This window comes from Cetorhinus maximus, chromosome 3, assembly GCF_964194155.1.
Source record: "Cetorhinus maximus chromosome 3, sCetMax3.hap1.1, whole genome shotgun sequence".
Lineage (NCBI taxonomy): Eukaryota > Metazoa > Chordata > Chondrichthyes > Lamniformes > Cetorhinidae > Cetorhinus > Cetorhinus maximus.
In genome coordinates, this window is record NC_135881.1 from 94,687,661 (window position 1) to 94,831,839 (window position 144,179).

General features: G+C 42.6%; 1 protein-coding gene across 1 annotated transcript; it reads right to left on the reverse strand.

Annotated features, from left to right (window-relative positions):
- Positions 1-2,559: 2,559 nt before the first annotated feature.
- Positions 2,560-102,312, reverse strand: nfx1 (nuclear transcription factor, X-box binding 1). The gene is given in 25 exon segments (XM_078538731.1): positions 2,560-3,066; positions 9,053-9,157; positions 10,088-10,233; positions 21,872-21,938; positions 23,584-23,682; positions 26,830-26,871; positions 27,234-27,335; positions 28,440-28,513; positions 29,323-29,553; positions 31,863-31,942; positions 37,159-37,278; positions 38,098-38,206; positions 48,369-48,451; positions 49,742-49,772; positions 50,639-50,736; positions 53,250-53,467; positions 57,650-57,749; positions 67,095-67,234; positions 74,580-74,651; positions 79,731-79,836; positions 85,006-85,083; positions 89,704-89,865; positions 93,304-94,377; positions 102,104-102,248; positions 102,250-102,312. Coding segments are annotated over 25 exon segments (3,624 nt in total). The 3' UTR covers positions 2,560-2,987.
- Between the last annotated feature and the right edge of the window lie 41,867 nt (positions 102,313-144,179).

The following is a 144,179-nucleotide window of genomic DNA, read 5'->3' on the forward strand; positions in this document are numbered from 1 at the left end:
GAATGCTGACTGGTTTGAGGTGTACTGGACTGAAATGGAGCCAGTTACTGCAACCAAGAGGAGAGCCCTTAGGGACTACAAGCAAGTCCCCAGCTAATAAAATCTAGATGCTCTCAGAGCTGCCAGAAACATGTCTCAATGCAGGTTGAGGTTCCGGAACAGAAAACAATTTTGCTGCTGAATCTGGGGATTCGAGAGGAATGTATGAAGGAATCCAGAATGGAACAGGACCAGCAGCAACCCAATCAGCCCCCTTGAGACAAAGACAGAGTTGATCATCACTGAACCTAGCAAGCAGATGAAAAAGTGGGTGCAGCAATATCCTGAATTCTACGCAATGGAGAACGTTGTCACTGACGAAGCGCTCAGTGCCATTCCAGACAATCCTGTCATGAGCAGCTGGACAACGAACCCACGGTAGGAGTGCTCAACAAGGCCATTAACCACCTCGGTGGTAAAGCGCCAAAGGATGGCATTCCATCTGAAATCATCAGTGGAAAACCAGCACTGTTGCAGCATCTCCAGGAACTTTTGAGTCTCTGCTAGAAAGAAAAATTTGATCTTCAATACACGCATGATGCAAAAATAGTCACCTTGAACAAAAACAAAGAGAATTGCAGTGAGTGTAACAATTACTGGGGCATTTCCTTGTTATGTATTGTGGGGAAGGTCTTTGGCTTGCGCTGCTCTGACCAGATTGCAGACCCTGGCATCACACATCCACCGAGTCTCAGTGCAGCTTCACAGCTGGCAGGCCAACATGATTTTCTCACTTCGGCAGTTACAGGAGAAGTACCACGAGCAGTGCAGCCCACTCTACATTGTCTTCATTGATCTCACCAAGGCCTTCAGCCTTCTCAGCACAGACCGACTCTTTAAACTGCTGTGGAAAATAGGCTGCCCGACTCCTGGGTGTCATTTCTTCTCTCCACAAGAACATGCACAGCTTCATCAATTACAAAGGAACATCATTGGAGACTTTCAAAATCAGCAGCAGGGTAAAGCAGGGCTGTATCCTGGTGCCAACTCTCTTTGGCATATTTTTCTCCATGCTGCTACTGTACACTTTTGGTGACTCAAATGAGTGTGCCTACCTGCAAACCAGAGCTAACGGCAAGCTGTTCAACTTGAAGGCTGCACGCCAAGGCCAAAGTGCATAATGTCCTAGTCTGAGAATTGTTGTTCGGCATCCCAACTGAAGTTCACTTACAACAATTTGTAGATCAGTTCTCCTGGACCTGTAAGGCATTTGGGCTCTCGATCAGTGTCAGGATGTAGAGACTCCACCTTCCATCAATACTGACCTCACCCTGGAGGTAGTCGACTGCTTCACATACCTTGGGATCAACAATCACCAACAACCTGCCCTTTGATGCTGAAATTAGCACCAGGATTGTCGAGGCCGTCAATGTCATATTGGGAAGTTGAGTTTAGATCAACACCAATCTAACTGAAAATACAAATCTCCGTGTGTACCAAGCTTGTGTTCTCAGCACCTTCCTTTTCAGTGGTGAGGCACAGACAACTTATGCAAGCCAAGAAAGGCGGCTGAACAACTTCCACCTTCACTGCCTCAGATGAACATTGGGATCTCCTGCCAAGACAGTGCTGAATATGGAAGCAGAGCAGCATAGAGGGATCTCCAGCATGTTGGCCCTTCAGTTGGCTGGGACACGAGCAGTTTGGATGATGGCCACATCCCCAAAGACATGGTCTAGGGGGAGCTTGCCATCAGTACAAGACCAACAGGATGTCTGCAAGCCAGACCTCAAGTTGACTGGGATCAGAGTTGATGCATGGGAAGTTCTCGCTGCTGTCCGGAGTGCCTGGAGACAAGCAGTTAGGGAGTGGAAAAAGTGGAGGGCAAAAGAAATAACCAGATGGTAGAAAAGGGCCTGTTGAAAGGCAAAAAAAAAAAATCAGTCAACCTTGGGCCAACGCTGTTCATCTGTGGAAGGGGCTGGCACTCCGAGCCGGCCTCTACAGCCACAACAGACGATGTTTAATACAGACATATATCCTGGGTGCAATCCATCTCCTGAGTATTACATTTGCGATGCTTCAGTCCTCTGGCATAGACAGGATCAAACAATGTCTATATTGGTGATGGGGAAAACTACTGCTCTGAATGCTACCCAGAAGCTTTAGCTGCACTTAACCTTGTCTACACCTGAGATTCTGGACGTTTAACTTCAAAATGCATTCAAGCTGAAGAGCTTTCTGATATTCAATATGATCATGCATTGAGTATCAGGGATCTGCCAAATTCTTTAGGACAATACTCAAGCATATCTCAAAAGTTTCAGGGAGAGTTTGGGGTCAGCGGAAAAAAATCAATCAAATCCGAAAGGGGTCATTATATTATCTAAGGATCTCATGTTGGGTTTCCTGAATCACTCACCAAGGTGGCATTTAAAAAAGTTAACAAATGGGGAGAGAATTGGGTTTCATGTAAAGGATCTATTTTGTGTTTCAACTGCTTGTAACTAATCTCACTGTCGTGGCCTTGCTTCTGAAGAAGGTTCATTCACATACAGCTCATTGTAAAGACAATGTAAATTATATCTGTTGAAATTAATTTCATCTTTATTGAGTGCAATTATTACACACCACCTTGAACATTATCACACTGAAGTTGATTTCTTTCAAAAACATAAACCAAGGGTAAAACAATATTAACCCTTTGTTCAGCATCGTCTACAGCAGCAACACATCTGATAGAAATGCATGGTATACATAATTCATTCCACAGATTTTGATTTCATTTCTTGTGTGTTTATCTCATGCAACAGTGATATCCTACAGCAGAGACTAGCATCTTACTTTATTATGCAGGTTGAAGTTTAATAGATTGACACAATTGTATCTCCCTACAAATCTTCACTGATTCCTTTTTGTTCACTACTGATCAGGTTACTTATCAGCCTCTCAATTTCTCGAGGATGTGAGATCCAACACTTCAAATGTATTTGAAAATAAATGACTTTCTAGTCCTGTACATCAAAGTAATCAATTATTGGTTCTTCCTTGAATGACTTTTGCAGGGCGACTGTTCCATTGTCAATCCTGTAAGATTTCAAAAAATTATTTTAATTTATGCACTTCTGGTTAATGCAATTAATTAACAAATCAAAAACATGTAAGCTTGGTTTCCTTATGCATCATGTAATTCCATTCCATTATGTAATATATGTTGAAAGCTTGCGCAATATTTTCAATGCTCATTATTGGAGTGTGTAACAAAGGTAATGTAATAATTGGGGGGTACTTTAATCTTCAGATACACTGGACCAATCAAATTGGTAAGGGTGATCTAGAAGATGAGTTTCTAGAATGCTTTTGTGACAGTTTACTGGAGCAACACGTAGTGGAACCAAATGGGGATAAAGTTTTTTAGATCTACTATTGTGTAATGAGGCAAGGTTAATTAGTAATCTCACAGTAAAAGGTCTGCTGTGAACTAGTGATCATAATACAACTGAATTCCATGTTAAGTTTGAAAGTGGCACATGCCCATCACAAACAAGAATCATAAATTTAATCAAAGCCAATTACATAGGTATGAGGGGAGTCAGGTCCAGTCAGGAAGTTAAGAGTAGAATTGAATTAAAAGAAGGGGTTTATAATGTTGCAAAGAATAGTGGCATCTTTGATAACTGGAAGTGCCTCAGAAACCAGCAAAGTGCCCCAAAAAAGTTGATTGAAAAAGGGAAAAATCGAATGAGAGCAAATTCGTCATGAATTTTTACAAATATATAAAAAGGAAGAGAGTATCTAAAGTAAACATTGGTCCCTTAGATTCAGAGACAGGAGAAATTATCATGGGGAATGGAGAAATGAATTGAACAAATACTTTGTATGTCTTCACAGTAGAAGACACGTTATATACCAGAAATAGAGGGTATCCTAGGTGCTAAAGAGGAAATTAAGGTAAGTGATATCAGCAGAAAAAAAGTACTGGAAAAACTTAAGGGACTCAATTCCAACAAATTCCCAGGACCTGATGGTCTACATCCTAGGGTTCTAAAAGTGATAGCTGGAGATGGTGGATGTTCTTTGATTTTCCAAAATTCCCTAGATTCTGCAATGGTCCTAGCAAATTGAAAGCATCAAATTTATTCAAGGAGGGACAGAGAAAACAGGGAACTAAAGGCCAGTCAGCTTGACATCAGTTGTGGGGAAAGTGCTGGAATCTATTATTATGGATGTCTTAACAATACACTTAGAAAAGCATTGTACGATCAGCCAAAATCAACATGGTCTTACAAAGGGGAAATGTGTTTGACAAAATTAGAAAGTTGTTTTTTTTTGAGGATGTAATTAGTAGGGTAGATAAAAGGGAACCAGCAGATATAGGATACCCAGATTTCCAAAACACACTTCATAAGGTGCCACACCAAAAGGTTGATAGGCAAGATAAGGTTCATAGAGTTGGGCAATATATCAGCAGGGATAGAGGACTGCTTAGCAGATGGGAAGCAAAGAGTAGATGGGGCATTTTCAAGTTAGCAGGTTGAGGCTAGTGGAGTGTTGCAAGGATCAGAGTTAGGGGTCTCGCCTAATTGCAATTTATATTAATGACTTAGATGAAGAGACAGAGTAATGTATCTAAGTTTGTTGAGGATATAAAGCTAGGTGGAAATGTAAGTTGTGAGGACGATACAGAGGCTGCAAAGAGATATGGACAGGTTAAGTGAGTGGACAGCAAAGTGGCAGATGGAGTATAATGTGGTGAAGTGAGAGGGTATTCACTTTGATCGTGAGAATGAAGTACAGAATATTTTTAAAAGACGTGAAACTTCTAAATGTTGATATTCAGAGGATCTTGGGTGTGCTCGCACAAGGAACTCAAAGTTAGCACATAGGTACCACAAGCAATTAGGAAGGCAAATGTCATGTTGGCCTCTGGGATTGGAACACAGGAATAAATAAGTCTTGCTACAATTGCAGAGGACTTTAGAGAGGCCACACCTGGAATAGTGTGTGTAGTTTTAGTCTTCACATTTAAGGAAGGATATACTTGCACCGGAAGCAGAACTACAAAGGTTCACTACTTTGGTACCCAGGATGCGAGGGATGTGCTATGATGAGTGGCTGAGTAAATTGGGTCTATATTCTCCAGAGTTTAGAAGAATGATAGGCGATCTCATTGAAACATACAAGCTTGCGAAGGGGCTTGACAGGGTAGACACAGAGGTTATTTCTGCTGGCTGGGGAATCTAAAGCACAGCAGCACAGTCTCAGGATAAGGGGATGATTATTCAGGACTGAGGTGAGGAGACATTTCTTCACTCAACCCAGGTGGTTGTGGATGCTCCAACATTCAATGCATTAAAGGCTGAGATGGGCAGATTTTTGGTCTTTCAGGGAATTAAAGGATATGTATGGAGTGGCGGAAAGTGAAGTTGAAGCTCAAGATCAGCCATGATCACATTGTATGGTGGGGCAGGCTCGATGGTCTGTTTCTGCTCCGCATTTAGCTAAACATTACTTAATTTTTGTTCCTGAAATTTAGTTGCAAAATTAAGAATCTGAAAGCGGAGGGGGAAAAAGCATAAATGCACCTCTCATGTTGTGGTATATATTTTGTTGTAATTTCACGATACATATGGATACAATTTTAAAACGAGACATGTTTACAAATACACCTTAGGTTTTAATTATTTTCAGATTGCTACATGGATTGAAAATGCCATATAGTTGTAGTCTATGAACCAGGTTGCTTCTACATGGAGATTTGCATCAACAAATTTCACAACTTCAGTTAACCTGGAATTCTAAATCGCTGAAAATATGTAGCTGCCCAATCAGTTCAGTGAACAACACTAACAAGCAACAGCTTTGGAAAGGAGAGGCTTTTGTCACAGCCCATCAAATCTGCAGCAGAAGTTTGAAATCCAGGCCAGAATAAGAGAGGTCTGCTCTGCTGGAAAGTTGTTTAACTACACAATTTCACAGGTTGAAAATGTGTCTTTTTAAAAAATAATCTTAGGATATGAGTGAAGGTTAGGGTTGGGATATATTTGCAGCACTGTGCGCACATCCCAGATTCTGGAACACTTAACTTAGTACCCTTGTGGATTGAATTTCATTCCGTTTCTCACAGGCCACAGGCAACCTTTGCTGAGTTGCACTTTATGGCCTAGATCATATTCTGGGGAAATCATAGGAGGGAACGATAATCCTGATCATGGCATAAGGTGAAGTCAAAAGCACCGATCCAGATGGTTCTTGCATGATAGAAGAGCTCCACCCACAAGTTGGAATTTAATTTGTCCCATGTTGAAAGTATGGAGAAGATTACAAATAATTTTGTTAACTCCCTATAAGGCCTTGGGAGATGGCCAGGTGGAAATTCAATATTTGGCACGTGTCCTCAAAAAATTAAGATAGAATTATGCAAAATTATGACCCTCCTCCTTTCAGCACCTTCCATACCCTTTAAAGATCAATGCAGCAGTGCTTCCGTCAAGGAAAATGGATACTCTTCCCAATCATTAACTAGGGCTGACCAAAATATCATCCATGGCTGTTAGGCCTAAGTAATAATATTTAGTAAATGTATGCAAGTTGCTACATAAAGCAGCTTAACCAATTTTGTTAATGGACACTTGTTTTAAGGATGTGGAAGAGTTTGTTTTAGCATCAGTAGAACTGTTTATGAAGTCATTGAAATTCCAAAGGTGGTAAGTGAAAAATGTCTCCCTCTACCCAGTTTTCAAGTTTTTGTTTGGGAAGTGGTCTTCTTAGAGCCTTGGGATGATAACAGCTAGAGGTGTCTGGTAAGTCAGCTTGAAGGGCCCAGGCTCTACGTCCACACAATTGAAGTATCATTCAATTCAGATTCATAGTGCAGCAATAAATGGGAAGTTATCTTGGCAGAAAAGAGGCATGATGAAAAGACAGTTGGTCAGAATGTCAAGTAAATCACAGAATCTCTCAGTGCAGAAGAGGCCCTTTGGCCCATTGAGTCTGCACCGGCATGTGAGAAACACCTGACCTACCTAATCCCATTTACCAGCACTTGGCCCATAGCCTTGAATGTTATGACGTGCCAAGTGCTCATTCAGGTACTTTTTAAAGGATGTGAGGCAACCCGCCTCCACCACCCTCCCAGGCAGCGCATTCCAGACTGTCACCACCCTCTGGGTAAAAAAGCTTTTCCTCACATCTCCGCTAAACCTCCTGCCCCTCACCTTGAACTTACGTCCCCTCGTGACTAACCCTTCAACTAAGGGGAACAGCTGCTCCCTATCCACCCTGTCCATGCTCCTCAATCTTGTACACCTCGATCAGGTCGCCCCTCAGTCTTCTCTGCTCCAACGAAAACAACCCAAGTCTATTCAACCTCTCTTCATAACTTAAATGTTTCATCCCAGGCAACATCCTGGTGAATCTCCTCTGCACCCCCTCCAGTGCAATCACATCCTTCCTATAATGTGGCGACCAGAACTGCACACAGTACTCCAGCTGTGGCCTCACCAAGGTTCTATACAACTCCAACATGATCTCCCTACTTTTGTAATCTATGCCTCGATTGATAAAGGCAAGTGTCCCATATGCCTTTTTCACCACCCCACTAACATGCCCCTCCGCCTTCAGAGATCTATGGACACACACGCCAAGGTCCCTTTGTTCCTAGTGTCATGCCATTCATTGAATACTTCCTTGTCAAATTACTCCTTCCAAATGACTAGTAACTATATGTTATTAAGCCAATGAGCTATAACCAGAGACATTAAAGTTTTTCAAGTCAGAAAATTAAGGTCATCAGTACTGAGAGGTTTGAAAGAGAGTCCATTAATGTATGCAGGAACAGATTAAGATCCCAACTGGTGGGGCTAAATTAGTAAAGGCAAATTGATAAACATGAATGGAGGCAAGTTTTAAAGATCCCTAGACTTTGCTAGATTATCTGTGCACAGCCAGTGCAGATTTCATTTGATCTCAACATTCCAAAGCTGGATCATGGTGGGGAAGGCTATCGCTCATTCCTGACCCTGGCTGTTACTTAGAAATCTTATCTATAAATGACAGGCATTGGACCCAGGGTGTAGAAAGGGTTACGCTCAATTATGATATTCCCTAAATTGAATAACTTGGTGACATTTGTTGTCCAAGGTCACACGTTGAACTACTGGAGATCAGCTACATTCTTCAGAATGCTAAAGCATACATAAAATCCAACGGGATCAACAAATTGTTTGTCTGAGCTAAGGCTCTTAACTGGGTTTCTTACACGAACAAATCATAACTGCATTTCCAAGAAATGAAAACAAATGGGTGTGGTGAATGCAGCAACTTTACAATGGAATGTAGAAAGAATTAAGGTTTGTTTAGTCAAGTACCACTGAACAAATTCTTCAACGTGGAAGGTAGCGAGGAAGAGGTTAAGGACTCCGGCAAAAGGTTGAGGAACTCAACAGTCCTTAACTACATTGTGATGTCACCACATGATCATCTGCAGTTGAGGTCTGAGCCCCGTGAGGTGTGCAAAAGATGATTATCCGAATTTCAACTTAATACTACCTAACATATCAGGTGAGCTGGTGAGAAACTAATAGGTTCAGGGAGAACCCTTCCTAATGGATGTAGTTGTGAAGGTATCTTACGAGATTTTGGTTTTGTGCTATAGTTTAGATCAGGAAGATGGAGATTGCTTGGCAAAAAGTCTTCAATCAGATTGTTGAAATCGATATGGTTTGGGTGTTGATCAGGCTTGAGTTGGCTTTTGGTTATCAACACTGGATGGATATTCTATTGCTTCCACTGATGCAGCAGGGATGGATGCCTGGCCTGCCATCACTGATATCTTTTTTTCTTTTTAGCAAAAGTGCCACTTGTACATGACGCAGATATGGGAAATGCCTTGAGAAATCACCTTTCTGTGACTCATTCCTAGTCTGACTCCAGTAATGTGCAGAGGAAACCACAAAAATATATTATTTTACATAGTTGAGTTTTCTTTGTTAAAGATCTAGCTTGGTTTTGCACACAAGAGCACTTTCCTGTGAATTGCCAGACTGACATTGGTGCTCATCATGGTACTTACTTAAGTGCCTGCTGCCTGTAATGTGCGATTGGTGGTGGTGGTCTTGCTGCCATCTCTCTTTCAATCAATGAAGTCAGTGAAACATTTGGACACACAGATTTTCCTCTGGGAAGAAAGGTGATTTGTTGAAATAATGAGATAAAGCTAGAACATAAATCATGATCAAACTTTGCTTTTTAGCAGAAAATATAACCAGGTAGAAACTGCAGTCTCTTCCTTATGGTTTACCAGACTGAAAGAACCAACCTGGGAGTAATTGATTAGTCCAAATGTCTACTTTTACAATTCCACCCATTGTGTGGAAGGTCCAGCACACAGAAAGGAGACAACATTAGCATTAATATTAAAGCCATTAATATTAAAGCTATCAGCATGTCCACAATCATTTCTTCGCTTCCTTGTGCTTTTTTAAAATTCTACTATCTGTATCTCAAATACACACAGAAATTTGCTGCCTTTGGTACTTGATCTGTTCTGCTTTGCCCAGTTTGTGAAAATTAAGTTTGCCATTATAACCAGCCTGCTTTTTCAACAAACTTTTCTGATCACCTCCACTTATTCAGTCAGCTACTTTATCACTGCTTTCAAGAGATCTTTAGACAACGGCAACCTTATATCAGAGTTGTGTACAGCAAGGTGTGTCAAACAGCAATGAAATAAATGACTAGTCAAGCTGTTCTTAAATCAGTTAACAATGTGTCGCTATACTAACTTTAGAAAGTGCCTTCCATACTCATGTGAAATTTTTCCATTTCTGACTGCAATCTTCCTGTGGCCTTAGAGATTGCCAATCACTGCTGAGTCGGGGATAGTTTAGTGCTGTGGGCCTATGCCCAGTAGGGACTAAACTGTCAGAACTCATTTCATCTAGAATCAATTTACCCTCGAAAGGAAAGATAAATATTTCTTCCACTGAGCAAACTGGTTCCCATGCATCAAGCAAACAGAAAAATATAATTCCATTTTTCTTTGTGTCAGGAAGGTGGAAAAGAGAAAGAAAAAATGAAAGAGAGCTTTAGCATCACCAACACTCACTTCACAGCAGTTATAACAACATTACGCTTGGGTTCACTGTCATAACTGACACTTTCAACACTATAGACTTCAGCCAGCTCATGAATGATTCTGCGATGTTCCCGGTTCATTGGGGGATAGCAACGACTTTTCTTCTGCTGTTTGCCCTGGATAAAAAAAAGAAACCATTTATTATTTCAGGAACGAGCGTGCTCAAGGGCAATACGGTCTGAAAATTCTGAGACAAGCAATAATGTTCACATTATAGGTCAATGTGGCAAAGTCACTGCAGCACGAGGGGCTGGAAAATTATTGCATTTCTAATGATCTGTAGTGAAATGCAAATGCTTTGAGGCCATTTCAGATGGATGGAATTATTAGACCTCAAGTGGGTAAAACATTAGTTTTCCATTTACTTATTTTCTACTTTCAAAAAGACTGGATCAATGCATTTGTATATAATCACCAAAGTGACCTCAGCAGTTCAACATTCAATGCAGTTAGTGAATGTAATATAGGATGAAGTCCATACAACAGAATGTGACCATGAAAACTTATTCATAAATCTTTCAGTGTCAAAGTTTTACAAACACTATTTTAACTAACTTTCATTTTGTTTTGCCTTTTAGTCGATCCGAGGTATAAAAGGAGTGACTCAAATCTATCATGCCGCTTAAGAACAACTTGCATCTATGCCTTTAAAGTAAGAAAAAAAAGAGCTTCACATAAGCATAAGAGAAAAATTGACACCAGTGCAAAACAAAAAATATTAGGATGGGTGACTAAATGCTTGGTCAGAGGTAGATTTATGGAGGGTCACAAAGAAAGAGAGGTAGAAACATTGGATCGAGGGAGACTTAGCCCTTGAAAATGTCATCAAGCTTAGTTTGTATTGGTGGAGTGAACAAGTAGTCATCACATCCCTAAGTTAGATACCTTCTCAGGTAGACAAGATAACGGTGCATGTTTAAGTCCTAAGGCTAGAGATTTTTATCTTGACAATGTAAACATTAGAAATAGTACATTGTAAATTATAAATATTAACCTGCACAGGAATCATTGAAACAAAAGGGAAAATCGGAGACCCCGTAAAATCATCAAAGAGTAAATCACGTCTGCATTGTGAGTAAAGTTATATTTTATTATAGGAAAGCATTTTCATCTGTATATTTGCGGGTGGTTAAAGACAATTTCTAGTCAAATTGCTCATAATGTTTTCTCAATGTACGGTTGCTCAGGAGGACATTTTATGAACAACTTCAAAACAGGTCAATAGGGAAATTCACAAAATCATGGGAAATATTCATATCTGACCACATTCTGGATAAGCATGCCAACCATTTAATGACCACTGGTTTAATTAGTTTTGTCCCCTATTAACTACTGTAAACTGGTATCTTTGGGCTTAAAAACTTTTGAACATCACAAAGTAACATCTGAATGCATCAGAACTGTTAATGTACCGTGAGATGAATGCAGTTCAGCTCATTTTTGGAGTCCCAATTTAACAGCCACCTGATCTGGCCAGGATGCTGACTTTCCAGTTCCCTCATTATAACAAGTATAGAATATGAACCCTACCAAAGTTTCAGCGATACCAAATGATGAGAGTGGGCTGTGCGTCCTTCATTTGACAGCCAACAAGAACAGGTGCTCATGTCGGGCCAGCACATGGCTCAGGGCCATGGAACTGGAGTGCTGCTTTGGGCTACAGTAGAGTGCTTAAGTTGGAGTTTGGTGGCTGAAGGAGTTCGGTGACGAGGGAGCGAGGTGATGCTTTGAATACCGTGAGTACGGTCGGGTAAGTATTTACTACTTTTATCGCTTCTAGTTTTTAAGGTCTTATTTTGTGGTTCATTGTTGTAAAGGCTACATTCTGTAACAGCGAAGAGCAGGGAAGAATGGCCCTAGAGTAATTGATATTATTTGATATTAAGTATCTTCCATAAGGTTTAATTTAATTTAAAGGGGTAAGTCATGGCAGGAGAGCTCAAAGCCGTGGTGTGCTCCTCCTGCTCTATGTGGGAAGCCGGGAACATTTCCAGTGCCCGAGGCTAGCATGTGTGCGGGAAGTGTCTCCAGCTGCAGCTCCTGGAAGCCTGGGTTTTGGAGCTGGGGCGGCGGCTGGGGAGACTGTGGAGCATCCGCGAGGCGGAGAGTATCGTAGGTAGCACGTACAGAAAGGTGGTCACACCGGAGGCTAAGAGTCCACAGGCAGGAAGGGAATGGGTGACCACCAGGCAGAGCAAGAGGACTAGGCAGACAGTGCAGGAATCTCCTGTGGCTATTCCCCTGCAAAACAGATATACTGCTTTGGATACTGTTGAGGGGAATGGCCTGTCAGGAGAAAGCAGCAACTGCCAAACTGATTCTGTGATTCTGAAATTCGTTGCACCACAGTTGGCTCTGTTATACAGGGGAGGAGTAAAAAATGTGGGAATGCAATAGTTCTAGGGGATTCAATTGTAAGGGGAATAGCTAGGCGTTTCTGTGCTGCAAACAAGACTCCAGGATGGTATGTTGCTTCCCTGGTGCTAGGGTCAAGGATGTCTCAGAGCGGCTAGGGGACATTCTGAAGGGGGAGGGTGAACAGCCAGTGGTCGTGGTACACATTGGTACAAATGACATAGGTAAAAAAAAGGGACGAGGTCCTAAAAGCAGAATATAGGGAGTTAGGAAGTAAGTTGAAAAGTAGGACATCAAAAGGTAGTGATCTCAGGATTACTACCACTGTCACGTGCTAGTCAGAGTAGAAATAGTAGGATATATTGGATGAATACGTGGCTGAAGAGATGGTGTGAGGGGGAGGGTTTCAGATTCCTGGGACATTGGGACCAGTTCTGGGGGAGGTGGGACCAGTACAAAGTGGACGGGTTACACCTGAGCAGGACCGGGACTGATGTCCTAGGGGGAATATTTGCTAGAGTGGCTGGGGAGGGTTTAAATTTAAAATGGTAGAGGGATGGGAACCTATGCAAAGGAGTCAGAGGAGGGGGAATCAAGGGCAAGAACAAAAGACAGAAAGGGGAATAGGGAAAGTGAAAGGCAGAGAAATTAAGGGCGAGAATCAAACAGGACCTCAGTGAAAAATGCGGGACAATTAATGTTTAAAAGACAAGCCTTAAGGCTTTGTGCCTTAACGTGAGGAGCATTCGCAATAAAGTGGATGAATTAACCGTGCAAATAGATGTAAACAGGTATGATATAGTCAGGATTACGGAGACATGGCTGCAGGGTGGCCAGGGATGGGAACTGAACATCCAGGGGTATTCAGTATTTAGGAAGGACAGACAAAAAAGAAAAGGTGGTGGAGTTGCACTGCTGGTTAAAGAGGAAATTAACGCAATAGCGAGGAAAGATATTAGCTCCGACAATGCGGAATCTGTATGGGTACAGCTGAGAAACACTAAGGGGCAAAAAACGTTAGTGGGAGTTGTACACAGACCACCACACTGTAGTGGTGACGTTGCGAATGGCAATAAACAGGAAATTAGAGATGTATGTAATAAAGGAACATCTGTAATTATGGGTGACTTTTATCTGCATACAGATTGGACAAATCAAATTAGCAAAAATACCGTAGAGAAGTAATTCCTGGAGTGTATACGGGATGGTTTTCTGGACCAATACGTTGAGGAACCAACTAGAGAACAGGCCATCTTAGACTGGGTATTATGTAATGAGAAAGGAATAATTGGCAATCTAGTTGTGCGAGGCCCCTTGGGGATGAGTGACCATAATATGATAGAATTTTTCATCATGATGGGGAGTGATGTAGTTGATTCTGAGACTAGGGTCCTGAATCTTAATAAAGGAAACTACGATGGTATGAGGTGCCAGTTGGCTATGATGGATTGGGAAACGTTACTTAAAGGGGTGACGATGGATAGGCCATGGCAAATATTCAAAGAGCGCATGGCTGAACTGCAACAATTGTTTATTCCTGTCTGGCCAAACCATGGCTTACAATGGAAAGGTGGCCAAACCATGGCTTACAATGGAAATTAGAGATAGTATTAGATCCAAGGAAAAGGCATACAATTTGGCCAGAAAAAACAACAGACCTGAGGATTGGGAGCACTTTAGAATTCAGCAAAGGAGGACCAAGGGATTATTAAGAAGGGGAAAATAGAGTACGAGGGCAAGCTTGCGGGGAACATAAAAACTGACTGTAAAAGTTTCTATAGGTATGTGAAGAGAAAAAGATCGGTGAAGACAAATGTAGGTCCCTTACAGTCAGAAACAGGGGAATTTATAATGGGGAACAAAGAAATGGCTGACCAACTAAATACATACTTTGGTTGTGTCTTCACAAAGGAAGACACAAATAACATACCAGAAATATTGGGGAACACAGGGTATAGTGAGAGAGGGGAACTGAAAGAAATTAGTATTAGTAGGGAAATGGTGTTGGGGAAATTGATGGGGTTGAAGGCTGATAAATCCCCAGGGCCTGATAATCTATATCCCAGAGTACTTAAGGGAATGCCCCTAGAAATAGTGGATGCATTGGTGGTCATCTTCCCAGATTCTATAGACTCTGGAACAGTTCCTACAGATTGGAGGGCAGCTAACGTAACCTCATTATTTAAAAAGGGAGGTAGAGAGAAAACAGGTAATTATAGACCAGCCAGCCTGACGTTGGTAGTGGGGAAAATTCTAGAGTCCATTATAAAAGATTTAATAGCTGAGCAATTGGAAAACAGTGGCAGAATCGGACAGGGTCAGCATGGATTTATGAAAGGGAAATCATGCTTGACAAATCTACAGGAATTTTTCGAGAATGTAACTAGTAGAGTTGATGAGGGGGATGTGGTTTATTTGGACTTTCAGAAGGTTTTTGATAAAGTCCCACATAAGAGATTGGCGTGTAAAATTAAAGCGTGTGGGATTGAGGGTAGTGTATTGAGATGGATAGAAAACTGGTTGGCAGACAGAAAACAAAGAGTAGGAATAAACGGGTCTTTTTCTGAATGGCAGGCAGTGACTAGTGGGGTACCGCAGGGATCGGTGCTGGGACCCCAGCTATTCACAATATATATTAATGATTTAGATGACGGAACTAAATGTAATATCTCCAAATTTGCAGATGACACAAAGCTGGGTGGGAGGGTGAGCTGTGAGGAGGATGCAGAGATGCTTCAGTGTGATTTGGACAAGCTAAGTGAGTGGGCAAATGCATGGCAGATGCAGAATAATGTAGATAAATGTGAGGTTACCCACTTTGGTAGCAAAAACAGGAAGGCAGGTTATTATCTGAATGGCTATAAATTGCGAGAGGTAAATATACAACGAGACCTGGGTGTCCTCGTACAACAGTCGTTGAAGGTAAGCATGCAGGTGCAGCAGGCGGTAAAGGTGGCAAATGGTATGTTGGCCTTTATAGCGAGGCGATTTGAGTACAGGAGCAGAGATGTCTTGCTGCAATTATACAATGCCTTGGTGAGACCACACCTGGAATATTGTCTGCAGTTTTGGTCTCCTTATCTGAGGAAGGATGTTCTTGCTATCAAGGGAGTGCAGCGAAGGGTTACCAGACTGATTCCTGGGATGGCGGGACCGACATATGAGGAGAGATTGAGTCGGTTAGGATTATATTCGCTGGAGTTTAGGAGAATGAGGAGGGGGTTCTAACAGGGCTAGACAGGGTAGATGCAGGAAGGATGTTCCTGATGGTGGGGGAGTCCAGAACTAGGGGTCACAGTCTAAGGATACATGGTAGGCCATTTAGGACTGAGATGAGAAGAAATTTCTTCACCCAGTGAGCCAGTGGAATTTGTTATAACAGAAAGTAGTCGAGGCCAAAACATTGTATGTTTTCAAGAAGGAGTTAGATATAGATCTTGGGGTAAAAGGGATCAAAAGATATGGGGAGAAAGCAGGAGCAGGCTATTTAGTTGGATGATCAGCCATGATCATGATAAATGGTGGAGCAGGCTCGAAGGGCCGAATGGCCTACTCCTGCACCTAATTTCTATGCATCTATGAACACCACCATTCCTGGGGTCCTTTTCTGGTTCAGCAGTTTGTGTGTTCAGTATTGGCTAAAACCCTTTATTTAAATTCACTCACTTCCATCCAGTTATGAAGAAAGTGCCCACTGCATCCTCTGCTTGTACAACAGCAAAACCCAGCACTAACGCCCAACAAACAGGCCTCTCCTCATGAGGCAAGAAAGGAGCTAGGATCTGGGGAATTTGGCATATACTACTCGGCCAATAACTGTTTTGGCGATCTTCAAAGCAGGCAATCAGCACTGGCAATGTGCGAAATCAGGCAAGAGTGGAACAAAACCTGTGCTGGATTACGTACATGTGAAGGGAAGCAAAGGGCTATGAGGAGGGGGAGGCGGGGGTTGGAGAAACATTTCAAAGGGTGGAATTCGATAATCAAAAAGTCAGAATTCTGTCAAAAGTGGAAATTTATCATCCCCGGTATTTCCAAATGTATAAAAGTTAGTGCTGACCTGCATTTATCTTCACTGTTGCACTTTAATTTGGTATCATTTTCAATTGGTTAGGAGAGGGTGGAAATATTGCTGTGGTCTTCATCGATTAAGTATACAATAATTCTGCAAGTTAGCTTCTCCAACTATGATATACCATCATCTCATTCAAAGGGCAGCAAGGCAACACATTCTCAAGTCCATGCCAAAGTAGTTTTGCACGGGTCAACTGGAAATAGATTACAATGGCTTGCCTTATTTTCTTGCTCCAGGAAAATATTCAATCTCTTTTTGGAGCTTTCTGCAGGTGGTTAGGAAGAAACAGTAATTCTAAGGGGGCAAATTCCCCAAGATACTTTAGGTGCTAAAGGGCCTTGAGGTGGACAAGGTGGGGTGTTAAGCTAAAATGGCAATCTACCCAGTGCTTGTCACAAGATGACACCTTTTTAAGGAGTTGAATGGCTACCTGAGGCATTGAAAAGGGGTTGATTGCCTCCTAACACATGTTAAGGAAGTACATGGCATTTTTCTGGCTAACACCTGATCCAACATCCACGCCCAACAATGACAATTTGATTTGTGGTAAACTAGTTATTGCAGAGGATTGAATGCTGCTTAGAAGTATATAATCTTTTACTGTTCAATTGCTGCTGAAGACACAGCGCGTACTTTCTTCAGACATGGATGTAAGTGGGCAGATTTTTGATATGAGACTTCCTGGGATATTTTGTAAAGAGTTCATCAACACTATCAAAATTTGCTCTGGAAATCATAGTCATAGAGGTCTACAGGACAGAAAAAGGCCCTTCTGCACCGGTCAAACAAGTACCTAACTATTCTAATCCCATTTTCCAGCATTAGGCCCATAGCCTTGTATGCCATGGCATCGCAAGTGCACAGCCAAATACTTCTTAAATGTTATGAGGGTTTCTGCCTCTACCACCCTTTCAGGCAGCGAGTTCCAGATTCCCAACACCCCCTGGGTGAAAAAATTCTTCCTCACATCCTCTCTAAACCTCCTACCCCTTACCTCGAATCTATGCCCCCTGGTTATTGATCCCTCCACCAAGGGGAAAAATTCCTTCCTGTCTACCCTATCTATGCCCCTCATAATTTTATACATCTCAAACATGTCCCCCCTCAATCTCCTCTGCTCCAGGGAAAATAACCCCAGTCTATCCAATCTCTCCTCATAATGAAAACTCTCCAGCCCAGGCAACATCCTGGTAAATCTCCTCTGCACTCTCTCCAGTGCAATCACATTCTTATCATTCTTATAATGCGGATTCCAGAACTGCACACAATAATCTAGCTGTGGCTTAACCAGCGTTTTATACAGTTCCAGCATAACCTCCCTGCTCTTATATTCTATGCCTCGGCTAATAAAGGCAAGTATCCCATGCGCCTTCTTAACCACCTTACCTACCTGTCCCACTATCTTAAGGCACACCAAGGTCCCTTTGATCCTCGATACTTCCCAGGGTCCTACCATTCATCGTGTATTCCCGTGCCTTCTTTGTGCTGCCCAAGTGCCATCACCTCACACTTATCCGGATTAAATTCCATTTGCCACCGATCAGCCCATCTGACCAGCCCGTCTATAGCCTCCTGTAATCTAAGACTATCCTCCTCACTATTTCCCACCCCACCAATTTTCATGTCATCTGCGAACTTACTGATCAACCCTCCTACACTCAAGTCTAAATCGTTTATATATACCACAAACAGCAAGGGGCCCAACACCTATCCCTGTGGAATCCCACTGGACACAGGCATCCTGTCACAAAAACACCCCTCGACCATGACTCTCTGCTTCCTGCCACTCAGCCAATTCTGGATCCAATTTGCCAAATTACCCTGGCTCCCATGGGCTCTTACCTTCGTTATCAGTCTCCCATGCGGGACCTTATCAAAAGCCTTGCTGAAGTCCAAGTAGACTACATCAAATGCATTGCGCTCATCTACACACCTGGTCAGCTCTTTAAAAAATTCAATCAAATTGGTCAGACATGACCTCCCCTTAATAAAACCATGTTGATGGTCCTTGATTAACCCCTGCCTCTCCAAGTGTAGATTAATTCTGTCCCTCAGAATTGTTTCCAATAATTTCCTCACCACTAAGGTTAGACTTACTGGACTGTAGTTACCTGGTTTATCCCTTCCTCCCTTCTTGAATAACGGTACCACATTGGCTGTCCTCCAGCCCTCTGGCACCTCTCCTGTGGCCAGAGAGGTACTGAAAATTATTGCCAGCACCCCTGCTATCTCCTCCCTTGCCTCACTCAACAGGCAGGGATACATTTCATCCGGGCCTGGAGATTTATCTACTTTTAAGCCTGTCGGGCCACTTAGAACCTCCTCCCTTTCTATGCTAATTTCTTTAATTATACCACAGTCCTTCTGCCTGATTTCCATACCCACGTCGTCCCTCTTACTTGCGTACACCGACACAAAGTATTCATTTAGAACCCTACCTACGTCTTCTGGCTCCAGACACAAATTACCATTATGGTCCTTAATGGGCCCTACTCTTTCCCTAGTTATTCTCTTGCTCTTAATGTACTTACAAAATAACTTTGGATTTTTCTTTTGTATGACCTGCAAATGTTTTTTCATGCCCCCTTTTTGCTCTCCTAATTTCCTTTTTAAGTTCCCCCCCCCATCACATTCTATACTCATCTAGAGCTTCCGCTGTTTTGAGCCCTCGGTATATGACACAGGTCTCCCTTTTCCTCTTTAACCAATCTTGTATATCCTTCCACATCCAGGGTTCCCTGGATTTGTTGGTCACACCCTTTGTCTTTACTAGAATATGTTGGCCCTGTACCCTCCCTATTTCCTTCTTGAATGAGTCCCACTGCTCTGATGCAGGTTTACCTAAAAGTAGCTGCTCCCAGTCCACTCTGGCCAAGTCAGATCTGATCCTATTAAAATCGGCCTTCCCTCAATTTAGAACTCTGATTTCTGGCCCAACCTTGCCCTTTTCCATAACAGCCTTGAATCCAATGGTGTTATGATCACTACCTGCAAAATGCTCCCCCACTGATGTCTCTACCACTTGTCCGGCTTCATTCTTTAAAATTAAGTCCAGGATCGCCCGCTCTCTTGTAGGACCTTCTACGTTCTGGCTTAAGAAGCTCTCCTGGATGCATTTTAAGAATTCCACTCCCTCTAAACCTATCACACTATGACTAACCCAGTTAACGTTGGGAAAGTTGAACTCCCCCTTTATTACTACCTTGTTATTTTTACACTTCTGAAATTTGCCGACATATCTGCTCTTCTATTTCTCTCTGTTTGGGGGCCTATAGTACACTCCCAGCAAAGTGATTGTTCCCTTTTTGTTTTTAAGTTCTACCCATGTGGTTTCATTTGAGGAGCCTTCTAAGATGTCATCCCTCTTTACTGCTGTAATTGATTCCTTGATCAATACTGCGATACCCCCTCCTCTTTTACCTCCTTCCCTGTCTCACCTGAAGATCCTATACCCTGGAATATTGAGCTGCCAATCCTGCCCCTCTTTCGACCATGTCTCAGTGACAGCAATGACATCATACATCCATGTGTTAGTTTGTGCCCTCAACTCATCTGCCTTATTCGTCAGATTCCTTGCATTAAAATAAATACCACCCCACCTTGCCAAACTCCCTTGTGCCTTAACTGGCCTATAATTTCTATACCTTCCTGACTCATTTGCTCTCTCTTCTAATTTTGGCTGTGCATCTCCCCCTGCTGAACCTCCTTTCAGGATCCCATCCCTCTGCCAAGTTAGTTTAAACACTCCCCAACAGCACTAGCAAACCTCCCCACAAGGATGTTGGTCCCATTCCGGTTCAGGTGCAACCCTTGTGCAGGTCCCACTGCCCCAGAAACGGTCCCAATGTCCCAGAAATCTAAAGCCCTCCCTCCTGCACCATCTCTCCAGCCACACATTCATCTGGACTAACCTATTTCTATACTCATTAGCGTGTGGCACCGGAAGTAATCCAGATTACTACCTTTGAGGTCCTGTTTTTTAATCTGCTTCCTAGCTCCCTAAATTCTGCTTGCAGGACCTCATCCCTCTTTCTACCTGTCATTGGTACCAATACGTACCACGGCCTCTGTCTGTTTGCCCTCCCCCTTTAGAATTCCCTGCAGCCTTTCAGTGACATCCTTGACCCTTGTACCAGGGAGGCAACATACCATCCTGGAGTCACATCTACGGCTGCAGAAACGGAGGACGATACCTAAAAAGAGTGCGTTGTGCTATGCTCTACCTTAACGGACACCTTACAGAATTCACCAGAAGGATCATCAGCATCGCCCTAGTAATTCCCTCTCTGTCTGCAGGAGAAGGATGTGAGGTCAAGCAGAGCAGCAACTGCTGCTGCAGTTAGCAAGGGGCAAGATGGATTTTTTCCCTTCGTCAGGTACAGGACAACCCCTTCCTCCTCTGACCCTCCAGTGCTGCATCTGAGAACCTGTGTATCCTCTTGTTGGGCCCCTGAGCTTTCTTGAAATATGCCCTTGTGCCACAGCCAGCACAGTTCACACCTTCAGTAGAAGGTGGCTAAGTGGAGCTCATGTATGTTGCTTCATAAAAATCATGTGCAATGACCGCTAAACCTATATTTAGAGATAAGTCTGTTTTAGCAGTTCTAGGCAAGTTCAAATTACAGTAATCACAAATTAGGACCAAGATTGCATGCTAAAGTCAGATTTTCAAGCATGCATGTCTTATTAGTGCATTTAGAGCCTCTTTCAACCTTTCACCAAAATAACCCCAAAGTTTTTAAAAACTAAGCTACAAGACAAAAACTGTGTCTCATTGCCACATAGTATAGCACGGTACTGCATCAATTTTATGAAGTTTTTCTAGTCTTTAGTTTAGGAAATTGTAAGGTGGCTAATACAATCTGTTACTTTTATCTGAACATTAACTTTTTATGAATATCTTATTGTATTTTCACTTGATTTTAGTAAGGCAGAATGGTCTGGAAGACAAGTTTTGAGTCCAATAACCTTAATTTGTGGTAGAAATCCGCAGTGGAAGATTTCTACCCCATGTGAACCCACCATCGCCTTTTCTCTTCATTTAAATATCTTCTGCCATTTTGATTCCTGATGGGTGCGAGAAGGGCATATTTTTACTAAACTTGATAGCATATCCCATCAACTTGCTGGGTGACCATTTCCAAAGCCGACTGCGGCTCAACATTGAACACCAATGATAATATTTTCTCGCATCTGGTTCTGCTTCAAGAAGATAACAATGAACTGTCACATTCTATCTGCCCTTTTGTACACAGACCTTTCGACAGGGTGATAGTTTTATGGGATTTTAATAATAAAGGCACATTATTAATTGCAGGACTAACCTTATTAACAGCTTCTACAAGAGCTTTAATTTCTTCTTCCACTTCAGTTACAAACTTCAGATCTTTCCTTTAGTCAGGGATAAAGGAAGACAGGCCCATGTTTGAATGCATCAAGAGAATCAGAAAATTGAGAACATGCTAATACACATTTAGTTACAATAAAGTTTACATTTAATCAAGTGAAATTTCCAGGGCATGCCATCTCCTGATGGATTTAGTTGTTGTGACCATTATACATAATTAAATAATTTTCAATTAAATAGACCATTTTATATTCTTCATTTTTGACCACTCCAAATGGATTCATTTTTATAGCTAGCTTTTTCACGTTTCATATTAATCCCTAACTATGTGGGCAGCACATGCCCAGATTGTACAATACTCCTCGGAACACAAAATATGGAGTAGGTGCGTTTTCTTAAATCTTTCAATGAAAAGAATGAGAATCCTGAACTCAATCGTCCAAAGGTAAACTAGCTGCTTTAGGTTTTTCTGTTTTGCTGAAAAACAGACATGCTGTCAAAGCCTTTCGTCTTGCACTCATCAGGACAGATGCAAGAAAGCCCACATTTCAGAGGGAGCAAAAATTTATACTGCACGAGAAAAGATTGGTTGGCAAGTCGATCCTGATTGGTTGAGGCCATGGAGAATGCACCAAGGAGCTATTGTCCTCTGCATTTTTAATTTTAAAAAAAGGCACAATGCCTGGACGTGTTCCTTTTGCCTGCAGAGGATGGGTCCCTGTGTATGAATATATGCATGCAGCTTCTAGTAAGTGAGCCACATTGCGGGTCCAATTGATATTGGTCATTAGTGTAATTCTTAGCACACTCAGGATTGTTCAAGTACTGTCCAATCATGGAATCACATCTAATGTTAAACATTATGTTCGAAGTTTCGCAAAACGGGCTGGTTGACTCAACCCCTAGTGCATTCTCCACGGGAATGTTTCAACCATAAGTCAATTTGCCAACCAATCAGCACCTTTTCTATGCAGCATAAATTGTTGCTTCCTTTTAAATTTGGCATTCTTGAATCTGTCCTGATGAATGCAAGATGAAAAGCTTCAACAGCATGTCTCTTTTTTCAGTAATACTCATGAACTGTACTGCCAATGTCCATTCTTCTATTTTGTAAAAGAAAAATTAAAGGTCAAAGAGCACAATTTAATTGTATAGTAGCAAAGCGAAAGTTAATGAATGACATTAAATTGACAACTCTCAAGAACATGAACAAGTTCACTTATGTACAAATCATATTTGAGCAAAAAGCACCAGAGTTGTCTATGACAAAAAATGTCAGGGTCCCCAAAGAAAATGAAAAATTACAGTATTTGTATAAAAACACAACAACCATTAACGTTGGCAATCTAAAACAAAAACAGAAAATGTTGCACATATCAGGTGATATTCATCACAAATGGATGAAGGATTTCATCAAAATGTGTCTCTTGCTCAGTTGCTCACTGATCATGTATGAACTTCAGCATTTTGGCCACTCTTTTTGAGCAGCAAAAATTCTACATTTGGCCATGAGTACTGTTTGCCAACTTAAAGTGAGTCATTGTACTAGCATGAAATATCCATATATTAAAACTAAGTAATCCATCAGCTTTGTAGCCAGGTCGTTATATACTCAGATACAATTTTAAAATTGTTTTTCACATTTCTACACCTGATTTTCAAAGCTTCCAATCATCAATCATTGCTTACCTTGCATCTTCCTTCAGACTGTCACTGTATTTGGATCCTAGACTGCGAACGTGAAATGGATCTGAGGCAGGGTTAATATTTAAAGCATCTGCTACTCGCCTGTTAAAAATATATACATAAAAACATAATAAGCACTTGGGAACAGCAAGGGGGAATTTAAAGACTTCTGCATTACAGACAGGTTAGCACTAATGACATCTGAGCAGAGTGGCACAGAAGCTGCAGTGCCTATAAACTAGAGGTTAATGAATCAATACTATACTCTGCTAGCAGCCAGGTCAACCTTTCAGTGTCAGCTGTGGCTCAATGAAAGCACTCTTGTCTCAGCCTGAAGACTGTGGGTTCAAGTCCCACTCAAGGATCTTGAGCACATAATCCAGACTGACATCAGTGTTGCAAAGAGGGAGTATTGCACTGTCAAAGGTGCCAACTGTCGGATGAGACGTTAAGCCAAGGCTCCCGTGTGCATCTTAGATGGACACAAAGATCCCATGGCACTACGTGAAGAGCAGCAGGGGAGATCTCCTGATGCACAGGTTAATATTTATCCTTTATCCAACAAGTGAAACAGGTGGCCTAATCATTTATTTCACCGTTTGTGGGAGCTTAGTGTTCCAGGGAGCTTAGCTTCCAGAAATTACCCTAGCAACTACACTTCAAAAGTACTTCATAGATAGTAACTCCAGGCAAACTTATAAACTTATGGCTTTGAGGTGAGAATGCTACCATTGAGCTAATGCCAACACATGATATAGGTCAGCAAGGGCAAGGCTGTTTGATGAGCAATATTATAGGTTTGGACACCAGCAGCAGAGTTTTAACGAGTTGATGTTTTTGAGGAAGGAAAGGTTGGTTAGGACAGATTTGGAAAAAGTAGAGACTGGGTGTTCCATCAGCAGATCAAGAATAGCAATGGGCAATGTTCTGGAGATGAAGAAGGCAGTCTATTTGATGGATAGGATATGGGGCTGGAAGTTTAGCTGGGGGTCAAATAGGACATTAAGAGTTTGGGTGCTGGGGGGGTAATTGGTTTACATCCACAAATACAGACTTTGCCAAAGGCAGAAAAAATGGTTTTTGAAGCTTGTTTTACAACTTCCCTGATGACTCAGCTGGGTTTATTCAAGGTGTAATTGAGGTTTGATCCTCAGATTATGCTGAATTGGTTCTCAGCCAGGACAATAGGAGATTCCTTATAATTGTCCTCAATATTCCTGCACTAGGGATAAGGAAAAGTTGTCAACTAGAATACCTAATCCTGACCACTACCCAGTGGTGACTGTTGGAAATGGAAATGTGTGTATCTCAAAGTGATAGATTTGGGCTTAGGTATGATGCCAACACTATTAAGAGACACATTTCTACATAGCAAGACATGATTTTTAAGACTTTCAAAATTACTTGCTCTTACGGACCCATTGCCACCAGTTTGTTGGAACCTGGTATGGGCCAGGTTCTGCTGTGAACTGCAAATTCAAGGCAGCAGCCATTCATAAGATTTGCATTAGCCCATAGGTTTTGTATGGGGTTTCACACAGCAAGTTACTGGCAACCAGACATCCAAACGGCATATCGCCCTCTATGGGGCATCTGGTACCTGAATGAAAAGGGCAAGCAACCGTGCATCTCCTTAATCAATGAGATTGAAGAATCATTAACGAGAAGCACAGAGTCTGACTCATGAAGTTAGAATCATGAATTCAATGTCAATTTAGGTACAGAAACTGAAAGAAGGAAAAAAATAGAGTAAGATGAGACGAAAGTAAAAAAAAATTGGATCGGGGGAAAAAACTCTAATAATTAAAATCTGAAAGAATGCAACTCCATGCTTGGGAAAGTTAATTTTCAGTGCCACAGATGTTATTTGACAGTAATATCACACCGTTAAAATTGTATTTAGGCTGGAATGGACAAATCCTTACTTTTCATGGTGAGTTTAGCTTGCATTCTTGATGCCAGTGCAGGAATTTCACACTATTTAATACATTTCACTGAGGAGCCAGATGGCGAGATGCCTCTTTCGCATAGCTTTTGGAGGGACAGCACACTGCGGACAGCAATTTCTGCATTTTTGCGTTTAACTGGGAAAGTGCTATCCAATTTATTCATATATAAAGTGAACACCATTAGCCTACAGGAATGTTCCTGCAATTTTTAAAGTTTTTGTTGTTGGCTTTTTGTTGTTTGCATTACTCAGCATTTGAAATGTAAATATACATAATAGAAAATAATTTGTTACTTGTATTCCATAAGTGCATCTATCCTTGCTTTATGGATAATCCCCACAAATTAAATTAAAAACTAAAGACAGTGGCCTATTAATGAAACAAAGTTTATTTTTGAACATGAGAGGCCATTTATTCAACTGATTTCACATCCACAGAGCACAGAAGCTAAGCTAGTCATATCTTTGCACGAATGCACAACATGTGAATTAAACGGAATATTAATAGTTGAATTTATGCACAAATTAATGCCAAATTATGGTTAGACTTGGAACATAACTGTGGAAATACAGAACTAAGTAAGGAAGGAAAGAAGTAAAGGGTAAAAGGTATGATGAGGATATACAGATAAAATGTAGACTATATGTTTAAGAACACTAGAAGAAAAAGATTTAATATTTCTGTTCACCCAGCCTGGTATCCAAATTCAACTCTTCTAACTTTGACTCAACTACCTTATCTAATAGATATTTCCAAGCGTCCATCACCCTTAAGAGTATAGTTTAAATTTACTTTTCACCAAGGTTCATGTCCTCTCCTCCTACTGGCCTGATGAAGCTAGGAGGTAACTATATTGGTTTCATGTTAGCTAGGGAAGTTAATGATTTCTATAACTCAATGAAGTCCCTTTTCTCTTCCTCCTTTGGCTTTCTTCTTGCTAGATTTTCTAATCTTTCTTCATAGCTCATCCCCGTTACACTTCTTGCTCTTTTATGTACTTTCTCCAATGAATGTGCATCACATTTGAGTGTTGGCAACTACAGCTGCACACAGTACTTTTTTTTTTGTGCAGGATAATAAAGCTATTCCTAGTGCTTGAGCAAATCAATCACCGTAGCAATGGTGTTTTTTCCTCCATTATTCAGAGTGAGCCGAAAATCTATAAAGCTAAATCAGGCTTAGGCAGTCTTATATTAAGCTAAAAGGCAACATGCATTTATTTTATGGGAGTACCAGAGCACAAATTTAATTCCAAACAAATGTGTCCAAATCCATATCATTGTATCACTGAATAACCCACCTGTTTCTTTCTACTGTTGCACATTCTTCATCACACTCCAACCTGCATGGAAAAGCAGCAATTTTATACCAACACAGCCATCCTGGCACTTACACTTTACGTCAAGCACTGAATAGCCTATACAACTTTCCAAAATACATTGATTTGTGAGCAGTAGGATTCCTTATAATTAATACTAAATATATCAATTAAACCTTTTAAACACTGGGAAAAGTAATACAAAAATACATCCTGCTCACTTGGCTAATACAGACCAATAATTCAAAAACTTTTGAGCCATTTAGGTAAGCTTTTGCAACATATTTTACATTTTCAGCTTGGAAAATTAAACTATTGATTAAAAACTACCCTAATATAATCTAATGTTCAAAAACTACATACAAACGTGTTGAGGAATGATTTACCTGGTCTGTTTCATTTCTTTCTTAGAAATGAGTTTACTGATTTCCACTGAGTCTCCAAGATGCATGTCAGAGAGTTTACTGGCCATGGAAATAGCAGTTATCCTACAAAGAATATAAGCAAAGAACAAGAAAACCAGACAACTTGATATATCACCATGTCAAATGATTATTAACACAAACCACAAGTGAAAAAACCCACAAACCAGAGGGAACATGTTCAAATTCACTCTAGTGAAATAACTATGCCACTGTCATCAACATCTGATAGTTCAAAGCATTAAATAGCAGATCATTAGGAATTTTCTCTATCTAGGGCTACCGTATTGATTAGGGATTAGGGCCTGCATATGATCTGGAGCCAGTGGTAAGCATCCCAGTCCCTGTTTCAATTAGTGAGCCAAACTAGATGGTTGATCAACAGTGTTCTGGAGTACAGCAGACATGTCCGACTCAGGCATCATATTACATCAATAAAGGGTCAATTTGGTTCTGAACTATCACCGGTTGTTGTTCAGAATTAGCTTTATCCTGCCTACTTCTCCTTCCACTTCCCAAACAGGGGGAGTAGCCAGCAGCTGGCCAGATTGGCAGGTTGCCAGTCAGGAAAGCTTGTGGTAGAAGGCCATAGCCAGGGATTGTATGCAACTGTCTTTGGTAATTAGGAAAGGTCATAGGTTGGGAGCTGAGGGCTATCTGACTGGTAATCAGGAGTCTGGGAAAGGTGGTGGGGCATAAGGGTTGGGGTTGTGGGCATGGGCAGGGATGGCAAGGGGAGATCGACCAATTGTGATGGAAGGTTTACTTGAGACCCCTGCTTCTTGCTCACAAGCAATGCTCTAAGTTCAGGCTTGTGAAGGGTCAATTTAGTTCAGATCTATAAGTATTTTCATATCAGGCAGTTGTATAGATTAACAGGAAAGACAGCTGAGGCCAGAACACTGGTACAATTTTAGAAACAGCTGATGTAATGGGAAGTAGGTAAGGCTGAAATCCCTTCATTTGAACAGACTGCATATCGGTGCAACAGTCAACAAAATTGGTTAATGCTGAAGAGAGGAATTTAAAAAAAAAAATCCCCTCCCCCATTTCCAGAAAAACAGGAAAAATATAATTCACTGATATTGGGACTCATCAATTAATCAAATTGCATGTCTGATATACAAGTTTCACACTGCAACATTAGCTGCAACTGGAAGCAGTACAAACCTCTGGTAATTACTTGAAGCCTCACTGCAGATCATGATCTCTTTCCTGCGCTGACAGCTGCAATATAATATCACCTGCAAGACAACAGCTATAATCATTAGCCTATTGTGGCTAATTTGTACACTTACATCTTTATCAAAAGCCAGAGTATCAAATTATTTGTGCAATGATTTAAAATAATCAAATTAATATTGAATTGGTCCTCTATTTCGCATTTTTAAAGAGCAAAACTAGGATTTCTGCCACACCTTTCCTCTAAGTTCAAAACACTGAGATCTGACAGTGTAAGGCTTGAATCTATTGATGCAACTGCTTCCTTCATCTTCATTTTCACAACACTCATACATATTTGAATTGCTCTTTAAAAGATGTACAGGCTTGCAGATTAACATCTTGACGCATACCCAGAGAGATACTGAGGGAATACTACATTGCAGCATTGTTAGGACAAGATGTTAAAGCAAGAGCACAGCTTCCTGCTCAAGTGGATGCAAAATAATTCCATGCCACTACAGCATGAGCTCTCCCAGTGCCCAGGCCAAAATTCTTCCCATGACACTACCACCAAAAATAGATGAACAGGTCACTCATTCATTTACAAAAGCAAAATACTACAGATGCTGGAAATCTGAAATTAAAAAAAAAAAAGAATTTCCAGCATTTTCTGTTTTTATTTCATTCATTCATTACTGTTTTTGGGGCAGTTTTGTACATTGGCTGCCATATTTGCTGACATAATAACATTGATTGGATTTCAAATGTAACTCCCTGACCTCAAGGTGCTTTTGGATGTCATAGCATGTTTTGCAAACATTTTTTTTTTAATTTTACTTCCACTAACTTATTTGATATTCTGACCAGAAACCATACACCATAAACATACCTCTGCATAGCATGGGGTCTTTGGGCAGGGTGAACCTGGGTGGCATGGAGATGAGCAAGGATGACTACAGTCAGGCCGTGGAATGATGCAGGGTTGTTTACATTGTTCCTCGGTAACACAGTCGCCTTTGTGACAAATCTTCTTACATTTGTGCATTCCACAGGGCAAGAGTTTGTTACAAGCAAGCCCACAAGAAATGCCTGTAAGGTGACAAGGAATGTTGTTCCGCATCTGGAAAAGAAAGCATTGCATTAATCCATGTAACATCAGATTCACTGCAAATGTCACTCTATAAGCATCCAAACGAACAGTCAATCAAAAGACAGTGCTGTGAATTCTGCAGTTGGCTTTGAAAATGTACAATCAGCCATTAATGAGCAGTATAGTGTGATTGATTTATGGTTTCAACACACATTGTGACCATCAGAGTAGCGCTACAAAACAATGGCAAGCTGATATCTATATTATATGGGTGAATGTTTCCAAAACAGGTAGTTGTTTATAATAAATCATTTTGAAAAATTATTGTGCAATGGAGAAGTAGTAATGTCTGCAATGTATGGACAGTTCTGAGCAAAAACAAAGCTAAACTTACCAATTTCTTAACAGTTACTCTTCTAAAAGAACACAGCCGCTTTTGTTTTTAATTACAGGATCCCTCACTAGCCTTACAACACAGAATGGGAAGAGGCTTTGATCTTCTGTACTGTCTCAACACGTCCATTCTAATGTTCTATGATTAACAATCCTAACATTCTGACCCTTACACTCCATTAAATAAATGGCATTTGAAAGCTCCTGAGTGAACTTGGATTATTAAAACTGTAAGTATTCTAATACAGTAGCCTGGATTTTATAGTCAGCAATGAAGGAACATCACTTGCTGTCTATTACAATTGCTGCCCACAGATTTTTCGTCAGCTTTTACACAACCACCTTTTCAGGATGGCATCCTCTACAGGGGACCAATGGTTTGTGTGAGCAGGCCTGAAACTGTGGACTGAATTTACTCACCACAGCTGTGGTGCCGTCTATCAGCCAGCACTTCTGGGCACAGGGTGTCTAATCAGGTGGGCCTCTGCCCCTGCAGGGAGGCCTTGCCATGTGGTGTACAGCTCCCACCCCCCACAGCCACTGGTAGAATACCAGCAACATTTGGAGGAGGCCTTTAAGTGGCCCTCAATTGGTCACTTAAAGGCCTCAAGTCATGGTTAACAATCCTAACATTCTGACCCTTACACTCCATAAAATAAATGACACTTGAAAGAAGGTCATCCTTGACCTTCCAGTCCCTGGTTTACTTGGGAGGTGTTGGGGGGTTGTCGGAAAGTCAACAGGCTCTCCACTTCGAGCCTTCCCACCAATTATACAGGTCCCCCACATCCCAACCGGTTTCCAGTATGGGAGGGGGAAAAAATTAAATTCCATCCCGAGTGTCTCTTCAACCAGAATGAAGCAGCCTCACTGAGACAATGGGTATTGAAACCAGGAAGTATAAATTAGAATATTTAATTCAATGTAAAATCATGTACAGAATACGAAATAGAGAGGGAAAGGAAGTTGAGATTGAGAGATAAAGAAATAAAGAAAAGTAACAATGTTTTGTTTTTAATTTGTTTTAAATCTCCAATTCTGGAGGCAAGTTAGCCAATTATGTAAACACTTTTCTCAGGTGTTATTTCTCTTTCCTTTAAATCTGCTGTCATCGCCCCTTTCCTCAAAACCAAACCCTTGACCCCAACATCCTTGCACTTGTTCAAGTGCTTAGTCAATCTATTCCTGATGATAGATTCCAATAACTTCCCTGCAACTGATGCTAAACTGACAGGTCTGTAGTTTCTTGGTTTCTCCCTTGCTCTCCTTAAATAATAGCGAAGTTTGCAATTTTCCAAACAAAAGGTACAATTCATGAATCTTGTGATTCTTGGAAAATCATGATTAATGCATCTGGAATTTCCACATGCATTTCTTTTTAATACTCTAGGGACGGAAATTATCAGGTCCCAGGGTTTAAGTCCCATTATTTGTTCCATTACCACACTTAAAAACGCTTCTATTAAATCCATTAAGTTCCTTCCTCTCAACTTATTTTTAGGTTCCCTTGTACCACTGGTATTTTGTTCTCTTCCTCTACTGCAAAAATGAATACAAAGTATTCATTCAGCAAGTGTCCATTTTAGTGTCACCCGTGTCTGTTTTCAATAGGCCCATATTCCCCTTTACCACTTTTCTTCTCTTAACATATTTATAAAAATTTTTGCTGTTTGTTAGCTTCAATATTTCTTCCAAGTTTTTTGTCATTTTTCATTGGTTATTTGCATCCTTTGTGTGCTTTCATAAAGTTCTCCAAGTCTGCTGGATTTCAGATGGATTTCAATGGCCAGCAGCAATTGACATTTTCAGAAGTGATTAGCTGGTATCACCACTGGATTCACCAAAATACCAGAGAAGAGATGGATGTTCAGTTTTATTTTAAATATATAGTCTGACTAGGAGCAACAAATGTCAAAATAAGTTTAGTTTTCTTCAGCTATACTTACTTCATGTTTCCCCATGCACCATTTTTGAGTGAGGTAGGTACAAGGTGGGCATTTCTCCTCACTATGGCAATTGTGGAACACTAGGAATGTAACAAAATGAACATGAATGACAGTCTAAAATACTTATACACTTCAAAATACTTATACACTACAATTTGAAATACATTTTAGGAAATGCTTTAATTACAGCTTTATTGCAGTAAACTGAGTGCCATGTCGAGACTAGAAATTTAGGAGATGAGAACATGAACAGAATGAATCATCTTTATGTACATAATAGAAGATTTAGCTTATCTAACCTTCTCCTATGAAAAGGCACATATACCTTCTACAGTCATAGAGGTAGGGGTTAAAGGCACTAGGGCTGGGGAAAATCGAGGCTTCATTTTTATCCTGGAATCCAGAAAGTTGGTCATGCTCTGCTTTCTGACTTATCACTATAGGCTCCTGCTTAATGGTGATGTTACTTGGGGTAAATTCATAGCTTGTCGGGGGGGGGGGGGGAGAGGACCCCTTGACTCCAGAATAGCAGCAGCTTCAGATAAAAGGAGTAGAGGCAAGTTACAAATCAGGGTGATTAACTCTGATCTGGAGGATTAAGGAGATTCAGCAGTAGAACCCCCACCAGTGAGAATGGAGGGGTGGGGAAGGAGAGGCAGGTGGTGATACTTGAACTTTGGAGTAAAGGGCAAGAAATATTGGTGATGGGGCCAAAAAGGAAAGCAGAGAAAAATGCAACATGAAATGAGGAGATGGGAATGAGCAAGTGGTTCCATAAACCAGCAAAAGAACAGATAAGTAAATAATTCAAAAATCACATTTAGCAACAGAAAGTAGCAAAACTATCATAATTTGAGTTATTATTTTCAGTCAGTGGCTGTGGTCTTGCCATTTCATTTTGAGATAGATAAACGATGACAGTCATAACATTTAGAAAATAAAACTGCATTTTCTTGGTTGAAAATATAAATAAGTAGTCATCTGACCCATTCCTTCAACAAACCACATAAAATCTAACCAGTAATGGATTCTATCCCACCTATTTATCTCCCAAGGGAGAGTTGTGTGTTAAAAAAGTTTTTTCGTTAAGGTATAGGCAACATTGACAAGGCAGCATTTGTTGTTTATCCCCAATTATCCTGAGGTCATCAAGAATCAAACACAAAGTGTGGAGCTGAAGTGACATGTAGGCAGATCAGCTAGGAATGGTAGAGCCCTCTATGTCAGATATTAACAATCCCAATCTTGATTAGAGTTTTCATGATTAAAAAAAATCAATTTCACATACATGTAATAAATACTCTCTGATCTCTAAAAGTAACTGAGTAATCCTTCAGATTACCTTTCCACCCCCACACTACCTGCCCCCTTTAAAGAAATTCTCCTGGCCAGCTTTACTAATCCGCAAATGTTCAATTATAACTCAAGGACCATCAGAGTTGATGCAGGATAAAGAGGAAGATAGAACTGAAGCGACTGGACATAAGGTTGAGATAACAAAGACCAAGCTAGACCAAGCAATGGAAACTTTATTTTGATGGAATTCAGTGCTCCCAAGTGAATTAGAAGTTGTTCAGTCTCAGTGCATTTTTCCAGCATGCTTTTTATTTCAGTATGTGAAAATTCACGAAAGCAGTAAGAAAACAAATTTTCAGCAAATTATAATGCATTAACACACTTCCTGCTCTTTATAGTAGAGAAAGCACTGGAGGCTGACCATAGTAGGTATAGTTCTGCATAAGTAAAACCCTAAGGAAAAACAATTTCACAGACAGGTACGCATCATACATCCTGGATTCTGGGAAATCAAGGCAGAGGCTCTGGGGAGAGGGTACCAGCAAATTGAGCAGGATTATAAGCAAAGAAAAGGGAAGAAAAGTGACATCAGGAAAACATATGGCCATTGTTCTGAAATTCATCGAGGAAACAAGAATGTGAAACTCCTCATCCAGCTGGTACCTTTTCTTTGCTCTTCCTCAAATGCCAGTTTGCATTTGAGGCAGGAATTTCCACAAATACGAAATCACTAATTGTTTTGCAAGACACCGAAGATTGTGTTGACAGAAGGTGAATGAAGGTGGACAGAAAGGGGAAAAGATAAATGGTAGTGGAGGGTGCATGAAATAAAAGGTTACCAAAAATATGGAGAAAGAAAGAAAATATTCAAAAGCACATAAGTGAAGAAAAAATTCATAGCATTACAAAAATTAGAGAAAGGCAGCAAATACAAAGATCTCTTTGGAATTATTTTCCAGTGCTTGAACTTGCTTTAAAAAAGTGAGTTAATTGAAGGAGGCCATTAATGGCTGCTTAGCTTCTGAACCACAGCAAGGTGTCTCATCACAAAGGAATGCATATCTGCAAGTTTAATAAATTTAGTTCCTCTACTGTACATCACCGCTTCTTCCGATCCATTAGAAGCCAATTTTTCACATATTGCAATCTTGGACTCTAGGATTCTTTCATTATCGTTTGTCGCCTCTCTCCGTTTTCAAAAAGCTCCAGAGAACCTCTCTCTTTCGCTCTAACTATGCCTTCACTCTTCCCCAATCTCTTGCTCTCCAATTCCTTAACTTCTAGGTTGGCATCCATCTCCTACATCATCAGTGCTAAAATCAGCAGCACACAGTACAGTATTATATCATCCTAGTGAGTTAGTTTTAAGTCAATTAGTTAAAAGTCTGAATTCAAAATTGCAAATATAAATTTCAGCTACATTCAATTTAAAACAACTTACTCACAAAACACTTACATCATGAAGAAATTTGTACCAGCACATGGATAAAGAAAGAATAAGCAAAATAAGCTACAGTTAAGGAAGCCTTCCACCCTATTCACGTCCATCCAACAGAAACAACTTAACAGGCCCTCAAATCCCCCTCATCACGGCATCCAATATTTGTTGCTTTAATCCATGGCTTTTACATCCACTACTTTAGTCAGAAATCAATTCCACACAGTGGTTATTTTTACATGATGTAAGCCTTATTGGCATTAAACCTAAATTCGTCTTTCAGAATTTGAATCAATGCCCTTGTTCAATGATCATGTTTTAATTTGTAGAGTCCCAAATCTACCTTTTCCATGTAATTTGTTTCTTCCCCCTGTGGCACCCTCTCAGTCACCTCCATTTAAGACTGTGAAGTCCCATCTCCAACCTCAGTTTAAGATTATGGAAAGAGTTGTTACGACCCAACTTTCTGTCCACTTCTCCCGGTTCAAATCACTTCAATCTGGTTTTTGTCCTACCCAAAGTCCAAAGCTATATTCCATGTACCTGTTGTGTGACCACAATGTATCCTTCATCCTCCTCCTCAACCTCACTGCAACTTTCAGCCCTGTTGACTGCACCATCTTCTTCTGCGGCCTTTCCATGGTCCACTTCTATGGTATTGCTTCTCTTGGGTTAAGTACTATATTCCCTAGTACAGCTAGCACATCTACAATTTGCTAGTAGAGTCAGCTCTAATGTGCACCTAGGCTCCATTGTTGTACCCAGTACACCTATGTATCCTAAATGGTATTGCTGCCGAAACACTCATTCGTGCCTTTGTTAGTTCCAGATTGAACCTCACCAAAGTCTGAAGACAAAAGCAACATACCGAGAATGCTGGAAATCAAATAAAAACAGCAAATTCTGGAAACACTAAGATACAACACTTGCCATTTTACCTCTTCCCTTTCCACCATCCAGGGCCCCAAATACTCCTTCCAGGTGAAATAACAATTTACTTGTACTCCTTTCAATTTAGTGTACTGCATTGGGTGCTCATGATGCAGTCTCATTTACATTGAAGAGACCAAATGCAGACTGGTGACTGCTTTGTGAAACACCTCCATTCAGTTCACGTGACCCTGAGCTTCCTGTCATTTTAATTCTCTGCCTCAATCCCACTCTGATCTCTGCCTCAACCGCTCCAGTGAAGCTCAATGCAAGCTCGAGGAACAATATTTCATCTTTCAATTAGGCACTTTACAGCTTTCCAGGCTTAACAATGAGTTCAACTATTTCAGATTATAACCTCTTTCCCATTTTCTTTGTTTGGCAGTTGTTAGTGATGATTCTGCTATGCCAGTAGACAACACCTCCCGACCCACCACTTGTTTCTTTACTTGTCTCATTACTATTTCCTTTCTCCTTGTACCACCATCCTATTTAATCATTTTGTCATCAGTGTTTCCAAAACCCTCCTCATTGGCACACCAAGATTTAACAAACACAAACTTTAATTCACCCAGAACTAATGACCACACCTATGCCTTCATTTGCTGTTTAGCACACTAATTTCAATATTTTTGTTCTCAAATCCTTCATGGGCTCACTTCTCACTATCTTTGCATCATCCTCCAGCCCATGTTTCTGTCCACACCCTCTACTCTACCAATGTGAGTTTATTGTGCATCACTCTCCCCCCACCAAATTCTACAACTGATGGAAGAGCTTCAGCCATCTTAGCCCCACTTTCTGAAACTCTCTCCCTTAACTTCCACTCTGTTACATCTCATTGCATTATTGGCCACCTCTTGTAATTTCTCTCATTCTCATCTGGGTCTGAGCCAACTGTAAATTGTCTTGGGTTATTTAGCTATGTTAAAAGTGCTAATTAAGTGCAAATTGCTGTTGAAGTCTCCATGGCCCATCTTCATAAATCATTATCTGCCTCAAAGGATAGGGCTCTTCTCTGCACCACCTTCAAGGCCTAACTGTCTTCCTTGCATCTTAGAGACCAGACCTAGACACTGTTGTTCATATGTTTGTAATAACAGTGCGGTCTGGCCAATGCACTGTACTGTTTCATTATGACTGCATCAGACTTTTACTCCACTATTTCAGCTATATAATTGTTTACTTTGATTTCTGTTTGACAGTATAGGCATGCTATAGCCAAATTTATTAATATTCCTTGAACTTTCAACAATAGCCCGTAGCATTTAACACCATTCATTTTTCTGCTGATGCGCAATATTTTACATTTGTCCGTATCATATTTCATTTGCCGTCGTTCCAATAATTTCTTGCAGCTCAGGTTTAGGAAGCTTGAAGTGCTCCTGTTTGGACCCCATCAGAAACTCTGGACCCTATCTCTCAGTCCCATTTCCAGTCCTAAGTCATTCTGTAGATCTTTGGTATCCCCCTCTTTAAATATCCTCTGCAAATTTAAGTTGCTAAATTGAATTTATCTGTCCATACCATTCATGTAAGTGTATGCATTTTAAAACAGTATGCTTTGATAGCTATTCTACAACAAAAAGCTTTTAATTTCATGAACAAGCTGGTGGAGCTATTCTCTCTTACCTGGATGATCACACTCATGTTCCCTGATGCAGGGGTTTTTGCATTCTGGAGGTCTAGTGCCACATGGTACTGGAGGATAGATCACTGATTTGCCACAATGACATGTTAGCTCATCAAAGCCTAAACAGCAAATGTTGAATTAATTGTAAAATCTAGCTTACAACAGTTTGCATTGCCATATGCTGGAAACCTACAGTCTACATGTAGGCAATAACAGATTAAGAAATTGACTGTTGCACTAATAGAGTGGGCTAGAAAAAATGGAGAGAAGGGGAAAGAGGGAGAAAGAGTGAATTTTCGGACAGAGTTTAAATCCAAGTGGGTTTCTAGTGGGAGTTAACTTGCAGTTTGGCAAGGTAGCAGGAGAGCATGCCAATTTTAACCACTGAGCCTTATTTAAATGCTGTCTATCCACTTTACCCCTGTAACAGGCACAGAGTGCAGAGCTGTTTCTGACAGGCAAAGTTGGGTTCCTCTTGGCTGCCCACTGGCTTCCAGGGAAGTCTCAAGATTTTGAGAGGGTCTTATGGAAGGAAGTGGCAGTCCAGGGTAGGAGCACCCTGACTTTCCGTAAGGGGAGCAGAGAAGCATTCGTGGACACACAAAAGATAATTCTGAGAGTTGTCTGTAGGGCTTTTGTCCTCAGACTAGCTGCAATCTATATAATTTATTGTAAGCATTGCTCTCTTCTCCATTTTATAAACAATACATAAGCTAAACAGTAACTGAAAGTGGTTTATTATATAAGGCAAATTGGAGATTGCTACCCCAAACCAATGATATTTCTTCAACCATGAGATCACTGAAGGATTGTCCTCTGATTCACAAGAAAGCATTACAAATTTTGCAGTGCAGTAGATTTAAAAGCTTACTTATTTAAAAGCTCATGGACACTGAATCAAATTACTATGCAAATATATTTTATGACTTTCCACATACTACTTTGCCAGCAATTCTGACAATTTCCTCGGTGGCAAGGCTCCTCACACTTGTGCTGTCCACAGTTAAGTTTGCGTCCACAGAGGAGGAGGCACTTATGCTCAGTATCCTAAAAATAATGAAATTAACAGGTTACAATACATTATGCATTACAGTCTCTAAACTATTCTAAAAATCCATTTAGCAAACATCCCATCGTTCAATTTACTATTTAAACACTTGCCAAGCTTGGAGATTTCAAAATGATTCAATTAATGCCTTTATGGAAATATTAATGGGTTTGTTGTAGTATGCTGTGAAACAGGGAGCAATGAGTGAGATGTGGGAAGCAGCAATGAGATAGCAGAGCAGAAAATGCAGGCAGTATGGTTTGGGAAGCAGAGGAAATTCTGATAAGCTAGTATAGAATGAGCAAAGGGTAAATATATTAAGGCAAAGTCAAGTGTAAGATGGGTTGTATCTTAAAAGGCCAGAAAGTTGAATTGCTCTAATTAAACAACCTCTGATATCTTAAGAGTTTAAATGTTGTCTCGTAAGGGAATTCTGCGGATTGGTTTCAGGAACCTAGCGTTTTAAGACTGTTATAGATGCAAAACGAAGTCTGAGGTCAGCATGTTAGTTGTAACTTCTAAAAAACATATATGAATAACAAAGAGACCATAGATACCCCACAGTAACATCAACAGTCACATCAAAACTATTGAACTCAAAAAATAAATTACTAACAGAGAAGATCTGTAAAGGCGGGAGTTGAGAGCCAGAGGGGAGATTGTAAAAGGCGGGAGCCGAGAGCCAGAGGGGAGATTGTAAAGGGCGGGAGCCGAGAGCCAGAGGGAAATTGTAAAGGGCGGGAGCTGAGAGCCAGAGGGGAGACTGTAAAGGGCAGGAGCCGAGAGCCAGAGGGGAGACTGTAAAGGGCGGGAGCCGAGAGCCAGAGGGGAGATTGTAAAGGGCGGGAGCCGAGAGCCAGAGGGGAGATTGTAAAGGGCGGGAGCCGAGAGCCAGAGGGAAATTGTAAAGGGCGGGAGCCGAGAGCTAGAGGAGAGATTGTAAAGGGCGGGAGCCGAGAGCCAGAGGGAAATTGTAAAGGGCGGGAGCCGAGAGCCAGAGGGGTGACTGTAAAGGGCGGGAGCCGAGAGCCAGAGGGGAGATTGTAAAGGGCGGGAGCCGAGAGCCAGAGGGGAGATAGTAAAGGGCGGGAGCCGAGAGCCAGAGGGAAATTGTAAAGGGCGGGAGCCGAGAGCCAGAGGGGAGATTGAGTCAGGAGCTGAAGCTTCAAAGAGATGAGGGGTGGCAGGGAGCGCAGCGGGAATACTCAGGAAAAAGGAAAATTCAAAAGCAACAAGAGAAATGTCAAAGCTCTAGAGCAGAGCAGCCTTTTGAATAAAAATAAGCAGTGTGTGTCAAGAACAGACTGGAAGTAACAAAAGTAACAGGGCATTAGTGACTAAGATAAGTTGGAGGCACCAAATCTGAATGTTTGAAACAAGTTAGATGAATTAATAGCCCAGATAGAAACAGTTTTGATCTCAGTCATTATGGAGATACAGTTGCAAAATGACCAAGATTGGGGACTAAACATCCAAGGAGACTTAACTTTTAGAAGAAATAGGCAAAGGGGAAAAGGAGGATGGGTAGCCCTGATAATAAATAACGGAATAAAGGCAGTAGAGAGAAACTTAACTCAGAAAATCAAGAAGTAGAATCAATTTGGGTGGAGCCAAGAAACAGCAGGGGTCAGAAAATATTGGTGAGAATAGGAACAGAAAATGCAGGAAATACTCAGGTCAGACCATGTACGTGTCAAGACAAACAAGAGTTAACATTTCAGGTCAATGACTGTTCATCAGAAACATTTGTGGGTGTTGTTTATAGGCCTCTTTACATTAGTTGTAGTGTAGGGCAGAGTATAATTCAGGAAATTAGAGGTAAATATAACAAGGGTAAAACAGTACAGATGGAGCACTATAATCTTCATATAAATTGGGTGAAAAAAATTTGCAGTACCAGTGTATAATAATGGAATATATACAAGACCATTTTCTAGATCAATACATCAAGGGACCAACGAGAGTATAGGTTATTTCACATCTGGTATTGTGAAATGAGAAAGGGCTAATTAATAAGGTTGTAGTAAAGGGGCCTCTAGGGAAGAGTGAGCATAACGTGATGGAATTTTATATTGAATTAAGACATTAGCCTCACTTCCAAAATCTGAATGTTAACTACATAAATATGAGGGGTGAACTAAGGCAAATTGGGAAACTCCATTAATGGGTATGGTGGTATCCTGTTAGCTAATCAATCCACTATCCATTTATTCTGTTACCCAATGCCTATGCGTGTGAAGAATTTGTTACAAATACATATTCCTTTAAGGTGTAAAAATCCCATAGAAAAGAGGACCAACTGGAGCTAACATAAGGAGTTAAAGATAGTATTAAATCAAAGGAAGAAGTTTATGTTGCAAAAAATAGTAAGTGCGAGGACTGAGAGGATTTTAAACTTCAGCAAAAGTGGGCCAAGAAATTGATAAGGAAAGGAAAGAAAATGAGAATAGACTAGCAAGACACATAAAAGAAATGCTTCGATAGTTATGTAAATAGAAAGAGATTACTGAAAATTAACATAGGCCTTTTGAGGGAGGAGGCAGTGGCATAGTGGTATTTTCACTAGGCTGGCAATGCAGAGACCCAGGGAATTGCTCTGGGGGCCAGTGTTTGAGTCCCACCATGGCAGAATTCAAAAATCTGAAGCTAAAAATTAGCTGATAACCATGAAAACATCTGGTTCACTAATGTTCTTTAGGGAAGGAAATCTGCCATCCTCACCTTGTCTGGCCTACATGTAATTCCAGATCTGCAGTAATGTGGTTGTAAATGCCCTGTGAAAAGGCCCAGCAAGTCACTCAGCCAATAAAAAGGAATGGAGCCAGACGCATCACCTGGCATCGACCTAGGCCTTGTTGACCCTACAAAGTCCTCCTTACTAATATCTGGGGGCTTGGGCCAAAATTGGGACAGCTGTCTCTCAGACTAGTCAAGCAACAGCCTGATGCCAGACACCACCATCAACATCCCTGGGTGGCGGCACAGTGATATACAGCCGGGAGGGAGTTGCCTTGGGAGTCCTCAACATCGACTCCGGCCCCCAAGAAGTCTCATAGCATCAGGTCAAACATGGGCAAGGAAGCCTCCTGCTGATTACCACGTACGGCACCCACCTCAGCTGATGAATCAGTACTTCTCCATGTTGAACACCACTTGGGGAAGCACAGAGTGGCAAGGGTGTAGAATGTACTCTGGGTGGGAGACTTCAACGTCCAATACCAAGGATGGCTCGGTAGCAGCACCACTGGCCAAGTCTTAAAGAATATAGCTGCTAGACTGGGTCTGTGGCAGGTGGTGAGGAAAAAACATACTTGACCTCATCCTCGCCAACCTGCCTGCCACAAATGCATCTGTCCATGACAGTATCGGTAGCAGTGACCATTGCACAGTCCTTGTGGAGACAAAGCCTCATCTTCACACTGAGGATACCCTCAATTGCGTTGTGTGGCACTACCACCGTGCTAAATGGGACAGATTTCAAACAGATCTAGCAACTCAAGACTGGGCACCCATGAGACGCTGTGGACCATCAGCAGCAGCAACAGAATTGTACTCACCCACAATCTGCAACCTCATGGCCCGGCATAACCCGCATTCTACCACTACCAACAAGCCAGGGGATCAATGCTGGTTCAAAGAAGAGTGCAGGAGGGCATGCCAAAAGCAGTGCAAGGCATATCTAAAAATGAGGTGTCAACCTGGTGAAGTTACAACACAGGACTACTTGCGTGCCAAACAGCATAAGCAGCAAGAATTAAGCGATTCCATGTCTAATGGATCAGATCTAAGATCTGCAGTCCTACCACATCCAGTTGTGAATCATGGTGGTCAATTAAACAACTCGCTGGAGGAGAAGGCTCCACAAATATCCCCATCCTAAATGATGGGGGAGCCCAGCACTTCAGTGCTAAAGCTGAAGCATTCGCAACAATCTGCAGTCCGAAGTGCCAGGTGGATCATCCATCTCTGCCTCCTCCAGAGGTCCCCAGCATCACAGATGTCATTCTTCAGCCATTTTGATACACCCCACGTGATATTAAGAAATGGCTGAAGGCACTGGATAGTGCAAAGGCTCTGGGGCCTGACAATATTCCAGCAATAGTACTGAAGACTTGTGCTCCAGAACTTGCCACGCCCCTAGCCAGGCTGTTCCAGTACAGCTACAACATTGGTACCTATCCAGCAATGTGGCAAACTGCCCAGCTATGTCCCGCACACAAAAAGCAGGAAAAATCCAACCCAGCCAATTACCGCTCCATCAGTCTACTCTCGATCATTAAAGCGATGGAAGGGGTCATCAACACTGCTATCAAGCAGCACTTGCTCAGCAATAGCCTGCTCATTGACACTCGGTTTGGGTTCCACCAGGGCCACTTGGCTCCTGACCTCATTGCAGCCTTGGTCCAAACGTGGACAAAAGAGGTGAGAGTGACTGCCCTCAGTTTCTTTTCAAGCCTGTAAGGCCCACTAAACCTTGCCTTTAACAAATCACCCAATACTGGTAACAAAACTAACACTGTTTCCTCAGCAACAAAACTCTCCTACCTGCCTTCACTTTCATCACTTGCTGTGACATCTTTAAATGTTCCCTAGCTAACTCATATGATCTGTTCAATCTGTCTTTGAAGTTTGGTACATAATCCAGGAGATAGTTTCCGACTTATGACCCGCCAATTTCTCATGAATCAATTTCAGGGGTCCCCTTACCTCATGACCATAGACTAATTCAAAAGGACTAAATCTAGTCGATGCATTATGAGCATCCCTAATAGCAAATGTTATGATACAGCAGATGATGTGTGCCAGGTAGATCAAACCCATGAGGAAAACTTGGGTTGTGCTATCACAGTGGTTTTGCAATTTGTATTTATTTCGAGATGTGTGCTCTGAGTAAAAAGTCCATCAAGATTTTAGAAATTTAAAAAAATTAAAATTAAAATATTTATTAACAAAAGAAAGGATTTCAAGCACATACATAGGCCTACAAATTATTACTGTACTAACTCTTAACATCCCTAATTAACTTGGCTCCCAGCTAAACCCCCTTTAAGGCAATGGTCCAAAAATAGATATTTTAGATTTCAAACAGATCCAGCAAATTAACACAACACCCTGGACAGTGGAATTCAAAGTGGCTCTCTCCAGCTTTGGTTTCTGTAGACAACAGGCTTAATGCACCAATACTGGAGACTTCTTGGAGGCGACTTCACACACTTATTTTAGACCTTACAATGCCTCCTCCTGACACATAGCCTCATTCTCCTTTATATACGTTTTTCTCCTTTTAATATGTAAATTCCATTGTTTCATAAGTTTTTGAAACTGTATCTCCCTCATAACATAAATCTTTTCACGTTGTCACTATATACTGTCCGTAACACTTGAGAAAAATAAACAGATTCCTAAGCTTTACCAGAAACAGAAAATGCTGAAAAAACTCAGCAGGTCTAGCAGCATCAGTGGAGGGAGAAATAAAACCAGAGTTAACGTTTCGAGTCTGTATAACTCTTCTTCAGCTGAAGAGTCATATGGACGCGAAATGTTAACTCTTTTTTTTTCTCTCCACAGATGCTGTTAGACCTGCTCAGTTTTTCCAGCATTTTCTGTTTATGTTTCTGATTTCCAGCATCCACCGTATTTTGATTTTACATTCCTTAATTTGCTTGTCTAGCTATTTATAAACAACCTAAAACCCGTTGAAATTCAAATCCTGCTCCATCTAACTAAAAATGCAATTTCCCTTTACACCTTACATGCTAAGGCACCAGCCATGTTTAATTATTAGCATATTAAAGACACTTCTACACCTTGCTTCTTTTGATAACTTCAACTTGCAGACTGCTTGGCTACAAAATGCAATTAAATCACCCACAGACAGGAAAACACAACACCCATAAACCAGAAAAATATTATGAAAATTATTATACTTTAGTAACACTCCAGAACTTGCTGCGACCCTAGCCAAGCTGTTCCAGTGCAACTACAACATTGGCATCTACCCAGCAATGTGGAAAATTGCCCAGGTGTGTCATGTACACAGGGAACAGGAGAAATCCAACCTGGCCATCAGTCTACTCTCGACCCTCAGTAAAGTGATGAAAGGGGTCATCAACAGTGGTATCAAGCAGCACTTGCTTAGCAATAACCTGCTCACTGACGCTCAGTTTGGGTCTCACTAGGGCTACTCAGCTCCTGACCTCATTACAGCCTTGGTACAAACATGGACAAGAGGTGAGGTAAGGGTGACTACCCTTGATATAAAGGCAGAATTTGAACAAGTGTGGCATCAAGGAGCCCCAGCAAAACTGGAGTCAATGTGACTCAGGGGGAAAACGCTCTGCTGGTTGGAGCCATACCTCGCACAGAGGAAGATAGTTATAGTTGTTGGAGGTCAGCCATCTCAACTCCAGGAAATCACTGCAGGGGTTCGTCAGGGTAGTGTCCTAGGCCGAACCATCTTCAGTTGCTTCATCAATGGCCTTCCTTCCATCATTAGGTCAGGAGTGGGATGTTCGCTGATGATCGCACATGTTAAGCACCAGTGGTTACTCCTCAGCTGCTGAAGCAGTCCACATCCAAATGCATCAAGACCTGGACAATATCCAGCCTTGGGCTGACAAGTGGCAAATAACATTTGTGCCACACAAATGCCAGGCAATGATCATCTCCAACGCAAGAGAATCTAACCATCACCCCTTGACATTCAACGGCATCATCATCGCTGAATCCCCCACTATCAACATTCTTGGGGATTACCATTGACCAGAAACTGAACTGGACTAGACATATAAACACTTTGGCTACAAAAGCAGGTCAGAGGCTAGGAATCCTGCAGCAAGTAACTCACCTCCTGACTCCCCAAAGGCTGTCCACCATCTACCAAGGCATGAGTCAAGGGTGTGATGGAATATTCTCCACTTGCCTGTATGAGTGCAGCTCCAACAACACTCAAGAAACTCATCCAGGACGAAGCAGCCCGCTTGATTGCCACTCCTTCCACAAACATTCACTTCCTCCACCACCAACGTACAGTGGCAGCAGTGTACACCACCTACAAGGTGCACTGCAGAAATTCACTAAAGCTCCTTAGGCAGCACCTTGCAAACCCACGACTGCTACTATCTAGGAGGACAAGGGCAGCAGACACATGGGAACACCACCATCTGGAAGTACCCCTCCAAGCCACTCACCATCCTGACTTGGAAACATATCGCTGTTCCATCACTGTCGCTGGGTCAAAATCCTGGGTCTCCCTCCCTCGCAACACTCTGGGTGTACCTACATCACAGGGATAAGCAGTGGTTCAAGGTGGCAGCTCACCACCACCTTCTCGAGGGCAATTAGGGATGGGCAATAAATGCTGGCCTAGCCAGCGATGCCCACATCCCATAAATAAAAATCAAGCAATGTGGATAAAGGGGAACCTGTGGGTGTGGTGTATTTGGATTTCCTGAAGATATTAAACAAGATGCAACATCAAAGGTTACAATACAAAATAAGAGCTCATGGTTTAGGGGGTAACATAGCAGTATAGATAGAGGGTTGATTGGCTAACAGAGTAGGGATAAATGGGTTATTTTCAGGTTGGCACGATGCAACAAGTGGAATGTCACAGGGATCAACAATTTACAATCTAGGCCATTGACTTGGATGATGGGATTGAATGCATGGATGTCAAATATGCTGATGACACAAAAGACAGGTAGGAGAGTAAATTGTGAAGAGATGATAAGGAGTCTGCAAAGGGATATATGTATGTTAAATGAGTGGGCAAAAAATTGGCAGATGGAGTACTATGTGGGAAAACGTGAACTTGTCCACTTTAACAGCAAGAACAAAAAAAGCTGTATATTATTTAAATGTAGAGAGATTGTAGAACTCTGCAGTGGAGAGGAATCTGGGTGTCCTGGTACATGAATCACAAAAAGTTAGTATGCAGGTACAGCATAGGAAGGCAATGGAATGTTGCCATTTATTGAAAGGGGAATGGAATATAAAATTAGTTTTGCTCCAATTGTATAGGGCATTGGTGAGACCACATTTAGAGTATTGTGTACAGTTTTGGGCTTCTTATTTAAGAAAGGATATAATTGCACTGGAAGCAGTGCAGAGGTTCACTCGTCTGATTCCTTGGATGAAGGTGTTCTTCTAAGAAAAGGATGGACAGGTTGGGCCTGTATCCATTGGCGTTTAGAAGAATGAGAGGTGATCTTATTGAAACATAGATGATCATGAGGGGACTTGACAGGGTGAAAGAAAGAATGTTTCCCCTTGTGGGACAGACTAGAGTTATGGGACACAGTTTAAAAATAAGACAGAGATGAGAATTTTTTTATCTCAGAGGACTGTTAGGTCTGTGGCATTCTCTTCCCCAGAGAACAGTGGAGGCAGGGTCACTGAATATTTTTAAGGCTGAATTGGACTGATTCTTGACTGACAATGGAGTCAAAGTGCATAGGGGGTAGAACGGAAAGTAGAAGCCACAATCAGATCAGCCATGATTTTATCAAATGTTGCTGAATGGCCTACTCCTGCTCCTAATTAGTATGTTCGTAACATAACATCAGTTATTGGCAAAATGCTAGAATCTATTATTGGGGACATGGTAATAGGGCACTTCGAAAATCATAATATGATGAAGCAGAGCCAATAAGGATTTATGAAAGGGAAATTGTGACAAATCTGTTGGAGAGTATTTTGAAAGTGTAATTAGTAGAATGAATAAGTGGGACCCAGTGGATGTAGTGTATTTGGATTTACAAAAGCATTCAAAAAGGTGCCACGAGGGGTTTTTACAAAAAATTAGGACTCTCAGGATTGAGAGCAATACAGGTTGAGTATCTTTTACTTGAAATCCTTGGGGTCGATTGCATTTCATTATTCAGATATTTTCAGTTTTTGGATCTACCATATATACAGTAGGCCTAGGCTTACTTACATTATAATAGTCTAAGCTAGCTACAAATACTAAGCTGTTTCTCCATTTGCCAAATCTCTCACACCCTACTTCTTCCTGTTAACACTAACTTCATCTGTAACATAGGTTTCACATACATTGCCTTATTGACATACAAATTAACTGCTTAGACATCCAAAAAAAAAGTTTGATTTTTGGATGTAGGGATAAAGGATATTTGACCTGTATCTGGGTATCCTTGAACATTAATCACAAAGTTAACATGCAGGAAGACAAATGGTATGCTAGCTTTGGTTACAAAGTGATTGGAGTAGAAGAGTAAATAAGTATTACAACAATTATACAAGGCATTGATGAGGGCACACCTAGACTGCTGTGTGAAATTTGATCTCCTTACCTAGAGGATGATATAGTTGCCCTCGAGAGAGTGCAATGAAGGTTCACTAGACTGGTTCCTGTGATGAGGGGATTGTCCTATGAGGAGAGATTGAATAGGCTAGGCCCATATTCCCTAGAGTTTAGAAGAATGAGATGGTCTAATTGAAACAGATAAAATTCTTAAGGCCTCGATAGGGTAGATGCTGAGCAAAAGTTTCCCTTGGCTGAGGAATCTGGAACAGAGTCACAGTCTTAGACTAAGGATTGAGCTGAGGCAAAATTTCTTTACTCAAAGGCTTGTGAATCGTTGGAATTCTACTCTCCAGAGAGCTATGGATGCTCAGTCACTGAGTATATTCAAGACAGAGATTAACGTTTTTGGATACTAAGGGAATCATAGGACTTGAGGATAGTGCAGGAGGGCGAAGTTGAAGTAGAAAACCAGCCATGATCTTGCTGAATGGCAGAGCAGGCTGAAGAGCCAAATATCCTATTTCAGATCCTATTTCTTACGTTCTCATGTCATTCCCATATTCTCTGTATTGTAGAGATGTGTTTGCTCCCATTTTGCTCCATTGTTTTTACTGTTACCTGGTGTCATGGCAGATGGCAATAGAACCATGATAATGAATGATAACTTTGAACTGAAGGATTAGCATTGCAAATTTGTCTTATAATTCAGCTGATTAATGAATATATCATTAATTACATTTACTGTCCTTTAGAAAATAGAGTGACAGAGAGATATATATGCATCTAGATAGATCTATCGAAATGGTGATTGTCACAATATATTTCTGCATTACATATATTCAACAAATAAAGTGCAAAGTGCTGAAGCCTCAAACACATTTTGTTCCACTTACCACACAACAAACTTCATTACATTTATGGCGGCCACAAGAACGCTTCTTATTGCAGCGCTTGTCACACAAGAACAGCAGGTCTGCTACATAAGAGAGATTTACAGCAGAGGACACTCAGAGAGGATATTACACAGAAGCTCATGAAGGCTTATCACAACAAAAAGGGCTATCTCCTTTAAGAAATGCAATTGCATAGGTGCTCTAAGCATTCGGTAACAATCTACAGTAAACCAAAATCAATAGCATCTCCAATAACGTTAAAAAAACAAGGCTGCATATTTGTAAGGTGATAGACAAAGTTGAAAAAACACAGAGCAAATTTCTTTCCCACTTCCCAGCAAACTTGTTCTTGACATAATTTGTTTGCCATTTTGTAATTTAAGATAACTAAATGCTTCTATTTAAGTATCGACATGAACGCTTAAAATATATGCCCTACATTACCGAAGTTTTTAAGCTACAGGTAGTTTATAAACACTAAGACTAAAGAAACTATTTCCAGCATTTTTCACTGTTAGTAGTATGTTCTAATCTAAACTTCTAATCTAAAGTTCTGAAAGTAAACTGGCTGTATTTACGCTGAGGCTATCAATCACAGGCCAGCATCTATGGAATGTGACACAAAATCAAGTTAAAATGGTGATTGCACTGATGTCAGTCATAAAACAGATCCGCACATGGATCTTGGATGCAAGCGCTTAACATCTAAGCTTCTGCTCAAAAAACAATTTTGGGAGAGCAGAGGTGGAAGCATCTGCTCTTTTGTAAATGTAAAAAAAAACTCAGATGTGCAACGAATAATTTTTCCACTACAGCTTTGCATCAAGCTGGAATGTTACTGCAGCCAATGAAACTTAATGCTGGGGTCAATACACATCACTGGGCATTAGTATGCTTGGGAGTTAGATGGGAACCAAAGGTAATGTGTTTTGTATTCTGCAAATATTGTACAATTGCAGTTCAAGTCAATAATCAAGGGGGGTGTTTAAGTGTTATTTTTCAGCTCTTAAGTAAAAATTAATTATAAATCACTATGGCATTCGATCAAATTCAGCACTGGTGCTGGGGGAAGACTTCTCAACAGAGGGGCATGATAGGCAAAAGCAAGCTAGCCACCACAAGCATTTGACAAATACTTTTTAGCAAATAGTTTTGCAATGGCTTTTGGGAACATCTCATTCAAAAATCATATATGGTATGGGGAAACTGAAGAAAAAGGGAAAAACTTAAAACATGAAATCTCATTGGACCTATTTTAATGACTGAAAAACAATCAAATTAAGCACAACAATAATCACTGTCCTACCACATTTTATCTGAATGTTTTATCACTACCTTAATTTAAAAAAAATGGGAAACATCTCTGTGCTTACCTTCCTTCGTGATATTGACACAGGGAACATCCTATGCAGAATGAACAACAATTACTACACAAGCTGAAATTCTTTGGCTCAAAATTATTTTTCTTAAACTGTGCAGTTTTTGTCCAAAATAATGAGGATTAATTTGAAGTTATTATTGTAAAAATTCTTCCACACATCCCAACCATTGAAGACACAGGTAAACAGCTCAATAAATGAATATAGTGCACTTACATTAGCCATTGGTATGGCACCAACCACTTACAAATGGCAAAACCTAAAGTCATTAGCCAAACCCAGAGATTAATAGTGAGTCTATTGTTAAATGGGACATTAATGCTATGCTAACAATTAGTGGCAATTCTAAGAATTTTTCTGCTTTAGAATTTGGCATCATTTGTTCTTAATCTTCTGATTCAGTTGATGTATTGTAACTAAGTTCTGGATATTTAGTCTGGTGAGTTATGTTGACGGGGTGGGTATTGGGTGGAGTTTCAGACAGGAAATCTGAAGACTAGGTTTCCTTGCATGCTAGGAATTGTTTTAACTCCACAGCATGTAGCTTCTCACTATGACAGGTTCTCTACCTGGAAGTCAGCCTGATTGACAGGCTTGGCTCCTGATTTTCAGTCAGGCAGGGAGCAAACTGAAGTAAGCCACAGGACCAGTTTAGCTCGATCCTTGACCCTGGGAGCGGGGGTCCAATCTGCAACCCTAGGGGGAAGCTGGGGTCGTGGAGAAAGCATTTGCATTTGACCTGGTCCAAAAGGAGTGCTGCAAAAGCACAACTTCTCCCTGAAGCAGCCCTCGCCATACTGTAACTTCAATGCCGGGAGTGTATTAGTATTGGAAATGAAATAGATAAAGTAGATATGATACATTATGTCACAGGTCTATCCATTTACTTGCCTTCTTTTTAAATCCACACCGACAGCTAACAGTTGAAGTTCCAGCACATGGTCCACATTCACCTTCATGGCAAAGGTTACTACAAGTGTGAATGGAATCTAGATTTTAAAGACAATCTATATTAATTCTAGCCATGAAGCTGAACCTCAGAATTCCTTCAGCTACAAAATTATACAAATAATGTTGAAAGGCAGCTGCACTAATCATTCAACAACAGAAACGGCAACAATGCAACAGTGTATTCAGTCACTAAGCCAAACTTCCTTCAAGCCGTTGACCTGGAAGCAGGCTATCCACTTTCTTGGCCATACATAAGAATTTCATACTTTTACAATACTGTTGCATAGTAATAATTTGTATTCTAGACTACAATATGCCAAACCCACAGTTGACAAAGAACTACCTGCACAATACTCTTAATGGACTGCATCAGGTCTAAGTCAGGTTCCCAATTTTTCATACTGGTCACATGCTTATGTGACTCCTCTTTCTATACCAGAACGCCCGAAATGTCTTTTTGTGTCAGGGCTTCCCTCAAAAGTGTCAGGAGGGCTGAGTCTGTCCCACTTCTTGGGCCTCTGCTCTTACTCACTCCCTTAACAACAAGGTTCCTCCCTGTCCTTAAATTTCACACAACCAGGTTCACGTCCATCAGATCATCTTTCACCACTTAGTGATTCGACCATAGGAGCAGAAGGCGGCCATTTGGCACTTCGAAACTGCTCCACCATTCGATAAGATCATGGGTGGTCGGACTGTGGTCTCAATGCCACCTTCCTGCTTGCCCCACCCATAACCCTTTTCTCCCTTGTCTATCAAAAATCTATCTAACTCAGCCTTGAAAATTTAATGGCCCAGTCTCTACTGCTTTTTGGAGCCAAGCACATCTCCTCTGGTCTCTATTTTAGAGTGACACCGTTCAATCTAGGATACACTCGTTTGCTCTTCTACTAACCAACGACATTTAATCATCCCAGGCACTTGCCTGCAGAACTGCAGTTGGTGCAATATCTGTCCATTTACCTCATTCAACACCAAATGCAGTGCCCTAAACACACCTTTGATGTGAGACAGTGAAATTATAATGTATTGTAGCCTCTTCTACAACACGGATACCAAATACATATTAGGACATACTTTCTAAATCTCTCTATTCTGTGTGCAAATGTGACCTATATTCCTCTCTGGCTTGCCACTTCATCAACACACCAGCCCATACCCCCACTCTATCTAACTTCCAACATGCTCCAACCAAGCTTAATACAAGCTACAGGAACAGTATTTCATCTTTCTCTAGTTCAAAATACTGACCAATAATTTCAGACTTTAGCAATAAAAAGCTTTTTCTTTAAATCTGGAGGAGCTGAGGGGGGAATAACATCCAAAACAATGTGGATAGAGTCGTCTGCATTTGTGGTGTTGACTTTCCCTTTTTACTTTAAGTCAACATTTCATTACAAACCTACCACAGGGTTTTTCTTCCCCTTTTTCAATTTCCTCCATTTTCTCAGTTTGTTTGTGGGTCTCTCCGATTCTTTTCATCCTCTGAATCATTTCTGCTCTCAATATTTCTATTGCCTCACTTTTTCTACATCATCAAACAGTTTTCTATCTGCAGGGCTACGGGGAAAAGGGGGAGTAGGACTAGATGAGTTGTTCTTGCAGACACCTGGCATAGACACAAAAGGTTGAATGGCCTCCTTCTGTGCTGGAACCATTCTTTGATTCTAATTAAGCTATTAGCAGGTCAACACATTAACTCCTTCTCTCCGATTCTGTTATTTCTCTTCCTTTCCTTTTTTCTTTCTAGCTGTACAAAACCGTTCACCTAAGTTTTCAGTGTAACTTAACTTGTATAATCAGAATTGTTGATGTGTCTTTTCACTTTGCAGATGTACACTGAAGTGCTATGCATTCCTAACATCTTTGTGGAGTTGAGGATTATCAGATCAGCCACGATCTCACTGAATGGTGGCGTCGACTCGATGGTCCGAATGGACTACTTCTGCTCCGACGTCTTATGGTCTTTTGTTTTTATCTCAAATTTGCAACATTTTTGTTTATAATTATTGTACTATGTTTGAGTACCAAATAAGGGTTGTTCTGAACAAAGCAATATGGCCGATAAATATGAAGCCTATGGTAACTGTACCTTAAGTATGGTTCACTTTTTCTCGTTATTAATAAATGAAACCATAATTATGACAAAGCTGTCAGTTAGAATGAGCAAGGGTAGGTTCACTTGCTTTACAAATTTTAATTAGCTTGGAAATAGGTTCTTTTGCCATATCATTCATCTCAATATTTTGAAAATAACAGACACAGACATGTAGTTCTCTAGTTATTTTAACAGATAACGGAAAAATTACCACAATATAGTCAACAGTTTAACAATCCTATTAGTAAATGTCACAGAGAATGATCAGTAAATGTTATATAGATTTGTTGAGTCACTTATTCATAATAAGTTGTGAATCTACTTTTCAAAGTTTAATCAATAAACCTCAGTAATGATTAACTAACACCTGACAATTTTAAAAATCTCATTTTAAATACTCATTTTTTGCTGATTTCAAAAACACAAGTAATCAAAGCCAACTGTCGTCCTCACCATCAGAACCACAGGGTAGGGGTTTGCCACAAGTCTTCCCACATGATGGTATAGATTCGGTGCAGCTCCTACGCTCAGGGTAACCAAGCTCTAAAAGTTTGCACAAAGGAGTCTGCCCACAAGGGCAGCTGTGCACCAATTTGGGCAGGCGAGGACATGGCTGACATGCAGATGGATGGCACAGCTGGAGGCAGTTATGGTTTCCACAGTTGAGCTTCCTAAGGGAGTGAACATGTTTAGGATCCATGAAACTTTAAGGCGAACAATCGTATGTAAAAGTTACCACCAGACATGTTATAGAATGTACCAGGCTGTTATTTGCTAATGGTCTTCAATACTGATAACTACAATGATGCCACTCACATTACAAATGGAAATTACATTATAGAAATTTGTAAGTTTGAAAACAGCATTTACAGTAAGAGCATAAGATGCTCATGATCAAAGTCATTAGAGTGAAAAAAACATTTGTTTGCATTCAAAAACATTGGTTCTATTCACTTATACAACACAATGTGCCACTGGATTTTTGTTAAGTGAAATCTCTCATGCACACATTATATGATTAAGGAATATCACACTTCTGCAAATTAGGTGGCATAACAATGCAGCACAGAAACAATTGTGGAAGGCTGACATTTCACAAACTTATTCCTCATGGCTGTTGAACGCAAAACTAAGAATTGTACTGAAATGCTATGTTACGGATGCATCTCAACAGTAATCACAATAATGAGGTTACACAAGTGACACTGATTGTAGCTCCACTTGTGAGAAATACTGGAACTGGACATACTCCAACATGGCATCAAATTCCATGTGACCTTCCCACTTGTAATATAAATGTGTTCCTGTCACGTTTATCCATCCATTAACATCCTCACCACCACCTCCTCACCACCACCACCTCCTCACCACCACCACCTCCTCACCACCACCACCACCTCCTCCTCACCACCACCTCCTCCTCACCACCACCTCCTCCTCACCACCACCTCCTCCTCACCACCACCTCCTCCTCACCACCACCACCTCCTCCCCACCACCACCTCCTCCCCACCACCACCTCCTCCCCACCACCACCTCCTCCCCACCACCACCTCCTCCCCACCACCACCTCCTCCCCACCACCACCTCCTCCCCACCACCACCTCCTCCCCACCACCACCTCCTCCCCACCACCACCTCCTCCTCACCACCACCTCCTCCTCACCACCACCTCCTCCTCACCACCACCTCCTCCTCACCACCACCTCCTCCTCACCACCACCTCCTCCTCACCACCACCTCCTCCTCACCACCACCTCCTCCTCACCACCACCTCTCCCCAAAAAATTCAGAATGTCAACACCAAAATGTCATCATAACGGTCTTTTGTTTTATTTGGGGAAAAAAGTCAATACTTTGATCCTACGCCTTAGCTGTAGAAAATAAAGTGCAACATGTTATCACAATTCATTTTCCTAGACAAATTTGGGTGGAGTTTCCATGACTTTCAGTGCAATTCATCCAAAAATCGGGCAAGCTAACACAAAAGATTGCGGAATTTCCAGCGTTAATCAAGTGTCCATGATCTTCTGCAAAGGTTTTTTAAAAACCCATCAAGCTAGAAACTGACCCCACTAACAAATCAAATCAATCACCATGGCAAGTTTCTGCTCATTGCACCTATTTACAAGCTTTTAGAGACCGATAAAATTAAGCTGATTTTTATTTGGGGCAAGGGCACTAATAGGTACCTTACAAAATTTTTAAATATTAAAAAATATTTAATGCACTACTAATTAAACTTGTAAATGGTACCATATCACTTATTTTAAAGTCATTTTCAATTGTATAAATCGGGTTACTCAAATGTGGAGGACTGGACACACTTATTAAATATTTTTAATTTTTTTGTGATAACCCCATTTCCAGCTGTACTAATATAACTGCACTCAAATACACTAAGGGTTACTTAGTCAAACACAAGAAAAAAAAAAAGTTGACCCGGATTTTGCTTTGTTAATAACAGCAACACATTCAGCGTTCACTGTTATTGCATGATGGAAAGGTTGGCAACTTCTGGAGTGCGTATATCACACAAAACCAGAAGTTGCAGCTGGCAAATCAAAGTTACTCCCAAGGCCTCGAAACTTCCATCGCTGAGCTGCAGATTTAAATGGAAGGTATGCAGCATGCCAGAATTTGGGCTAATTGCCCACTAACAATGACCTATTCACACAGAAAAGTTTTAGGGTTCTTATTATCAGGCATAAAGGAGCCTCTACTTATTTTGTGAATACTTAATGAGGAAGCCTGTACCAGAAGGGGTATTTTTAATGCTAAAATGGAGTCATGTAAATGATTTTTTAAAACATCAATTTGACTTTTTAAATGATTTAACAAGGTTCATCAGACATTATCTTGTTTTCATGAAAATGCCTTCTTAAACAAATCAGATAAATCTTGTTAAAAGGTCAACAAGAAAACTTACAAAAGGTCTGATGAATCTTTTAAATAGTCACTTAATATCCAAAATTCTGTTAGAAAGTCAAATTTATGTGCTTTTTAGCATGATTTTTCAGGCTTTTTAAAGATTTTCATGTATATCAGTTCAAAACAATTTATCTTGACTTTTCAAAGTATTGATCAAGATTAGTGCACTTTTAAAACATTTATATTTTTAAGTTGTAAAATGATCTCTCGCAAATAAATGAAATGACCCTTTGTTCCGATGTCATTTTTACTATAGCAGTCTGGATTATACAGACCTTGTGGTGCAGTGACTGGAAGCCATGCCCCAAACTATCTGCTGTTTTCACCTGCTAGACAGCACTGCTGGGCCTCACTGAAGCCAACACCAGGAAAGAATCCTCCCTCCTTCAACGCAATGGGAATCATAGTTGCTCGATTTGTAGTTTGATTCGAAGTCAGTGTTGAGCAATGTTGCTCTGCCAGTGACTGCAAAATCTTGGCTATTATGTTCTAAAATACTGCCAGAATGTGCTGGGTTATGGAAATTCTAACATTTGTGATGAGGCAAATGAGTTTCAGTGGAAATTTGAACCTCAAAATCAATTTAGAAAACCAGTGCAATTCTGAGCACCAGGATTGCCAATTGCAGCCAAAGTGGGAGCACTATTATAACGTCTTGCGCATCATGCACACTGAATCTGTCATCTATATCCTGATCGTCAATTTCCCTGTTTGTCACTGGTTCAATATTTAAGTCTGTGTTTTTCTTCCATCTAACATAAACAGGGAATAACCAAATCATACTTCATATAAATCAAACCTTCTGATTCAATTTTCTCCACAACCAGATTCCATTAAAAAATTCTGATACAACCTGCCCTTGCATGCCATCATGTCATAATTTCCCCAGTACTTTTTACCTCTCCCAAGAAAGCAGTTAACACTGGGATGGGGGTGGGGGGAAGTGGGGGTACATGTTATCTAATTGCAATACATCTGAACAAGAGGCTCTATGGGCCAAAACTGTTTTTTTGTTTGACCATTTTCGCAAATTTGTGTGCTCATAGCCCAACAAAAAAAAACACAATCTTCTTCTCACAGTTCAGAATCCCCTCCTGGACAGTGCAGTACCACTTTCAGACGCATGATGCAAACAAATATAATACATAAAGATTCTAAGATGTAAAAGTTTAGAATTCCCTGAAATCATACAAAACACGCTCCCACAATCTGCATCATATTGCAAGTGCTCGCTCATTGAAAAAGCAAAACAGATGAGTAACAAAGAAAAGAGAGAGAAAATGAAAGTAGATCAAGCAATACCAAAATAAAGGGCACATTTTTAAAAACTTACCAATATTCTAAGCAAGGGGGCAGCAAAAGGTTATAAGAATTAACTGGCTAGACTCAGGCCCAAGAAATTTGGAAAACACTGATATAATCAACAATGTGCACACTTGCAATCCCCCTCAATGAAGGAACCTTATACTTTGTTTCAGGTAAAGGAAAAAATGGATGGGCACTGGGCATACCAGGTGGTGCTTATTTTGTTTTTCATTTAACTGCATTTTAGCAGCAAGGCTGGTGGGAGAAATAAAAACAGAAAGTTGCAGACAAACAATTGCTAAGGGGATCCAGACACAGGGGCTCAACACAGAATAAAAGGGATTAGAGAAAAGCAAAAAAGGTAGAGAGGGGAAAAAAAGACAAGAGAAAGACACACTTAGAGTTGAGCAAGACATGAAGGAACAAGCAGTAAGAGAAATCCCAATTCCAGGAAGCAGTGGAAGAGAAAGAGATCTCTGGCTGCACTTAGCAAGATAACTTTTATTAGGAGTGCACAGTATCCAACAGTATATTCTCTGACTCATTACAAGTGCTACCTCACAGAGGTCTACAATGCTATATAAAAGGTTACAACACACATCTGTGTCTCAATTCACCTGTCACAAGGTTTTTGACAAGAAAAGTAGCCGATGCCATCATATTCTTCTTTATCTGTTCCACACAGCACTTCTCGAAAAGTAGCTCCACAGTAGCAGGCTAGAGGGGCGGTAAATTAACAAGGATTTGATTACTTGATGCCATAATTTAGGTATTTTTTCCTAATCTACAGATTATCATGCTACTAGATTACTATACTTGAACAGTTTCACAATGCAGAGGAAAGGTTGAAAGAACCGAACAATTGAATCACATCACATCTACAGTATAGAAACAGGTCATTTGGCCCAACTTGGCTATGTCAGCATTAAAATTCCACACAAGTGTCCCCTCTTCATCTAGTCCCATTAGCATATTCTTCTATTATTTTCTTCCTCATGTGCTTGTCTAGCTTCCCCTTAAATGCATCTATGCTATTTGCCTTAACCTTACCTTGTGGCAACACATTCCACATTCTTACCATTCTGGGTAAACCAAGTTTCTCTTGAATTCCTTATTGGATTTATTTGTGATGATTTCATATTTATGTCCTCTGGTCTTGGATTCCCCCTAAGTGGAGATATTTTTTCTACTCTATCAAACCCTGTCATAATCTTAAAGATCTCTATCAACTCACCCCTTAGCTATCTCTTTCCTAGAGAAAGAGTCCCAGGCTTTTCAACCTTTCCTGATAAACACAGCCTATCAGTTGTGGTATCATGCCTGCAAATCCTTTATTGCACCTTCTCTGATGTCTCTATAATTATTTTTATAATAGGGAGACTAGAACTAAGCTCAATAGTCGAAGTCCAGTCTAGCCAATCCAAGTTTAACATAACTTCTCCGCTTTTCAATTCTATCCCTTGAGAAATAAACACCGGTGCTTGTGATTTAAAAAAAAAGTCTTACCAACTTGCTGCTTTTAGTGATTTGAATATCTCAAGGCTCTTCCTATTCAAGCAGTACATGGCCTCCTTATTCTTCCTACCAAAATGTACCACATCACACAACATACTGAAACTCATTTGCCAATACACTTCTGACAAGAAGTTGCTGAAGGAGACCACCTGAAGTCAATCTTTACTCAGTTTTAGGTTTATTCACAAAGTGAAACATTACAACTCTAAACTCCTAACGCTACCACCTACCACCACTGTCAATAGGTGTCTCTTTGTACTCTTTTTAGTACAACAATTAAACAAATAAACTAATTAACAAATTAACTAATGAATCACCCTTTAAGGGGGCACTGCAACAAAAAGCAAAACTTTATAATTTAAATTAAAAGAACATTTTGGGGGAAGGATAATGCACTGCAGCCTCTGCAGTGCCTCAAGCGTACCAGTGGACACTGCAAGCTTCTGCTCTAAGCACATGGGGCGTAAATGTATCCATGGAAGAAGGGCAGACAGTTGGGTTGAACGACCGCCTCAAGCGCCTGCAGTCTGGACCGGTTAATGGCCACCTTGGCCAGGCCCAGGAGCAAACGAATAAGGAGTTCTTTTGATCTGCCTGTCTCCCTTCACACCTGGTGGCCAAAGATCAGGTGTGTGGGGCTGATTTGCAAACAAACCTTGATGAGCAGCCCCCTCAAAAAATGAAATAAGGCTGCAACCTCACACAACCTGCATACATGTGGAACATGGACTCCTTGAGGCCACAGAAAAGACAAGCGGCCTGGGAGTCCATGAACCACGTTAATTCTTTCTGCATGGGGCTGCTGCATGAAACACCCTGCACACCAAATCCCCGATGGGAAAGGGGACTCCCGTGAAGAGGGCCTACCAATGGGCACCCCATCACCTCTGCACAGCAGGACGGAACACCATGGCAGTCCAGGCAGTTGACGAGGACAAGGAAGTGGAAGGTATGCAGCAGCTGTCCATACAGGAAATCCCTCTATGCAAAGTGGAATGGCATGGGCAGAATTTAGGTGCACAAATAATTATCCAACAAGTGGCTCCCACCTGTATACACTTAACCTTTATTTATAAAATTAACATACATGCCCATTCATAAAGTTTACGAATGACTTCTTGAATTTTGCCACATTCTTTCATTGTGTTGTCTATATCACCCAAACATGTGTCATTGACAAATTTTTAAATTGCACTTTTGATTCTAAATCATTAAGATAAATTGTGCACAATAGTCCCAGCACTGATCTCTATGGGATACCACTTCTAAACTTCCAGCCGAGTAGCTAACTGTCCCATTGTTCCACATGCTCTGACTATAGTCATGTTTAAACCACATACTACATCTACTAAATTACTAATTTACTCTGTTCCATCTTCAAAGAAAAGCATGGAGGGAGGGAATAGGTAACTGCCAGGCAGTCAAGGATGACCAGGCAGGTAGTGCAGGAGGACCCCTTTGTGCATCTCACTCTCCAACCAGTGAGAGTGATGACTAATCTGGGGTAAGCAGCCAAAGCCAAGTCCCATAGCACCATGGCTGGCTTAGCTGTACAGAGAGGCACAAGGAATTGTGATAGGGCATTCAACAGTTAAGGGGGCAGACAGTTGTTTCTGCAGCCATAGATGTGAATCCAGGATGGTATTTCCCTCTTTGATGCCAGCGTCAAGCATGCTACTGAGTGGTTGCAGAGCATTCTGGTGGCAGCGGTGGGACGGGGGACCGGGGAGCGGGGGGGATGTGTGAACAATCAGCGGCTATAGTTCACATCTCTACTGACAACATAACTAGAAAAAAGGAATGTGGCCCAGTAGTCAGAGTTTAGGGAGCTTGGAAGGAAATTATCTAGCAGGGTCTCAAAGGTTGTAATCTCTGGACTACTCCCAGTACCACGTGCAAGTGAGTATAAAAATAGGAGAATTTAAAAAAATGAATGTGTGGACAGATGGTGCAGGAGGGAGGGCTTTATTTATTTATTTTTAATTAATTCATGGGATGTGGGCTTTGCTGGCTGGGCCAGCAATTATTGCCCACCCCTAGTTGCCATAGAGGTGGTGAGCTGCCTTCTTGAACCGCTGCAGTCTATGTGGTGTAGGTACACCCACAGTGCTGTTAGGGAGGGAGTTCCAGGATTTTGACCCAGCGACAATGAAGGGACAGCGATATATTTCCAAGTCAGGATGTGAGTGACTTGGAGGGGAGCTTCCAGGTGGTGGTGTTCCCATCTATCTGCTGTCCATGTCCTTCTAGGTGGTAGTGGTCGTGGGCTTGGAAGGTGCTGTCTAAGGAGCCTTGGTGAATTCCTGCAGTGTATCTTGTATATTGTACACACTGCTGCTACTGTGTGTCGGTGGAGGAGGGAGTTAATGTTTGTGGATGTGGTGCCAATCAAGTGGGCTGCTTTGTCCTGGACAGTGTCAAGCTTCTTGAGTGTTGTAGGAGCTGCACTCATCCAGGCAAGTGGGGAGTATTCCATCACACTCCTGACTTGTGCCTTGTAGATGGTGGACAGGTTTTGGGGAGTCAGGTGGTGAGTTACTCGTCACACGATTCCTAGCCTTTGACCTGCTCTTGTAGCCACAGTATTTATATAGCTAGTCCAGCTCAGTTTCTGGTCAATAGTAACCCCCAGAATGTTGATAGTGGGGGATTCAGTGATGGTAATGCCATTGAACATCAAGGGGTGATGGTTGGATTCTCTCTTGTTGAAGATGGTCATTGCCTGACACTTGTGTAGCACGATTGTTACTTGCCACTTGTCAGCCCAAGCCTGGATAATGTCCAGGTCTTGTTGCATTTGGATATGGACTGCTTCAGTATCTGAGCAGTCGCGAATGGTGAACATCGTGCAATCATCAGCGAACATCCCCACTTCTGACCTTATGATGGAAGGAAGGTCATTGATGAAGCAGCTGAAAATGGTTGGGCCTAGGACACTACCCTGAGGGACTCCTGCAGTGATGTCCTGGAGCTAAGATGATTGACCTCCAACAACCACAGCCATCTTCCTTTGTGCTAGGTATGACTTCAACCAGCAGAGAGTTTTCCCCCCAATTCCCATTGACTCCAGTTTTGCTGGGGCTCCTTGATGCCACACTCGGTCAAATGCTGCCTTGATGTCAAGGGCAGTCACTCTCATCTCACCTTGGGAGTTCAGCTCTTTTGTCCATATTTGAACCAAGGCTGTAACAATTCCTGGGACACTGGGACCAGTTTGGGGGGGGGGGGAACTCTACAGGCCAGACATGCTGCACTTAAACAGAGCCAGGGATCAATTTCCGTGCAGGGTGATTGGCTAGTGCTCCCGAGGATGGTTTAAACTAACTTGCAGGGGTGTGGGAACCAGGAGGTGACATTAGAGAGGAACACCAAGGTGCACAGAGAATTGGGAGAGACAGATAACACTACGGTAGAAAATAGTAAGCTATAAGGTGGGGGCAGAGTAAGAGGGAATATTATAAAGTCTAAGTTAGGGCTATTGCGCAAATATCTGTATGAGTGGAATGTGGTGAATAAGGCTGATAAGCTTCAAGGTAGCGACATGGGAATATGATGTTGTGTGATAATGGAGGCTTGGCTTAAAGAAGAGCAGGACTGAGTATTAAATATTCCTGGATACAAGGCATTCAGGAAAGATATGGATGAAATAAAAGGACGAGGATGGCAATTTTGATCAAGGAGAAAATGAAAGTGTTGGAGAGGGTGTCTCAGAGGGGTCAAGGTCAGAATATATTTGACGAGAGTTAAGAAACAAAAGTATTACGTTAGGGGAGGCATTTATGGGAGGCGGTGGCGTAGTGGTAATGTTACTGGACTAGTAATCCAGAGGCCCAGGTTCATGCCCTGGGAACACAGATTCCCATGGCAGCTGGTGGAATTTAATTTAATGAATAAAATCTGGAATTAAAAGCTAGTTTCAGGCCATGAAACTATCATTGATTTTCATGAAAACCTGTCTGCTTCACTGATGTCCTTTGTGGAAAGAAATCTACCATCCTTATTTGACCAACAGTATGTAGCTGACTCTTCACTGTCCTCTGAAATGGCCTAACATGCCACTCAGTTCAAGGACAATTAGGGGTGGCCAACAAATGCTGGCCTTGCCAACGACACTCTCATTCCATGAAAGAATATAAAATTAAATATTACCCAGTGTATTCCATTAGCCACCAACTAGTAGGAAAGATGTAGAGAAACAAATCTGCAAGGAAATTAAAGAGGAGTGCAAGAACTATAGTTATAATGGGGACTTCATTTATCCTTTGGATTTGGATAGTAGCAGGGTAAAAGGCAGAGAGGGGTAAGAGTTTCTAGAGTGCATTCAAGATAATTTTCTACATCAGTGTTTCCAGCCCAACGAGAAAGGAGGCACTGCCAGGCGTGGTTCTTGGGCCAAATGGATCAAGCGTCAGAAGGGGAAATGTCTTAGGGGATAGTGATTATTGTATCATAGCGTTTAGGTTGGCTATGTAAATAGGACAAAAAAATTTGAACAAAGGTGAAGCTAACCATTTCACCCTATTACTATGCAGAAGCATAGTGCTCTCCACTAACAGGCTACTGCCATCAAGCCAAAAAGATGTTCCGCCTATCACACAAATGAGTAATATGGTGTATAAATTTCAGTGCCATTGTGATGCCACGTACGTAGGCTGTATGTCCCAATGACAGGTGGATCGTATCAAACAGCACGTCCCTTCGGCTGTTCACAATAGGCAAAGTACTGACCTTACCCAAAAAGCCTGTGCTTGCAAAACTCAAAACAGAGGGTCTAACATTGGAATAAAAGGACCATGGCAACATGGATACAAAATTGGCTGAGTGACAGGAAACAGAGATTAGTGGTGAGTGGTTGTTATTTAGACTGGAAGATTTAAAGTGGGGTTTCCCAGGGGTCGGTGTTAAGATCCCTGCTCTTCCTGACATATACTACAGGCCTAGACTTTGGTATATAGAGCACAATTTCAAAATTTACAGATGGCACAAAACTTGGAAGTATCAGAACTGTGAGGATAGTGTTAAACTTCTAAAGGGCACAGACAGGATGGTGAAATGGACAGACAAGTGGCAGATGAAACTTAATGCAAAGAAGCATGAAGTGATTCATTTTGGTAGGGAGAATGGGAGGAGGCAATATAAAATAAAGGGTACAATTCTAAAGAGAGTGCAGGAGCAGAGGGACTTGGATGTGTATGTGCACAAATCATTGAATTTGTCGGGGCAGGTTGAGAGAGCAGTTTAAAAAAATACAATATCCTGGGCTTTAGAAATTGGGCATTGTGTACAAAAGGAGGGAATTCATGAAGAACATGTATAAAATGCTGGTTTGGCCTCAACTGGAATGTGACGTCCTGTTCTGGGTGCCACAGAAAAGATCCATAGCATTAGAGAGGGTGCAGAAAAGATTCATGAGAGTGAAGTTCCTCATCCTTGAAATCAGTTACGTTAATAAATTTGAGAAGCTGAGGATGTTTTCCATGGAGAAGGTTGAGAGGAGATTTGACAGAGAGGTATTCAAAACGATGAGGGATCTGGACAGAGTAGATAGCGAGAAACTGTTTCCATTGATGGAATTTCCACATCCCACATCCCATGAACGAATAGCAAAAAAAAGGGTCGAGAACAAGAGGGTATAGATTTAAGCTAATTGGCAAAAGAAGCAAAGGCGACATGTAGAAAACTTTTTTTTTTAATGCAGTGAGTGGTTAGGATCTCTCCCTGACAATGGCGCAGGTGGATTCAATTGCGGCTTTCAAAGGAGAATTGGATCATATCTCAAGAGGAAAAATTTGCAGGGCCACGGGGAAAAGGCAGGGGATTGGCACAAGGTGAACTGCTCTGGCAGAGAGCTGGCACTGACAAAAGTTCAAATGGCCTCCTTATATGCTGTGATCATTCCATGTGGTTGGTTCAGTATTATCTTCCCTGCTGATTATTTTGGTTTTGGCTTCGAGTTGTTATCCTATTACATCTTTGAGCAAAAATGTCATTATCTTGCATATCACTGACATTAAACTAACTGGTCTATGGTTCCCTAGACTACTTCTATCTCCCTTTTTAATATTAATTCACAGGATGTGGGCTTTGCTGGCTAGGCCAGCATCTATTGCCCATCCCTAATTGCCCTTGAGGTGGTGAGCTGCCTTCATGAACTGCTGCAGTCCATGTGGTGTAGGTACGCCCAGTGATGTTAGGGGGAGTGTTGTAGGATTTTGATCCAGTGACAGTGAAAGAATGGTGATAATATTTCCAAGTCAGGATGGCGAGTGGTTTGGAGGGGAACTTCCAGGTGGTGGTGTTCCAAGTGTCTGCTGCCCTTGTCCTTCAAGATGGTAGTGGTTGTGGGTTTGGAATGTACTGTCTGAGGAGCCTTGGTGAGTTCCTGCAGTGCATCTTGTAGATGGTACATACTGCTGTCAAGGTGCATTGGTGGTGGACGGAGTGAATGTTTGTGAATGTGGTGCCAATCAAGCGGGCTGCTTTGTCCTGGACGGTGTTAGGTTTCGAGTGTTGCTGGAGTTGCACTCATCCAGGCAAGTGGAGAGTTTCCACCATATTCCTGACGTGTGCCCTGCAGTTAGTGGACATGCTTTGGGGAGTCAGGAGGTGAGTTACTTGCTGCAGTATTCCTAGCCTCTGACCTACCTGCAGCCACAGTATTTATATGGCTAGCCCAGTTCAGTTTCTGGTCAATGGTAACCTCCAGGATGTTAATGGCGGGGGATTCAGCGATGACAATGTCATTAAATGTCAAGGGGCGATGGTTAGATTCTCCCGCTGGAGACGGTCATTGCCTGGCACTTGCATGGCGCGAATGTTACTTGCCACTTGTCGGCCCAAGCCTGGATGTTGTCCAGGTCTTGCTGCATTTGGGTATGGACTGCTTCAGTATCTGAGCAGTCACGAATGGTGAATATTGTGCAATCATCAGCGAACGTCCCCACTCCTGACCTTATGATGGAAGGAAGGTCATTGGTGAAGCAGCTGAAGATGGTTGGGCCAAGGACAGTACCCTGAGGAACATCTGCAATGATGTTCTGGAGCCGAGATAATTGAACTCCAACAACCACAACCATCTTCCTTTGTGCTAGGTATGACTCCAACCAGCGGAGAGCTCCCCCCACCGATTCCCACTGACTCCAGTTTTGCTAGGGCTCCTTGATTCCACATTCGTTCAAATGTTGCCCTGATGTCAAGACCAGTCACTCTCAGCTCTCTTGCCCATTTTTAGGCCAAGGCTGTAATGAGGTCAGGAGCCGAGTGGCCCTGATGGAGCCCAAACTGAGCATTAGTGAGCAGGTTATTGCTGAGTAAGTGCTGCTTGATAGTACTGCCGATGACTCCTTCCGTCATTTTATGATGATGGAGAGTAGGCTGATGAGGTGGTAATTGGGCGGGTTGGATCTGTCCTGCTTTTTGTGCACAGGACACACCCGGGCAGTTGCCGGATAGATGCCAGTGTTGCAAGCTGTACTGGAACAGCTTGGCTATAGGCGCAGTTTGTTCTGGAGCCCAAAACTTCAGCACTATTGCCAGAATGTTGTCAGGGCCCAAAGCCTTTGCAGTATCCAGTGCTTGCAGCTATTTCATGATATCATGTGGAGCAAATTAAATTAGCTGAAGACTGGCACCTGTGATGCTGGGACCTCTGGAAGCAGCAGAGGTGGATTATCCACTCTGCACTTCTGGCTGAAGATTGTTGCAAATGATTCAGCTTATCTTTTGACTTGATTTGCTGGGTTCTGCCATCGTTGAGGATGGGAATATTTGTGGAGCCTCCTCCTCCAGTGAGTTGTTTAATTTTTAAACAGTATAGTTCTCTGGCATTATTTCTTTATATAACGTCTCTGCTAATAAAAGCTCATGGCTTCTCTGCCACACAAATGGCAAATAAAAGTCCACCTCCACAGCCAGTGTTAAAAGGGGTATGTTGTGGAAATCTTGCAAAAAGATATTATAATTATACAAAAATTTGAATTATTGAAATTGGTTTGGAAATCTATCACATCGGTAATGTATAAAATGTATTTGCATTGAGCAATTTTAATAAGCATACTGCATATTGAGTATTTTGTGCAAATGTGAACTTCTCATCATATTATCTTTTTGAATCAAGTTTTTAAACTAATCCAGTGCCTATGACCGATTAATAATTGTACTGAAATCTATAATCTTAGACATCAAAACAAAGTTTACAGACAGAATTGTGAATATAACTATTAAAGTCTAGCTTCTCGATCAAAAGATCCAAGACTCGAATATAAGTTACTCATCAACCTATTTAAGGTCTGTGATTAAATTAAAATGCCAAATCACCTCCTTAAATGTCCACAAAAAATTATTTTCCAATTAGTGACATTCCATTTACTCTATGCATCCTGACGCAATCTTTTACGATTTCTATAGCTGTAGTAGCAAACTTAACTTCAACCTAATTCTCCACTACAATAAATGACTGTTATTTGAGGGGATAAAAAATTAGCTCATGAAAATCTACTAGCTAACTATCAGAATATTGTATCAGGAATAAAGACTCTGGCTACTTACCTTGCTCAACTGTAAGAGGACATGGCTGGCACTTCCCTGCATGGCATACCTGGGCACATGTATGCTTTCCACAATTTAGGAGATTATCACACACGTTACTGCAGTGAATGGTTCCAGGTTGACCACAACGAACTGACTGGCTGTGGAGAGGGGGAAAAATTAAACTCCTCTGAAAGGATTTAGAAGTGTATGATACAGAAAATAAACAAAATACCACTGAAGTGCCAGATTAGTTACGAAATATCTTTTAAAAATCTGGCACATCTAAATATTGTCTCATTTTTGTTCTTGTTCATGAAAGTCAACAATCACTAGTGCAAAATCTAAGTTAGATGCTGTAACAAGGAAATAGCTGGAGGTTTGACCAGTCTTTAAATGGGTATCCATCACATTTCTATACTGATTAAGGAAAGAGCTATGAAGATAAATAAAACATTTAACTTCTTTAAACAAAGCTTTGTTCATAAGCCAGATTTTTTTTTCTGATCACCAACCCGGAGTATTGTTTTCTCAGATACTCCTCCTCCAATGTATGCTTCCAAATGCAAGGTTCCTAAAATTCTACACATTTTCCAAGTATGGCTTTATCAATGAGTTACAAATTTGTTTTGACTCAAACACCCACAAGGTGCATCCAATACTTAATATCTAGAGACTTTTTTTCCCCTTTTAGCAGTGTAGTAAATACAGGAATAAACAGCGTTGAATGAAGGGACGTTTAGAATTGGCTGTAATGCTTCACATGGTTAAAAGCTTAAAGAATGATTGCTTGGGAAAGGTATCAAAGGGCTGCTAATATCCAGACATCACTTTCAGGTTAGGGCTGAGTGTTTGAAAGGGAGAAATGCAGAACAGGCAAGCCTCTAGATTTAGGCAAGGCTGATTTCAATGTGAGGAAACAGAGACCGTCCACAGTAAACTAGGCAAGCCTGTTAATGAATAAAATGACAGAAGGGAGATGTTCCAAAATAAACAGCGATCTGGCAGAACTTGTTTATGCTCCTGACGGACAAGAGCATTTGTTACCAAAAAAAAAATGCAACATGGATGATGAGGTTAGGAAACAACATAAAACTAAAAGAAAAAACAAAAATGCAAAAAAAAACGAACCTGGCAAATGGGAAAGGACAGCAAAGGATAACAAAATAAATAATGAAGAGCTACAAAGGAAATATGAAAATAAACTTGCAAAGGATATCAAAATCAAAAGAAAAATTACAATTAGGAAAGAGGGTCATCAAGAATGTGGGCCACCTGACAACTGTTAACAGTGATATTATCAATGAAAATAAGGACATGACAGACATGTTGAATAATTACTTTGTATCAGTCTTTCCAGTCGAGGAAGAGGTCAGCATGCCAGAAATTCGATAGAATGCAAGCAAAGAGGCGGACAAGGTGGAAGAAGGGCAGGAGGGACGGAGGTGGGCAAGAGGGGAAAAAGGGCAGGAGGGAGGTGGGAAAGGGGTAGAAGAGTGGTTGGGAGGGAGGTGATCGAAGGGGAAGAAGGGCGGTTGGGAGACAGGAGGGAGGTGGGTGAGGGAAAGAAGGGCGGGAGGGAGGCAATCAGGCAGGCGAGCGGGAGGGTCGGGGTGGGGTGTCTGTGTTGAGCCTTCATCCATTCACTGTGTTTATTAGTGACTTAGATGACAACTAAATAAGTCCACTGGCACGGTGTGGGAATGTCACTCCTTCTAAGTGCACAAGAACTGGGGGCAGCAGATGAGGCAGAAGATCCTAACAAGTTAGTAAGACAACAGCTCAGAAGCTGGCCAGTCACCTTACACAGTATAAGTACCATAGTTAGTCATGGAACATCGGAGCATGACACACCCTGACAGCAGATCTCTTGGTAATAGCTACGTGCAGGACAGGAGGAGGAGATGAAGGGATAGAAAACCACATATCCAAATTTGCAAATGACACAAAGATAGGCAGCATTATAAGCAGTGTAGGTGGAAACATCATCTATCCATATCTCTTTGCAATTTTACATGAATGGGCAAAGCCGTGGAAAATGGATTTCAATTTAGACAAATGTGAAGTCTTCCACTTTGGACCTAAAAAGGATAGAAATATCCTTTTGAAATAGCGAAAAACTTGAACCAGTGGAGGTGCAAAGAGGCTTAAGGGTCCAGGTAGATAGATTAAAAATGTTATGAACAGGTACAAAAAAACAATTTTTAAATTCAACAAGGCTGGCTTTCCGACCTACAGCACTAAAATTCAAGGGGGCACAAGTCATTCTTCAGCTATACAAAACACTGGTAAAATAGCTGGAGTACGGTGAGGAGATCTGGGCACTACAACTTGGATGTACTGGCCTTGGAGGGAGTGCAGTGTAGGCTTCACAGTATGATATCTGGACTCCAAGGGTTTTATTGAAGGAGAGATTATACAACTAGAATTATATTCCCCAGAATTCATAAGGTTAAGGGGTGATTTGATCAAAGTTTTCTAGACGTTTTCAGGAACAGGTCATGTAGAGACATGAAACAATTCCCATAGGTTGTGGTGTCTATGGTTTGGAGGTAGAGTCTAAAATTGGAGCCATCCCTTTCAAGAATGAAGTTAAAAAACATTTATTCAAAAAGAGTAGTATAAGTTTGAAAATCTGTCCTGCAAAAAGCAGTTGATGCTAGATCAATTGTAAATTTTAATTTGAGATTGATAATATCTTTGTGTAACAAAAATCTGTCACATGGGCCAAAGGTGTTAGGTATTAAGGTGTTAGGTCGTTCAGCTACGATGTCATTGATGGTGGAACAGGCTCAAACTGCTAAATGGCCTATGCCTGTTCCTAAGAATGGAGGGCAAAGAGGCATTGTTTACAAACTTATTTCCCTTTAGATCTTGCTTACTGTTACCATTCTGCTGTCTGCACTCGACTAGCATCATTATAGCATTCACAATTTAAACTAGACTCTTGCATGACTTTTTGATAAATTGAGCAGTAAGGAGACAAAATATCAAATGCGCTTAGAAAAAGTCTCCATAAGCCAATAGAAGGCATTTTAAATAGACCCTTCACTGCTAAGACTTTATCAGAAAAGTTGAGAATTTCATAATTCCTTTAAACCCCGGGTTTAACAACTTGAAAGTTCAGAAAAGATGAGGCCAGAAGTTTGGTTGAAAACAAGTGCAGGGTATTGTTGGCTGGTTTCACTTTATTGGTTCTTATTTTTCAGAAGTGGAGGTAACATTGATGGAGTTATTTCCATATCAAAATGTTTTACATTTTCCTCTTCAAATTAAAGAAAGGTTCTGAGAAATTGCAAAGCTATCAACAATATGAAGAACAATACTGATATCCTTTCTAAACACTTTTCAATGAAATGGAGAGTCCACGAAAATCTAACATCTTTCATGGAACATTAAATTGTGTGTTGACAATCTATTTTTTTCCAAAACATCTGCCAAGTTCTGATGAAGCAGTTTATAAAATTTAGCAAAGATCATTTTAAACACAAATGAAGCATAATTTCAAATGCTCTGAAATAATCCACAACCTTTCTTGGGTCTCTAGTGTTGAAAACTGCTGCAGTAATGATGAGAAAAAAGCTTATTTGAAAACTCATGTCAATAAGTGGATGGCCAATCAGCTGGTAGGAAAAGGCTGGCAGTGGAACGCAGAATGTGGCATTCACCAAGAGGCTTGCAGTATCAAATCCCAGAGAGGGTAATGGCACCCTGACAGAGTGCACTACACGGTAGTGCAAAAGACTATACAGGACAGGTTGGAGGGTGTGTGCGGCGGGTAGTGGTGGTGTGTTGGTGCTGAAACAGCAAAGTATAAGAGTGCAGTGGTTATTGTGGATTCAACAGTTAGGGAAATAGAGGTGTTTGACAATCAATGATGTGTCTCTCACATGGTGTTGCCTCCCTGGTGACAGGGAACAGAGCATGGTCTATGCAGGAAGCAATTATGTAGGAAGGAAAGGGGGTTAAGGTACTATAATCAGCATTTTAGGAGCTACAGAGGAAGTTAAAAGGCAGTATATTAAAGATAGTAAATTTCTGGATTACTCCCAGCACCATGCGCTAGTGAGTATAGGAATTGTACGATAAGAAAGGCTAACACAGCTGGAGAAATAGTGTAAGATGGAAAGTTTCAGATTTTCAGGGCACTGGGATCAGTGCTGGAGCAGGTCAAGATGGATAGGTTGCAACTCAACAGAGATGTGGGAAGGTTAACCAGGGCTGTAGGGGAGGACATTGTGCTGAAACATCAGAAACATCAAGAAGATTGAGAGAGACCGATTGAGAGAGCAAAAGATTGGGAGAGACAAATAACACAGGAGTAAAGAGTAGATCAGAAATAGGGGAGACCAGACAGAGCAAATCTGAGGCAGCCTAAAATGTGCTTGAAGGGCATGTTCATAAATGCACATAGCAGGGAATTAAGATTAGTGAGTGAGTTGCATGAACATAACATGGTAATTAAGATTGGTGAGTTGCAAGCACAAGTCAACACATGGGGCTATGATATTTCAGCAATAACAGAGGCATAGCTCGAAGGGGAAGGTCTAAAGATATAGAGATTAACATAAAACAGCAAAAGAGGCTTATGGCAAATGTAAGGTTCATAATACAGAAGTGAGCCCGAGATCTAAAAAAGGGAATGAGGGCCAAAGAGAGTATGAGAATAGATTAGCAGCAAACATAAAAGGGAACTACAGGCTATTTTATAAATATTAATAGTGAAAGGGTAGTCAAAGATAGGGTGGGGGCAATTGGGATCAAAAAACAAGTCTTTTTTTGGAAGCCGAAGGTATGGCTTAGGTACTAAATAAGCACTTTACATCTGTTTTCACTAAAGAAAAGGATGCTTCCAAAGTATCAATAAAGAAGGAAGTAGTGGTGATATTGATTTGATAATAATAGGTAAAAAGTACTTTAAAGGTTGGAAGTTGTCAAAGTGGAAAATTCACCTGGGCCGGATGGGACTGATCCTTGGGTACTGAGGGAAGTAAGGATGAAAATTTTGGAGACTCTAGCCACATTCTTCCAATCCTCCTTAGATACGAGGGTACTATCAGAGGAATAAAGGATATACGCCTATTCAAAAAGTGGGGAAAGGAAAAAGCTGGCAATTACTGGCCAGGGAGCCCGATGTTGCTGGTGGGAAACTATTAGACAATAATCCAGTACAAAATTAACGGCATTTTGAAAAGTATAGGCTAGTGAATGAATAGCACAGATTTGTTAAAGTCAAATTTGTGTGTGACTAACTTGACTTGAATTCTTTGATGAACTAACAGAGGGTTGGGTTGATAAGTGTAGTGCAGTTGAAGTTGTGTATCTTGACTTTTAGAAGGCACTTGGTAAAATGCCACATAATAAATTTGTTTGTAAAAGTGAAGCCCATAGAATTAAAGGGACAGCAGCAACACGGATACAACATTGCTTAAGGGACAGAAAGCTGCGAGTAGTGGTGAACTGTTGTTATTCAGACTGGAAGAAAGAGTTGTTGTCCAGAGATTTTATTTATTCTTTCATGGCATGTGGCGTCACTGGCAAAGCCAGCATTTATTGCCCATTCCTACCTGCCCTTGAGAATGTGGTGGTGAGCTAACTTCTTGAACTGCTGCAGTCCATGTGGTGTTGGTTCACCCACAACGCTATTAGGGAGGGAGTTCCAGGATTTTGACCCAGTGACAGTGAAGGAATGGCAATGTATTTCAAAGTCAGGATGGTGAGTGACTTGGAGGGGAAGTGGCAGGTGGTAGTGTTCCAATGCATCTGCTGCTCTTGTCCTTCTAGGTGGTAGAGGTCGTGGATTTGACTCTTAAATGCCCTCTGAACAAGGGCAATTAGGGATGGCCATTAAGTGCTGGCCTAGCCAGTGTCACCCACATCCCATGAGTGAATAAAATAAATTTGGAAGGTGCTGTTGAAGGAGCCTTGGTGAGTTGCTGCAGTGCATCTTGTAAATGGTAGACACAGCTGCCACTGTGCATTGGTGATGGGGGGAATGGATGTTGAAAGTGGTGACTGGGATGCCAATCTAATGGGCTTTGTCCTGGATGGTGTCGAGCTACTTGAGTGTTGTTGGAGCTGCAATTATCCTGGCAAGTGGGGAGTATTCCATCACATTCCTGCCTTGTCGTTGGTGGACAGACTTTGGGGAGTTAGGTGGTGAGTTAATCTCCACAGAATTCCCAGCCCCTAGCCTGTTCTTGTAGCCACATACATGGCTGGTCTAGTTCAGTTCCTGGTCAAAGTCAACAATGGGGTATTCAATGATGACAATGGCATCGAGTGTCAAGGGGATATGGTTGGATTCTCTCTTGTTGGAGATGGTCATTGTCTGGCATGAATGTTACTTGCCATTTAAGAGTCAACCACATTGCTGTAGGTCTGGAGTCATGTGCAGGCCAGGTAAGGACAGCAGATTTCCTTCCCTGATGGATGTTAGAATGGTATAAGGACTATTGCCGTCTTAAAATGCATTTATTGACCTGGGTATAATAGGGCATAATTTCAGAGTTTCCCAATTACTTGAAACTTGGAAATGTAACAAACAATGAAGAGGATAGTAATAGACTTGAGCAGATGAAATTTTATGCAGTGTTGTGATACAACACTGGTTGTGTCACAACACTGTATTTGGCATGAAGAATGGAGAGGCAATATAAACTGAACGGAAACATTTTAAAGGGGTGCAGGAATTGGGAGGTAGTGTATATACGCAAATGTTTGAAGTTGGCAGACCAAGTTGAAAAAGCTGTTAAAAATATATGGGATCTTTGGCTTTATTAATAGAGGAACAAAGTACAAAAGCAAGGGAGTCATACTGAATCTATATAAAACACTGGCTAGGCCTCAGCTGGAATATTGTGTTAAATTGTGACAACACTTTGGGAAAGATGGAAAGGCATTAGAGTGGATGCAGAGAGATTTACAAGAACGATACTGAAGATGAGAAACTTACATTGAGAGGCTAGAGAAATTGGAGTTGCTCTTCTTAAGGAGCACAGAGGGTTATGGGAAGATCTAATATGGACATGTTCAAAACCTTGAAGGATTTTGTCAGAATGACAAGAAACTGCTCACAGTGGCAGAAGGGTCAGTCACCAGAGGACACAAATTCAAGGTAACTGAACAGAGGTGGCATGAAGAAAAAACAAATTTTAACAGCGAGTTGTTGTGATCTGGTATGCAATGCTTGAAAGGGTGGTGGAAGTAGATTCAATCATAACTTTCAAAAAGCTTTGAATAAATACTTTGAAGGCACATTAAAGAAACCAAAAAAAGGTTAAGCAAAAAGCGAGTGGATTAATTGAACAACTCTACACAAGCTAAATGACCTACTTTTTGCTGCATCACTCGATAAAGTTTTGATAAAGATGAAAAAGTACAAAATTTAAGCCAACAGTTAGCCTTTATTGAGTATCTTAAAGAGGGCATTCAAAATATTCCAAAAAAATTGAAATGGACATCACAATGCTCAGAAAATGAGAGCCACCTAATTGGGTGTCTTACCTTGTTCTACCACATTCGCATGTTTTTGTCACAAATGCAGGACATGATGGGCATGGTCCAGGATGGCATAGGCTGGAAGGAAAGGTTCTGTTTCAGATAGTTTTAGTTGAAAAAAGTACAAAGCTAACTTCACCCTCCTGAAAAGTAATACTTTTGATAACTTTTGAAATAATAGAAGTTAAATGTTGCTCTATTTAGTGGGAAAATGGTTCAAATGACATTCATACTTGCAACAAATACCCTACAAAGGTTACAAACACTCTGAACATTATCTACAGATCTGATATCGTAATTTAAAATTCTGTAATATAAATTGAATTCATTCTCACTTATCAAGTTCTTTCTGACTTGATATAAATTAATCAGATTGACTTGATCACATTGTACATATCACAGAATCTCTCAGTGCAGAAGAGGCTCTTCAAGTCTGCATTGATACATACGAAACACCTGACCTACCTACCTAATCCCATTTACCAGCACTTGGCCCATAGCCTTGAATGTAATCAACTTCAACTGGTTATATGAGAACATTATTCAGAAATCTAACTCTGTAAAACGTTGCTAACTTTCAGCCTTAATATTAAACATCCAATTACTCAAAATTGTTGTTGCAGGGGTTGGGCACCAGGACAGACTTTCAACCTGAGCAGGAGTCAGTTATTTTGCTTACCCTTTGAAATGCAATAATGTGGGGTCAGTCGAGCAGAATGAGTCGAGAATATCTGTAGGAGTGAGTGATGTTACTCCCACTTTGGCATGCAACACTAACTTCCATGGCTGTCACTTTCTCCTTACTTTGGGGTCTCCACAAATGGTTGGAGAAGAGCTGACTGGATGAATGATTTGCACATTTGCTTATTATGAAGAAAAGTTAACAACCCAGAAGCATTGAATAAGCATTAGATTAAAATGTGTAAACTTCAAAAAAGCTTTGATAATCTAATATTGAAAAATATTCCACAACAATCTGGATTTTGAAAGAACAGAAACATAAGTATTTTAAAATATTGGCACCATCCACTTGGAATCAGATTCCAAGGTTAAATTAAGAGGAGAAATTGTTGTCTTGCCTGGAATTTGGAAGGTTAAGGGTGGATCAAAGTTTTCAGGATAAGGGGAATAGAAAAGGTAGAGTGTGTGAAACTATTTTGGAAACTATATGCAAAGTCTAGAACAGGGGAGCATAGACTAAAAATTAGAGCCAAACCTTCCAGTAGTGTTAGGAAACATTTCTATACACAAAAGGTGACAGGTTTGGAACTGTCTTCTGCAAACACCAATTGAGGCTTTTATTTTATTCATTCATGGGGTGGGCAGCGCTGGCTGGGTCAGCATTTATTGCCCATCCCTAGTTGTCCTTAAGAAGGTGGTGGTGAACTGCCTTCTTAAACCACTGCAGTCCATGTGGTGTTAAGTACACCCACAGTCCTGTTAGGAAGAGAGTTCCAGAATATTGACCCAGTGACAGTGAAGGAACAGCGATATATTTGCAGGTCAGGATGGCGAGTGACTTGGAGGGGAACTTCCAGGTGGTGGTGTTCCCATCTATCAGCTGCTCTCGTCCTTCTAGGTGGTAGTGGTCGTGGGTGTGGAAGGTGCTAAGAAGCCTTGGTGAATTCCTGCAGTGCATCTTCTAGATGGTACACGCTGCTGCTACTGTGCATCGGTGATGGAGGAAGTGAATGTTTGTGGACATGGACTACTTCAGTATCTGAGCAGTTGCGAATGGTGAACATTGTGCAATCATCAGTGAACATCCCCACTTCTGACCTTATGATGGAAGGAAGGTCATTAATGAAGCAGCTGAAGATGGTTGGGCCTAGGACACTACCCTGAGGAACTCCTGAGTGATGTCCTGGAGCTGAGATGACTGATCTCAACAGCCACAACCATCTTCCTTTGTGCTAGGTATGACTCCCACCAGTGGAGAGTTCTCCCCGATTCCCATTGACTCCAGTTTTGCTAGGGTTCCTTGATGCCACACGGTCAAATGCGGCCTTGATGTCAAGGGCAGTCACACTCACCTCACCAATCAATTGCAAATTTTACAACCTGAGATTGATAGATTTTTGCTACGCAAAGGTATTAAGGGATATAGGACAAAGGCAGGTATATGGAGTTAGGCCACAGATCAGCCATGATCTCAATGAATGATGGAACAAGCTCAAGGGACTAAACAGCCTACTCCTCTTCTAAAGAATGTTTTTAATAAATCTTTTTGACATAGATTAGGTTCATTTTGAAACTCCTAAAAGTGAAATTTTGCCCAGCTGAAAGTTTCTAAACGAAACATTTCAGGAATGTGCAGAAACTCAATTTATTATAATGACACTCTTATCCTCACTAGGTTCCTTTATCTGGTCAATCATTTCTAACAAGTGCATTAGATGAACCAAATCCTTCATTAGAACCATAGAACACTACAGCACAGAAAAAAAACAGGCCATTCGGCCCTTCTAATCTGTGCCGAAATATTATTCCGCTAGTCCCATTGACCTGCACCCAGTCCATAACCCTCCAGACCTCTCCCATCCATGTGTCTATCCAACATATTCTTAAAACTTGAGTGAGCCCACATTTACCACGTCAGATGGCAGCTCGTTCCACACTCTCACCACTCTCTGAGTGAAGAAGTTCCCCCTAATGTTCTCCCTAAATCTTTACCCTTTCACCCTAAAGCCGTGTCCTCTCGTGTTTATCTCTCCTAATCTAAGTGGAAAGAGCCTACTCGCATTTACTCTGTCTATACCCCTCATAATTTTGTAAACTTCTATCAAATCTCCCCTTATTCCTTGGAGCGTAGAAGAATGAAGTCCTAACCTGTTTAATCTTTCCCTGTAACTCAACTCCTGAAGACCCGGCAACATCCTAGTAAATCTTCTCTGCACTCTTTCAATCTTACTGATATCCTTCCTGTAGTTGGGCAACCAGAACTGCACACAATACTCCAAAGTTGGCCTCACCAATGTCTTATACAACCTCACCATAACATCCCAACTCCTATACTCAATACTTTGATTTATGAAGGCCAGTATGCCAAAAGCTTTCTTTACAACCCTGTCTACCTGTGACGCCACTTTCAGGGAATTATGTATCTGAACTCCCAGATCCCTTTGTTCCTCCGCACTCCTCAGTGCCCTACCATTTACTGTGTATGTCCTACCTTGGTTTGTCCTTCCAAAATGCAACACCTCACACTTTTCTGCATTAAATTCCATCTGCCATTTTCTGGCCCATTTTTTCAGTTGGTCCAGATCTCTCTGCAAGCTTTGAAAGCCTTCCTCACTGTCCACAACGCCTCCAATCTTAGTGTCATCAGCAAACTTGCTGATCCAATTTACCACATTATCATCCAGATCATTGATACAGACAACAAACAACAATGGTCCCAGCACCGATCCCTGAGGCACACCACTAGTCACAGGACTCCAGTCTGCGAAGCAATCATCCACTACCACTCTCTGTCTTCACCCACACAGCCAATTTCGAATCCAGTTTACAACCTCTCCATGGATACCAAGTGTCTGAACCTTCTGAACTAACCTCCCATGTGGGACCTTGTCAAAGGCCTTACTACAGTCCGTGTAGACAACATCCACAGCCTCTCCTTCATCTACTTTCCTGGTAACCTCCTCGAAAAACTCTACAAGGTTCGTTAAACACAACCTACCATACACAAAGCCATGCTGACTATCCTTAATCAGCCCTTGGCTGTCCAAATAATTGTATGTCCGATCTCTCAGAGCACCTTCCAATAATTTACCTACTACTGACGTCAGGCTCACTGGCCTGTAATTACCTGGTTTACTTTTGGAGCCTTTTTTAAACAACGGAACAACATGAGCTACCCTCCAATCCTCCGGCACCTCACCCGTGGCTAAGGACATTTTAAATATTTCTGCCAGGGCCCCTGCAATTTCTACACTAGTCTCCCTCAAGGTCCAAGGGAATATCATGTCAGGCCCAGGGGATTTATCTACCTTTAATCGCTATAAGGCAGCAAGCACCTCCTCCTCTTTAATCTCTATATGTTCCATGACACAACTGCTTGTTTCCCTTCCTTCCTTATACACTATGCCAGTTTCTTGAGTAAATACTGATGCAAAAAAACTGTTTAAGATCTCCCCCATCTCGTGTGGCTCCACACAGACAACCACTATGATTTTCAAGGGGACCAATTGTGTCCCTTACTATCCTTTTACTCTTAATATACTTGTAGAAACCCTTCGGGTTTACCTTCACATTATCTGCCAAAGCAACCTCATGTCTTCTTTTTGCCTTCCTGATTTCCTTCTTTAGTATTTTCTTACATTTTCTATACTCTACAAGTACCTCATTTGCTCCTTGTTGCCTATACCTGCTATACACCTCTTTCTTCTTCTTAACCAGATCGCCAATATCCCTTGAAAACCAAGGTTCCCTATGCCTGTTAACTTTGCCTTTAATCCTGACAGGAACATGCAAACTCTGCACTCTCAAAATTTCACCTTTGAATGCCTTCCACTTACTGAACACATCCTTGCCAGAAAACAACTTATCCCAATCCACTCTTCCTAGATCCTTTCTCATTTCCACAAAATTGGCCTTTCTCCAATTTAGAATCTCAACTCGAGGACCAGACCTATCCTTATCCATAATTAACTTACAACTAATGACATTGTGGTCACTGGACCCAAAATGTTCACCTACACATACTTCTACACATTAGTCAAGATAAAATTATTTTAAGAGCATTTATGTGCTGTTCAAAAAAGCTTCCAGTGCACTTTATCTTAGCGGGACTCTCAAGTATCTTCCAAAGTCTATTTTACAATCGGGGCAGTGAGCCATTCACATTAGTAGATAATTGAAGTTCCACTGTGTTAAAGTCACCATAGCAAATACAGTATTGGCCCAAATTCATTTGTTCAAGTCTAAAAGAGGTGGTACCAATGAAAGTCGGAACCGAAAATTAGTAGCATGCAAAAACTGATTTCTATTAGAAGAATGGGACGTAACTATATTTGGTGGTAATGCGCTCTTATGGAAAGCTCAAAGAAAGCTTGCCCAGGGTACCCATGTTGCAAAGCCATTGAAATGAATTACCAAATGTAAACTAGTAACAAGGTAGGGAGATGAAAACATTCTTTTATGTTTTTTTGTGCTTACATGTTACACGAGTGAGGACAGTCATTGCCAGATCGTTTCTTTCCACAAAGTTCTCCGCAGCTGTGAGGTATTTCATTCCTGTTCCACTCTGGATTGTTAACCTTACCTTACAAGTACATAAAATAAAACATTACCAGAAGCATCAACTTCATTTGCATTCATGATCTTCTGACTCTTAAAAACAACAAAACAATTACAATTGGAGGGCACCTCAACAGTATACCTCAAGAAAGTGCAAATTCATAGCTAAGGGCTGCAATCCATCATTATTAATAATCTCAGCAAAATAAATTATCAGAAAATAGCTTCACTGAATCTAAAAAAGGGAAAATGCTGCTCAATAAATCTCAACAGCTGTGAAGAAATTACAAATAAAATAGACAGAAAAGCTCCAATGATATTGTTTAATTAGGCTTCTGCAAAGTTGATGACAAGGACCCAGATAAAAAAAACTCTGCCTCAACCATAGGATGTGTTTTGTGTAAACAAGTGTGACAAAAAGCTAAAACAGTAAACTTGGAACAAACGAAATAATGTTTAGAATCGGTAATGTTCATATAGTGCAGCATAGATCCTGAGACAGAATAATAAGTTGGGTTATGAATAGAAGAAATAGGGTACTTTTGAGAGAGGTGCAGTGTCAGACTAGGGAAATTCAGATTAATTATGCAGTTAAATCAAGTTTTTGGTTTTACTTTTCTATTTTGAAGCTCATTCCACATGTTGACCACTCATTGTGCAAAGAAAAATTTCTGATAGTGGTTGTAAAGTTACCTTTTACTAGTTTGAATTCTTGCAATTTAACTTAAAATAATAGTCCTGGTTTACCTTTTCCACACTTCTGTATGATTACCTTTAAGACACCCTCTTACCAAGCTGGAACGCCTGAAGTCCTCTGGTCTTTACTTATAAATCAGGCCTTTTATTCTAGAAGCCTCTTGACTTCACTGCCTCCAATGCCCAAACATTTCTCTTTCATCTGATTGGCTAGAACTGGGCACAGTACTCAAGATACAGAGCACTGTACTATTACAGGCACAACCTCCTCCGACTTATACTCTGTTTTGTAATGGAATTCACTATAGGATCAGGAGTAGGCCATTTAGCCCCACAAGCCTGTTCTGCCATTCAGTTAGACCTTGGACAATCTATCTCAATTCCATTGATCCACCTTTGGTCCATACCCATTGCCAAATAAAAAGCAGTCACTCAGTCTCAAAAATTTCAAATAACCTAGCATCCATAGCTGTTTGAGGAAGAATTCCAGATTTTCACCCCCCCCGGCCGACTAAAGGAAATAGCTTCCCTGTATCCATCTTGGTGCATTCTTTTATCATTTTAACATCTCAATTAGATCAAACCTTAAGGGAATACAAGCCAAGTTTGACAAACCAGCTTCATAATTTAACCATTTAAGCCCTGCTATCATTCTGGTGAATCTGCTCTGTATCTTCGTCAAGGCCAATTGATCTTCTGGAGGCCCAAAACTGACTATAGTACTTCAGATGGGGTACGATCAAGATTCTATGCAATTCAAGTATAATTTGTACCACATTGAGATAACAGCCACATTTCATTAGCCTAATTATTTTTTATAATGGCACTGTAGTTTTTGGTAAAATGTGCACATGGACACACAAAACCCTTTGCTCTTCCACAGTTGCCAGTCTCTCTGGCATAACAAAAAATATTCCCGGTTCATATTTTCTGGGTGCAAAGATGATTACCTCACAATTTCCCACATTGAACCTCTCCTTTCACAGTACCCACTCACTTAATCCCTTTGTAATTCCATGCTATAATCTACATAATTTGAGGTGATGATCGTGTGGAACATTAACACGAATCAAAATCTGTTAGATTGAATGGCCAGTTGTGCTGTCATTCTATCCAATTTACTATGGCTCCTAACTTGGTGTCATCAGGAACTTGCATAAACAGCTCTATTAATTCATTCATACATGGATATATTATATGTGCTCTACTGGAGCTGAGGCCCCAGTACAGATACCAAAAGAACACCACTTGTCACATCTCACCAATCAGAGTACATTCCCTTTATCTTTACTTGTGGTCTCCCATCTCCTCACCCATTATCTAACCGTCTTTCAAATATCTCCATTTTTATTTTTGTCAATAATCTTGTGTGGAACTTTAAATGAGTTCAGGGAGTCTTTTTGACAACATCTACTGTCAATCCCGTTAATGACTAACTCAAACAATTTAACTGGATTAGTCAGACATGACTTGCCCTTTGCAAATACATACTGATAATCTTTGATCAGCCCATACTTATCCAAATGCTCAGTCACTCTTGCCTTGATGAGACATTCAATCTAACAAGTCTATAATTTCCTGGTTTCTTCTTGGTTAAATAACGGAGTGATATGTACAATTTTCCAAACCAAAAGGCACAAATTCCGATACAAGTATGGAAAGTTATGACTAACCCAACTGTAATTTCCCCCACCTTTCCCTTCTTGCCTAGGGTGGAAGCCATCAAGTTCTGGAGATTTGTCCATCTCAAATTCTATTACTTTCTACATAACCTTTTTTTTAAAAACAGGATTGGGAGCAGATTAGAATTCAGCAAATGAAGACCATGAGATTGATCAAGAGGGGAAAAGTAGAGTGAGAGTGTAAACTTGCAAGGAACGGTTAAAAGCTTCTATAAATATTTTAAAAGAAAAAGATTATGAAGACAAATGTAGGTCCCTTAAAGTCTGAAATGGGAGAATTTATAATAAAGAACAAGGAAATGGCAGAGCAATTAAACAACTACTTCAGTTCTGATTTCACAGAGGAAGACACAAATAACTTCCCAGAAATGCTAGGGAACCAAGGGTCTAGAGAGAAGGAGAAATTGAAGGAAATTAGTATTACTAAAACAATAGTGCTGGAGAAATTAATGGTACTGAAAGCCAAAAAATCCCCAGGGCCCGCTAATCTACATCCCAGGGCACTAAAGGAGGTGCCAAGGAAATAGTGGATGCGTTGGTTGTCATCTTCCAAAATTCTGTAGATTCTCGAACAGTCCCAGCAGATAGGAGGGTGACAAATGTAACTCCACTATTTAAAAAAGGAGGGAGGGAAAAAACAGACAATTACAGACCGGTTAGCTTATCAGTAGTAGGGAAAATGCTATAAAGGATTTGATAACAGGATACTTAGGAAATATCAACGAGATTAGACAAAGTCAATATGGATTCATGAAAAGGAAATCATGTTTGACAAACCTACTGGAGTTTTCTTGAGGATGCAACTAGCAGAATAGATAAGGGAGAACCAGTGGATGTGGGGTATTTGGATTTTCAGAAAGCTCTTGATAAAGTCCCACATAAAAGAGGTCAGTGTGCAAAATTAAAGCACATGGGATTGGAGGTAATATATTGGCACGGATTGAGAATTCATTAGCAGACAGGAAACAGAGTAGGGATAAGTGGGTCTTTTTCAGAGTGGCAGGCAGTGACCAGTGAGGTACCACAGGGATCAGTGCTTAGGTCCCAGCTATTCACAATATATATCAATGATTTGGACAAGGGAGCCAAATGTAATATTTCCAAGTTTGCTGATGACAGAAAACTTGGTGGGAATGCGAGTGCTGGAGGAGTATGTTAAGAGACTTCAAAGCAATTTAGGCAATTTGAATGAGTGGGCAAATGCATGGCAGACGCTGCATAATGTGGATAAGTGTGAAGTTATCCACTTCAGTAGGAAAAACAGAATGGCAGAGTATTATTTAAATGGTGATAGATTGGGAAATGTTGACGTACAAAGGGACCTGGGTGTCCTTTTACACCAATCCCTGAAAGCAAGCATGCAGGTGCAGCAAACAGTTAAGGTAAATGGTATGTTGGCCTTCCTTGTGAGAGGACTTGAGTACAGGAGCAAGGATGTCTTACTGTGGCTGTACAGGGTCTTGGTGAGACCCCACCTGGAATAGTGTGTGAAGTTTTGGTCTCCTCATCTAAAGAAGGATCTACTTGCCATAGAGGGAGTGGAGTGAAGGTTCACCAGACTGATTCGGGGTGGCAGGATTGTCGTATAAGGAATGACTGGGTTGACTAGGCTTGGATTCACTGGAGTTTAGAAGGATGAGAGGGAATCTCATTGAAACGTATGAAATTCTGACAGCGCTGGACAGACTGGGAGCAGGGATGATGTTTCCTCTGGCTAGGGGACCTAGAATAAGGGGTCACAGTCTCAGGATATGGGGTAGGCCATTTAGGACTGAGATGAGGAGAAATTTCTTCAGCCAGAGGGTGATGAACCTGTGGAATTTTCTACCACAGAAGGCTGTGGAGGCCAAGTCACTGAACATACTTAGGAAGAAAATAGATAAATTTCTAGGCCCTAATGGTGTGAAGAGGTGTGGGGAGAGAACAGGAGTATGGTGTTGAGATAGAGAATTAGCCATGATCATAATGAATGGCGGAGCAGGCTCGAAGGGCTGAATGACCTACTCCTGCTCCTATTTTCTATGTTAATCAATTTCTCCTCTTGACTTGTTTTTCTTCTCTTCTACTCTAAAAACTTTTCTTCTACCCTAAAAGTAAATTAGCAACATCAGTGGCCCCAACACTGAGTCCTAGGTTACATCACCAAGTATTACTTTTCCCCTCCCTCCACCTTGACATTACTTCTCTAAAAAGTAACAGACATGTCACTTCAAAGAAAATTAACATGTGAACCAATAGTTTTAATCATAACCACATACACACAAGTTATACAAAATAGTTCAATTATTTGCTAAATATTAAATTTAACAATGTCAATGAGCCCCAAAAGTTAAGGTGCACAGACATGAGTTACTCTGTTCACTTTTCCTAAGTCATCAAGTTCCAATGTACTTTTTTTATACCATAACTAGATTTCAGTTGAAGTGGATTAAAATTAAAAACAGGACTTTTTCTTGTAAATGTAATTTACTGCTCAGTTTCATTAGCACTAGAGTCTCCAAAGTGTGAGAGTAACTATTGTAATATCTGAGTAATCAAATATTCCAAAGCAACATCGGGCCATAAATAAACCACAGTCCTAGAGTTCACACTATTTAGAGGTATAAGTTAAAAATCAAGCCTTAAAAATTGGGCATATAATTTGCACCCCAGGTCTATCGATACATATCAGAATCATCTTCATTTAACATTAAAAGTAAACAAATTACATACGACATTTCGTATTATCTACAGATTCACAAAACACTCATTTATAGACATTTTTCAAAAACAATTTACAGTTGAATATGTTCAGTTCATAGACTTTTTCTACTTACCACAAAAACACATGTAAGAATTAGGTACTCGTACAGAAACGTTCTGGCAAGCAGGGCATCGCCAACCACCATTTCCATCTAGCAAAATAAATGCAAATATTTTGTTCAGCACAATAGTAGGAACAAACTTTATTCCCATAACCTTTCAATCCACACAGTTATTCACTGCATGAGAACATAAATTTGCTTGGAGCAAAGATGCTCCTGTGCAAGTTCCTGACCCTGACTGACTACAAACAGCTTCTGAAAGGTTTGTTATTTTTCTTTACTTTTACACAGTGATTTGGATGAATATTGAATATAAATACAACTTGTCCTTAAAACAAAGCCTACTAAAAAAAAAAATCCAGGAAAATGCATCGACCTTTATCCATGGCAGCTTATTCTAACAGATGGAATTTCAGCAGGGGATCTCCTGACCATCTTCCATAAGTTCAACAGAAACTCCAGAGATAGGTGATTATGCTGCTCTGCCAAAGTTTCAGTTGGAGCTCCCCCACAACAGTCCAGGTGACAATTTCCAAGTACACAATTGTTAAAACACTCATAATATACTGTAAGTTTAAGATTTAAACTGGGACTAAAGCATCAATTTGAATTAGCTTGTGACTATCATAGCCGTGGTTCAGTGAGGTAAAGTTTTCTGAACTTTGCATAGGTAAGGCTGTGGGTTCTTCAGCTGGAAATGGTAAATTATTTTTACCATATCAAGTCCTGCTTCTGCGTCAGTCATGGTTCAGTGGTACCACCGTAGCTACACCATAATACAGGGCAGAAATCAAGAAATAATGGCAACTTATAAGAAAGATACTACACCGATCGTGGATGATTTTAATCTTCGTAAAAATTGGACAAATCAAACTGATAAAGGAAATATGGAGTCTAAATTCAAAATGTATTCGGGACAGTTTCTTAGAACAATCCTGGAACCAATCAGGGAACAGACTATTTTAGGCATGGTAATGTGTAATGAAACTGGATGAATTAATGATCTCATAGTAAAGGATTCTCTTGGCTAGAGTGATCATAACATGATGAATTTCACATTCAGTTTGAGGATGAGAAACTTGTATCTGAAACTAATGTCTTTAATTTAAATTAAGGCAATTACAAAGATATGAACACAGAGCTGGTGACAGTGGACTGGGAAAACGGATTAACAGTTAAGTCAGCAGATAAGCAGTGGCAGACATTTAAGGAGATATTTCATTATTTTCAACAAAGATAGAATTGAACTAAAAGACTGTGGCCAACATTTTCCAGCTCCGTGAGATTCAGCGACCCAGCCAAAAGTCCACTGGTTTTCGGCAGTCTGGACAATCTCGGCAGCGGGCGGGGCTGGAAAATCCCACCCTATGAGAAGGCATCCATGGCTAACTAAGGAAGTTAAGGATGGTATCAAATTAAAAGAAAAGGTATACAATGCTGCAAAGATTAGTGGTAGGCCAGATGACTGGGAATATTTTAGAAACAAAGGATGACTAAAGAAAATAAGGAAGAAATTAGAATATGATAATAAACTAGCAAGAAATATAAAAAGACACAAACAGTTTCTACAAGTATACAAAAAGGGAGAGAATAGCTAAAGTAAATGTTGGTCCCTTAGAGAATGAGGCTGGTGAATGAATAATGGAAAACAAGTAAATGTCAGACTGAAAAGAATATTGCATTTGCCTTCACAGAAGACAACACAAAAAGCATTGCGAGAAAAGTAGAAAATCAAGGAGCAAAAGCAGGGGGAGGAACTTAAAACAATCACTACCGCTTGAGAAATAGTACGAGGAAAGCTAGTGGGATTAAAAGCTGACAAGTCGCCTGGACCTGATAGCCTGCTTCCTGGGATTGTATAAGAAGTGGTTGCAGAGACAATGGGTGCATTAGTTGCAATTTTCCAAAATTTCCTACATTCTGGAAAGGCCCCAGCGGACTGGAAAACAACATTTATTACACCTCTATTCAAGAAAGGAGGGAGGCAGAAAGCAGGAAACTATAGACCAGTTAGCCTAACATCTGTCATTGGGAAAATGCTGAAGCCCATCATTAATTAAATAGCAGGAAAATCACAATAAAAGAGTATTGACTCTTCTTGATTGTATGAAAGGGAAATCTTGTTTGACAAATTTATTAGAATTCTTTGAGGATGTGACAAGCAGGGTGGATAAAGGAGGACCAGTAGATGTAGTGTATTTGGGCTTCCAAAAGGCATTTGATAAGGTGCCGTATAAAAGGTTACTGTGCAAGAGCTCATGGTGTTGGGGTAATATATTAGCATGCATAAATGCTTGGTTAACTGACAGGAAACAGAGAACCAGCATAAATGGGTCATTTTCAGATTAGCAAACTGTATCTAGTGGAGTCCCACAGGGATCAGTACTGGTGCCTCACTATATCATTAATCTATATTAATGGGTTGGATGAAGGGACCAAGTATATTGTAGCCAAATTTACTGACAATACAAAGATAGGCAAGAAAGCAAGCTGCAAGGAGGACACAAAGGGTCTGCAAAGGGAAATAGATGGGTTAAGTGAGTGAGTAAAAATTTGGCAGATGGAATATTATGTGGTAAAATGAGAAGCTGTTCACTTTGGTGGCAAGGATGGCAAAGCAGAAATAATTTAACTGGAGGTTACAGAATGCTGTGATAGAGAGGGATCTAGGTGCCCTGTTACACGAATCACAAAAAAGTTAGCATGCAGGTTCAGCAAATAATAAAGAAGGCAAATGGAATGTCAGTCCTTATTGCAAGAGGAATGGAGTATAAATGTAGGTAAGTCTTGCTACAACTATACAGGGCATTGGTGAAGCCACACCTCGAGTACTGTGTACAGTTTTGGTCTCCTTATTTCAGGAGGCACATACTTGCATTGGAGGCAGTTCAGAGTATGTTAGCTTGGCTGATTCCTGGGTTGAAGGAATTGTCTTATGACTTGTCTTGTAGGGGAATCAAGAACCAGGGGGAACGTTTCAAAATAAGGGCTCTCCCAATTAAGATGGAAATGGGTCAATACTTGGAATTCTCAAACCCATTCTTACCGAGAGATCAACTTAAAGACAATGTGATGAAACAAGGTTCCTTGAATTCCAAAATAAAATTGGGCAGCATTCTGGAAAGGGGGTTAATTGGGCTTCTCGGGCATGACATCACTTTAGAGAAGTTAAACTCTAGTTGAGGTTGCTATGGACAATGAAAGGTTAACGGAAAAAGGGCTAATTAAAGCTAATTGGAGTCCAGCCTGTTCAAAGCAGCTGAACTCAGTTGCAGGACACAGAATTTGTGTGAGGCGAAGAAAGCAAAGCTCTCTACAAAAAGGTCAGTTTTCAGTTTGGCAGCAAGGAGAAAATTAGAATTCAAGAAGCTCTTGGGGAAACAATGTATGAGAGAGCTAAAAGTGATTGAATTCTAAAAGCAGCTTAAATAGCTCTGACATGTGAAAGAGCTAAGATCAGAGGCCCAAACTGTGAACCGGGTATCATTGGTTGGTTGGTTAAAAAGGGCTCCAGGAGAGCTATCAGGACCTGGTGTGACCTGAGTGAAGGATGGGTTGTAGACATGTGCCTTGTTGGTGTTAACTGTATCCGAGCATCTTGGATGGAAAATGGCTGCCATTGAATACGACTCGAAGGCTGAATTGATTGAGCGGGAAAGCAATTGCTAAGATCCTACATACTGGAAACTGAGTTAAAGAACTGTGGGACTGCATGTGGTGCCATGTGTGTGGGGAGTGATATCGATGTTTGTGGTTTTATAAGATGTATCTTTATTATAGTGACTATTCAGAGTGAAATTTACCTTTTTATTTGACATTTCATTTGCCTATCAATGTTTGAATTATGTTGATTTTAGTTTGATTGTTATAGTAGAAGTTTTAAAAAGTGAAATCTTGTCCATCGGTTTTCTTTCTGTTGGCCTCTTAGGGATTACTTTCTTTTAAAAAAAAGTTATCAATCTCTACGAGGATGGTAACAAGCAGTTGAGATGGCATTAGTTGTGATCTTAAAGCACTAAACGTGGCTGTGAGAAGGAAGACATCATCCACCTCTGGGAAACGAAAGGATCTAGTTGAATGCAAGTCTCTTAGCATTATCAGGACAGTTTTGAATTAGATAACGAACATCTATAGTGCCACCTATAGGTGCAACCTGTATTGCAGGTTTGTGTGTACACTCTTTCAATGTGTTTCACCATTGATAGAAGTGAACACCAGGGTTTCTCGTGATTCTTCTACCTACAATCACCTACAATTTGGTCTGCAAAATGGCATAACACCAACAAGGCACATGTCTACGACCCATCCCTCACTCAGGTCACACCAGGTCCTGATAGCTCTCCTGGAGCCCTTTTTAACCAACCAATCAATGATACCCGGTTCACAGTTTGGACCTCTGATCTTAGCTCTTTCACATGTCAGAGCTATTTACGCTGCTTTTAGAATTCAGTCACTTTTAGCTCTCTCATACATGCCATGACATGACATGTTTTAATCTCCTGAGAGGGGAGAATGATTATTAATTGTATACAATATATTTCATAAAATAAGCAAATCAGCAGAACTCAAACAGTACAAGCAAACTAAACAGCAACAGTAATAAAAATAGAAAATGTTGAAACACTCAGCAGGCCTAGCAACATCTATGGAATGAGAAACAGAGTTAATGTTCCAAGTCCATGATCTTTTGTCAGAAACCAACAAACTAACCTTCAGCCTGAGAAGCCGGTGATCTTGCCCATTTCTTAATACAATTCAAGTGGAACACATGATAACAGCTCTGACAACTCCAAACAGGTACCATCACACGGATCACCTCACAGCAAACCATACATTCATATTTCTCAGCTGTAAGCTGTTCAATCAGTGATCCTGACAAAAAAGGAATAGCTAGTTAGACCAGATAATAGTATTGGTTGCTGAAAACAAAAGATTGGAAGGGACCAGACAAGAAAATAGAGCTAAATATTTATTGGATTGAAAAATATGAATATTTTAGAATATTATATTGCAAAGAGTTTTATCAGCTAAACGATATAAAAGGTATGACAAATATACAAGTGTTATTATTTGGCTTATTGATACCCATTGCTGTATTAAGAAAAAAAGGTTAAAAAAGACACATTCTAAAGCTATATCAAAACATAACTGGTGAGATACTCCAAAATCAACACCTTAAATTGCTGACACCGCGACAAGTCGCAATCCTCTAACCAAGTAATTTCACTTTTGTGTGCAGAGATTCAACTCAGAAGCGAGCATGCAAGTTGAATATGGTGAATTGTGGCTGGCACCAGATAAAATAACCATGAAAGCTGCAGGTTGTCATAAAAACTCAACTGGTTCACTAATTTTCTTCAGATAGGTACTTAACACTCCTACCCAGTCTGGTTTGCACATGCATGACACTAGTCGTACACTACACGGTTAACACTTCGGGCAGAATTTTACCAGGCCTTTGGCAATGGGCTGGCAAAATGTTATGGAGTGCCTTGTCATTTTTCAAACAGCGTGAAAAATAGCACTTCCGCTGTCTGCCCAGAGCCCAATTGAGCCACTTAAATGGCCAATTCAAGAGCATTTGCCGCCTCACCAGGTATTTTGTCTACGTCCAGGAGGCACCGTCCAGTGTGCTCCAGGTAGGGTGGGGGGGCCTTCATGGGGCCACTGCATGGCCAACAGAAACACCCCTAGGGCAACGATGCCCCCACAGTAACAACATTGCCTTTGCCTCACAACTCCACCCACTGATCCCATTTACCCATCTTTGAGCCGTTGAGGAGCCCTTTCCTTACAGATGCTGCCTCAGCAATGGTCACCACTCGTGCTGGCACTGCTGAGCGACCAGCCCATTAACGGTATGTTAATTTTATTGTTAAGATAAACAGGTGAAGGGCATTGTTTAATTAAGTACTTAGAGTACTTATAAACAGAGACTAACCAGCTGTGATAGCTGAGTGTTAAAGTGTTGAGTTTGAAATCAAATGGTGTTAGCCCATCGACGTTCGAGCCCTGCTCGTGGTGGACCTGAAGGTTTGATGTAATAAAGGGACACTGCTGGGGCACAGGGGTAGTAGGTAGTAAACAGACATATGTAATACTCCATTTTGTAAATAAACCTATTATTAAGAAAAACATTAGTATCTAGTTTTGTATTTCTCGAACTGGCTTGAGTTAGATTTAACATGACTCATTGATTAGGTCTGCAGACCGCCGTTCTTATTAGGGATGGCAGCCACTTAATTGTCCTCTGCCAGGAATATGCCTCCTCAGGCCCTGCCACCGGCCAAAGCGGGGTCGTCTCCCCCTTTCAGCACCAGCAGCAGAGCGTTAGCAGTTGTGCCAAAATTCCAGTCTTTATGTCCTCAGGATAAATAGGGGTGGGCAATAAATGTGGCCATGCCAGTGTCATTGAGGTCAATAAATAAGAAAACAAAAAAAATCAAGATAATGTCAGCTTCCCAAACATAAGTGCTCTTGATTTTAAAATGCTGTTAGTTTTAAGCAACAGACTTAAATGTCTGAAAGTCAACAGAAGAGAAAAAGGCAAAAGAGTCTATGAGAGCATCCCAGGCTTTATCTCTATTATTAGATTTGCTCATTTGGTGCTGAGGGACCAGATGGTTAGACCAGATGCATGCTGAGAATTTCTTCCCACAGGTTAACATCCTATTTGTCTTTACTCAAGAGTTTAGTTAGTAGTGCTTTGACTCCAAGTTTTATTAGGGCCTTCCCAACATAACACCCACCTACAGCAACTTATCAGTTAATTGGGCAGCCTGGCCTAATTAGTTGAACAATGGTAACATGCGGCTATATTCACACTGGCACAGGAAAATGCATGAAACCCATATTTGAAACCACATGCCATAGAGGGGGGGAAAGCTTTACCATGTGCAAAACCCTGATTTCCTGGACAAATGAGTAGGTATTGTTATTACCATTTATGTTGCCTCATGCTCATTATTGAGGAATTTCATGAATTCTATAAGAATGTAATCATTGAATGATGCAGCACAGGAAGCTGCTACTTGACCCATCATGGCTGTGCTTTTGGCCCTATGTCCAACATTCCTCAAAATTTATTCCCTTCAAGCAAAGTTTCCTCTGAGCTGCAGGGCCACACAGCAGCCTGAAAGGTATGTGCAGCCATACAAAAAATTCAAAGGCACCACACATTTAGCCACATGCTACAAAAAAAAACAAAAGAGAGGATGTTGGCTTCAAGCATTTATGAAATTCCTTTTTGAAAGTTACTACTGAATTTGTTTCTACCACCCATTTTAGGCAAATGCTTTCCAGATCACAACAATTTGCTGTGTAAAAAAAAATCCTCATATCACCTTTGGTTCTTTTGCCAATCACTTTGAATGTGTGTTTTCTGATGACGAGCTTTTCTGCCACTGGAAACAGTTTATCCTATCAAAATCCACCATAACACTTGTAAAAAAAAAAATGTCCTCAACCTTCTCTTCTCAAGAGAGTAGCATCAGCTTCTCCAGGCTCTCTATATAACCAAAGTATCTCACCCCCACTGTAATTCTGGTGAATCTCTTCTGCATCCTCACTTAAAGCCTTCACATACTTCCTAAAGTGTGGTGTCCAGAATTGGATACAACTCCAGCTTAGGTCTAACTAATGTTTTATAAAGATTTAGTGCAACTTCCTTTCTCTTGTACTCTATTCCTCCATCAATCCTCGAAGGTTTATGCACATGCAACCTCTCAGACCGCAGGTCCGACATCTTTAAAATTTTATCATTTAGTTTATATGGCCTCTCAAATTTTCTGCCAAATTTGTTCACTTCACACTTCTCAACAATCATGTATGTAGCCATTTCAGCAACCTTTTGAATATTTATCATGATGCATGATCAGTAAAAATGAACTATAAATGGCTGAGAACCTTTCACCTCTCAAGGTTCTAAAAGCCTGCTGAAATTTCACAAAATAATTGAGCAAATTTTAAGGGTTTATTTTCTCACATTTTAAAGCTTTACTTCACCTGTTCCTCATGGCCACTTTGATGAAACTGAAAAGAAAGACAGATATATTCTTCTAACGGGGGAACTTATTGATTCTACAACCTGCATTATTCTTCATTTCTTGGAAGCAATTTCAATGGTATATGCTTGCACTGTACAAATCTGCTTGGATTTGAGAGGGAGGACAAGGTGAAATAAATGTTTAAAATGTCTAAAATAAGACAACTGGTAAAATTCAAGAGTTTTTCCACAATACAATCTTATTTCAATTATTTGTAAAAATGTATTTTTTAAAAGTTTTAATCAATGAGGCTTATGAAGCTAACCTGTGTGAGTTTCCTTGCTCTTGTGCACTTCCATCTGTTTTTTCCAAAATGTCTTCCTTCCTGAATCAAAAGATTTTTTTTGCAGATCTTGTGGTCGTTTTCTTCTTCTTTCTACTTCACTCACTTTCCATGTTTGTGTTCGGTGGCTCAATCGTTCCTGCAATTTGGGATTCACTCTCTCATCAAGATCAGTCTTGGTATCCATTGCTGAAGCAGTCATGGAGAAATTAGCATCTGTCCTAACACTGTTTGCAGTCCGACTTCTGTACACTTCATTGTCAGAGTACTCTTTTCTCCAGGTGAATTCTCTCTGACTATTTTTATTTTTAAGAAACTTTCTCTGTGACTCATCATTGTATTTTTCATCATTTTTATCCATTACAGAAGGTTCACTAAGTGTTTCAGTTTGATTAGCCTCCAGTGGGCTCAAATTTTCAGTCATTTCATCGGTTTTCTTTCCAAATACTCTATTGTCCTTTTCAAAGGTCAGTCTTCCTTGGTTAACCTTTACTCGACCAGGCTTGTGCACATGCAGGTTCATTTTCTTTGGTTTGGCTCCTCCTCTGCTTTCTGGTGCTCGCCAATTTTCTTGTTCTAAATTATGAATCTTTCTGTGTCCCACCCATTCTGCTCCCACCTCCATTGTGTCTTTCTGTGTAACATCTTCCACCAAATCTTTTTCCAATAAGTTTGATTGCCAGAAGTTTCCAACAGTTTTCTGCTGTGACTCTTCAGCAAGCCATGTTTCTCCAGAACAAGACTTGTCTTCTCTCATCCGGTGACGGCGCTGATTTTGAAAGCTATGCATACCGGTTTTATTTTGGTTGGTCCTGCGTCCCTCACTGTCTGTCCTGGGATTAGGGATAGGGTCTTCCTCATAATGATTCCTTGATTGCTGAGAATATTCCCTCTTGTGTGTCAAACCACAACGATAGCTACGAAATGGTTGCTGCCTTGATGATGGTAGATTTGTGTTGTTATTCCTGCTAAAATCCTCTGGCTTCTTTTTTCTCTGGGTGTCCTGTATTTCCCGAGGAATGAAATCTGCAGCATCTGGATTAAGCTCCAGTCCACCTGTTGAACACAGATACATAAAAAGGAGTTTCATGTGAGCTACTGGAAAAAATATTTGTCTCAGAGCTTCCTCTTCTCTACCATAATTTAATATAATCTAAACAATATGACCATCAATAATTTTGAGAATAAAGGGGAAAATCTCAAGTTCTGAGGCTTTTGAAATAAAAACAGCGTGAGAGTTTCAACCACCATCTGAGTATTATATTGCATTTGTTCGCAAGATTAAAGCCGATGGAATTAAAGAAACAGTGGCAGTCTGGATACAAAATTGCTAAGGGACAGAAGGCAGAGTGTTGAACAGTAATTTTCCAGACTGGAGGAAAATAGGCAGTGGCATCCTCCAGCAGTTCATATGAGGACCACTGCTCTTCCTAATATATGTTAACGTGAAGTACATAGATCCTGTACTAAGCTATAGTTATAGCCAGGAAATTGCAACAAATATATTTGAGGATAATTACCTGCCTGCAAATTCTTAAGTGGTTTACAAGATGGTAATCCTTTTTTTTAAAACCATTTTTTCCTTCAATTTTCCCCCTTCCTTGCAGAAGAATGGCTGAACAGGGGCCATCTGCCCTTTAGTACCTCACCTATCTATTAATAATTAATTGTCACTAGCTTCAGAAAAACAGATCACTTTAAACCTATGGCTCCAAGGTTTTTCTCACCTCATCAGTTTTAGATGAATTGACAGAGATTAACTGTGGTTATTAGTCATTAATTTCACTATCATGCCATGGCCAGAATAGTAGATGAACTTTTTATTTGTTTAGTATTTCCTACATTAACTCAAGTGCTGGGCAATTGAACAATAAAACAGTAGGAGGCTGCACATTGAACAGCCCCATCCTCAATGTTAGAAGAGCCCAACACAAGTGTAAATAACAAGGTTGAAGCATTTGCAACCATCTGCAGCCAGAAATGGTGACTGGATCATCCATATTGGTGCCATATAGACAGGGTCCCAACCCCTGGTAGGTCACAGCCAGGATTGGCTTCAAGGGCCCCTCCCATGCATGCATCCAATTTTTTTTTCTGGCTGAGGTTCAGTGGGTGGGTGGGAAGGAAATGAGCTGAGATTGCATCACTGTCTCCATTAGCACCTGCCACATGCGTGACCCAATGCTCTTTTCTAGCCACGGTTCACCGGGTGTGGAAGCAACAGTACCTTCAAGTGACAGGGCAGGACAGGGTCATATCAAACAATGGGGACCCTGACTGGAATACCAGTGATTGGGGCAGGGGGGCGGGGGGGGGGGGGGGCGGGGTTCATGTTGTAATTGGAGGGTTGGGGTGAGAGGGAGGCCTGGAAGGAACCCCTGTGCAGAAAGTTCCAGAGCTCCTGATTCACCTGGTGTTTCTCTAATCTGCAGCTCATCAGCCTGAGAGTCAGTTTGATAATTGCCAGCAACTTACTACTAACATCATGAACAAATATTTATGAAGTTTCTACCTCCAGAAGCGAGTCTTCTGACTCCATTGAAAGTGAAAAACAAAAAGGCAAGGCTCATGTTCATAAATATGATGAGGCTTTCCTCAAGTATGGGTTCGTGAGTGTTTTTACCAAGTCTAAAGAAAAGCCAAAATGCTTCATTTGTCTCCAAGTGCAGTCTAGCCAAAGCATGAAGCCAAAAAAGCTTAAGGGACACTTAGAGACCATTCACAAGGGATACGCAGGGAGACCACGATCATTTTTCAAAGGTCGAAAAGAGGAGCTTTCGTAGCTAGTTCAGTTTAAGAGGAACTTAACAGACAAAGAAGCCTCACACGATTGCAGAAACTTTGGTTTTACATACTTCAATCAATATGGTTAAAATAATGTTTATGGAGGTAGAAGCAAATGGACTTGCAGCTGTGCCCCTCTCAAACAACATTGTGAGGCGAAGAATTGAGGCAACTGCAGCTGATCAGGAAACCAGGCTGGTGGAGCACCTGAAATCCACACATGCTTTTGCTCTTCATATTGATGTATCTTCATATTGCTCTTCATATTGAGAGGTGTATTGCACACATATTGGCTTGTGGGCTACGTGTGGGAGAATAGGATCTTGAAGGCATTCTGTTCCATCTCCTGCTTCCTGACCACAAAATGGCACAGGGAATATTCAATGTTTTACAGGGTACATGGATGACAAAAATATTCCCTGGGATCACATGGTTGGATTTTATACTAACGGTGTTCCAGTTATGTCAGGCCACAAGTCAGGTCTACATGCTGTGGTGAAGAGAGTTGCTCAGTCTGCTGTTTGGACTCACTGCATGATACACATGAAACAGCTTGCAAGTAAAAAACTGAGCACAGAGCTAGGGGAAGTATCAATTGTGAATTACATTCAACCTCACCACATCATGTGCGTCTATTTGTAAACCAGTGTGAAAAATCAGAGCCTGATCATGATGTGTTGCTGTTTCACACAGGTCCACTGGTTGTCAAAAGGAAGGATACTGCAAAGGTTTTTTGAACTGAGGTATCAGCTGCTTGCATTTGGACTGCAAAAAAAGAGAATTAATTGATTTTCTCTACTTATATCACTGACATATTTGAGAAGCTAAATGAACTGAATGCAAATATGCAAGGAGAGAACACAAACCTACTTCAACTGAGTGATTGACTCTCAGCATTCATGAAGAAATTTGCATTTTGGAATAATATGCTGAAGTTGAAATATGACTCTTTTACCAACTTTACAAGTTTCTGTCTGACAATTAAATTGATCAGTGTCCCACTCGTGATGACCAACCATCTCAGCCACCTGGAGACGCAAACTGATGGAGCTGCGGGCTGGCATGTCTCCAGGTCTGATGGGCTTCACCCTAGGGTCTTAAAAGAGGTGGCTAATGTGGTGCGTTGGTGTTAATTTTTCTGGAAAGGTTCCATCAGACTGGAAAGTAGCAAATATAACCCCTCTATTCAATAAGTGAGGGAGGCAGAAAATGGAAAACTATAGGCCAATTAGGCCTATAGTTTCCTGGGGAATGTGTCAGAATCAATCATTAAGGAGGTTATAACTGGGTGTTTCGCAATGATGGTAATGCCGGACAAACTCAAGGTAATTGGGAAGAGCCAGCATGGTTTTGTGAAAGGGAAATCATGTTTCACCAATTTATTGGAGTTCTCTGAAGGATTAACATGCACTGTGGATAAAGGGAGCCTGTAGACATACTGTACTTGGATTTCCAGAAGGTATTTGATAAGTGCTACATCAAAGATTACTGCAGAAAATAAAAACTCATGATATAGGCGGTAACATATTCACATGGTAGAAGATTAGCTGACTGGCAGACAACAGAGAGTATGCATAAACGGGTCTTTTTCTGATTGGCAGGATGTGATGAGTGGAGTTCCGCAAGGGTATGTGCTGGGGCCTCAACTTTTTACAATTCATATCAAGAGGATAGAGGAGGAGAGTGAAGACGTGATTGCTAAATTTGCAGATGACACAAAGATAGGTAGGAAAGTATATTGTGAAAAGGACATAAGATGGATACAGATAGGTTGAGTGAGTGGGCAAAAATCTAGCAGATGGAATATAATGTGGGAAAATGTGATGTTGTTCACTTTAGCAGGAAGAATGAAAAAAGCAGAGTATTACTTAAACGGAGAGTGGCTGCAGAGTTCTGAGGTGCATAAGTCACAAAAAGTTAGTATGCAGGTACAGCAAGTAGTTAAGAAGTGGGGGGGTAATGGCTAATGGAAGACTAATGGAATTCTATCCTTTACCATGAAAGTGAACATGAAAGTGAGGATGTTGTGCTTCAGTTATACAGGGCATTGGTGATAGCACATCTGGAATATTGTGTGTAGTTTTGGTCTCCTTATTTAAGAAAGGGTGTAAATGCATTGGAGGCGGTTCAGAGGAGGTTTACTAGATTGATACCTGGAATGAGCAGGTTGTTTTATGAGGAAAGGTTACACAGGCTGGGCTTGTTTCCACTGGAGTTTAGAAGAGCGAGGGGTGACTTGATTGAAGTGTGTTAGATCCTGAACGGTATTGACAAGTCCGAAGTGGAAAGGATGTTTCCTCTTGTGGGTGAGTCCAGAACTAGGGGGCACTGTTTTAAAATTAGGGGTCGTCCTTGTAGGACAGAGTTGAGGAGAATTTTTTCTCTCAGAGGGTTGTGCAACTCTGGAACTCTCTGCCCCAGAAGGCGGTGGGGGCAGGGTCACTGAATATTTTTAAGGCTGCTCCTCTTGCCCTCTCTCATTGTCAATGCCTCCCGCTGCTCCACTCACCCTCCCTTGCTTTTAATGCCCACCGCTGCTCCTCTCACCCTCTCTCGCTGTTAATGTCCTCTGCTGCTCCTCTCACCCTCTCTCACTGTTAATGCCTCCCACTGCTCTGCTCGCCCTCTCTTGCCGTTAAGGCCACCCACTGCTTCTCTCGCATTCTCTTGCTTGGTAATGAGCAACGAAACAGAACTTAACCACTTTCTCTTGACTTTCAACAGCATTACCATTGCTGAAACCCCCACTATCAACATTCTGGGAATCACCTTGGACCATAAACTTGCCTGGACCAGCCATAAAAATACTGTGCCTCCTCCAGTCAGAGGCTGGGAATTTTGCGATGAGTAACTCACCTCCTGACTCCTCAAAGCCTGTCCACCATCTATAAAGCACAGATCAGGAGTGTGATGGAATACTCTCCACTTGCGTGGATAAGTGTAGCTCCAATAACACTCAAGAAGCTAGGCCAAGCAGTCCACTTAATCAGCACCCCATTCACCAGCTCAAACATTCACTCCTTCCACCGCCTACAGACAAGTGCAGCACTGTGCACCATCTACAAGATGCAATGGAGCAACACTCCCCACCAAGGCTTCATCAACAGCACCTTCCAAACCTATGACCACGACCACCTAAATGAACTAGAGGAAAAGGCGCATGAAAACACATCACCTGCAGGTTCACCTCCAAGTCAAGTACCATCCTCACTTGGATCTATATTGCTGTTCCTTCATAGTCACTGGGTCCCTTCCCTTACAGCACTATGGGTCTACCAATAACACAAGGCTGCAGCACCGCAAAACAGCAGCTCAGCATAATAACAAAGACAAAATACTGTGGATGCTGGAAATCTGAAACAAAAAATGCTGGAAAACTCAGATCTGACAGCATCTGTGGAGAGAGACAGGGAATCTGTAGAAGTGTCATATGGACTCGAAACGTTATCTCTGTCTCTCTCTCCACAGATGCTGTCAGACCTGCTGAGTTTTTCCAGCAATTTTTTGTTTTCATAGCAGCTCAGCATAACCTTCGGAAGGGCAATTAGGGATGGATTATAAACGTTGACTTTGTTAGCGACAACCACAAGCCAGGAACAAATGAAAATTGAAGATAGCCACTGTATATTTGTAAAATTGGTATATACTTAAAATTTTTCACTTGTCTATTATTGCTTGAATTTCCCTAAAGATGAAACATGCATGTAATTTTTTTGTAGCGATTTAAAATTATATTGGTCTTGAGGCACAATGAGTGTAACATCACTGGGTTATTTCCTTTGGAGTGAACTACAGTAATCACATGTATACACACAGGAATCTTTTTGCACTTTGGTGGTTGAGACAACAGAGCATTGTCTGAAAACCACCCATGATGCACAGTGCTGCAATCTAGTGGAGGTACTGATCCTACCTCTCTGCTACTGTCTTTTTGCTTCATGAGTGCTTCTGTGCAGAATGACTGCTTCGCCAAAAAGTCATGAGTAAAACCATAACCTTCTTTAGCTTAACACTAGCAAGGCTAATGTTGTGTCCAGCTTCAGCCAAAACTCCCAAAGTCTACTACCTTCCCAGTTGTTCACTAGGGCCAAGCCTATGGCTTTGATGGTTTTTAACCTCAAACTATGTCACCTCAAGCTGAGCGTCAAATCTCAGATTTCAATCATCAAAACTGCATAATTCCATTTCCATGCCTTCATTACCTCCTGTAATTATCATCTTCTCAAGCTCCACATTACATAAACTTCAACTTGTTCAAAACTCCATTGCTCACACCCCACCTCGCAATAATTGCCACTCACCCATTACTTCATCCCCTCAACTCTCCCTTGGCTCTCTTCCCCCACCACATCGAATTCAAATCCTCATTTACAAAACTCTCCAGTTTTACCCCACCATCTTAGTTTTGCACCCGAGGTTACACCCTGCACTTTTCGAAGTCTGGCGTAATCTCTACTGCGGCATCAGCAACAGAACCATCAGCAGTTAACATTTTTCTAGTCCCCCTCCTAGTCACCTTGGAAATATACCGCTGTCCCTTCATCGTTGCTGGATCAAAATCCTGGCACTGTGGCTGTACTTACACCACAAGGACTAAAGCAGATTCACCACCACCCTCTCATGGGCAATAAATGCTGGCCTTGGTAGCAATGCCCATGTCCTATGAATGAACAAAATATTGTGACATCTTTTCCTAAACCCATATACTTGCTGCATCTCTCCCCTATTTCAAAATACTCCTGAAAACCTAGCTCTCCTCCACTACACTCAATTAAGTTTACCGCTTACTCAGCATTCATTCTCCTTCTTTTGTGAAGTGCCTGGAGACTTGTCAGGGCATTAAAGATGCTCCCTAAGTGACTGTTTTGACAACCAAATATGTTAACAGAATAAAAGTTGACCAGTTTATGCTTGTAACCTGAACCATAGGAGTGAAATAGTGCATGGCATATTCATGGAAAACTTAGTAAATAGAAAGACAATACATTTTCTTTAGAATTACTTTCTTGTACCTGTGGCACTCCATTACCATCTGAAGGTGCTATGTGGCTTGAAAATTAATTTATATGGAGCTTTTGACATAGGGATAGACAAGTAATCTTTGACAGTACATTCGCATCATGTGGTAAACTGTGCAAGGAGTATCCACATTTATAAACACATCTGGTGTGAACAGGTCATCAATGATTCTATCATTGGAATGAGGACCTTTACGAGCTTGTGCGATTTGTTTCAATGTGTTTAAAAATTGCTTATTCACAGAACTTACAGCACAAAAATTGACCACTCAGCCCAACTGGTCTGTGTCCAGTTTGATATACCATATGAACCTCCTCCAACTCATCTTATCAGCATATCCTCCTATTCTTCCTCATGCAATTATCTTGCTTCTCATGAAATACATTTGTACTTTCCACTTGAGCTACCGCATGTGATATAATTCGGTACAATTTAGGTTAAGAAATTTCTGAAGTCCTTACTGAATTCATCAGCGATTTTCTTATATTCATTAGAACATTTGGATCCTAATTTTGGACTCCAAAAGTTGAACCTTATCTACATCTAATCTATCAAATTCCATTATAATTTACAAGACCTTAATTAGGTTACCTCTTAACATTTGAAGTATTTAACGATCGGAGGCAGAAAGTTCCTTCATATGGACGACATCACCTTCCACAGCCGCGAAAGAAACGGTGCCGGGTGACGACCGGACCCAGGGCACAGACCTCACCCCAACCCCAATAAACCCGGACCACACATCTCCCAACCCACCCCCAACCCCAATAAACCCGGACCCCGAGCCCGCACCTCCCAACATCCCAGTCACCCCACCCACACAACCCGTGGAGCCCGCACCGCCGTCCGCTGACCACTGAGCCAAAACCAAGACCCCTTCCCCACGCCCCGCCCCATCCCTTCCCCGCGCTTCCCGACCCCTCAGCCCCCACCCCGTCCCCGGTCCCCGTCCTGAACCCGCTCGGTCCCGGCCCTGTACCTGGCGGCTCTCCCGCTCTCGGAGCTGCCATCGTATCCCCGCGTCTGTCATTCACATCCTCTCCCGGACAGACAAGGCCCAAAGCCGGCTCTCGATTAGACCGAACAAAAACCAAACCCGGCGGCGACCGAGGGAGGGGGAAAGTGACAGAAAATAAACGGAAAACTCTGGGCCGCTTTCGGTCCAACTCGGTGTTGCCTATTGCGCATGCGTCTCACCCACAAGACGCCCACACGTCAAAGCAGCACTTCCGCCGACGACAGAGGGCGGTGTTCAGGGAAAGGGGGGAAGGCAGGGGGCGGTGTTCAGGGAAAGGGGGGGAGCCAGGGGGCGGTGTTCAGGGAAAGGGGGGAGCCAGGGGGCGGTGTTCAGGGAAGGGGGGGAGCCAGGGGGCGGTGTTTAGGGAAGGGGGAGCCAGGGGGCGGTGTTCAGGGAAGGAGGGGGAGCCAGGGGGCGGTGTTTAGGGAAAGGGGGGAAGGCAGGGGGCGGTGTTCAGGGAAAGGGGGGAAGGCAGGGGGCGGTGTTCAGGGAAGCGGGGGAGCCAGGGGGCGGTGTTTAGGGAAGGGGGAGCCAGGGGGTGGTGTTCAGGGAAAGGGGGGAGCCAGGGAGCGGTGTTCAGGGAAGCGGGGGAGCCAGGGGGCGGTGTTCAGGGAAGCGGGGGAGCCAGGGGGCGGTGTTCAGGGAAAGGGGGGAAGGCAGGGGGCGGTGTTCAGGGAAAGGGGGGAGCCAGGGGGCGGTGTTCAGGGAAAGGGGGGAGCCAGGGGGCGGTGTTCAGGGAAAGGGGGGAGCCAGGGGGCGGTGTTCAGGGAAGGGGGGAGCCAGGGGGCGGTGTTCAGGGAAAAGGGGGAGGGGAGGGGAGGCAGTGTCCAGGTAGAGGGTGCCATGGGGAGGCATTTAGGGAACAGAAGGCAGTGTTCTTGGTGAGCTGGCCACAGGGACACAGTCTTCATGTAGAGCCGGTGGCGGTGCTCATGGAGTTCCAGCCGCTGGCGCGGTGTTCCCAGAGACCTGGGAGCACGTGGTAGTGTTCTGGAAAGTGGGAGCAGTGGGCAGTGTTCATGGACAGCCGGGAGTCTGTTCCCCATAGCCCAGCAAAGATAATTATCCAGTACCTTTGAAAGCCATGATTGAATCTGTCTCTAATACAATCTCACTCTGTGCATTCCAGATCCTAATCAATTCTTGGGGACAAGGGCTACTCACAGGGGTTGTGGCTGATGACACCCATGTGATGACCTCAGACTTCAGCAGAGTGATGGTATAATGAGGCTCATGCTGCACCTGGATTTTGGTGGACCAAACTATAGGCATATTGAAAATGAGGTTCCAGTGCCTCGATAGGTCCGGTGGAGCACTGCAATACAGTCCATAGAGGGTGTCACGCATCATCGTAGCTTGCTGCGTGCTCCACAACCAGATGCTGCAATGGGGGGAGGACCTGGCTAAGGAGGAGATGAAGAGCCGCACGTGTCCTCCGATGAGGAGGATGTCAAAGGCGATGACGCCGATGCGATCCTCAAAGGTGAGGATGAAGACAATGAGGCCATCACACCGGCCAGACAAAGCAGGCACACTTGTGAGGTCCTAATAACACAACACTTGTGGCGGATGATGACGAGATGCAGTGAGGACAGTCTTGGCACCCTCACCTTGCATCTGTGAACATTTGACTCCTGTGTGGCTGATGACAGCGCAGATACCCTTAGTGCTCAGGCTCGTATCATGGAGATCAGTGGAGGCCATAATAGTCACAAGATTCCAACGGGTTGATGACGACATGCAGTGAGGACACTCCATTGAACTTCACATTGCCTCTGTAAATGTCTGAATCCTGTCTGCCTAAGGGCAGTTCGCTTGCGCTCTGTGATCAAGGTCATATGAAGACGCAGCTGTGAAACCTTAAGAGCACCTGATCCTTTGTCAGTCTGCAGCACCAGACCCCTTCAGGACTACACCATCACTGAACACACATGCTGAAGAGATAGGAGGTGGCAGCCCCAGGTAGTGTCATAGGCCCAATCATTTTCAGCTGCTTCATCAATGATTTTCCTTCCATCATAAGGTCAGAAGTGGGGATGTTCACTGATGATTGCACAATGTTCAGCACCATTCATGACTCCTCAGATACTGAAGCAGTCCATGTCCAAATGCAGCAAGACCTGGACAATATCCAGGCTTGGGCTGACAAGTGACAAGTAACATTCGCGCCACACAAGTGTCAGGCAGTGACCATCTCCAACAAGAGAGAATTCAACCATCGCCCCTTGATGTTCAATGGCATTACCATCACTGAATCCCCCACTATCAACATTCTGGGGGTTACCATTGACCAGAAACTGAACTGGACTAGCCATATAAATACTGTGGCTACAAGAGCAGGTCAGAGTATAGGAATCGTGCAACGAGTAACTCACCTCCTGACTCCCCAAAGCCTGTTCACCATCTACAAGGCACAAGTCAGGAGTGTGATGGAATACTCCCCATTTGCCTGGGTGAGTGCAGCTTCCACAACACTGAAGAAGCTTGACACCGTCCAGGGCAAAGCAGTCCACTTGATTGGCACCACATCCACAAACATTCACTCTATCCACCATCAACGCGCATTAGCAGCAGTGCGTACCATCTACAAGATGCACTGCAGGAATTCACCAAGGCTCCTTAGACCGCACCTACCAAACCCACGACCACTACCATCTAGAAGGACATGGGCAGCAGATAGATAGGAACACCACCACCTAGACGTTCCTCTCCAAGTCACTCACCATCCTGACTTGGAAATATATCGCTGTCCCTTCATTGTCGCTGGGTCAAAATCCTGGAACTCCCTTCCTAACAGCACTGTGGGTGTACCTACACCACATGGACTGCAGTGGTTTAAGAAGGCAGCTCACCACCACCTTTTTAAGGACAACTAAGGATGGACAATAGATGCTGGCCCAACCAACGAAGCCCACATCCCATGAATGAATTTTTTTGAAAATTGGAATTTCTTCAACAAGCATTCGGTGTGGCATTATACAGAAGCAAGATACCAATATTAGCAGACACACTTAGATAGGAGCAGGACTGAGGAGAAGGTCTCCATTGTGTGATGATTTTTGGATGCAAACACTCACACCTTGACTGGGATTCCAAAATGCTGATTGTCAGAATTAAACAATGATAATTGGCATATATGTATGACAGAGAGGATTCTCACTTCTATACCCCATCTTTTCAAGCTGAGTTGACTGCAGAGATGAGAAAACTCCCATTGTCATGAATAGGGATGTCAGAGGTGCGCATCTTAATTGATGTGTGAAGTTCGACATTAAATAGCTTATGTGCCAATCAAGAAAGTTCAAACAAAACAGACCAATAGGCTGACAGCTGAAAAGCAAAACTAAAATAAGCCTTATGACATCTGAAGACTGGAGTGGTTTTTACGGGGGGAACAGATTACCCACATCCCCCTCCCCAAATTAGAAGTTGATCAGCATCTCGTTGACCAGAAATCTGGCTATTATGCTGGGGGCGGCCTTAATTGGGTTAGAGTGGAACTTCTGCTCCCATCAGGGAGGAAATCGTGCCATAGGGAGTTGCCGGCCAAATTGAATGGTTGGCAGATCTGTAGTCTACGAGCCTCATAAGAAAGTAGTGGCCACTGCTGGGTCTACAAGCAGTCCCAAAGAAGAAGTGATGTCTCCTGGACGGACTTCAGTTAAGTCTGGAGATTTTGGGTGGGCCCTGCTGGGAGACCCCAGTGAGCGGGGATAGTGGGCTGAGAGGGTGGTGGGTACATATTGAGAAGGAGTATGATCTTGGGGGAGGGGCCCCCGATGAGCAGAGGGGACACTCCAAAGGAGATACCCCCTACTTCCTGCCTGACAGCAGCCCGCACAGTGAAAGCTGCCGGCTGCTCATCTTGCCCCTTCCTTTCGGAGCAGACCTAAAAATTGTGGTGGAGGTGGATTGAGGCTCTTAAATGGCAGTTAATTTGCCACTTGAGGGCTTCAATACACCTATGGGCAGGCAGGCTGCCTGACACCTTGCTTGGCCCCCGACATATGGGGGACAGTTCGGGGGTGGGTGGGTAGGCTGTGAACTCGACACCCACTTTATTTTACAAGCCGCCCCCACCTCCTTCAAATACGTCAGTGGGAAGGGCCGTAAAATTCTGCCCCAATAATTAGAATGAACAGACAGTGTGAAATGAACCTAAGCTGCAGATGTGCCTGATCTGCACAGTTTTATTGCAGTTATACAACATTAATGTCTTTGCCAATCCTAACTTTTAAAAACATTCAGATGACCAACAGTGGATTATGCATAAAAGGCAATTGTTTGAGTTAGGAGTTACTCACCAATGAAAACTTAGAAGAACTCATGTTCTAGTAAGCTTAGAACTCAGAATTTCATCTTTGGATTTATGATGTCAAATGAGCTCAATTAAAATACAAGCTTGTAATGAACTCCCGAGCAACCACTAATGCATTTAAGAATAAAATAAGCATTCTTTATTCCATGACAGTTTGGGGTCCTTATTTTAATAATGTCAGTAGATATGATTTTAAATGTGGTCTTGTTACTGAAAATCCAGTATTTTAATATTCCCAAGTGATAAGTATTACATCCATACACAGGTAGTATTAAATCCAGCTGTGCCAGAGCAGCCCTCTTCAGGATTAGTTCTACTCACACCAGTAGGGGAAGGGGCTGAAAAAGATATCCTAAAAATAGACTGCCTCACTCCAAAACTGACTGGAAAACTGCATCCAGCTGGATCATTCTACGGTCAAAACTTACAGAAACAATCAAGATAGGATCTTGGAATATCAGGTTGTTAATGGATAACTCAGAATGACCTGCAAGAGGTACACAATAGAGGCATGTAAGCTCTGACATTGACATAGTAACCCTTGGTGCAGTTGAGGGACAAAAAAAAATGTGGAGGTGGCTGTACCTTCTTCTGGAAAGGGAAATCATGAGCAGAATTCTTGGAGTTAGTTTAGCCATCAATAACTAACTCATGAAGAGACACCACGGACCCTCTGTTTGGATCAATGAACGTCTCAATCTTAAGCTCAAAGGCAATAATGATCAGTGCTTATGCACCTACTTTGGACTCTGAAGGTGAAGTGAAAGAAACCTTTTATTCCAACTACTGGCAACTCTGGCAGCTGTACCATCACAATCAATGATCATATTTCTCGGTGATTTCAGTGTCAGGGTGGTGGCAACCATGCCCTTTGCCAACCACCATTGGAAAGCATGTAGTTGGACAGTGCAATACCAATGCTGAACATGATCTTGTGGTCACTAAAGTCCTTTTCTACTAAATAAACCATCAAGACATTCTGGCAACATCCAAGATCAAAGCACTGGCACATAATAGGCTGTGTGGTAGTCGGGAGCAGGGATCGAAAAGATGTTTCATGTGGTATTGTTACAGCTGACAAATGCTGGACAGATCACCAACACATAAGCTTGGTACTGGCACCTGAGACAACCCCCAAAAGGAACCAGAAGCCACATCAAGTATGGAGAAAGTTTGAGGATTCTGGCCTGTTAAACAACCCCAAGCTCAAGGAATTTCAAGAACAAATCAATCAGAAACTACAGGAACTGCTGATCACATCAGCAAACAACATCCAGGATGACTGGCAATCATTGAAATCCATATCACTCATACATGCCAAGAAATCCTTGGACACATTGCTAAAAGACACCAAGAGTTGTTTGATGAGAATGATACAGAAACATGCAAACTCATCAATTGTAAATTCCAAACTTGGCAACAGGATTCAAACTCCACAGAAAAGAAGCTCACCTATCAGAGAGCCAAAGCTGAAGTTTAAAGAAGAACCCATGACGCGAAGAACAAATGGTGGACAGAGAAAACTGAGGAAATTCCACATGCTTTTTTCAAGGCAACCAAAGAAGCCTATGGATCCTCAACACATGGACTAACACTGGTAAGATCCAAAGATGGAAGGACTCTCTTCAAAGACACAGATAGTATCAACATCCACTGGAAAGAGCACTTTGTATAACTACTTGATCAGAACACCACATTGGATATGCACCTGCTGGAGAACCTCCCACAACAAACAATCAGAAGTGAGCTGAACGATGATCCAATGCTTGATGAAGTGATAGCTGTTGTCAACCAGATGAAAAGCAACAAAGCTTCTGGTCCAGACAATATCCCTGCAGAAGTACTGAAACATAGAGGAGACATATGATCTCTCGAATACATGCGCTATTTGTGAAGCTCTGGCAGGGTGAAGAAATTCCACATGACCTTAGAGACCCTATGATGATCATAATCTTCAAGAAAGGAGACAAGTGGAAATGTAGCAACTACAAGGGAAAAGCATTGCTGTCAACTGTTAACAAAATCCTGGCTAAGATACTTCTTAATTGTCTCCCACCAATTTCAGAGGAGAAGGTCCTTCCAGAGTCTCCATGTGGCTTCCAACGTGTCAGGGGAACAATTGGCATGATTGTCATAGAACACCAACTTCAGGAAAAGTGCAGAGTGCAGAACATCCCTTTGCACATGGCTTTCTTTGATCTCGCAAAAGCTTTCACATCGGTAAATTGAACAGCCCTTTGGAAGATGCTGCAGCGGTATAGATGCCCAGCTAGGCTCACAAACATTATCCTTTTCCTATGTGACAATATGAAAATAACAGTACAATGAAATGGCTCCACTACAGACTCCTTCACTGTCAAAACAGGAATCAAGCAGGGGTTGTAATTGCACCAACACTATTCTGAATTTTTTGCAGCAATGCTGCAGCTTACTACTGACAGCTTCTCCCAAGTGTGGTAATAACTTATCACTACCACCTTCTTAAGGGCAACTAAGGGATGGGCAATAAATGCTGGCCTAGCCAGAAAAGCCCACATCCCATGAATGAATAAAAAAAAACTGGCTGAAGGCCAACTAAAGACAATAACCACTTCTGTCAGAACTACAGTGTGCTGATCATGCACCAGTTCATGCTGACTCTGAAGAACTACAACAGATAGTTGATGTATTCACAAAAGCCTATAAGAACATGAGACTTGCCTCGAACACCAGAAAGACCAATGTTCCCTACCAACCCACATCAAATTGATTAAATCCATTGCCTTTAATTGAGATTCATAGGCCTAGATTTTCATCTTCAAAGCAGGTAGTGGGAGTCGGGAAAGTTCCCGGCTCAATCACCTGCCTTGGGAGAAAGTGCCCGCAAAGGTGAGATCTTCATTGCCTTGGGTGCAGGTGCAAGCTGGAGTCAGGCTAGACGACCTAAGAAGAAGTTGGGAAGCAGCCATAGGCATTATTGTGTGCGAAAGCTGGCTGTTTAAAAGGCCCGCCTCGGTGCTGTGGGACTTCGTTCCTGTTAAAATAAAGACAGAGACCCTGCAGCTCTTACCCGTCACACACTCTCACACTTCAAGCACTACCCATACCCTATCCAGGCCATTTCATTCTCCCACCCACTCCCTATGGTGTCTCATGCCCTCTATGCCAAGCTCTGTCCTTCCACTCATCCCTCCCCATGGCCCCCATGCCAAGCTCTGCCCTTCCGCTTCTAAGGGATATGGGGAGTGGGCAGGAAAATTTAGTTGAAGCTCAAGATCAGCCATTATTGTATTGAATGGCAGAGCAGGCTCAATAGGCCATGTGGTCTACTCCTGTTCCTATTTCTGTGTTCTTGTGTTCACCCATTCTCTATGGCTCCTCGTGCCCCCTTCGCCAAGCAATGGCACTTCCATGCCCATTGACCCACTATAGGCTGCCTGGAATCAATGAACTCTGTAGTGACAGTAGGATTTTCAAAAAAACGCTTTGAATGAAAGTAATTCATTCATAACTTTCTCCTTTGTTGAAAAAAAGTAATTTCACTCCAAGCTAATAAAAGTGTCAATCATCCATAACAATAGACACAAATTCTTGAAACCACTTGTTGTGTAAACAAACATTATGAAATTGACAGCAGCAGAGATCAGAGAAACTGAGCTGTCAGTCAAACAATGTTTTCCCTGGGGCGCAGCTGTTTCAACAAGCTTAATGGATGTCTGGCCTCTCAGCCAAGACTCATTATGTAGGCTTGGCTGAGAGCCCCGACAACTGGCACTCTTGTTGAAACTCCTTCCACTTTCGTTCAATGGGTTATGAAATGGTGAATAAGTCCAATGTGCAATGTACAGACTCTGCCACAGAGTGGTGCTTTAAGGGTTGGGTATTTGGCTTGCCTGGAGGTGTGCTTTGAGATAGTGAGGCCATGAAATGATTTGGACTGATTGAAATTGCTTCTCCCAGAGCCTGAAGAATTAGCATTTTGCTTGTTTGTACAAGGATTCAAAAAGACCATTATGTTGAAAACCCTTTGATCTCTGTCGTTTTTGAAAGGCATCATCTTTTTTGATACAGTGAAAGATTTCTAGGAACAAAACATTCACCAAAAAAAGGCAGGCATTTCAAAACAAGATATTGCATTGGCAATTAGGCAGCAACAAGCTAGTAAAGGCAAATGACAACAAGGATAGTGTACCTACCTACAAGGATAGTGTACATACCTACAAGGATAGTGGTCCCTTGCGCAGGCTGCACAGATTAAGTTAAATAAGATGGTTCATTGAAGTAGAAGTAGCATTGAGTGTTCTTTATTTTATATTGTATGAGTATAAATGATATTGATTGAACTAAATGACTCTGATTATACCTAGTTCTCTGCATGTTTCTCTTCACTGTGGAATAAAACAGTTTGAACCAAACTTTGCCTAATCTATTGTTAACTCATTCCTTTTTTCGAAGTGATTAAAGAAATGTGTGCAAAGGACGTGAAAACCCAGCTCTACTCACAAGAAGTTCTATTGTTACTCCCCTGGGTGTCACTATTGTGCAAGTAGATATTGAACAACGTGAGTCAGTTCCATAAAAATAAGATGCTCGAAGCACGGAATTCACAATTCTATGGCATGCCCTAATTTGTAATAGCTGTAATTACTTAAGGGTGGACCTGACAAAGTTACACAAGCTGTATTGTATCGATTCTTTGTCCAAATTGTGAAAGACAAAAATCCAAACATACTTTCTGTCCATATCCGAGAAGTAAATAGAAACAAATGTAAATAATAATTTCTTACAATGGGTTCAAAAGTTTAAGTTTATTTGAGACAAACATGTCGCTAAATAAGGTAGAGCAACACATGCAATGATATTGAACGCATGACCTCAACCCAAAATAATGGAAAACATTATTGTTTCTGCCTTATTATCATGCCTTTGTTTGCAGTCTTAATTGGTTAGATTGGGGCTCCTGTGAATTGATGGCAGTCTGGCTGCTGGAATAATGCTTGTTGTTTTTCAGCACAAGATTTTCTTAAGCCCTTGAGTGATCAAATAGAAGAATCCCTGAGATGCATACAACGTTTAGAAGGCCATATTTGTCGAGGAATATGAAACTATCAGGCGTTTTGCTGTTTGGTATTTTGAAGTTTCTCTGAAGACTTCTTCAGTCATTTTTAGTGAGTATCGGTAAAAGGTGTTTTTTTGACAGAAGTAATGGATTTCACAATGGAAAACTCCCTTAGTTGGGATGAGGAAGATGAGAAGGAAATTAAAAAGGTTAATTTGTCTGAACTTAGGGTGAGGCATCACAGAAGATTCTTGTTTCAACCCACTCAGTAGGGCTTACATGCCAAGGGGATCTTATTTAGATTTCTCAAGGGATTAAGGGCAGCTGCTGGATACATAACCAGCCCACCTTAACAAGGGAAAATCCATGATTTTGAAAGTGACCACTGCTGTGAATTATTTTGCTACTGGATCTTCCCAGGTAACCTCCGGTGACTATTGTCAAATCTGTCAGGAAGTAACACTGATGTCCTACACTGGCAGACTCACAGTTTATTACCTTCTTCATAGAACCTAAGGAACAAAGAGATTAAGCAGCCCAATTCTATTGACTGGCAGTATTCCTATAGGCCAGGAGCAACTGATAGAACTTATGTGGCACTGAAAGCTTCATATGGGAACCTGTTCAGTTTCATGAACAAGAAAGGCTTCATTCAATCAACTCACATTATCCTGCATGTTGCTGCATCAATCTGCAATACCAGCCATGATATCTCAAAACCCTGGGTCAGTATTGTTGATTGGGGACCAGGCTTCTCCCCTGCAGTCATAGCTTACAATTCTAGTAAGGAAACACAGACAGAGGGAGAACACATGTATAATTAGGTCTAGGGGACTACAAAAGCTATGCTGGACAGATTATGAGCATTCTGATGTTTCATTTCAGATGCCTCAATAAATCTGGTAGAACACTTCAGAACACCCACTTTGGGTCTCTGAATCATTATAACTTGCTGTGTATGACATTTTATCACTACGTAGAAAGGATAACTGCCTCCTGAAGTTGAAAGAATGATCACGAAAAGAAGATACAAAGATTTTCTTACTCACACCAGTTAAAAGAACCAGAGAAAGGAAGCAACAACTTGGAGCAGGCCTGAAAGAAACAGGCGCTATCACTTTCCTTGCAGACCGCTGGTTCAGGGCATAATAGCCCAGTGAAGCTTTGGAAGCTCTATGCTGAGTAAGCTGATTTTAGCTGGGGTCATGATGGGGGCACTACAATTGGCTTGCATGTCCTATTCTAGGGAGGGTTAAGTTAGTCAGGTTTCCCTGCTGAATTGTGTCCATGCTTTGATGCTGGGAGAGGATACAGTGCAACTTGGCTGTAATGCCCCTCTCTGACCAATAGCTTACTGGCATTCACTGCCCAAAATAACTGATAGTCACATGGATGAGGTAGTGGAGGGCTGCTAACATCTGTAGAATTCGCCATTTTTAAAAGGAAAGCATTGAGTGCTGATATTGTGGTGAACAGAAAGCAAGAAGTTGTTCAGCCCAAGAATTGTGTTATATCCAGACTTGACAGCTGCAGGCTGACCTATGGAGGGGCTCCCATCCCAAAATGGTGAACAAGCTGCTGATTCTATTTTTTACTATAACTCTGAAAATGTTGGTGAGAGGGCACCTCCATTTTGGAGCATCCTCTCCCTCATTTACATGCCATCCTGCTGCTGCTTTCAAACTGGAGGCCCTCCAATTGGCCCTTCAGCTTTGAGAACCTGCCCTCTGTCCTTAATTAGAAGCAAGCCCGCCCTCTGGCCATTAGTTACCTAATTTGGGGAAAATCACAGGTGAGTGACTGTTTCCCACATGATGCAGGCTTCTGACCTCCATTTGAGTCTGATGGTGGGGTTCAGAAGCCCGCACAAAAATCTTGCACAAGGCTTTACCTGCATTGCCAGCTTCACCATGCTGCAAGATGCCATGATTGCTAGTACATTGTGATACATACTCCCCATGAGAACTCTCCATCACTAGAAAGGTATTCCATTACCTTAATGTACAGTTGGTTTTGCAATAACAGGCATTGTATTATGCAGGGTTGTGCCTGCTTTCCTGGCAGCAGTCACGACTCCATCATTTTGTGGCAAATTCCAACCAACCCTTCAAAATACAGGCCTGCTATTGGGTGACAAGGGTTATCCCCACCTGACATGGCTCATGACTCAGTCAGGAGTTCACATATACCCGCACAGCAGGAGCACAATGAGAGCCATGCTGCCATATAGAACCTCTGGAGTACAATGTTTCCACTGCCTGGACCATTCAGGATGAGCTCTGCAATACTTAGCTGAGCAGGTATCCATATTTGTGGTTGTATACTGCATGCTACACAATGAAGCATCATGAGGGAGCAACCCTTGCCACTACCTGCCAGGATAAGTATGAAAGGGAGTAGAAAGAGAGGCTATAATCTAGATAGCCTTTTTCTGGCGGGGTTGTACAAGATCAGCTCATTTAGAAGAGCTTTCACCAACCTCAAATTGATCTGTCAAATCATTATTAGTCCCACACTCCTTACCTTTTATCTCTCAATAATCATCCGATGGTCTTCTTTCTATCAACAATTATTCTTGCCTCCTTTGCCAGATTGACATTAGCATGATGAGCCAAATACCCTCCTTCCCTGCTGCATTATTCTTTTACTACGGACATAATACTCAGTGCCAAATGTAAAATAAAATCCAAACTTAGCAATTAAACATTGCATAATGCATACAAAATGAAATGAATCACTCTTTTGCATTCCCTTCGTGCCTAGCTTTTGTATGCCTTCCCCTATCCTAGTGCGCCTACAAGTTATTTCCCTACTGGGTGGATCTTGGGACCTGGAAGACTGCTGAGTTTTAATTGGGGGGACTGCACACAGCCTGGGCTGCCACTTCTGGTGAAATTGCATTCAGGTGGGTGGAGCCATACACCAGGCATTTACTTCCCCTGTGACGTCTTCTCACTGCCTTGCCATCATGTACCGTGAAGGCTTCCTGGATATTCCACCTCCTGTACCATGGCCTCCAGAGCAATATCAGAAAATCTTTATACATATTTTCTGCCATATTCTCTCATTCTTCAAGATATAAGTCAAAGTTGCATTTCCAATTGCAGTCACAATCCACCTCCCTTTATAAAAGGTGCTAGCTCCCTTAAAGTAGCATTCTGCTCTTGCCATATTGAGCTATCTCCTCAAGCAGCTTATCAGCAGCATGGGCAGCACTGTCTTCACGCAGCAATCAGCTCAATCAGCAGGCAGCATAGATTCTACCTGCTGCTGACATTGCAATACACTGGCACAGTTTAATTGTGTACCATAATCCCTGGCCCATTTTCCTATGATATTGAATTAGACTACAAGTGGCAGCAGTATGATTCCAAAGATAAATAGATTTCTTTTGAATAAGAGAAAATGACATGGGACAATTCAAGGTATGAGGATTGGAGGTATGTACCTGCGGAACTGTAACTATAGTAACTTGCACTTTGAACTGAATGGCTTCCTTCTTTGTTATAAATTCTATCCAATCTCTCCTCATAGCTGCAATTTTCCAATCGTGGTATCACCCTCATAAATCTCCTCTGTACCCTCTCTAGTGCAATAGCATCCTTTCTATGATGAGATGACCGGAACTGCACACAGCACTCAAGTTGTAGCCTAACTAATGTTTTATATAGTTCAAGCATAACGTCTCTGCTCTTATATTCTATGCCTCAGCTAATGAATGAAAGGATTCCATATGCCTTCTTATATGTGTGTAACTATTCCAGGTTTTCAATAGCCCGTGTTCAGTATCCATTTTTGGCAGTGAAAATATGCCAGCTTGAAGCAAAATGTTCAGTTTCAAATATATTGGACAAAAAAACAGTAATCAAACATTATTTTCTGTAATTCTCAATATGGTCACTCAAACATTGGCCATCTTTTTTTGTTAGGAAACCTAGCAGCAAACTGTTATACCAATTTGAATGTAGAGATCAGAAAGATGATGATGATGACTGCCAGCACAATTACTTTGATGAGTGCAAATGGTAAGCAATCATCTCTTAAATCATGATATTTTCTAGCTTCATTAAGTCAGAAATGTTGGAGATAGGAACAGTAGGTGAAAACACCATGAGACTAGCAGGCAGCAAAACAGGTCAGAGGAATGTGGCAATGTCACATCAGGAATAAATACAGGTTTGATCCTCATGAGAGGCACATTGGCAACACTGACGAGTACAAAAAGGAGACAATAATGTAACAAAATGATGAGCTGAGTTTTCTTAGCAACAAGCCCACTGATGACATAAAAGTCACAGAGAGGTCAGCGCAGAAGAAAACCTGTTCTCTCTCCTTGGGAAAGCTAATGTGATCTTTCCAACCAGTATTTCTGTCTAGTTTTGGTTTGATGATTGTCCTTTTAAAATAAGTCACAGTACATAAGGGGCCTGAAATTCTACAAAGTTTAGGGGCAGAAGTTGTGCTACTTTGACATGGAAGGATGGAAATTGAGGAGTATGTCACCCTACCCACTGTTTTAAAATAAATGCTAAATTTCTTTGGCTCTAGGTACTTGCAGCAGACGTGCCTGCCCCCAAAGCGGTCCAAATTATGGGATAATGAGGGCATAAACTTCTGTCCAAGAGATTCCAATATTTACAGCAGAATTGCACCTGACTCAAGTTAAACCTAAGGGTTTGGAGTTTCTGCATGTGTTCCATCCAGATATTAGCCCAATCTAGATGGAATTGACTGAAGTAGCACAAAAGATTGTAGAATTTAAAATGTATGTGAATTAAATCCAGGACCATTTTCAACAAGTGTCTGCAGCTTGAGGAACTTCGGCTCAGAGTTAATGAAGTGATGCATCAGAAAGGATGAAAGTTACAGAGGTACTTTGTTCCAGGAAGCAGTCACACCCCTTAGCTTACGTACTTCAGATTTGGTCTGTGGTAAGGGCAGAAGGATGTGACTACAAGTGAGCGGGCATGGGATCCAGAAGGCAACACCAGAGGAGCCTCCACCCTTGCTCTTGTCCAACTGGTTTGAGGTTCATGCAGCCTGTGGGCAATTTTAAACTTCATTTAGATTGGACGAATCAAAGTGCTAAAGGCAGCCCTGAGGATGAGCTCATAGAGTACATTCTGGAACTAACCACAAAGGTAATAATCTCTGGATTTCTACCTGAGCCACAAGCAAGTTGGCATAGGGTAAATAAGATTAAAGAGTTGGATAGGTGGCTCAAAGATTGGGGTGGGAAAAATGGCTTTTGTTTCATTGCCCATGATTATTGCAGTACCCTTCTTACAAGTCCCCATTATTTCTTAGTTTATACTATGTCCTGCGGTGTAGCTACTTTTAGGGGGCCTATAAGCTTCTCCCAGCAGTCAGTTCCTCCCCTTGCTATTTCTTATGCCCACCCAAACTGATTCTACATCTTGATCTTTTGAGCCAAGATCATTTCTCACTACTGTACAGATCTCATTCTTTATTAACAGAGCCACCTCACCTCCTTTTCCTTTCTTCCTGTTTTTGCTGAAATGTCAAATACCCTTGAATATTCAGGTCCCAGCCTCAGTCATTTTGCAACAACATCTCTGTGATGACTATTATATCATACCAATTTATTTCTCTTTGTGTTATCAATTCATCTGCCTTGTTCTGAATGCTGCATGCATTTAGATAAAGAGTCCTTAATTCTGTATTTTTACAATTTGCTGGTGCACTGTTATGTTTCTGCACTCTGTTCCTTCCTGTCACACTCTGGTTATGATTGCCCATATTATCACCCTGCCCTATTGCCTTGTCCTTTCTTATTAATTTCTAGATCTCCCTTCACGTGAAACCTCAGTCTTACAATCTTGTTCAAAGCCCTCTCGAGAGCCCTAGTTATAAGATTCGTAAGGACACTGGTCTCAGCCTAGTTCAAGTGAAGGGCCATCCCAATGGTACAGCTTCCTTTTTCTCCAGTGCCCCATGGATCAAAACCCAAATCAAATTGCCAAAGGCAGCTTTGAGGATGAGTTGGGATACAAGGGAAGGTGGTAGGTTGGATCCAAAATTGGCCCAGTGACAGGAAACAAAGGGTAACGGCTGATGGATGTTTTTGTGAATGGAAAACCGTTTTCAGTGGTGTTCCACAGGGCTCAGTGCTGGGGTCCTTGCTGTTTGTTGTATATATTAATGATTTAGAACAAAGAACAAAGAAAAGTACAGCACAGGAACAGGCCCTTCGGCCCTCCAAGCCTGTGCCGATTATATTGCCCGTCAACTAAAACATTTTGCACTTCCGGGGTCCGTATCCCTCTATTTCCATCCTATTCATGTATTTGTCAAGCTGCCTCTTAAACACCACAATTGTACCTGTTTCCACCACCTCCTCTGGCAGCGAATTCCAGACACTTACTACCCTCTGCGTAAAAAACTTGCCCCGCACATCACCTTTATAGTTTTCTCCTCTCACCTTAAATCTATGTCCCTTAGTAATTGACTCTTACACCCTGGGAAAAAGCTTCTGACTATCTACTCTGTCCATGCCACTCATAATTTTGTAAACTTCTATCGAGTCGCCCCTCAATCTCCGTCGCTCTAGTGAGAACAATCCGAGTTTCTCCAACCTCTCCTCATAGTTAATAACCTCCAGATCAGGCAGCATCCTGGTAAACCTCCTCTGCACCCTCTCCAATGCCTCCATATCCTTCTGGTAATGTGGTGACCAGAATTGCACGCAATATTCCAAGTGTGGCCTAACCAAGGTTCTATACAGCTGTAGCATGACTTCCCAGCTTTTATACTCAGTACCCCTGCCACTGAAGGCAAGCATGCCATATGCCTTCCTGACTACCTTATCCACCTGCGTTGCCACTTTCAGAGACCTGTGGACCTATACACCCAGATCCCTCTGCCCGTCGATGCACTTAAGGGTTCTGCCATTTACTGTGTAATTCCTGCCTGTATTAGACCTTCCAAAATGCATTACCTCGCATTTGTCCAGATTAAACTCCATCTGCCATTTCTCCGCCCAAGTCTCCAACCGATCTATATACCGTTGTATCCTTTGACAATCCTCTTCACTATCTGCAACTCCTCCAACCTTGGTGTCGTCTGCAAACTTACTAATTAGCCCAGTTACATTTTCTTCCAAATCATTTATGTATACCACAAACAGCAAAGGTCCCAGCACTGATCCCTGCGGAACTCCATTAGTCACAGCTCTCCATTCAGAAAAGCATCCTTCCACTGCTGCCCTCTGTCTTCTATGACCAAGCCAATTCTGTATCCATCCTGCCAGCTCACCTCTGATCCCGTGCGACTTCACCTTCTGTACCAGTCTGCCATGAGGGACCTTGTCAAAGGCTTAAATGTGGGAGGCATGATTGGGAAATTTACAGATGACTCAAAAATTGTCCATGTAGTTGATAGTGAAGAGGATAGTTGTCGACTCCAGAATGGTATCAATGGTTTGTTTGAGTGGGTGGAGAAATGGCAAATGGAATTCAATCTGGAAAGGTGTGAGGTAATGTATTTAGGGTGGACAAAAATGGAAGGGAATACTCAATAAATGGGAAGTTATTGAGAAGGCTTGAGTAAGTGGGAGAGACCTTGGAGTGCATGTCCACAAGTCCTTGAAAGTGGCAGGACGGGGACGAGGTGGTCAAGAAAGCATATGGAATACTTTCCTTTATTGGGCGAGGTATGAATACAAAAGCTGGGATGTAACGATGGAACTGGTTAAGCCACAGTTGGAATTTTGATTACAGTTCTGGTTACCACAGTATAGAAAGGGCATAATTGCTGTGGAGAGAGTGCAGAAGAAATTTTACAAGAATGTTGCCAGGGCTTGAAAATTGCAGCTATGAGGAGAAATTGGATAGGGTAGTGTTGTTTTCCTTAGAACAGAGGAGGCTAAGGGGTGACCTAATTGAGGTGTACAAAATTATAAGGGACCTAAATAGGGTGGACAGGAAAGACTAGTTTCCACTAGCTGAGGGGTCAGTTACCATGGACATAGATTTCAGGTGATTGGTAGAAGGATTAGAGGGGACATGAGGAAACTTTTTCACCCAGAGGGTAGTGGGTGTCGGGAATTCACTGCCTAAGTTGGTGGTTGAGGTCGAAACGCTCAACGATTTAAAAGGTACCTGGATCTGCACCTGAAGTGCTGTAACCTGCAAGGCTATGGACCAGGTGCTGGAAAGTGAGATTAGAATGAGTGGATAGTTTCTTTTTGGCTGTCAAATAGGCTGGCCCAGAACACAAGTGGACAATTTCAATGTGCAGAAGTCAGGTCTTATCTTTAGGACCTTGTTCAGGTTGCAGACATCCGAGCAGAGGATGATGCTGGAGTCGTACAGCTACCGGACCCTGGAAGAAAACGTACATCGCATGTTGGGTGGATCCTCATACACATGCCTCCACCGTGAAGCAGCTCACGGAAGGTGAGAGGTCTCCATTGATGCTGTTTCAGAACATCACGGTCTTGGCCATGGGCTGCTACAGATGATCGACGGGGGTGGGGGGAAGAGGAAGGTCTAGTTGTGAGTGGGAGAGGAAGATGCAACGGGTGGAGGAGGGGTTGGAGGCGAAGGTCTAAGTGTGACTGGGAGAGAGGAAGGTATACTGGGTGGGTGAGATTGGGATGGGGGGTGATGAAGGTGTTGGGCAGGGTGAGGTTGGGAGCAGGGGGAACGAAGGTGTCGGGGAGGGTGAGGTTGCGAGGGGTTAAAGGGAGTACGGGGGGAGGGGGGAGTTTGGAAGAGCAAAGGTGTCCAGGAGGAGGAGGGAGTAAGGGGAGGGATGTCCAGATGAATGTGCAAGGGAGGGGCCTGTGGAGTCAATCACAGCCTCCTGGGTGTGGCAGGAGGAAATGGGGAGTGTGAGAAGGGGCCGAGGGAGCCAGTAGGTTGGGAGAGTGAAGGTGTGACGGTAGCGTTGAAGGGACAGCGAGGGTGGTTGGTGGGAACTCAGAGGCAGTCCCGGACCCTGGGGGTGGGAAGGAAGAGGTCAGGGAGGTCAATGTGGATGGGGGTGGGACTCTCAGGAAGGTAGGGAATGTGCACGTTCACCTGGACATCCTGGTGTGTCAAGGGTTCGGGTTGGCAGGTGACAGTGGGGAGCTGGAAGGTGATGCGGCGGGGGTCGTCAATGATGGGGGATAGTTCATGGGAGACTGCGGGAGGGGTAGGACAGGGGAGCTAACAATATATTTGACCACGACCATGGTTGTTGAAATTGAAAGTGAGCGGAGCCTCATGTTGGACGGACACAGGTGCTGTATGGGAGTGCGATCAGTGGGTGGGCGGAGATGCAGGTCAGCTCAGATAGACAACTGAAAGTGAACCCCAGCAGGCAGCATTGAAACTATTCAGGACAGTGAGATGAGTGCGATGGATGAATGCTTTGCTTGCATGGGAGAGTGCTTGCATGAGACTCCAAAAGGCCCTGCCATGCACACACTTCCCCCTCCAGAATCACTCGTGGCCCCGCTGCATGCAGCTGAACTGCTAGTGGGGGGTGGGGGGGATGCAGTGGGAGAACTCCCAAAGCCTGTCAATGAAGCTGAAAGACAACATTACACATTATTCAGTGAAAGTGATTATATTTTCAGATTATAAAGTCACAAAATGTGTTCAGACGTGCAACCACTTGTGATCAGAATTTCTTAACTTTTCTAGGCCTAACACTTCTACTAAGTGCTGCCCTGACACCCTCAGCAGGGGTGGAGACAGCCTGTGCAATGGTTGGCCCTGTTGCCTCTGATGACTTTGGCGTGCGCCTGCTAGAGAGTTGAGACTTTTAAGGTCCCGGCTTGCTTTGGCTGTCCTCCTGTGGGCCAGCTGCTCCCTCTACAGTGACAGAAAATGAAGCTGAGGGGATCACAGGCAAAGAGGACTCGGAGGGAGTGGACAGCCTCCAAGATTCCCGAGTGGATGACCCAGGGGTGTCATTGCACTGACTGGTGAAGACGTGGGTTGCATCTGCGGCGACAATGAGGTTGACTGTGAACACCCACATGAGGATCCTGCACCACATCATCCGCTCCTCCTCGCTTCGGGTGCCCGAGGGCCCTGTGTGATGTTCCCCGCCTTCTGCCGACTGTTCACGATGAGTTGGAAGGTGGAATCTAGAGGCTCACCATCTGACTCGGGCCTCACACATGCCCCTTCCCCAGCAGTCCTCCGAATGCCGGGGACCTTGGCTAAACCTGCCTCCAACTGCTTTGGACGCATGTCTGTGCGGTGACTGTCAGATTGTGAACCTGAGCTTGCTGTAGATCTAAGTCCCACCAAGGTGTGTATCATTGCATTGGTGGAGGGTGTGGGTAAGTGCTGTGATGGGTCGTCCAGACTGATTATTTCCAGCTCTTCGGTGGAGGAGGTGCCCTCTTTGCTGGAGGTGAGGACCTGGATGGAGGTGAGGACCTGGATGGAGTAGAGGGACTGGCTGACATAGGGCGTCAGTCGCATGGCAGATCTTCCTGTGAACCAAAGTAGAGATAATTAGTGTATGGCAGCAGAGTCAGAAGCAGGAGAGAGAGCGAGCATGCAAAATTGCATTGAGAGAGGGATGATGTGGTGCAGGATCCTCATGTGGGTGTGCAGAGTCAACCTCATCGTCGCCACAGACACAACCCATATCTTCACCAGTCAGTGCAATGTCATGCTCCTCCAAGTGAGTGAAGGCCCTAATGTAGGCCACCCCACCCTGGTCTGGGACCTCTCCCTGCTGTTGTGAGCTAGCTTCTCCTGCATGAAAACAGATGGAGAGAGTGTGAGCAGGACGCATGGCACTGCGTGGAATGTTTGTGCGGTGAGTGGAGCCATGGATAGGATGAGTGTATCAGAGTTTGTGGTGTTGCCCCTTGAGGAGTGATATCCCTGTGGATGTGTGATGGGTTTGTGAATGTGTGAGTTGAGAGTGATGAGGTGGTTGCTTTATCCTGGCAGAACGGATGAGACCATTCGTCCTCTTCCTGCACTGGATGGCTGACCTCCTGGTGGCTCTGGTGGCCCAACTGCCACTGCCATGGCCTTCCAGGCTGATGAGTGACTCTTGTGGACCTCCTGGGGCCAGAGCGGGGGTAGAGGACATTTTGGCGACCTTCCATTGTGTCCAGCAGGCGTCCCGGAGAGGCTTCACTAAATTTGGGAGCTGCCGTCTTCTTTTCTTTTGGGGCCACCTGTCACTTGGAGCATTCCTGGTCGGTAGACATGAAGTAGGCTGCACACTGGTGTGCTTCAAATATGGTGCCCGGAGCGAGGAAGCGCTGAGGTCACGGCATGGCAGGCAAATCCGAGCCCGCAAACCAGTGATCCGGCGTGTTTCCCGTGAATGCATTATTAATGAGGCCGGATGCGCTTGGAAGTGGATGATATGGCGCAACAACCCGCCATTGCGGCCAGCAGGTAAAACAACTTTATTCACACCCGCTACCGCACTTAGTGCAAATTTGGCAAAGCCCCATCTTCACACTGAGGATACCCTCAATTGTGTTGTGTGGCACTACCGCCATGCTAAATGGGATAGATTTTGAACAGATCTCGCAATTCAAGACTGGGCATGCATGAGGCGCTGTTGGTCATCAGCAGCAGTAGAATTGTACTCAAACACAATCTGTAACCTCATGGCCCAGCATATCCCCCACTTTACCATTACCATTAAGCCAGGGGATCAACCCTGGTTCAATGAAGAATGCAGGAGGGCATGCCAGGGGCAGCCCCAGGCATACCTAAAAATGAGGTGTCAACCTGGGGAAGCTACAACGCAGGACAACCTGCATGCCAAACAGCATAAGCAGCAAGTGATAGACAGAGCTAAGCGATCCCACAACCAACGGATCAGATCTAAGCTCTGCAGTCCTGCCACATCCAGTCGTGAATGGTGGTGGACTATTAAACAACTCACTGGAGTAGGAGGCTCCACAAATGTCCCCATCCTCAATGATGGATGAGCTTAGTACATCAGTGCAAAAGATAAGGCTGAAACATTTGCTACAATCTTCAGCCAGAAGTGCCGAGTGGATGATCCATCTCGGCCTCTTCTGGAAGTCCCCAGCATCACAGATGCCAGTCTTCAGCCAATTCGATTCACTCCGCATGATATCAAGAAATGGCTGAAGGCACTGGATACTGCAAAGGCTATGGGCCCTGACAATATTCCAGCATTAGTATTGAAGAATTGTGCTCCAAAACTTGCTGCACCCCTCGCCAAGCTGTTCCAGTACAGTGACAGCACTGGCATCTACCTGGCTATGTGGAAAATTGCCCAGGCATATCCTGTACACAAAAAGCAGGATAAATCCAACCGAGCCAATACCGCCCCCATCAGTCTACTCTCGATCATCAATAAAGTAACGGAAGGGGTTATCAACAGTGCTATCAAGTGGCACTTGTTTAGCAATAATTTGCTTACTGATGCACAGTTTGGGTTCTCCCAGGGCAACTCAGCTCCTGACCTCATTACAGCCTTAGTTCAAACATGGACAAAAGAGCTCAACTCCCGGGGTGAGATGAGAGTAACTGCCCTTGACATCAAGGCAGAATTTGACCGAGTGTGGCATCAAGGAGCCCTAGCAAAACTGGAGCCAATGGGTTTCAGGGGGAAATGATCCAGTATAAAGCAGCCCACTTGATTGGCACCACATCCACAAACATTCATTCCCTCCACCACCGACGCACAGTAGCAGCTGTGTCTACCATCTACAAGATGCACTGCAGGAATTCACCAAGGCTTCTTCGACAGCACCTTCCAAACCCATGACCACTGCCATCTAGAAGCTTAAGGGCAGCAGATACATGGGAACACCACCACCTAGAAGTTCCCCACCAAGCTACTCACCACCCTGACTTGGAAATATATCGCCGTTCCTTCACTATCGCTGGGTCAAAATCCTGGAACTCACTCCCTAACAGCACTGTGGGTGTACCTACACCACATGGACTGCTGCAGTTAAAGAAGGCAGCTCACCACCACCTTCTCAAGGGCAACTAGGGATGGGCAATAAATGCTGGCGCAGGAAGCGAAGTCCACATCCCGTGACTGAATAAAAAAGAACAGCAATCAATTGAAACCACTGATTAGCTTGTTTGCACAATTACCTGAACACATTCTCAGTTTAAATTATTTTAATTCAGTAATCTTGAAGCACCATTTGCCACGTTCAAGTCAATAATCAATTGTGTTCAATAACACCATGCGATTGTGTTGATTCACGGGAGATTTTACATTTAGACTTATGCAAATTAGTTTGAGTGGAACTCTGGGCATGACTTTACCTCAGTCTCAACCCGGAACCTTTGCTGCATGACAATGTATCTCAAGGTTTGGAGAAGGAAACAGCCTTCCACTGCTGGACATGCATGGGCATATCCTTACTCCCGATGGTGTCAGTGAGAGATGGACTTCATCATGCAGTCTTCAGTGCCACTGGTAAGAACTGCTTTCATTCTGTTAACATTCACATTGAGGGTTTTAGTGTGCAAAAACTGAGATTTTTCAGTGTAGTGTTATGTATTAAAAAGGTGTGTAATTTTGATATGTACAGTAGTGTCACCACAGTGAACCCATGAGTGATCAAGGCGAGATGGTACCCTGCGTTCACAAATGCTCCTATGATGTGCCCCCCATGTTTCCTTGGAGCAGTGAAGGCAGGCTGCTCAACTGTTATCCTATATGGCATTGAGGAGCATAGTGGCCGGTCTTGTTATGCAGGGACTAGTTGGGGACCTACCTCAGACTGTGGCCTCTGCATTTCTGAAGGGGCAGCCGTCATCACTGACACATGTGGAGCAGATGAGGGCTCTAGCGAAGGGGCTTTGGAGTTAGAAAACCATAAGACCAAACGACATAGGAGCAGAAATTAGGCCATTCGGCCCATCGAGTCTGCTCCGCCATTCAATCATGGCTGATAAGTTTTTCAACCCCATTCTCCCGCCTTCTCCCCGTAACCTTTGATCCCCTTACCAATTAAGAACCTATCTATCTCGGTCTTAAATACACTCAATGACCTGGCCTCCACAGCCTTAGAAGAAGATGAGTGCGCTGAGATGCTCTCAGTACCTTCATGCTCCTCACTAACCTCCACAGCCTGAGGTTGGCTTTCAGATGGGTCAGCTGGGGCTGACTTCTGGGGTGCAGTCATCCACTCCAGTAACCCTCTGCCACCAGTGTGAATGTACAGTTAAGGGAACGCAGCTCCTCATGTATTTCAGGGATGTCAGCGCTCATACTCTGAATGGACTGACCCAGGTTACTGGTTGAGCCTTGCGCTCCTTGCAGGGAGTGACATTGCTCTTGCATCCACTCCGGGTAAACCTGCACGTGTCCCTCATGTTTGTAGCATATGTGGTTGAGCCCCTGAAACAAGGTAGAGCTCACTACTGCCATGGGCTCCTCCACTCACAGTGCGTGAGATCACATTTCCTCAAGGGACTCTGCCAGATGTCCTCACATCTGCTGCTGATGCTCGAAATATTGTGCCCCAAGATGGACTCCTGAGGTGTCCTTGCCCCCTGGAGCATCATTGTGACTTTCCTTGCTCCTCCGAGGGAGACTGCACAGATGACTCTGACACTTCCCCCTGCACACTGGTGCAGTGTCCTTCACCACCTGCTCTAGATGTGTGCTAAAATGCTCCGATGTGCTAGTATCTGTTGGCAGAGTGTTAGCTAGTCAGATGTGATGTTGCCTCCTCAGACATTTCTTCCTCCTCCTGATGCCCGAGTAATGAGATGGCCCGGAGGGGGTGAGCAAGCAGCGCTGGTAGCTGTGTGAGACACAAAAGGAGCTAATGAAATATAGCCCTTTACGTTGTAGGAGCATGTTTTGATGCAAGCCATTGAATTTAACCATAATCGGGCTGCCCTTATCATGCAACCCAACCTTCACACTCGCTCTTATGCCAACATTCCCTTGTGCTCAGTGAACTGACAACATCACCTCCACACTAACACCATGGGCGGAATCATCTGAGATTGGCACTGTGTGGTAGGGGGTGGGACAAATACATTTTACCCGTCAGACACAATGGCGGCTTTTCACGCCATATCGTCCCAAACCCACCTTATTAGTTATGCATTCCTGGAAACACGCCATTTCCATGTCGGGCGGGCTCTCATTCGCCCACCATGCCATCACCTCATTGGGCGCCATATTTAAAGTGCAGCCACGCGCATACCTCTCAGTGCTTCCAGCCCAGGACTGCTGCATGGAAGACATGGCCCCGAAAGGCAAAAAGACTGCAGCCCCCAGGTTCAATGACAGGTCCCTCAAGTTCCTTTCAGATGCAGTGGAGGCTCACTGTGATGTCCTCTAACCCGCTCTGGCCACAGGATGGGCTGCAACATCACCAGTCCGGCTTGGGAGGTGGTGGTCAACGCCCTGCAAAAGAGAACAGCCACCTAGTGCCGCAAGAGGATAAATTATCTCTTTCATTCTGCTAGGGTAAGTCACCATTCTCATCACTCTCAATTCTCACACTCACAAACCCACCAGAGGACAGGGCCCTCACTCACTGCCAGTTCAAGGGACATCACCTCTCACTCACACCTTCATTGTCCTCGTCCCGTCCATGGGACCACTCACCGCCCACACATGCCAGATATACTTATCATCTGGCCTGGCAGGCATCCTGCTTATACTCTCTTCACCTGTATTCATGCAGGACAAACTGGCATCCAACAAGAGGGAGAGGTCACAGACTGGTAGAGGAATGCCTGACATCAAGCTCAGAAGAGGAACCTGCTGGAACCCTCCCTGAAGTCCCGTGACAGTGCTCACCCACACTCCCCACCAGCGCAGAGACACACACCTCGGTGGGACCCAGCTTTAGAGTAGCTCTGGGATCACAATCTGGTGAGCACATCACACTTTCTGATCCACAGCAGGCAGCAGCAGGGACTTCCCAGGTGTCCGGCATTTGAAGGACTGCTGGAGGCCAGAAATTTGCTGAGTTCGAGTCAGTTGTCGAGCCTCTGGACTCGGTCATATCACAGTTGCTGGAGCTGCAAAGGCAAGTTCGGGAACATCAGGAAGGGATGTCCACTGCACTCCTCAGATTGCAAGGAACGATGAAGGAGTCCATCCACATTCAGGCTGAGGCCATAGCGCCGGCTTGCCAACGCCCCGAGGTCAACACTGGTAGGATGACAGCCATCATGGAGTCCTTGCTCCAGGACATCGGTCCTGCACAGCTGCGCGGGCTGAACTCCATTGCTGATGCCATAGCTGGCCTCCAACAATGTGTATGCGAGGCGGGGTGTGGGGCAGCCCAATCTCACTCCAGCTACCCCTACTCCTCAAGGAGTCAGCCAAGGGCACCCATAGGGAGGAGGATCAGCATGTATATCCTCCAGGGCCATCCATCCAGGTGACTCTGGGAGTGTCCAGCCCATCCGAATCCCTTCTTCCTGTGGCCTCAGCAGCTCCAGCTCCACAGGTCGAGGAGGGTGACACTGACACACAATAGGACCCTGAAAGCAGGTTGAAGCCCTCCAGGTCTCGGCCCTCCAGAGGATGCCCGTCAAGGTCATCAAAGACAGGGCATAGCAGTCAGCAGGCTGGCTCCACCTCCGCTGTCAATGTCCGGGGAGCACCAAGATATAGCGGCAGGGTTAGGAAAGTTAAGAAGATGTAATTGCACAGTCTGGGCACGGGTGTTGATCACTTGTACATACCGTTCACTATTGTCAATAAACTCCCAAGAATATCTCCCTGCCTATGGCTCCTTGTTCTGATGAACAGTGTTCTTGTTACTCAGATGTGAAACCTTTCTGCACAAGATAAAAGGCTGGTGTCTCAGTCAGGGCCTCTTCCCTGTGCTTTGTGCAGCCTTCAGGCCAAAGAGATGCCTCATACTCCCTGGACACTTTACTGATGCCTGCACCTCGACCAGACTTGTCATTGCTGCCAGAATGTAGTGGGCAGGCGTCACTGTGTTCCATCATTCTGTGTGTGTGCTCTCAGCATCTTTGAGGTGGGCTGCCCTCGGACAGACAGGAGTCAGACATTCTCAGAGGCTATGTGAAGATCTATGGAGTGTCCTCACTGCATGTTGTCATCATCCTCCTGCAATGAGAGACTATTAGGGCCTCCACTGCATCTCAATGACAGGAGCATTCTCACAGAGGGTATGTGCGATGCCACAAGACAGACCGGAGTCAAATGTTCAAGAAGCAATGTGAGGATCCATGATGCCTCCTCACTGCATGTCGTCATTATCCTCCACAAATCTAGCAGCTATGAGGGCCTCCTGAGCGTACAAGCCTTGCCTGGCCATTGCGAGCCGTCATTGTAATCTTCGAGCACCTCCTCATGCTCATCACCGTCGACGTCCTCCTCATTGGAGGAGACTTCCAGCTCCTGCATCTCCTCCTCAGCCAGCTCCTCTCCCTGTTGCAGCGCCGGTTTGTAAAGGGTGCAGCAGGCAATGATAATGTGTGACACCCCCTGTGGATTATATTGCAGGGCTCCACCAGACCAGTCCAGGCACTGGATCCTCATTTTCAGAATCCCGATGGTTTGCTCCACCAAGTTGTGGGTTGCAGTATGAGCCTCGTTATACCGTCTCTCTGCTGCAGTCTGAGGTCACCGCACGGGAGTCAACAGCCACGTCCTCTGTGGGTAGCTCTTGTCCCCGGGGAGCCAACCCTGCAGCCTCTGTGGACCCTGGAAGACGTCAGGGATCTGAGACCAACTGAAAATGTAGGAGTTGTGGACACTCCCTGGAAACCGTGCGCAGACCTGCAGGATGCGTTTGTGGTGGTCGCACACCAGATGCACATGTAGTGAATGGAAGCCCTTGTAGTTGACATAGTTGACCCCTTGTTGCGACGGAGATCTGAGAGCCACGTGAGTGCAGTCAATGCCACCCTGCACCTGTGGGAAAACTGAGATCTGGGCAAATCCAATTGCTCTTGCATCCGGGCTCTCTTGGTCCCGGGTGAAATTCACAAAGTATGTGCCCCTGTGAAGTTGGTATCCGTGACCTCATGGATGTATTTGTGGGTGGACACTTGTGGTATCCCACAGAGGTCACCTGTGGAGCCCTGAAAGGAGCCACTGGCATAGAAATCGAGCACCGCTGTCATTTCCACGGCCATTGGCAGTGGATGCCCTCCATCTCCCCGTGGTGCCAAATCCTGCAGTAGCTGGCAGATGTGACCAATCAGTTCCCTAGACATGTGCAGTCTTTGGTGATACTGGTTGTCAGTCAACTGTAGGAATGAAAGGCAGTGTCTATAGACCCTGGGTCTAGCAAGGCACCTACCAACGATGTCTCACCGTGGCTCTTCAGCAGTGTGTGCAGAGCCCCAGCTGCCCCTTCCTCCTAAGGGTGCTGCTCCTCCCTCTGTGCAGCCAGGCACCTCCATCGCTTTCTTCTCCGTCGTCTCCGCTCTCTGTACGCCACAAGGTATACAGCTACTTCACCAGGCTCCATGGTGATATACTCCTCCTGCAGGATGAAAGAGAGAGACACATGGGTTAGCTTGGGTGTACTAAGAACCTCTCTTGGTTAAGTTTGAAGGCCCCTTAACCCATCCTGGTGGGTGCTGGCCATCACTTGGGTGACCAGAGTTCAGCAGGCTGCATGGCTGCCCGAAACCCCACCCACCTCCGCCCCACTCCATCTGACCGACTGGCAGCAGCTTTGCCCATTGGACTGCAGGCTGTGCTCTCAGCTCAGGTGCAGGTATTCTCCTAACCCACACTGCTAGGCTGCACTGTTAGCTTGAATCATGGGGGAGTCTGGTCCAAATCAGAATGATGACATTGCAAGGGGCTGTGAGCACCTCCCCCAGAGACTGCTCCATGGCCAGCTTTAGCAAAGAGATGGTACAATGTGCCCAGTCATCCAACTGTTCTGCAGCCCACTAAAATGCTCATTAGTTTGCAATCTGTGCCCAAGGGGCGAAAAGCTCTGTAGCATTTGATGGCACTTTGATGCCTCTGCATTGCTTGAGTGGGCAGATAAGCGAGAGGCCCGACTGCAATCGTATCAGTGTGGCTGTGTCTGAACTGTCTCAGCTGCAGAGGAATGGTCACTTTATACAAGATTTCCCTAGTACGTGGCCGATTCTCTGCCTTGCACCCCACGCGTACTTGTGTACTACTTTCAACCCCCCGCCCCTGCCAACACACCTCAACCTTGAAGTCCAACAGGTGACCCGGATGAACGATGCGCAATGTTACTGTGCACTCACCTCCAAGTTCCCCAGCCCGCCAAGCGCACACCTATTATATGCTGTTGTGAAACATGTCAGCATGCAATCATGCCAACATGGGTGGACGATCCAATGGCAGGTTGGGGGGACGATTCCAGCTGGCTGGTCTTACAATGATATGCTGATCTATTACAATGAATTTCCCAACGTCCAATGGTGGGAAAAGCGGCCTGCTATCGATGGGCTGAGCTGACGATTGCAAACTGGTTTCATGACGTCGCGAAACCGATTGCTGGCCTTCTTGCCATATTGTCCGCTCATACCGCCTAGCACACCCGACACAAGTGGGCATGGAAAATTCTGCCCCATGTTCAAAAGTGCCTCCACAACTGCCTTTAGCACCTGCTGGAATGCAGACCTCTTCCTAAATCATACCCATGTTCTTTGATGGCCCTTTGCTGCTCTCACAGCAGTAGCGATCTCTTGCCATGCCCTCTTGGTTGCTGTGGTTGGGTTCCAGCAGCCACGTGGCTATAATAATATGTGCCGTGTCTGGGTCTCCTCCACCAAGACCTGGAAGTCCTGGGCGCTGAAGTGGGGCACTACCTTTCCTGCTCCTTCCCCACTTTCTCTTCAGTGAGACATGCCGGCATGAGAAATATAGAAAAGGCGCATAAGACATCCAGCTTCGAATGGTCTCACATACCTTTGAGTGTTTACATACACGGACCTAGTTCTCTGTTTCATCAATGACTAATGTTGGGGTGGGTGTGGGGAGAAATGGGTCTGGACAAATGCAGTGTAGCCTGGCTTTTGATTTTGTCATTCCCAGATGGCACGCTGTACTTCCAGTCACTCACTACCCTGTTGGCTTAACATAAATGTGAGTCACACTGTTGTGCAATGAACTTGTGCAGCTGTGTGGTCCTGGTCAAAGGTCAGTTGAATGGGCGCACCCTGAGAGATGGGTAGAAAGAGGGTAGGTGGAGGGGCAAAGGATTGTGGCAAATGGTGTCTATCAGTTATGCCCTGAGACATAATAGTAACCTGGGTCAATACAGAATATCATGAGCAGGTGATGGTACCAAGATGCTGCCATCTTCATGGCTGTGTCTTCTCACGCTTTTCCAACCTTAAATTGATTGAGTGACCTCTTTCATTATAATGTTAATAGGCAGCAGCAATGATTATATTTTCCTATGGAAAATGACAGTGACAGCAACCTGTTGGACAACTATTACAGTTTGCACTCACCTGACTGCTCAATGATGACTCCTCCAAATGAAAACAGCACCTCCCGCCACTTCCTGCCTCACAGCCCACCTTTTATTCCTGTTCGAGTTGCCCAGCTCATGCTGAGCCCACCTCCGCCTCTACACTTATTTTGACTTTTGAGTTATCTACAATAAAAGAAGAATGTGAACTTATTTTATGTTCAATTATTCATATGAAATTATAATCCTACAGGAAAGAGTACATTTATGTTAAGCTCAGTTATTTGTTCATATTAACTTGTGTTAGTATTGTTGAAGATGGATTGAAGGATTTGTAATTTTTGAAGATGAAAGTTATGGAAATGGAGACAAAAGGAGAATGTTAAACAGATGTAAACACTTCATTGATGTTGATGCAGCTTCCAGCAATCACTGGGTAGTCCTCTGAGTGACCATTCTCCAATGCTCTGCTCTGTGTTGCCTTCAAAGTAACAAGGGACACTCACACTCAAATTCATTTCCAGGTGTCATGACCAGCAGTTCATTGCCCCAAATTACTTATGGACATGTTAAACTTTTAAGTAAAACATGTATGTTTTATAAAAAAGGCATACAAGCAGAAGCTGGCTGAGACTGTAAGGTAACCACTTGCTGGAAAATTCCTATCTTGATAACTTGACCAACTAGTTCAAAAAGAATAGAATGTCACGCCTAAAAGGTGACACGGCCTGCTGCAGACAGAGGCACTTCAAAGGAAAAGAGACAATACGCACTGAACTGTGATCTCCTGTGGTTGTGGAGATAATGGAATAATGATTACTATCTCAGCTGAAAACACCTGCTGTGAGTTATATTTCAGACTGTGGACATGATGTGAGTTGAAAGGAGAGCAGTTTCTGGGCGGAAGACATGTTTGTTTTGCCCTCCAGGAATACACAAGAAAAGGGGTTAAAAGCCCACTGCAACTCTAGGTCTGTGTGCTGGTCTGGTGTTCTGTTCTGGTATGTTGAAGAACTCCAACTGGGCATCCCTGCACTTGCAGGTAAAAAAAAAGTCTCTCCCTCTGATTGCCTGAAGCAAGCTAAAAGTCAGCAAAGCCACAGTTGAAAAGGAAATAGGACAACTCCTTTCAGCTAACCTGCAGAACCAAGAATCTCCAAACCAACTGCTCAACTGCCAATGTCAGTGCTACCGGAATCACCCAACATAACGGCCGCAACGTTTCACCATCTACTCCTCACTGACAGGCAAAACAACTGATTCGTATATCTTTTTAACTTTTATTTTTGAACTCAGTTTCTCATTTCTAATCTATGTGTATGTGTATTGCGTTTTTATTATTTTTTCTCACGTTGGGTAACTAATGAACTTACGCTTTCTTTGACCCAAGAACAGCCTGGTTAAATTGGCTTCTTTTAAAGCATAAATACCTTTGGACTGGGAAAAGGTATCCACGGGGGAAGGGATCCATTTTAAATTAACCTTGTTGCGACCAACCCCCCCAAGGGGGTTGAATAAGTAAAGGAAGCCAGTTCATCCCTCCTCACCCAGGACAATAGCAACTTGGGGTACCTCATTTGGGAGCATAACAAATTGGAGATCTTGTCCGGCAATTGAACAAATTGGGGGACCTCTCCCAGGGACAGGTCATAACACAGGTTTTTTGAACAGCAAAGTTATGCAAGACACGACAACTATAACTATGGGGAAACTTGTTCTAGAGTGCAAAGCACTTCCTGGCTTTTCAGTGAGATCCTCGTGTTCTCTCTTTGACAACTTGGATCAAGCCTGGCAATAGCATACCTTAGTTTCTGTGATTGTAATTATTGCATTATCTGTCGCAGAAAAGCATATGCCTTGTCACTCACAAGCCATTCATTTGATTATCTTCTTAAAGAACTCAGAGCATAGGGTTCCTAAGGATGAGATATTATGGTAATTTTTAGCAAATATGTCATCGGCATGAAAGGTGTTTTTTATCTGAACTTTTTAAAAATTCATTTTTACAGAATGTGGGCATCACTGGCTAAGCCAGCATTTATTGCCCATCCCTAATTGCCCTTGTCAGATCACTGGCAGTCCTTCAGGGTTTTGCAATGAAGTATAGCTCAAGTCAAGTGCAGACAAAAAGAAAAACTTCAGAAAACACGTCTCAAAGTTTCTTCAGGGTGAAGGCTCCAGAATAAAGCACATCCATTAGTCTCAGCTGATGCCGGCAACTAACTGGATTGCCCCCTGTGGAAATGTGAGGTACATAAGTTTTGATATTTGCATTCTATCATTCATATTCACAATAGGTGGAGCAAAAGAAAGATAAAAATCAGCAAGCGAATAAATAATTTGTATTTTTGACTTGAACGAATGAGCTTAACATTAATTTTACATTATGGAAAGATCAACTGGTATTGATTGCTTGACGGCAAGATAATAGTATTTCTTGCTCTTTAACTCAGTCCATCTTCAGTTTCCAACTAACCTTTGTTTGAACTTCATACTCATTAACAAATGGAATTGTGTAAATTTGAAACATCCTGATTTCAGACATGGGGACTATTTACATTTATTTTCTTGTTGGATTTTAAATGTCATACTTAATCTACAAGATATTATGCTAGGCTTGTTTTGCTTTCCATCACCTTGTCTATTGTTTAGTTGGAGTGAGAGATGTGATTGTGAGCGTATTTTGTTTGTCACAATCCCAGTTGCTGCCTGTGATACTGGGTCTGGGTGTCATTGATAACCCTGCCTGCTGATTGAGATTTCCAGATTTCGACGTTACAAATCCTGGGACTAGGATTTCTATTTATCAATATTCATGCTCCCAACAGGAGTTCACAATAGAGGAGCCTAGAGGTAACAAAGGGCAGAATTTTCTGTGCCCATTGGCGGTGGGCGTGTTTGGTGGCACGAGCGGACAATATGCCGAGAAAGCCAAAAATCAGTTTCATGACGTCTTGAAACCAATTTGCAATTGTCTGCTCTGCCCGTCAATGGTGGGCCGTGTTTCCCACCGTCAGACATCGGGAACTTCATTGTAAAACATCTGCATATCATTATAAGCCCAGCTCCCTGGAATCATACCCCCCACGCTGGATCATCGGAGCACGTTTGGCGTGATTGCACACCGACATGTTTCACAATTGTACATAAGTGACATGCACTTGGCGACCTGCACTTCGTTTAGAACTTTGAGGTTTGTTTACCTACCTTGCTTCGGGCAGCATTCGCAGGCATCAACACCAGGCTTCACAGGCAGCACCACGTCACCATTAGGGGGGCTCACAGGCAGCTTTCTACCTACCAGACCAGCCATAAGGCTGCAGGGCTCGGGCTTGCTTGAGGAAGGGTGAGAAGTTGCCTCAGGCAAGATAAGGGAATATAGAGTGAGGGCTGTACTGGGGAAGGGGGGTATCCCAGGGTATGTGTGGGGGCACATTGATCTGTGCAAGTGGCTTCAAATTGGTGAGTGCTGAGGAGGCAGTCTCCAGAGGAGATGAGGCCAGATGGAGATGTGAGGGTGTGTGTGAGAGAATGAGTGGTGATGTCCTTTGAGCTGGCAGTGAGTGAGCTGCCAGTGAATGTGTGATGGGCTTGAGTGTGTGAGTTTAGAGTGATGAGATGGTTGCCTTACCTTGGCAGCACAGATGAGATCATTCATCCTCTTTCTGCATTTTGGCCAACTTCTTCTATGCAGCATTGTCACTGATCACCATTGTCATCACCTCCAAGCCAGAGTAGTGAGATTGCTAAACCTCCTGCAGCCAGAGCGGGGTTAGAGGACATCACAGCAGGCCTTCACGATGTCCAAAAGGCGTTCCAGGGACGTGTCACTGATTTGGGGGGCTGCAGTCTTCTTGCCTTTCAGGGCCATGTCTTCTGTGCTGCAGCCCTGGCTGGAAGCACTGAGAGGTGTGAGCAGGCTGCAATTGAAATATGGCACTCGACGTAAGGAAGCGGCGAGGTGACAGCATGGTGGGCAAATGTGAGCCTGCCTGCCATCGAAATGGCGTGTTTCCCAGGAACGTATGATTAATGAAGCAGGATTGGGACGATACAGCATGAAAAACTGCCATTGTGGCCGGCGGGTAAAACGTTCTTTTTCCCGCCCGCTACCACACTTAGTGTAAATCTGGGATGATTCCGCCCAATGTGTTAGACTTCACATCATTGACACACTTGTGTAATTAATAAGGCTTTAGCTAGCAAATTGTACTGTACGTAAGTTTAGTGATGGAAAATTTTAATTTGTATGTATTATTGGAATGTTATTAAGAAGTCTTTACATTGGCATCTCTTTAACTGCCAAAGTGCTGTAACATAGCTTTAAGGATGAAAAAAAAATGCAGAAGTTAACTGAGGTTGTAGTTGGGACACATGTTGCATTTGGGTGAGTCCAGCATTATCAGCAAACAAGCCAAAATCGGGATACTGATTGGCTGAGATGATGGCCCAATTGCTAGAATTGTGAGAAAAGGGTACAAGTCAATGTTAGTTTGTTGCAGGGAAGCCATAAGTACTTCTCCCATTTGTCAAGAATAGTAAATAAAGGGTTTGAGTTGAGGTTAAGTTGTTGTCATGAAGCCATAAGCTCACTTCCCATTGGTCAGGAGTTATAAATATTTGGGAAAAGTTATTAGTTGTATTTACACAGGTGCTTACACTTGGGCTGAATGTTGCAAATGCTGTCTGAAAAAAAATATAAAAATAGAGGAGCAGTACTGGGGTGTTTGCCGGTGGTAGCATTAGTCTCAGTAAAAGTCCACAAGTGATTGATATAATTGTCATCAGGTTTGGGATTTGCCATAAGAAGTCCAATTGGTAGCAGTGTTGGTTCAGTATTAGAATTCAGTATTAGGATTAGAGGTAGTTGCTTTAAGAAGAAAGTGAAACCTGCCTTCAGCACTCAGCTGCAATTGTGACAGAGAGCGTAAGCGAGAGAGAGAGAGAGAGCATTGAGCAAGTGGTAGTGAAATAGTTCAGTTAATTGGTCTCTCTGCCTATATTGTTTCAAGCACCAACTAATGTGTTAATATCAAGGGTGCAGCTAGCATTCACCAGACAAAGCAAACCTGATAACCAAAAACATAAAACTGGCAACGAGGATAAACCGGATCAATTGACAGCAATCAAGAAAGCCGCGGTAAGCCAGCTAGGTTACTTCACCATTACCTTGAAAGCTGTTTGAAAGCACTGTCTCCTTAGTCATCGAGTATGCCGTGGTTTGGGCATCTTGCACCATTCGACCCCGTTTCCAATTACGTTGAACGCCTAGCATTCTTCTTTACCGCTAATGACATCGTGGGGGAGGACAAGAGGAGGGCAATTCTTTTGTCCACATGTGGGAGCAAAATGTATGGGCTGATCCGCAGCCTCACGACACCTAACACCCCTGATATGAAGACTTTTGACGAGTTAGTAAACATTGTAAATAACCACCTGAAGCCAAAGCACTCAGTCACTATGCAGCGTTTTAAATTCAATTCAAGGAATAGGCTTCCAAGAGAGACAATCGCTGGCTATGTAGCTGCTTTAGGGGAATTAACGAAATATCGTGGGTTCGGAACTTCAATTAATGACATGTTGAGAGACCGATTGATATGCGGAATCGTGGACGATGCTATTCAAAAGTGATTACTATCTAGACTTCAGTAAGGCATTAGAATTGGCAACAGCCATGGAGAGCGTTGATAGAGACTCGGAGTCAATAAAAGACACATAAAATGGCGCCATCCCTCTTGTAGGGCAGAGAAGACTGATAACAAAAGGTGCGAAAATATCGGACTCCGCAGAAAGGTGGGGAACGCCCACTCTGTACAGACCATTGAAGAACAACAGTACTCAGTGAAAACCCATAATGTTAATGAGAGAAATGCATCTAGGCAGCCTGCAGGCAATCGACAGTGCAGAAATATCGTTTTTTTTGCCACCGCAATGGTCACATAATGCAGCTCTGTCAAGATAGCCTGAGACAGTATTTTAAAAACAAAGGTAGAAATCATGAAATCTGCCTCGTTGAAGAACCAGAGGAAGCAGAATCTAGCATCTATTCATTATACAACCTGAAAGTGGGTAGAACTGAGCCAATCCAGGTAGTCATTAGAGTCAATGAACAACCCATCAAGATGGAGGTCGATACTGGGGCATCAATGTCTGTCATTGGAGAACATACGTTCGGACACTTGAATAAAGGAGTCCACCCTTTAAATTTGGAACAATCGGACACTAAATTAAAAACATACGGGCAAAGAAATAAGAGTGAAAGGGATATGTCAAGTCCTGGTGCAGTATGGGGATCAGTCTGCAAATTTACCCCTTACAGTAGTAGCTAGGAGGGCCCCAGTTTAATTGGTCGCAACTGGCTCAAAAATATTAAATTGCAATGTGCCGAGATTTTTCAAATCAGAACAAGAAATTTACAGGAATTGTTACAAAAGTATACTTCCATTTTCAGTGACGAGCTAGGAAGGATTTGTGGGCTACAAGCCAAAATCCACATAGACCCTAACACAACCGCCAGATTTATCAGAGCCAGACCATTCCCTTATGCTCTACGGGACACAGTCGAGACCAAGATAAACAGGCTGGAAAAGTTGGGTATCTTACAACCGATGCAATTTTCCAAGTGGGTGGCACTCATAGTACCCATACAGAAGCCAGATCAAAGTGTTTGTTTATGGAGTGACTATACATTAACTGTAAACAGTGGCCAAAGTTGTTAGACACCCGATGCCAAAGATTGAAGAATTACATTCGAAATTGGCAGGGGGCATTACATGTTCAAAACTCGATATGAGCCGGGCCTACCGGCAGGTAGAGTTGGAAGAAGACTAGGTTATTTGCGACCATCAATACACATCGAGGGTTATATCAATATACTCGACTACCCTTTGGGGTCTCATTGGTATGTGCTATTTTCCAGCCTACCATGGAAAATCTGCTTCAGGGACTGCCCCATGTCGTTGTTTATCTCGATGATGTCTTAGTCACCGGACAAACTGATGAAGAACACTTAGCTAATTTGGAAGAGGTGCTGAAATGCTTCTCACAAGCAGGGGTGCACTTGAAGTGAGAAAAATGTCTTTTCCAAGCCAAAGAGGTAGTTTGCTTGGGCCATAAGGTTGACGTGCAGGGCCTGCATCATAGGCCCAAGAAAAGGTCAAGGCTATTCACGAGGCACCTGCACCGAGAAACACTACAGAATTAAAATAAAGGCAAAATACTGCAGATGCTGAAAATCTGAAACAAAAACAAAAAATGCTGGAAAAACTCAGCAGGTCTGACAGCATCTGTGGACAGAATGATCAAGTTAACATTTCGAGTCCATATGACTTCTCCAGAGACTCTTCTTCAGAACTGAAGGGCTCCTTAGGCATGATAAACTACTATCAGCAATTTCTCCCAAATCTATCAACCGTACTGGCTCCGTTATACGCATTGCTTAAGAAAAACCATAAATGGATTTGACAAGCTCCGCACCAGGATGCGTTTCTGAAGGTGAAGCAATTGTTAAGATCATCGGCCCTACTGGTCCGCTTTGACCCAAAGAAAGAATTGATTTTAACTTGCGACACATTCCCTTAAGGAGTAGGGGCTGTACTTTCACATCAGGTGGCGGATGTCTCCGAATGACCCATTGGTTATGCATGCTCAGAGTGACTTTATTCTCAAATTGAGAAGGATGGCTTGCCTGTTGTGTTTGGTGTTCGGAAATTCCATCAATACTGCCACGGTTGCCATTTTCACATTATATCCAACCACAAGCCTCTGCTGGGATTATTTGGAGAGGATAAGGCGACACCCCCCATCGCATTTGCTCACATCCAGTGGTGGGCACTGATATGGGCTGCTTACAAATACACTTTTATTCACCGATCGAGAAGTCAGATCACAAATGCTGACGCACTGAGCCGCCTCCGTCTGCCAGATAAAAACATGAAGGTTCCAATTCTCCAGGAACTTGTCTTAGTACTAAATTTTTTTTGGATCCTTCCCCTGTCCAGGCCAAACAAATCCGTGAGTGGACAAGCCAAGATCCACTTTTATCTCACGTCCAGGAGCAGGTCTTGAATGGATGGTCAGGTGAGCCAAAGTTGGGTGGTGTGAAGCCCTATTTCAATCGTAGGTATGAGCTCACCTGCCAGGATGGCATATTGCTCTGGGGAGCAAGGTTTATTGTGACCCCGAGAGGGCAAAGGCCATTACTGGCGCTCACCCTGGCATTAGTAGGATGAAAATACTTGTGGTGGCCAGGGATGGACGATCAAAATCCTAGTCAAAAGTTGTCTTCAATGCCAGCAGATACAAAAGCTACCCTGCCCCCACTTAGCTCCATAGCACCCTTGGGAATGGCTGGGGCGGTCATGGGTGTGCCACATTTGCTGTGGGTCTGGAGTCACATGTAGGCCAGACCAGGTAAGGATTGCCGATTTCCTTCCCTAAAGGGCATTAGTGAACCTGATGGGTATTTACAACATCATTAGACATGGTAGGATTTGAACCCAGGTCCCCAGAGAATTACCCTGGGGGCAGAATTTTGCCCTTGGTGGGCGGGTGGGCCCCACTGGCTTGGTGGTGGGCAGCCGATCGCCGCCGAAGCAGGCCCCGCTGCCATTTTGAGTGGGCGGGCCGCCCAGCGGGAAGCGCTATGCGCTTCCTGTGCAGGGCGGGGGAGGGATTCCCCAACTGTCAAAGTGCGCTCCTTCGCGCATGCGTGCTAAAGAGCGCACATCTCCCTGAGGCTAAGTGCTGTCTCAGGGAGATCACTGATAGTGCTTCAAAGTTTAAAAATAGAATAGTAAGAAAATTATTAACATGTCCCCCTCATGTGACAATGTCACACGAGATGGGACATGTTAATAAATATGACTTAAACTTTAATAAACTTTTTAAAAACAGACATGAAACCTCACCCAGCCGGTGGATGAGGTTTCATGTTTTTTCAGAAGCCCACTGGGGCTCCTGGCCTGCCCACCAGCCTTAAGGTTGGATGGGCAGGGCCTTTAATTGTCTTAATTATCCTGTCAATGGCCTCAATTGGCCATTGACAGGTCGGCGGGCGGACAGCTGATTTGGCTGTCCGCCTGCCTTCCTGAATATTTAAATGGACTGGGATGACGCTGGGGGTTCCGCCCAACATTATCCCATGTCATTTTCGCATCGGAGAGCGGGCCCCGCTCCTAACTCGCTGATGGAAAAATTCTGGCCCGGGTCTCTGGAATACCAGTCCAGTGACAATACCACTACACCACTGCCTCCTCCTGCAGTGCATTTTGTAGATGGTACACACTGCTGCTCCTGTGCGTCAGTGGTGGAGGGAGTGAATGTTTGTGGATGTGGTGCCAATTAAGTGGGTTGCTTTGTTTTTTACTTGACAGTGTCAAGCTCCTTGAGTGTTGTGGGAGCTGCACTCATCCAGGCAAGTGGATGAGTGCAAGACGAAAAGCTTAGACATGTTTCTTTTTTCAGCAATACTCAAGAATTTTCTTACTCTGGGGTTTACTATAAAGTTTGAATCTCAGCAAATGCTTGACAAGAATATTCAGCGATCACTGAAAGGAAAACATCTTTTATTCACCATGGATAGATCCTGCGAGTGAGAAGGTCAAAACGAAATGTAAATATTGCAGCAAGAATCTTTTCCTCTAATCTAATGCAGTGAAAGCAATTGTGACACAGAGCTCTATCCATCTCCAAACCATTTCATTTAACATTTTTAATTGTTGGACCTTCAAATCTAATGGTTGTGCAAGACAGGATTAATGATAAATTTAGTCTCCATTTTCTTTATTACTGTTGATAATAGCATTCAAGTCTGGTTGGATGTGGAAATGATTTGGAAAATTATTATACTTTTTCAGAAACTTTTTTTTTTCTTCTCTTTTTATGCTGCTTTTGTATCACAACATACAGGCCATAAGATACACCAAATTTCACAACTGGCTGTGGATCATAATGATCTCAATGACAAAGGAGCATGTCAGGATGGTATGGCTGTTGAGTGGCAGCTATCTCTCTAAACATTAAAATTATTCTACTGGATGCTTATAAAGTGCCAGCCTGCCCAATATACTAGTCAGACAATTTAATACATGGCTTGACAACAGGCTACAGATACACTTCCACCAGCATGAAGCCCAAACAAGTGTGAAACTACCTACTACAGTTAGTTTCACACATCATGCTATCAGTGCTCTTGGGAGTTAAATCAGAACACAATTACTGAATTATATTATTATTCATAAAGCAGCGAATGTCAAAAATTACTTTGGTGTTGACATAAAGTGCTTGTATAATGTAACCTTAGATATTCCATTCAACATTTCCATCCCTCCTCATTATTCCACAATGCTCTTCCAGATCATTGTCAATGCTGTTTGGATCTGGTGTTTGGGTGGTTTCCAAGAAAAGACCATGGGTGCCTAACCTACTAATATTTTTCTATTGCCCTGTAAGGAACCGCTGATCTCTGCTCTATTCTTGTTCTCGGGCTGCAACCAAGGCCTGAATCTTGTTGCTTGGGAAATTTCAGTTGGCAATGATTATTATAAAACAGTACTAGTTTGAAAAACCTTGTACTAAAATATTAGCTAAATCTTTTTGCCCTTTGATTTATGGGGTCCAATAATAGCCCAGAGGCAGGTTCTCAGTGGCGGTGTGGGGGAATGAGGAGGTGTAGGATAGCAGATACTAAAGCAGGAATAAATGTCAGTGCCTGAAATGTCAGTGAAATCAACATCTGATTTCAACATGGTATGTAATTATAACTTACTTCCACATTTCAGATTGCCAATGCACACGAGCGAGCATGGTGTGCATCCACATGACAAAGCTCAACTTCACTATTTAAAGGCCAATTCAAGGGTGGCATCTGCAGGAGTTAGGAGTTGGTGGAAAGATATAGCAAAGTTTGAAGATGGATTCAGGGCAGTCAAGGGCTGTGCCCCAGTTCAACGATGCAGTGAGAAGCCAGAAGAAAGCCATTGTCCCTGACAACAGGAGGAAAGCGTGTTGCTGTCACCAAGAAGGTGTGGTTAGGGGTGGCTGAGGAGGTCATCAGGAAGAACATTTTACCATGCTCCTGGATCCAGTGCAGGAAGTGCACTAATGACCTAACCAGATCAGGAAAGTTAAGTACAGTTACATATTTATTTATATTTCCACATGTACACCATCTCTCCCCTCCCTCTGTCTTGTCAAGCATACTCCATCACATCAATCTTCACACCCACCCAAGGTTTGAAGAGCATAGATTGATCATTTTCTGTGCACTTTCTTACGTCCTCAATGAACCACCACCACTGACACTCACATAAATACTCCTATAATACTCAACTATAATACACAACAACATCACACATCTGTGGCTAAATACAGAAATCTGGAAGTTGCTGACAGAGATGCCCCGCCCCTCTACAAGGTGCACTGTTGCTGTCATTTTTGATAAAATTACTGCAGACATCAGCATATTGGCATGAGCTTGGTTCATTGCCACTTGTTCCATGGAAAAAAGGACAGAATTAAAATGTTCTGCCTCATCTGAGGAGCCTGTTTTGTTGCCATTTAAAATTCACACATATTTAATAATTGCAGGATTCAGCTGGAAGCAGATTTTTAGACGGAAGAAAGTTACACAAAATGCCAATGAGACCTCGGTGCCTGACTTTTTCAATTTTTTTTACATTTTATAACTTCCTAATTTTTTGTTCAAATTTGGGTAATTTTTCAAATTTTTTTTCACATTTATTGTGTGATATCCTGGAACTGCTTAAAGAGGAAGCATTTGGGCGGAGTACTCCCAGATTTGCACTAAGTTCAGTACCGGGGGTGAAAAAAGTCGTTTTACCCGCTGGCTGCAATGGTGGGTTTTTGTGCCGTATGATCCCATTCCCAGTGCATCCCACCCCATTAATAATGCATTCATGGGAAACACATCAGATCGCTGGTGGGAGGGCCTCTGATTTGCCCGCTTTGCCATCACCTCAAGCCTTCAATAATCCGGGCACCAGATTTAAAGGGCCTCCCTTCACAGAGCTGGCACACTCTAAGGGATTAAAAGCTGCTGGAAAGTCATGACTGCCAAAGGGAGGAAACATGCTGCCCCCAAAATTTAGCAACACTTCCTTTGGGTGCCTACTGGACGCAGTGTAGGTCCGTTGTAAAGTCCATTACCCCCGCTCTGGGCGAAGACCAGCAAGCAAGGTGACAAATCCAGCATGGGAGGTGGTGGCAGCGGTGGTCAGCGCCAACACCCTGCAAAAGAGGACAGCCACCCAGTGCCGAAAGTAGATGAATGATCTCCTCCGTTCCACCAGGGCAGGTCACTCTTTTC